The sequence below is a fragment of the Magnolia sinica genome, chromosome 13 (genome assembly GCF_029962835.1).
Source record: "Magnolia sinica isolate HGM2019 chromosome 13, MsV1, whole genome shotgun sequence".
NCBI classification, from domain to species: Eukaryota; Viridiplantae; Streptophyta; class Magnoliopsida; order Magnoliales; family Magnoliaceae; genus Magnolia; species Magnolia sinica.
In genome coordinates, this window is record NC_080585.1 from 69776281 (window position 1) to 69920459 (window position 144179).

General features: G+C 40.2%; 1 protein-coding gene, 1 long non-coding RNA gene and 1 pseudogene across 7 annotated transcripts; 2 read left to right on the forward strand and 1 right to left on the reverse strand.

Annotated features, from left to right (window-relative positions):
- Positions 1-14017: 14017 nt before the first annotated feature.
- LOC131223843 (probable serine/threonine-protein kinase PBL11) lies at positions 14018-22833 on the forward strand. Of its 2 annotated transcripts, none has more exons than XM_058219368.1 (5): positions 14018-14163; positions 16329-17021; positions 19927-20184; positions 21005-21124; positions 21984-22833. In XM_058219368.1, exons 2-5 carry the CDS (start codon positions 16383-16385, stop codon positions 22629-22631), a joined length of 1665 nt encoding a protein of 554 aa, XP_058075351.1. In that variant the 5' UTR covers positions 14018-14163; positions 16329-16382; the 3' UTR covers positions 22632-22833. The 2 variants fall into 2 exon arrangements, with proteins under 2 accessions (XP_058075351.1, XP_058075352.1); XM_058219369.1 differs by having other exon boundaries at positions 22002-22833.
- Positions 22834-23590: 757 nt separating this feature from the next.
- Positions 23591-119505, forward strand: LOC131224306 (taxadiene 5-alpha hydroxylase-like; annotated as a pseudogene).
- Positions 119506-126859: 7354 nt separating this feature from the next.
- LOC131222278 (uncharacterized) lies at positions 126860-128244 on the reverse strand. 5 transcript variants are annotated; one of them, XR_009159977.1, is made up of 4 exons: positions 127939-128108; positions 127646-127710; positions 127293-127442; positions 126860-127212 (listed from the first exon to the last, which is right to left on the reverse strand). It is a non-coding gene; the product is annotated as an uncharacterized LOC131222278 (long non-coding RNA). The 5 variants fall into 5 exon arrangements; XR_009159980.1 differs by lacking the exons at positions 127646-127710; positions 127939-128108 and adding an exon at positions 128138-128244; XR_009159979.1 differs by lacking the exons at positions 127646-127710; positions 127939-128108 and adding an exon at positions 128138-128226 and having other exon boundaries at positions 127293-127412.
- Between the last annotated feature and the right edge of the window lie 15935 nt (positions 128245-144179).

Below are 144179 nucleotides of genomic sequence, written 5' to 3' on the forward strand. Positions count from 1 at the left end.
GGCAGTCGAAAACCTCACTAGCAGTCCAAATTGTGCTTCAATTGCAACCGGTTAGAATTGATTGTAATATCACTGGTGAGCCCATACATAATACTGCATGGATATCGTAGATGAGTAACCCTGTGAAAGTTAGTCCTCATTTTGAAGATTACAACACCTGCATCGTTGTATGTTATGCTTACATAGTTAGCGACGGTCAATGCATTTCTCAATGTCGAATTGAATTCATACGAGAAGCTTGGGTATAGATTTCTCTCCTAAGTGTACAATGCATCTTTGAAAATTTTTGCTCCACCTAATTTATAGTGATGGAGTAATTGAGGGCATGAAACATCGTTTCTCCATATGATCATGTTCAACAAATTTAATTTACTATAAAATACATATATTCAACCACCACAACTCATGGTCATTTTGGTGAACTATAGGGGGCAACATATGAGAAAGCAATGAACTAAGATGTCACTTTAGTAGCTGTAAACATAAAAATGATCTCATAACAGTAGGTACCAAACCTAATCATTTATCCCTACGTACATGGGATTCTTGACTATAGAAAGTCGGTCCTTTCTACATTAATCCTTAATTCCGAAAAAGTCATTCCTTGTCATGAATTGATAGGCTCGCTAAGTTAGACAGTACCAATACATCTAAACCTGGTAACGTAATTTCATTCGACAAGTGAGGGTAAAAGTATTGTACAGTGAAACAAATGCCTCGTGGTCGAACAATTTCTTTCGACAAACAAGTAGCATTAAATTACAATTGCTCATTTTAGCATTGTTTTCAAGTTACTATCTTGTCCAAACTAATTGGGTTAAAATCGAATTGATACTATCGACCTAGACTTAAAGGGATTTCAAACCATTAAAACATCATCATATGGTAGAACCTACAAGTGAGACCCAGCATCTCCAGGTATTTAATTCGGCTACCATACTAAACATACCATAAGCAAACCATGGGAAGCTATAATTGTACTCCAAATAGTACAGTTTAATGAGACTTACCTCATTTTCGATATGACCCATCTGAAATTTGGAGTGTAAACCACTGCATCATCCGGCATATTACGAGTTCAAAAAAATGAAAAGCGATTGCTTTCAGGCTAGGTAAAGATATATTAGGATAATATGCTTATTGAAGAGTACTTATGAAATCTATATGGTGTAAAGGAAGGATTATAAAACAATTAGATACAAAATTTATCATCTTCATAATTTGATAACATAATATCAAGAGAAATGAAGTTGCATGATTTTAGAACTTTTCCATACAGCGGTCAGTCCGTCATCATGCACAATGTAACATATCTTAGAAAACCACAGAAATTAATTAAAGTTAGTATAAATAATTCCATGGGCAACCTAGGGCTTAATGACAATATACAAAACAATGAATATAACCAATATGCCAGTTATTAATGCATTCAGTCTATCCCCAACAGACATGGGGGTATCATCCGTCAATGTATCCATGCAAACCATGGTTTTGGACATAAATTGGATCGAATTGTGGGATGAAGTCAGTGTTACAACCTCATCATAACACGTGGTTGTAAATCCAGGCTTATTATCAAATATTGTGGACTGTCTACTTGTCGTATTTGTATGGTTGGAACTCCACCATACAGTTGCATCTTTTATTGATTTGAAGGATCGATGTCTGGAACCGCTGAATCCTTCAACTTACAACCTTACCTCATCCCAAGAAAGGTATATGCCCGGTCTATGGCTAACGAGTACTTGCTTGAACCTAGTTGCATTCATATAATTGACAGAAGATTTGAAAATATGATTGTATACAAATCACATAGATGTAAGCGTATAATTTTGACTGATCAAAGATTGTCAGTAGAAGTGATGACTATAGTACGAAATGAAAGATGGGTGGAACACATCCATAGTGCAAATTACTCCCCTGCCAGTTGAAATTTAAGTGTCATTATAGTATAGGCTCATATACCTGTCATGCATGTGGTATAATATATGAAAGCATTATGTGAAAGGTCCATTAGGACCCGAGACAAACACATATGCGTTTAAAGTTATTACATGTCTTTCAAATCCATTTGAGTAAATCACCTCCTTATTAAGTACTTATCCAAATTGTAGCGTAAATATGAAAGTTTCACAGTCCTCTGATTCTATCCATCAATTAGAACCACCAACAACTTTGTCGTTAAAATCGGACATAATTTTTTTCAACCAATTAACACGATGTTCTGATCAAAGACTAATAAAGAAGGATGTAAGCTTCTCATCCCTACTTAGGAGCTGACCAACATCGATGAACTCAGAGTTAGTCAGCTCCTAAACCTCTTCAAGGATATCCAAGACTTTAATTGTTTGATTGACCTCCTTGCCAAGTCCAAAATTACGCATTGCCTCTGCTACATTTTTTAGAGACATGCCAAGTATGTCACAGGGACGAGCAGGTCACATCCATTTCGTTGTCATACTTTCAACACAATTAGTATTAGATTTACTTGTACGGTTGGAAGTGTTTCAGAATGATCGATTTTTCTTGAATGACTGTTAATTAAATATTGAAAATTTCCAGTTGAATCGGTGAGATTTTCCTCAGAAAGGTCAACAGTAGCATTAGCGTCACATCTAGATTTGTCCATGCTTCGTTCAAATCTCGTTAAATACGAGATGAAGATGCATACATATTCCTACTTCCTTGTGTGTAGCATCCTATAGTCTGGTTAGAACCTACGATCATCGCTAAATCATCCATTCTTTCGATCTGCTTGCCACGCAATCTTTCTGCTTTCGAATGGGACTACATACAAGGAATGGAGTTTGTTATTAGATGTGACCAGTCATTATATGAAAATAATAATAGAATGAGATATAATTTGACAAATTAACTTCAATGTTCTTAAATCAGACTTTGAACTATCCTTACCCTTAGGTACTCTTCCCAAACCTTGTCTGAGGCCATGACGACCATACACTCGTTATCCCACCCAAATCCGCTGGCAACCAGCATGTCCCTTACATCGTTGTACTCTCTCTTATCATACCATAATCGGTTTTGCACGTTTTGCCAATTGACCAAAATTTTAGTTTGTTTGAACACCCCGTCAGCCGCCACTTGATATGCTTCTCTCTTGAATCCATTATCAGCTTTTCAACCTAACGCAATTTGCTTAAGCAAGGTGTCGAACAGTACCTGATCTATAGTTCTGGTCCATTTGATTTTTGCGGCTCAGGATGGAAGCTCGGCAAGGGATTTCACAGACTTTTCACGAGGAGAGAAAACGCGTTAAAAGAACCGGATTTCTCACCGGGGACTGCGTCGGTGTAGGTGTAGTACTTGTCCAATTGTCCAACATCCCACTTATGTATACATGGACAGACAATTATTAAAAAAGACAATGTAAAGTGTATAGTTCAAGTAGCAAATATGATCATGAGAATGAAATAAATGCTAAATAATGGTTTGAAGCAAAATTATAATATCCATATAAAAGTCCCCAATTAATGTATACTTGCTTATACATATTACAAAGTGGTTTTACTATATATATCAAGAGTCAAAGTACTTATAAAATAGAATATGCTTATCTATTTCGATTATTATTTTAGGCGTCTGCCCACATGCACTCCGCAATCTCATCATGAGCTCTGATCCAGACATTTTTCTCCCATTGAGTGACTTGAACTAGCCACTGCCTCATCGTTTGCGGTTACCTCATTTGGTGTTGGATTACTCTCTGTCCCCCACGGGTATACCAACATCACGTAAATCTTGGTCCGATTCATGTTCCCGACATATGAAATTATGTAACACACAATAAGCAACCATAATTTTGACTTGTGTTTGGAATGGATATTGCACGGCTGCCTTCAAAATTAGAAATTTGTCCTTCATTACATTGAAACAACGCTCAATTGAGTTTCGTAGTTATGCATGTCGATAGTTGAATAACTCCTTCATATTCATGGGTGCTCTCCTGGTTCGATACTCTTACAGATGATATCGAACACCACGGTAAAGGGCCATGAAGCCTGGTGAATGAGTGTAACTCGCATCAACGACGAAATATTTTCCTACATAGTGTAAGGAGGAATCATTTTTTCAATGCCTATTCAGCAAGTATGTTACGAAGAAAAGGATGACCAGACTTTGAAGAAAAGCAATTATAGTGTGAAACAATTAGTGGATCATCACTTCGTGTCAAAGCGTTCTGTAGAATCCCTTGCATCCGAAGCAGAACCTTCCCATCTGGCTAACACGTATGATATTGTCATATCAAATGAACAAGTATCAAGTATATTTTGAGACAAGATACCCTTCCTGTTGTGGAAGCTTGGGTGTAGGATGCTTCCACGTGAGCAAGAATATGCGTCCCGTCAATTACACCAATACAATCCTATATGGATTTTATCGAAATAAATTTATAAGACAATATGAAAAACATTAAATTTTTTCGATATAATAAAGAAAGAGCCCTACATAGAAAATGGTACCTAGAAGTAAGTGGCCTAATAAGGATTTGATTGAATGTCATCTGGGGTTTCAGTGTCGACCTGCTTAATATATTCAGGGTAGAGAGAGACTATTGCGTCTAGAACTCGATGAAAGTGACGGCTTACTGTGTCACTTGAACGTATGAACCTGTGTCCTATCACACGATTACTCATATTATGTCCGACTGTATGTAGGAAAATGACTAGTTGTTCCTTCAGAATAACATTACGAGTATCGCGTAGGTGTGTCCTCTCACGCACTACATTATATAATTGGAGGAATGCTTCTCGTTTCATCCTTAGCTGAGTAACACAATCCTTGTCACTTGCATGAATGATAGAGTTGATAAATCTTGCCCGCTCGTCATCCCCTTGACGCGCCAATTCTCTCAACATGTAATGAGGACAATATTCCCCAATGGCGGCAACGCATGCGACCATTGCGAGAACAACAATGGACTCAGCCATCTCTTCATCATCTTCGCTATCAATCACCTATCTATTACTTACACTTATAGAAGTGAAATACTTTAAAATGATCTCGTAAAAAGGATGGACACCTTTGGATAAGACACATACATCTCACGGTGGCCCCACAGAGTTTACTCAATACATCAAGTGTATGAAATTCCAATAATGAATGGTTGATACTATCAGTTTTGAAGTGCGGCCCATCCACAACAGACCGTGATTGGTGGAGGAGATGGACAGACACGACAGTAAATCAGATGGCCCACCTTCATTACTATGTCAGTGATTAAAAATATTTTTTGAGATTTGGATATTTTTGAAATACGCCGATCTTTAAAATTTTCTTCCTAAGCTTATTAATGACTTAGAAAAATAGACATGGTGTAAGTGCCTGGAAAATTTGAATGGTGGACATTCGATCTTCCCTTACATCATATGGTGTGGTCCACCTAAGATTTGGATATGCTTAGATTAAACCAGTTTTTCTTAATTTTTATTTTAGAACATCTTAAAAGTTAACCAATCTTAGTGTTTAATTTTATAACCATTTTCTATGCATAAATAAACAATGGATAGAAGCATTTCATAATAGCGGGATTTAACAATTGAAGTTGCAACAAACTGTACCATAACTAATCTATGGATAGACTTTCGATAAAGTCAATAAGCTCATATATTTCAATTTGGCAATAATAAATAAATGACTTGTCCTATTGGAACAATTTTCAAATATTCAATTCAACAGGGTGGGCCCACATTTGCTGAATTGCTCAGTTTTCCTATATCCCCAATGACCATGTTACCAGTTGCATAGGTGGATTGTTTAACATGTCTAGTGAATTAGATTACGTTGTACATAGACGATCACATTTTGAATTGTCTATAACACTTGTATGTCACCAAACATAGAATAAAAATCAAACGATCAACAGTTCAGAGGCCAAGCTCGAGGAATAGGATACCATTTATAGTCGTGTGTGTGGGGTCACCATCATGTGCATTATTCAGCTAACCTATACATCATTAGATGAAGAGAAGAACTATACATTCCAGTTTGATTAAAGTTGTAGCACAATACGTTTTTTTTTTTTTTTCCCACATCAGAAATATAAATGATGGTATGTATGCACAGTTGGTCATCCAAGGGCTCCCACATGATGGAAACAGTGGAGTTAGATGTACAACATGGTGAATCCCATAGCTTGGGTGTCTTATTCATTATTTAAAATGGGTATTGCGGATGAATCTTGTCCACATCCACAATATTATTGAAAAATTCTCCATAACATGTGACAGAGCCCTCTCTCCCCAACAAGCGGTAGGGTAGGCTTTAGATTAGAACCCTTAAAACAGTGGATTGTACCATGAATGGCTATTGCTTAAGACACCACCCAAGTGTACATCAATATTTGAACATGGCTCTAACATTGATCGCGACCAAAGCCTAAAAAATGGGGGTTAAAATTAGAACTTGTAATATGGAAACTACTTAATACTACTCGCGTATGATTAGTCTGAATAGTAAAAAGATTTAGAACATACCTAGCAATTGTAGAACAAGTATAATTTCAGGGGAAGACTTCCTGATAGAGATATTCATTAAAGGATTTGCATATAAAACATTTTCATAATTACCTGAGTATGTTATAAAGCAACAACACATATACATAACTTCTTACATGATGAAGATTAATATATGTTGAATTGACCATGGTTGGAGATGTGAAGTTGGTTCTTACATTTCGATAAGAAATAAGCCATGGTTACTAAGTCCTCTACTCACAGTACAAATTATGGATTGAACTCAAACTGTTCACACCTACTCCCTAATCATTTGTAAAAAAATGACTAGTTGATAGAATACATATCTTGATAATAGGCCATGCATCAATAATCAAATAGATGGCTTTTAATTCTTTATATTGGTCAATTCTTTGCAATTGTCAAAGCAGAGTTATTCTATTTCCATTAAAATACAAATCTCACCAGACCCATTAAAAGGAGCATAAGAGATCAGCCAAAGGAAAAGGACATCAAACATGAACCCAAATGTCATGTTCCCATTGACTTCCCTCAATTAAATTCATAGAGAGAAATTTGAGATATTATAATTCAAAGTATTAAAAAAGGTCTCTACAAGCAATAATAAAAAACTAAATAAAAGCGAAAATAATACAACACATTTGTTGTTTCCCTGAATTTGACTTGCCTTCTCCCATTAGTAAGAAAAAAATCTAGAACCTTACAATTCAAAGCATCGAGAATTACTCAAACAAGCACACAATATAACAAGAAACCCGATCAAAACAACCCAAATCTCGGACTCCCTCAATCTACTCACGACCATCAAATCTCTGTAAAAATTATTTACAAAAATCAGTCCACCATCATACTCTGAAAAGGAAAAAGATTAAGAGCTTACCTCACATTTAGGATGTTGAATATAACAGACAGGGAATTAGATAGGGTACATAAACAAGAACCACATACATCTTCAAGATGGGCAGCAATTGATGACCCAACCCAAGAAAACACATAAAATGACTATGTGATGGGTCTTAACCCTACCAAAAGAGGTGTATAAATTCTACAATACATTTAACGATGACATACGCTCTATCCATAACGATATCATTTGGGATTACATGCAATACCTCCTTTAGACTAATTAGAAACAGATCTCGTTAAACCCATACTTGTCATTCCCAACTCATAAAATCAATTTTGGTAACAGGGTTTCTTGGGAGGCAAAATAAAATCTAGGAAGGAACCCATATGGGATGCATGTATTAGATGGTAAAAGGTTTTGCAACCAACGTCTTCTCAGAATCACTTCATTATATGTTTATCATGATATCCTCAGGAGACAATACCCCTTAGAAATTCGTCTTTATTAGTGTACTTTCATTATGGTAGGAAAGCAGATAGTGGTGTCATTAACAAACCTATCAAAATGGATTTAAAACTAGGATGATGATCGATTTTCCTCCATGGGAGTTTGTAAGCATAGAAAACGCAGGTCCTACTATCTTTTACTTAAAAACTTAAATTACATGAAATGACAATCATATTGAGAAAGCCACCATGCAAACCTGCATGCCGTAGGCCCATACAACAGAATCCCCTTCCCATTGCTCACGACTCTAAATCATGCCTTGCAAGGTAGAATCGGTCATCCTTATATAGGGGATGCATTAGATGATGTCAGTCGAATGTACATGAAGATGCCGGAGGACCTCCAAGGCATGTCTTTCAAGCGACCGTACGATTGAATCCATCGAATAGAGTTGGTAGGATTTGAAAATCCGCTCAAATCCCTCTTTCTTATCCGAGGATGGGCTCGAGGAACTGAGACACTGGATGGCAGGTTTCCCAAAGGACATCTTCAAATCCAGGATTGAAGATTGTTGGATGGCAGTGGATGCTTGGTCCGTTGAGCCAAACGCTGCAGCTTTATGGAACGGTGGATCTCCCAATCCCATCCCTCTTAAAACTAGATAAACCGATGTGCCAAACTCACCCTAAACACCTTAGAGCTGCTTAGCCATCCACAAAAAACCATTCTCACATCCCTCTATATTAAAGGTGGCCTAGTACGATGGACAACCCAAATCGAAGGTGTGGCCCACACAATGGACACTCACATCAAAGGTGGGTTTTATATAATGGGTAGTGGATGTTGAAGGTGAGCCCTACATGATGGATAATTAACTTGATGGTGCCCACATCAAAGTGGGCTCCATACAATGGGTATTCCACATCAAAGGTCAATCCCTAACGATGAATGATTCACATCCAAAGAGAACCTTGCATGATGGATGACTCGCATTGAAGGTGGGGCCCACATAATGGATGGTCCACATTAAAGTTGGGGTCCACAAGATGGGTAGTAGACATGAAGTTGGGCTCACATGATGGATGACCCACGCCAAAGTTTGACCCCTAATGACAAATGACTCACATACAAGGTAGGCCCCGCATGGTGGACAACCCACATTGAAGATTGGGCCCACTTGATGGATGATCCACATTAAAGGTGGGCTCCACATAATGGCCAGTGGATGTTAAAGGTGAGCTCACGTGATGGACAATAACATTAATGGTGGGCCCCACATGATGGATGACTCATATCAAGGTAAGCCCTACATGAGGATAGTTCACATCGAAGGTCGACCCCTAATGATGAATGACCCACATCCAAGGCGGGCCCTACATAATGGATGACCCACTTCAAAGTTAGGCCCCACATGATGGACGACCCACATCTAATGTTTGACATGATGGATGGCTCACATGATGGATAGTTCACATCAAATGTGGGCCTCGTAAGGTGGATGATTCACATTGAAGGTAGGCCCTACATGATGGATGGTTCACATTAAAGATATGGCTAAGTTGTATCGAAGGTTAAGGTTGGTCCTTTATGATGGACATTGGATATTTAGGAGGACAAAATAAAATTGAGGGATAAGTACTCATGTGATGTTAGAAATGAAACATTTTTTTTTTTTGTTGCTAATAAGCATATTAAATAAGTAAAAATTTTGTTGGTTTCAAATTTGATCGTATGTGTTATATATGTGTTGGGCGTGTATTAGAGCTTAGACTGGCTCAACTCAAATTGAATGCCTTATGACGCGAGGCATTGTAATATTAGCTTAGGCTACTTAACCAACACTCTTAGAATTAAGCGATTTGTGAAGGAGAATGTTTGTCCTTCTTTTAATGATGCCTTCAAAAAATGACTTTTCAAATAAGCATGTGATTATTTTCACCGTATAATAAACTAGACTGAACCCGATTAATTAAATGAATGAGTTTTAACTACACTCAGTTGGAAATGAGAATAATAAAAAGAAAAAAGAAAAAAGTATAACTAATGACAATTTGTTCATAGTGAGATGATTATTGAAAATAATTTTATGTTCTTAGTAAGAAGGTTGTTAGGCGCGAAAGTTGGATTACTTGCTTAACTAGCTTCGTGGCTGGATAGTCATTTGGAATGACAATCCACTCATCGCTGGCTGTGCTTTATTATGTGAGACAATTGTGGTTCATAGGAAGGGGTGGATGTTTGTTCGTCACACAGCTAACTTCATGGCTAGATAGTCGTTGTGGCAATTATTTGTTCGTCACACAGGACCGCGTTCAATGGCTAGACGACTGACGATAGGCAATTCTTCAATGGAACTTTCGTCATATAATCAGGTTTTGTGGCAAGATGGTCACAAGAAATGACAATCCATTTATTACCCCCACATGATAAAACTTCATTGGCAATGCAGTTGTTGTTTAGATGATCGATTGTTTGGCACTCCACCACATTACTTTATGATAGGAAAGTCAATGGGGGTGACAATTTTTTTTATCACTTCAGCTCCTTATTTTGTGGTGAGATAGTTGTGGGAACGACTATTCATTCGTTGCTTAAATATTAGCTTCGTGGATGAAGTTGTCATGAAATGACTACCTGTTCATCGTTCATTGGACTCCGTGACAAAGTAACAATAGTAAAATAGTAACATGTTTGTAGCTTGGTCGAACTTTGTGGCAAAGTTCTAGAGATCTTCTTAGGTCCACTAACATGATCGCAGATGTAGGGTGCCTAGCTATCTTGTTTTAACATACTTAATCTAGGCTATTTTTGCAGCATTGCACTACTTTGACATTGGATGAATTAAATTGAATAATAATAATGATGATGATAAGTGTCCATGAAAAATAAAGAATAGGCAATATTGTGCTGAAAAAGTAGTATTATGTTGTATTGGAGTGGCATGAGGCCACAAGCTCCTCATTCTCTAATGAATTTATAGATGCTTACAACAATTTGCTGGTGACGCGTATTGAAATTGCCTCCTAAGATCTTCTCTTGATTGATTGACTAATTTATAAATGTGACCGATTACACTCCTAACTCAAGATGAGTTTATAAGGTTTTCTTTTGATCATCCAATCACCTAACAAACATAGTTGATTGTGTTTCTAACTTAGAATAATCCTTCATGATTTTCGGTAAAAAGCTTACTTGTAGATGCATTTGGTTAATCACGAAGCGTTATCTCCATTGATTAATGACTTAGCTAATCATGCTAATTAGAGCTCTACGCTTATGGATTTACGTGTGTGCAATCACTCAACTTTTGTCATATGTTATGAGAAGCATCACTAACAGCTAAAACAACGGTCATGACTTCTTTTTATGCCACCATGAAGCTTGTTGATGCAGAAATCTGGACGTCCTCCTTTGACCACTTGATGCCTGTAAGAGAAGATAAAGATGAGACCCTAGCTGCAGCAGGGGACCCTCCGATGCCAACGTCAGATAGGCAAACTAGGTCTTAGTAGAACGTAAGGCTTTTGGAAGTATTTTCTGCATTTGGTTGTGTACATTTCACCATTAGGGATGCTTCTATTTATAGTTGAAAGGAGGCCGTGGTTAGAGGGTGATCTCCCTATTTAGCAGGGGCGTGTTGTAGAGGAAATCGTATCTCAAGCATATCAAGAATATCTCTCGAGATCTCAAGCGTGTTGCAGTCGTCTCCCGAGATCCTCTCCTGAGATCTCGGGTAGGTATCTTTGATAATATCTAGATAATGTGAACCAGTAGCAACACGTAGTAGGAGGCCAGGTGGAGAGTCCGAGGTGACTTACACGACCATTCTGAATGGTAGTTTGTCGACCTGGATTCTTTAGTAAGCTGTGGTCAAGTTTTTCTTTGGTATAGAGTAGATTGCTGACCTGCCAACCTGTCCTTGGGATTCGTGTCTGAGCACTGAGATTGAGCTCCTTTCCTTAGTGGAATATAGACATGATTGGGGATAACCATCCTCTTCATCTTACCGCATGGGACAGAGTTTCCCTAAGTATAGCGGCTTAGACTCTTGCCTGGTATAGGGTCGTACCTTAGAGGCCCTCACCAAGAGATGTTTCGAGGAGCAACTCGAAAATGGATGGAACCGTGGAAAGGCTTGACATCTAATGGGAGTGTAGATACTTCTTCTCTTGATGGCCGAGCTCGAAGAATAAGTTGTTTTCCTGATAATGAATTATTACTTTCTGATTGTTGAGGGCTCCTACTCGTAAGTGGTGTTAGCTGATCGCATGATGATCACAAAGGTCCAAGCTGACCTCTCTTCCTTATCCCATCCATTTTTACTCGTCACGGGGCCTATGGCCTCCTTCATTTTGCCACACATCACTCAACATCTTCCCAAGCACGATGACACGTGTCTTCATGGTAGCAATGTTCCTTGTTATTCATGATCTCCTAATGCAGATCACATTTGCTATATTAAATTCATCTGGATATTTTATTCAGTTGTGCTGCCATGTGTTAGCTTATTAGCCGATGTATTGTTTCTTTCCTTTTCTACTTTCTTTGTTTTATAACTTTCTTAAGTTGTATGCGTTGTTTTTTTGTTTTTTCCTTCTTGTAAATTGCCCTAACTGGAGTCTACAAAAATGCAGTTGTGCATCACGCTTGATGGAGTTTCCATGCATCTCTCTCCTCACTTTATATATTTATATATATATATATATATATATATATATATATATATATATATATATATATATATATATATATGGGAAAAGGTACTATGCGCTCGGCCTCACGAGACCGTCCCATGAGGTCGAGTTGTGTGGGCCCCACCATAATGTGTTTCACACATCTACCCCATGAGTCAGATGCACCATTCCATCGTGGGGAGGGGCCGTGCACTATTAAAGCATTCATAATCTTTTTTAGGCCACCGAGATGTGGTTTGCAAATCCAGCCCATCCATTATGTGTGTCCCACTTGGATGAGGGTTCAGACCAAGTTTCAGCAGCATTAAAAACTCAGGTGGGCCCCACCAAGTACTTTTATATGTTTTTGGCATGTCTTCACATGATTTTAGATGGTATGGCCCACCTGAGTTCCGTATACGGTTGATTTTTGGGATATCCCATAATTTAGAGGGGACCCATAAAATGCACAGTGTTGATGGTTGACACGCATCACGGTGGGGCCCACACAGCTCAACCTCATGGGAGCTTATCGGGAGGTGAGCATAATACCTTTTCCATATATATATATATAATTAAAATAAATTACCTAAGCATATTAATAACCATGCGAAGTAACTTGCAATCAAAACAAGCCTCCTAAGTAGACTGAATTAAGATAACATCTGTTTTAACACTGACATCGATTCCCAAGTAGGATGCGGCCCCAACAGTGAGGTATGTGTCCTAACGTGCTAACCAAAATTAGACCAAGCTGCTCAGTGGTTCAGCCGTAATGGTTAGTTGAATGTGGACGAACGGCTGATCATTTAAAAGCATCATTTTTTTTCCATGCGAACAAAATGAGCGGACGGACCGGATCTCGGGGCCACCAGAAAACCGGGGCGCGTTTGTGGAGAACCGTTGGAAAGTTGGACATATGGAGGAGCGAGCAGAACCGTTCAAGAGGCAGGTCCCAATGGACAAACCATGAGCTATCGCTGACTTATCCTTTGTGAGGCCCACCTTTTAAACGGTTCTGATCATGAGACAACAGTACCAATAAGTTGCTCCCGCACTGTATGCAACCGAGTCCTCTCTTATGTTATTTATTCAAAAAGCAGGGGTATTTCCATCGTAGTCGGAATATAAAACCGTTTCGGTTGCTTTTTTCAACGTCATCTCCTTTAAATAGGTTTGACTGCTGCAGCCCTCTTTCTCTCTTTAGAAATCTGAATGTATTCGCTCGCTTGAGATGATTGAATAAGTTCACGTCACACTTGTAAAATTAAAATACATATAAAATATCCAACCCATTAATAAACCAAAAGGTAGTTTCTTAATTTCGTAAGAAGAACATAAGTTGGATAAAAGTATTGATATATGTTTCATTCTAACTATCTTGATAAAATGAACTAGATTAGAAAATTATCAAGGAATTTGTAGTTAATCAATGGACCAGATGTCAGAAAGTTAGGGAATTTCTTCGTATGAAACGCGAGGAGCTTAGTTAAATCTCACGCGCGCGAGTACAAAAGTTATTAGTTATTAGGGTTTTAGCTTTTTTCAATTTATTTCTCTTATTGCTTTTGAGTGATCGAACAAAACGAGGGCTTTCTTTTGTTTTCTTCCTTTGATTTTTCTTCCCTGTTGAATCTGCTCCCAGAGAGAGAGAGAGAGAGAGAGAGAGTCGGAGACGGTGAGTTGCAGCGATTCTTTCAAGGTTAGAATCGTCATTTTTCGTTTCCTACTTTTTTTTTTTCCTTTTATTTGGGAGATGGAGATTCTGAGAGTATTGGAATGGAATTTGGAGATTATTATTATTATTTTTTTTTTGGAATTTTGAGGTCATATTTTATGGTGATTTCATAAAAGATTTGTCTATTTTGTGCTTCTTTTTTTTTTCTGATTTTTGTTGAATCGGAAATTGGAGTGAGCAGAATGGATTCTTTGGAGGTTAGATTTGTCAATTTTTTGTTTTGCACTTTTTCCAAAAATTTGCTAGAATTTGGTGCTTGTTTTTGACGAATTTGAGGTGCCCTTTTGGTAATTTTCTCAGTTTTTTTTTTTTTTTTTTTCGGCGTATGATGTTGAGGTTTTGGGAATATTTGTGAAATTATCCCTGTTCCTGTTTTGATGGGCTTCTGAAAAATTCTTTTCTTTTTTTTTTTTTCCATTTTATGGAATCGATGTTTTATATCGAGTTGCAAAGATTCTCTGAGGTTAAATTCTGCTCATTTTCGTTTTCAATAATTTTCCGAAAGAATCATTTTTTTGTTAATTGAATTCTTGTAATTTTCTTAGAAATTCGTTAATGCTGTTTTGTTCAATCTTTTTTATCCTTCATGTTTATTTATTTATTCCTGAGATGGAGAATTTCATGATCTGTTTCGGTTATTGGATGTCACTTTTGGTAATTTTCGAAGTTTTTTTTTTTTTTTGTTTTGTTTTTGTTTTTTTTTGTTTTTTTGTTTTGGGAAGGATTCAGAATAGATTTTCTGTTTGGAACTATTGCAGGAATTGATTCACTGCCAGGTTAGAATGGGGCTTTAAATGCGAAATTTGTTCATTCCTGAGTTCCTCTTATTTCCATTATTTCATTGGAATTCCAAATTCCTTTTTCTTTTTTTTTTTTCCTGTTCTGTTCGACATATATTCTACTCAGGACGATATTATCATTTTTGCTATTTTAAGGTGGTTATTTGTGGTATTCTTTTGACTTCTAATTGTAATTTGGATCCTTTCAAAGTAAAATAGTTTTTTCGTTCTTCGGCTTTCAACAGAGAAATTCATGAATTTTATTGGAGTTTGATGAATACAAACTTCGAGGAAATCAAGCTTTTATTATTTATTATTATCTTTTATTTTTTATTTATCTAGAGTGGAGGAAAGTAATATATGATTCTGCAATTTCTGCTTTTTTAGTGTGTGTGTGTGTATATATATATATATATATATATATATATATATATATATATATATATATATATATATATTTGGGAGAAAGAGACCTTTTAAATCCACACAAGTACCGTTTCATGGTTTTTGGGAGTTATACTGAAAGTAGAGACCCCAAAAATCGTGAGTTGTTTACTAGCGGCACAAGCAGATTTCCTATGGAATTCATTACTATTTATTTTATTTTATTTTCAGCTATTTTGATTATCGCATACAAGGGTTTGATTGCCAAGCAGAGGTTCTATTTGGAAAAAAAGATCAGATGGATTTGTGTGAGTTCGATAGTTATTGTAGGAACTGAATCAGTTATTGGTTGGACTTTGGATCCTTGGCAAGGATTCATATGGATTCCGTTCTTCTCTTATATTGTGAATTGATTTCTCGGCATGTTTTCCTTTGAATAATTTAGATGAAGCCATGTGAATTGGGCAGCGATTTCCGTGAATTGAGCAGTTTATCAGGTTCTTCGATCCTATTGCTAGGTTTTTACAAAGGAAAAATTAAAAAAAGAAAAGAATCTGCAGTTTCTTTTTTTTTCTTTTTTTCTTTTTTTTATAAATTGTTTTATGTTTCTGTGATATTTATATTTTCGTTGGTGAGGCGTTCTTTGAATTTCTTTGGGAAAGTTTGAAACTCTTATTTAGGTTTGCTTGAATTGAAGGTTTTCCTTCTCTCTCTCTCTCTCTCTCTCTCTATTGAGGTGTGCTTTGACTTGATCCTTTCCTTCTCTTTCTTTCTTTCTTCTTCTTCTATCTTTCTTTTTCTTCTTCTTTGGGTCCTTTAAGTTCTGGCAGTGTTTTGATCTTACAATTGCTCGCTTGTATAAAAGTCTGTGTTCTTTGTTTAATTTTGATGCCTTCTTGGTGCCCTCACGGTTCTTGAAAAATTTGTGGTTTTAACTGATTTATATTCTGCCATCTCTTTTTGCAGGAATAAATTGAATCTATCGTAACGGAGGGAAACTGAACTCAAACCCAACTAAAGATGGGCTGTTTCACAGTCTTAAAAAGCAAGAAGAAGAAATGCGAGCAGCCCACTTGCATCATCAGCAAAACTGTCAACCCCCATGAGATTGCACCCACCACACTTCCCGAACCACAAACCCAAGGACGATCTCTCCAATCTGCCCCTCCAAGCTTCAGAACTAGAGCTAAGCCTGTCCAATCAGTTAATCACCGTACCACCAATAGTAGAACCCGTGCATTATCTGCTCCTTCAAGCCTGCATGTGGCTGAGAGGGATGCCCTTGCAGCCATGGAATATGATGAACAGGAAGAATCCAAGGGTCGAGGTGGATTAGCGAAGGAACAACGGGCCCCAAGCGCACAACCTCTCCCTCTTCCATCACCTCAAAGTACTGCTGTTTTGAGGAATATGGGAAGCTTCAAGTCAAGCACCGCCAGTGGACCTATTTTTGCATCTGGTCCTCTGCCTTTGCCTCCATTGACAGGTCTTAGAAACTTCTCCTACGAAGAAATTGCGGCTGCTTGCCAACATTTCTCACCAGAGAGATGGATGTCTGAGGGTCTTTCATCCATGGTTTACAGAGCTTCTTTTGGAGACGATGCATCAGGTTCCAAGAAGCTCGAGGCCACCGTTACTCGCCTTCATCCTTCTACTCAGGTACTATATTGTTCCCATGCCTCCGTTGTGTCGATCATGTACTTGTGCTTGGTTAAGGAATGGGAAGGCTACTTGTTTGAGTAAGTCCCTGCATGTGCCAATGCTCAGGCTATTCATTGGTGGGATCCTCTGTGTTTGTGCTGTGACCTGAAAAATCGGGCTGGACCGGTCATCAGATCAGCCATATGTGTACAGAAAATGGACAGTTAAAGAGATTAATTGGTGGTCTGATTTCAATGTGCACATGTTGCTCAGATAGTGGACCGGTCATCAGGTCATTCTCTTGTCAGGCCATGTCATATGCATGATGGGGCCATGTGATGAATATCCCAGATCTCATGCATAAATACATGGGTGGGAAAAGTGGGATTTGAAATCCTAACATCCGAAACTAGCTTATTATAGTGAATGGACTCCAAAATTTAGTCTAGCAAAGGGAAAGAACAAATCAATGTTACAAATAATCTTTTGTGAAAACACAATGGCATCTCAGCCATCTTCTATCTATTTGGTGTCGTTTCGGCATTCTGTCTCTCTATCAGAAGGCGGCTAAAACCCCAAGGTACTGTGTTCTGAAAAAGCATGGTTAACCTATGATTTGCTAGCACAAGTTGACCCTATGCATTTCTGTCTTTTGGGGCATGTAACTTTTTAGATTTACCTTTAGAGCAAGGTATTCCATATCGGTAATGGTAGCCGTAACGGTCACCATCATTACCGATACAGTTATCAGCCGTAACATAACGGTCACAACTGTTACTGATACGGGTATCAACTGTAACGGCTGTTACAGGTGCATAACGAATGTAACGGCCGATACGGGGGCGTAACGACTGTTACGACCCTTGTAACAGTTGAATTTTTTTTTTAATCCAAAAATTTTTAGAAAATATTTAGAAAATTTAGAATAATGTAAATATTCCAACTATGTATTATTCATTTTATTTATTTTTGTTTTGAACATTTTTATGGTAGTGTAACAGTCCACTCTTTGGTGAGTGTTGTATTTGGTTGTTTGGTGAATTTATGAATATAGTTATGTGTCTCTAATATTTACACATCACAATCAAGCATCAGGATTAGAAATCGGGGGGAAAAAAATGCATAAATACCACTTTTTACAATTTTTTGAAAAAATGGCCCTCGAATCTTCTATTCGTTCAAATCGCTTCAATATACAGTTTTAATCCAAAAAACTATAGTAAGAGTGGTTGAAATTTGTTGTAGAATAATTTAGAAAAGTTTTTTGAATGAAAAAAAATGAAAAAATAAGGTGAAAATGGATTTAAATTGGGAAAAAAGTGGTCATTTTTTGACTGTTATGGGGGTAACAGTTGTTATGCCTGTAATGGCAGTTATGGCCCCAAAAAACCAACTGCCCCGTTTCACTCTCATATCGTGTAACGGTCATGGCCGTTACCTATATGTATCGCCCTTTACAGCTATATCGTAACAGATACGGAACACCTTGCTTTAGAGTGATAATTTGAACCACTCTTGTGTGCACGTTATGCTTGTTTTTTCCTGGTGGGCTCAACACCTTGTGGTTGGATTGGGCCTGTATTCTGAACGGTTCAGATTAGTCCTATTATTATTATTATTATTAGTTATTATTTATTTATTTATTTTTTAATGCTTAGCCTGGGCCTTACCCTGGTCCTTTGATGCCCTCATTCTTGGGTTGCTTTCTAGCATGGTGTGCTTCTGCATTTATTGTCCACCTTCTTGCAGTTGAAGCACCTATCAATCAGCTGACATAATGCCAAAATTGATCAATGGTTGGTATGCATGACAAGGGTACAACTGATTCACTGTTCCCCTGTATCGTTGAAGTTGAACAGTTTTCCATATGCCTTTTGTTGGCCAATTTCTTATTAAAATGAAGTTCCTCTGTTTCACAACTGGCCCCATACAGTGTATTTCTTGTTTATTCCTCCTGCTTATGCAAGATAGTGTTTGACTTGCATGTGCATATTATGTCAAAATGCTTAAAAAAATAGAAAATGCTGGCATTACACATGTAGGTATGTGGTTAGGGTAACTTTTGCTAACCGAGTCCTAAATGGGGGGTGGCTTGTGCTAGGGCCCAATCTTGGTTCTACTCCATTTAAAAAAATGGTGGTGACTCTTCAAATGTGCCCTTGGCATAATGGTACCCAAATCCATACCTAAATCATGCCCAACTGTGAAAGATTGCACTAAGAAGATAATGTTAACCATCTGATCTGTACCTTTAGATTTGGACCACATTATATTTATACCCTTTAACCAACCACTGGGTGGCCATTAATTCGATGGTTAGGATTGATTGACAGTGTGATTTTAGATATACGTGCCTAAATGGAACCCACTCCATTCACAATGGGCTACACAATTTGGATGGTCTGGGTAGCTGCATGTTGGTGCTACATATGAGGAGGATGAGTCACCACCATTTTTTTAATGGTGCGAAACTAACATAGGAGTCTAGCCATTCTCCACAAAGTTGTTCACCCACGGTGCTCCATTAGCTCAAGTGATACCCGTTCATATGCCTATGGGAGTAGCGCGGCCCTATAAAAAAGATCCCAAAGTGTATGAGTGGCTTATCACACACCTTTTCACACGCAAGTTACCAACTTACCATGGGAACACATGGCAGACATACTCAAGATCCAGATCACTCTCAGCAGGTCCCATTTTGAAATGGCAGTGGGAGATTATGTGTGCAAGGCATGAAAGTATCATTCATCTAGAGTGTGTGTGTGCCGTTGATGTTTGTTGAATTGTTATTATTTCTTAACTCTTTGATACACCTGATGAGTTACTGGCATTGGCACAGTGGGCTTTCTTTAAGGGCCTATATCCTGATCTATATAAATAGAGCATGAGAGCTAAGAAAATATCATTGCTTGTGTTTCTGCAGGGTTTTAAGGAATTTGTGAATGAGATTAACAAACTCGCGACGCTGCAACATCCCCAGCTGTGTAAATTGCTTGGTTTTCATGCACGTGAGGGTTCTGAGCAACGGATGTTGGTTTACGAGCGGCTTTTCCATGGAAGCTTAGATCGTCTGTTGTATGGGCAATCTGATGGGCCTCCCATTGACTGGGGTGCCAGAATGAAAGTGGCTCTATGTGCTGCACAAGGTCTTGCATTTTTACACGAGGAAGGGCCTTTCCAGGTACTAGAACTTGGCTGTTTAGTGAGTGGAATTGCATGCAATACTCAGCCCAGGAATATGTATATAGTATCCTCTTTCACAAGTTTATACAAGTGGGGCCAATGTAAATGTATCAAAATTGTTGATCTGATGAGGTCACTGTGGATGAGCAATTCCCAACTAGAGAGATGACATCATAGAACTGTAGCATGCTAGGCATGCTTGGTAACCCATGTTGGACATCCTGGTGATGTAAAACTTGGGCCCCATCATGAAGTTCACCTTGCATGAAAACAAGACCGATCCACTCATCAGGTGGGCAAGATCATACCAGTGAAATCAATGGATGGATGACAATATGACCCAACACGCAGGTGTTGTCCACTTGATTAGTGTCTTTCTGATTTTCACATCAGGCGATCTTCATGATGATTCCCACCTTTTGCACAGTTCATGTGTCCCACATTTGGAACAGACACATAAAAATAGTGTTGCATGGTATGCTTGGCATGCTATGGTTGTATGTGATCATTCCTCCATCCATGGAGACTGCAGGCATGCTAATGTACAATTAAGATACAACAATGGTTTTCTCTCAACAGCAAAAGCCGAAAGATTATGGGTTGCTAGAATCTTTCAATTAGGGAGATCACCCATGCTTGGTGGGGACCACCCGATCAACCGTCTATAACTGCGTTCCATTACCCTATGTCTACATACTAAACAAGGATGCTGAAGAAATATCCTTGGGCCTGATCACAATTTGTCACCTCAGCAGTTGCATTTACAAAGTGTAGCAATTCTTACATATACCGTATCATTGATATTGTCATATCTTCAGGCCATGTACAATGAGTTCTCTGCAGCAAGTATACAGATAGACAAAGATTTTAGTGCAAAGCTTTCAGGTTATGGATGCGTTAGCTACTGTCCAGATCCAGAGATCACAAATAGCTCTGCAGTAAGTTCTTTAAATCAACATATCATATAATACCGATGGAGTTGATATCACCTCCTCGTATCATTAATAAATACACTATTTTTTTATTTTTATTTTTTTTTCCTACTTTTGCCAAGAGGATAGAACTTTACACTATTTTATTACCAAACACAGACAGGGTGGTGAATTATATTCAATCTTGAGAGAAGGGTAGCCGCACACATGGTACATGTGTCAACTTCGCATATGTGCATTACACCTGACTTGTTTGTCAGTGGGACCCACCTTGTAGATCATCCAGCCAGGAACTCGGGGGGCCAGTCAACTAAGGTGCTTCAGACGTGAATCAAGTCCATTGTTTTCGTGTATGTGGGGCCTAACTTAATAGTTGACAAGGGTGAGCTTTTGGCTAGATGATCCATATGGTGGATTCCACCTCATATGCAGCTCCAATATCTTGTGTCTGTCCCAGATTGGCATGTGTAGCCATGTGTGGAGGGTTGTGTGTGTGGGGCTAGCAAACCTCCAAATTTGAATGGATGAATTTCCTGAACCTGGGTTTATAATTCAGTTCTGCTGAGGCCGCACCACCCAACAATGGCCACTGGTGCCAAATTGTTGGTGATCCAAGCTGCATAGCAGGTAGACCCCACTGCTGAGCTGATGTGGCAAACAAATTAGGCTGTTGCACTTGTCGGGTGGCAGCATCTCTATGTTGATACTGGACCATTTGCAAATTTATACAATAGCCACTGTTATCTTACGCATGTGGCCCACCTGATGAGATAACCATCTGATTTTTGGGCTAGGTCATAAAGCAGATGGACTCCTGTATGAATTGGCTCTGGTAATCCTTGTTTACTTAATATAATTTGTGAAGCCTTTGTTTGAAATTCAGGCGATGGCAAATCTTTCAGTGGAAACTTTGGAGAGAGGATTACTCACTCCTAAGAGCAATGTATGGAGCTTCGGAATTGTTCTTCTTGAATTGCTCACTGGCCGGAAGAATCTTGACAGCCGCCACCCCAAGGAAGACCGGAACCTGGTCAAATCGAGCTGGCCTTTTCTAGCAGATGATTCCCGGCTGTCCTTGATCATGGACCCAAGGCTGAAAGGCCGTGTCCCCACCAAAGCAGCCCGGACTGTTGCTGACCTAGCTCTAAAGTGCCTTCAGAAGGACCCCTCAGAAAGGCCAACCATGAGAACCATTGTGGAATCCCTCAAGAACATTCAAGACATGAAGTATTCTTGTTGGTTCCCACTCCAAGAGCCCGCAACGATCAGCAGGAAGCATATGCTGCGGTCTCCGAGCCTCAATGGGGTTGTTACACTAGCACCCAGATTGAGTTTTTCACCGTCCCCACCTTCTAGAATCCGCCCCTCGGTTTCTCCCACACGACCACCATCTATTCCCATCCCACTTCCTCCTAGGTCATGCTCAATGGTATCGATGGAAGACAGTCCAACAGATGATGGCCGGAAAATGCCGGTGCCGATGGTTCGGCGGCCTGGGGTTGAAGGATTTTGATTGTTGATAGTATTTTTCCTTATTTTCATTTTTTTGGGGGTTTCTTTGTTTATGATTTAACATAGTATAAATGATAAAGATGTGGTGCTTCCACCCTTTTATTACTCATTAAAATGTAAATGAGAAGATGGCCATTTGTAGATATAAAGAAGAAGAGTGTAAGCCTTGTTTTTGGGAATGGATCTGTATCAGTTTTTACTCATTGGAAATTTCTCGTGTGAGGCCTCCAGTTTGTGTTTTCTATTTGGTGTCAGCCTTAAGCTGTATAGGTTTCCATTTGGGCTGTCATTTTGTTTGGAGGCAGGCATGCACCAGTGAGAGACCAAAAATTTCATCACAGTATTGCAGTCTATATTTTCTTCTCTTGGTTCATGTGTAGCCATTGTTGGATGGACTGTCACATGGGTGAGCTTTCGACAGCATCAACCCACCCACCAGTGGTCACACTGAGTGAATGATTTGGGATCAATCCTCCATAAGGAGGATTGCAATTAGCCTGAGCATTGTATATTTGGAATGAATGATTTCACATCAATCCTCCATAAGGATTGCAATTAGGCTGAGCATTCTTGATTTCCCCTTTGTCAGGGGTTGCTTGTGTGTATGTGACAAAGGAACCTATTTGAAAAGTCACAGGAATCCATACCCTAGCCCGAAACCATTAGCATCGTAGCCAACAGAGCATGCTGGTCCTCCTGTTAGGTGAGCTGCACCACATTGAAATCTTGTGTGCATGTTAGGCTCACCTTTGAGTAGAGATTGGCTTGATTTTTGGGCTGAGGGGAACATTCATTATGCTGCATGCCTCATGAATGACGTTTTGGGATGTTTACAGACTGAATAAAACAATGACCAAATTCACTAGTGTGATATAAATCAGGCTATCCTACATTGGTAATGAATGAATTACAGCATATTCTATTCTTTGGTGATCTGAAACACTGATACCAACGACCTTTGTTTCGACCAGACCTGTAGACCATTTTGTATCATCCAGTCACAATCAGATGATTCTTCTCAAACCCAACTGAATCTTGACCTCTCTACTATAGAAATTGATTCTCCATCCAAATGAAGAGGACAAGCTGATTTATGATTCCCATGCCGGCCTCATTTGGGGTGTTGAATCAATCCAAACATCTTCACTACAAATGTAGACTAAGATTGTATTAACTCTACAATAACTCCCCCACTCTCCTTCCGAGTCTCCTATTGAATTGGGCTTCCCCAGTCCTTTGATACAGGGAGGAGAAATTAGATCCTTTTGGCACCTGAAATGGATGCTATCTTCACCAGCCTTGTACAAGCCTCACCTAATGTCCAAAGCATATTTCTTGCTGTCGTCCTAGTGATATTAGTTATTTTTGGAGGGTATTTCAAATTCAAAATTTCCTACTTGAACAGGAAAAAGCTGCCTCCTGGGTCATTAGGATTCCCGTTCATCGGAGAAACTATAAGCTTTATGAGGGCTTAGAAGCTTAGAAGCAAAACAAGAACTGGGAATGGGTAGAGAGTCGGGTGGCTAAGTATGGACCGGTCTTCAAGACCTCGATCTTAGGCTCTCCAGTGGTTCATATTATTGGTCAAGCCGGTAACAGGTTCATCTTCAATGCCAAGGACGACACCATCAGAAGCAATCAGCCTGCCATGGTTGTATCTATCTTGGGTAAACATAGCATTTTTTAACTTGCACGAAACAGGCATAAACTAGTCAGGGGTGGAATGCTTACTTTCTTGAAGCCAGAAAGCCTGCAAAGGATTGTTGGGGAGATGGGCTCTCTGGTAAAGCAACATTTGTTACAGGTATGGACTCTAGTCATTGCTATTGTAATGATCATGGTACCTCAAGACATTTAGATAGTTTGTGACATGAACAAATTACTCTAGGGTTTTCTACTTCAAAAAATCTCAAGTAATTCCCGTGTCATCATATTTCCTTGACTAATTGTTATTTTTGGGAGGTGTTTTTGTAGGGATGAATTGACCAAAATGCTCCCTTTATTTCATTCCTTTAAAAAGTGGTAATATTGAGAATTGTTGGACCCACATGGTATCTATATGACATTCAATCCATCCAACAAACCAAGAGAATGATTAGACAAACATAAAATATGAACGATTCAATCATAAAAGTGAGCCACACCATAAAAAAATGTACGTCACCCAAAAACATCCAAATTCAAGTGCAGCCCAGAGGAATTTTGGGGCAAAAATCCCATTATAATGCTACCATCGGGATGTTTGGAAAACGGTACAAGTGGAAATTGCACTCTATTTAAACACGACCTACTTCAATTGGAAAATGGCATTTTTCTAGGATGTGTGAAAATTTGTCAAACCAGCTGAAATGGCAAGAGAGCTCCATTCTGTTTTTTTCTTTTTTTCTTTTTTTTTTTTTTTAAAGCACAATTGTCTAACAGGATTTGAAGCACCTGATGGTGAATCCCTCAACGGATAGTTTGAATGCATGGAATCGTAAGGCATGAGATGACCTTTCTTGAATATCTGAATTATGGAATTGAGATTCCATATAATCATGAGTTTATATTTGGCTCGAAGAGGAGGAAAGACAGCAGAGGTTATGACCTTCTAAGAAGGAAATATATGTTGTGGAAAAATCAAACTATCTTTTATGAAAGAAAGAGAATTTTTCGTTTCTGGAGGAAAGTCTTTCCAGAGAGAAACTGCTTCCAGATATCTCCGTGCATCTAAATGCGAGAAACTTCCTCATTTATGGAAACTCTTTCCACTAGTTATTGTTTCTGCGGAGCCAAATCACATTGAAGATGCATTAAAGCGATCATGTATTGATGTAGAGCACATTGCGGACACTTTCATGTCCAAGATGGATCAAAGAAGGCCCGATGGAAGGTGGAAGCGATCATGACCGTAAGAACCTTAAAACAAGCATATCTCACAAATTGGAATGAGTTACTTGACATACCATGTATGATTTTGGGTATGAGAAATACTTTAGCCAACCAACCCGCTACACCGGTTTGCCCCCCGCTGAATTTGCGAGATTCCATAGATCGATGGTTGAAAATCCATTTTATTTCTGTTTTACTATTTATAATAAGTTTTGGTTCAATCATAACTTTTGATCCATTGAGTTTTAGGAGTTGTGCCTAACATGAAAAGGTCTTAGAAAAATTAGGAGAAAAATGTGGTTAGGCTAACTTGGACACTAACTATTTTTGGCCGAAAACCATGAAGTCTAGTGGAAATCATGACTGTCTATAAATAGTAAGTCACAATTTTAGAGAGTTTGAGTTGGAGTTTGATTCTGAAACTTCTTTCCAGATTTGGTATTACTATTTAAAGGGTTGTACGTTTTTATCATCAACTAATTTATTTTCAATTTTATTAGAATTTATTTCTATCTCTCCTTGAGCATTCGAGGAATCTCTGTGAGGAGTGAGAAGCTCCATGGATTTGAAGTAAATTATCCTTGAGGAAGACGGTGTTCAACCTCATCATGTCCATCCCTGCGTCACATATGGATAGATTTCTTCATAAGTGTAAAATGTTCATGTTTTGCATCGCCCAAGATTGTATGAGCCACTTCTCAACTGGATTCTCTCTCCAAAAATGTGTCCATTTTTGCTTTCCTAGCTAAAACAAAGAGCGTTGTTACATGAAAAACTTTCCTTTATAGGAACTTCTTTCCATGATTCTTGCATGCATCCAAACAAACCCTTCATCACAATCTTATGCATAAATGGCTCAGGATAGTCTATGCTAACAAAGAAAGAATACATCTCGTTACTAATATCCAAGACATTAGTGCCTCGGTAGATGTCCAGGAGAGAGAAAAAAAATATGGCATGATTGCAACAAACAAGGGTAAGAACCTTTAGGGCCTTTATGAATTTTCAATTCAGTGGTAAATACCCAGTAAATGGGTAATAATTATTTCCCCAGCATTTATAGCACTATTCCCAATGCTTGATTTGATGGGCTACTCTTTAGACACAAAAACCGAGAAAGCCACAAAATAATTGTGGGTCCCACCATGATGCATGTTGATTATCTACATCGTTTATCCATTATGCCAGCTGAATTTATGGCATGAGCCAAAAAATGAGGCATATCCACATCTCAAGTGGACCACGCCATGGGAATAAGGAAATTGTACACTTACTGTTAAAAATCTCTTGGGGCCACTATTTCTTTTGTTGTGAGCCACTTGAGTGTTGGATTTGCCTCATTTTTTGGATTATGCCTCAAAATATTTTGGTAAAACGGATGGACGCAATGGATATATAATACACATCACATTGGGGTCCACGAATTTAAATTAACTCTTTTGAACCGGTTTCTAAGGCAGAAATTCATTTGATAATCAAACATGTGAAATGGTAATAATTACCCATTTACGGGGGTAATTACATGGGCTCTCAGAAATCAAACAGGCCCTTACAGCTCCGTACTTGACCTAGAGCTGCTATGAGCCACTCCCGTCAAATGATGCAAAAGACTAAAACATTCTCTTTCAATTTTCTTTTTCCGAAGTTGAATTGGCCTGTAGAGGTTAGAACTAGGTTTAACTTACAATCAATGTGTTGAGCTCGTCTTCCTTGGTTGGCAGGGAGTTTTATCTGATTTGATTATGGAATTTGAATTTTTAGATAAGGGTTCGATTCAGATATCTAGGGGTGTCAATGGCCTAAGTTGGCCTGTTGGGCTTTCGGGCCTGGTCCACCTTGGGCTAGACTTGGATTGGAGTATAAGCCCGAGGTCCAGGTTCGGACTTAAAAATCGAACCTGTTTCTAAATCAGGTGGGCTTGGATGTAGATATCTGACGCCTCTCTCTCTCTCTCTCTCTCTCTCTCTCTCTCTCTCTCTTCCGAAATAGCTGTTTCCTCCTATCTTTCTCCCTTTCAAAGTCAACTCCAAAAGCTTTTCTTTTCCCTCAAATTTAGAAAAAAAAAAAAAAAATTTCATTTCAAATCTCCCTCCAATTCACAAAAAAAATCATCTCCCATTCAATCCCAATTACCGGCTTGGGCGAAGCCCTGTATAAACATGCTGGGTCGGGCTTGGCAGGGCTTGGCCCGGCCCAAACCCAACTCGTTGACACCCCTACACATCACCTTCTCTTTGTTTATTAATTCAAACGTGTGATTCAACATTTTGAACTTGGGTTACTTCAGTTGGTATCAGTGACAGATTTATGTGAACCGGCAAACAGATATTGTCTTAACTTTCTATTATGGTATTTTGAAAATTATTTTCACACAACGAAAAAAAGCTCATGTGACGAAAGGGCTCACCAATGATCCGAGTGTATCGGCACATGTTTGATACAGACCGTTTGCTGGGTTTGAGCTAGTTTTAATGATTCATTATGAAAAAAAAAACATATTTATCAGAGGATGCAAACCTTTTAATCATTGGCCTTTTCACAGGCGCATCACATCAAAATTGTTACCTGGAGACAAGTTATCGGAAGCTGACTCTATATTCGACCCCAAAACATTGATTGGATGGAAAAGTTCCTCCGATCTATGTGACATTTCCATGGCAGCCTATGAAAAGTTGGCCAGACCCAATGAACTATCCATTATCAATGGTTCAAGCCCCTGGCTCAATGGTCGGCATGGCAGGTTTCAAATTCGAGGTCTCGGATTCAAGCCCACGTATCCGTTTAAAAAACACAAAAGAAAAGAAAAGCATCGGGGAATATTAGGAGGGTCGTTGCACCTTAGGACCAACACTGAAATGAAATCACCCCTGAAAGTAAATATCTTCTCAAAGAAATTTAAAGATGGGTTTACTAACATTCCAGCTTTCACCGGACATTAGCAACGTCCCCAACCTTCTGAATGACACGTATAATGTGTTTGGTGTGAAAGTGTGACCCAGATGTGAATTAAACAAGCACGGAGATAGAAAAGTCAAACATGCATAGATAACACAATGATTTAGTGAAAAAACCATTGCAGGAAAAAATCATGACACAAAGTGAGAAGAAATCTACTATGAAAATGAAATTACAAGAGATGCAACTAACTTACATGTATACCTTATATTCCCTTTCTCCAAACCCGAGCTTTCTTTAGAATGGGTTTCTAATCACCTTGTATTACCCTAATCTTGTATTACACCCGTTTATATAACTTAGATCCGGAATAAAAAACAAAACTTTTAATACCTTGAAAATCGGGGGTCAAGTAGAAGTCCAACTCCCGAGTTCCAACACATCACTTATGCAACATATTTAATGATGATTAAATGTTGTCTGTATTAGTACATAAAACATGAATAAGATTGAGCCAAATCAGCAAAACATAATCCAGGGACAGTTGTAATACGCAAGCGGAAGACTGAAACGAATATGTATAACGTTATAACTCAGTATAGGTCCTCAAAGTATGTATGCATTGCCAGGTCAATAATTACATGTACTGTTTCAAATTACAAAATGTCAAAATGTAATAGTCTACTACAAGTATAACCCTGAAGCCCTGCCGATCAGAACGGTCTATGCAAACCTGCCTGAATACTGCATATAAGAGAAGGCATCCTCATCGTCTACGAAGTCCGCCTCAACAGTCGGGTCTCCATTTGCACCTAAGATAGAGTCTGGTTGGTGTGTACAACACCGTCCCGTAACGTAAGAGTGAGTGATCAACTCAGTGGAACAATAAAGCAAAGGTTAACATGTTATCAATTCAGTCAAGCAGTAATGATAAGGCAATACAATCAAACATTCCTAAGTACTCTGGTTAATGAAAGAATGGTATGTATAAATGATGCATGCCCTCACCTACACTCCCTCTGCGATCTTCATCTAACGGTCGTGCATGTCAGTCACTTCCTCAGTGCTCTACCCAACGCCAAACGGCACATGTAGTGCGGTGCATGAACATGATTACCGAGTTTTTATTAGTCTTTTTCATACAGCAGGATTGGGAAGCTAAGGTACCTCCCTTATATTAATTCCCAAACAATGATCCATTCTAGGGTCGTTAATCCTTGTAAACCTCATACGATGATACGGTTCTAGGTCGCTGCAAAGGGCTCGTCACCTTATCAGTGCAGGCCTAGTGTACTCCTCTTGCTACGTAAGGGCTCGTCGCCTCTACGCAGCCTTAGTATACGCTCGAGGTCACTACAAAGGGCTCGTCCCCTTATCAGTGTAGGCCGACAACTCGAATACAGTGTCCCATACTACCGTATTCAGCTCACGAGTCTGGGTTGCTCACTGGTCACTACGGGGAGGCTCGTCACTCCAGCGTAGGCCGACAGCTCGACCACGGTATCCCATACCACCATGCCCGGCTCATGAGTCTTAGCGGATCGAGGTACCAAGGTTTAAAAGGGTTTTCACTGGTGAGTTTGGTGCCTTAGATTCAAGCAGTAGCGTCCATACATGGTGAACATACATCGGGTTAATCGGGTTACTTGACGAGCTCGACTAGTACGAGTGCACGTTGAGTTGATCGACATGAAGTGCGTAAGCATTCCGTGTGGCCTAACTATTGTCGACATCCTAAGTACGGCTCGGATTCATCGATCACGTCCTATGTGGCGAGACAACTTCAGCCACCAAATCAGAACCTGTTACCGATTGCCTGGACTATTCCGTAGTCCCAAACACATTCAATCATAGAGTTAATCATACATGCTAATCAGAACAGTAATGGATCAACAATTCCAATCATACCAGCATGTGAGCATTTGATGGATTTCAACTTAAATACGAATTCACACATATGCAGTGTATAAGTAAAACAGACAATGAATATAAGTTACATGGAGGAAATTATACACATCGTTAAGGTAGTTGAGAATCTCTTCTCAACGCCCATATAAAGTACAATTTATTACACATTTGTTCATTCAGACATTTCTACAAACACTTAGATTACATATTCCAAAATACATGACGTATGTTGGTAATAGCACGTATTAGGGCAAATCCTTTCACTAAGGAATTATTACACATACAACTAGCACAAACACACGACAATTAATCATGGCAAACACACGTTCAAATTTCATACGTATACGATACTTTTTACATATACATGGAATACACTAAACTCAATATAGTTCATATATATCAGAAACGCGAAACAAACATGGCATTTGGCATGTGAAATAGCACCCACATCAGTAATAAACCATTAACCGACATTGAAAGCCTTGAAAACCATAACCTATACGTTTATAGTCCGCACCTTTCGCCGGTAGACTCGTAGCGAACTCAGTTTTAAAGCTAAGTCTTTGTCTACGGCAGATTGACAACCTATAGCATAGATTAGGTTAGCTATTCCATAACTTACACTATCTAAAACCCTAAAACAGATTAGGGTTAGGTTTCCTTACCTAAGAACGGGATTGGTATCGCCCGTATAGTGACACAGGAGTGGTGGCTAAGCACGTGGAGCGTCAGGGAAAGATCCCAACATCTATCTCTCACACACTCTCTCTTTCTTCCTCACTTTCTTCTTCTCTTTTCTCTCTTCTTTCCCTTAGGGTTTGGAAAATTCGTATGGCATATGAGAGAGAGTGTTTAAGGTCCTTATATAGGCCCAGGTTTGATGGAAATGGCCCTAGGGCCAAGGTATACTTAGGTTATATCCAAATACAGACTGTTCTGGTCCAACAGAACACTTCTGGTGGCCCCTTTTCCATGTGCCGTCGGACTTAAGCTCCCTGACCATCGATCTAAGTCAGGCTGAGTTTTCGTTCCGATCGGGTTTACAAATCAGCCGTGGTGGACCAGTTTCAGTTCAACAGTCACGGTCACTCGATCAGGGTCACAAACACACCGACATGTGTGAGACATTTCTCCTGATCCGAGGGTGTATTTGGGTCAGATTCTAATGGTCTGAATCCTTATATTTGACCCACAAGCGACACGACTCAGATTACTTAAATTTAAATTTTTATTTCTAAATATTTTTATGTTTCTCACACTCTTCGCTCCGGGCTCAAGTTGTGCATTTCTAGACACAATTAAGACTTGATTTCTGAGGGAGTTGTCAAGTCCAATAATGCGGTCATAACAGTATAGTTTTGCAGTCATCGGACTTTCGACGTGCGGTCTAGGTCCGATACGGAGTTTCGGTGTGCTCCCGAGAGCAATGGGTTTAAGGATGGATTCTAGATTTCAGGGTAATGTAGCGTCAATGATTCTACACATTTCGGGTCTTGCAGATCATATTTAAAGTGATTAGTACTAATTTCACAAGCACTCTAGTTTAACGCTTGCTAATATTAACCTAATTTTCTAAAGGTTTTGATCCTGGGTAATTTTTGCCTAAGGTGGTACTCGGGTCCTTGTACGGATTTTTTCGAGACATTATAATCTACCCCCCTTAAAGAAAAATTTCATCCTCGAAATTAGTACCTTTTCGTACTTCGCGAGAATTTAATGGTATTTCTTTCGAACCTCGGCTTCTGTCTCCCAAGTAGCCTCTTCTTCAGTGTGATGCGTCCATAGCACTTTCACAAGTGGAATAACTTTGCTACGCAACACCTATTCCTTCCTGTTTAGGATACGCATTGGTCGCAGTACATAAGTAGCGTCCTCGCTCAACTGTACCTGCTCCCATTTGATAATGTGGGAAGGATCGGAAACGTATTTCTTCAGTATAGAAACATGAAATACGTTATGCATGCCTGCAAGTGGTGTGGGCAAAGCAAGGCGGTACGCTACTGCCCCTACTCGATCAAGTATTTGGAATGAGCCAATGAATCGAGGCGTAAGCTTCCCCTTCTTGCCAAATCGAAGGACTCCCTTCATAGGGAAAACTTTGAGGAACACATGGTCTCAGACCTCGAACTCTAGCGGTCGCCATCTCGTCTCGGCGTAGCTCTTCTGTCTGCTCTGCGCTCTCAGAAGTCGGCGCCTGATAATGTCAACTTTCTTTGAAGTTGCCTGAACTAACTCCGGGCCAATCAAGCTCTTCTCGTCAACCTCTGCCCAGTAATGCAACACTCTGCACGGACGCCCATACAGTGCCTCTTAAGGAGCCATGCCAATACTTGCCTGGAAGTTATTGTTATAGGTAAACTCTGCATAAGGAAGACAGTCATCCCAACTGTCCTTGAAATCCAGTACACAGGCTCGCAGCATATCTTCCAGAATCTAATTCACCCATTCCGTCTGCCCGTCCGTCTGTGGATGGAATGCGGTACTGAACTTCAACTTTACACCCATCGCTTCCTAGATGCGAGTCCAGAATATAGATGTAAATCGCGTGTCTCGGTCCGACACGATCTCCAAAGGAACCCATGCAGACGTATGATCTCCTTGATGTATAGCCTGGCCAACTCATCTGCAGAGTTCGAAACTCTGACAGGGAGAAAATGAGCCGATTTCGTCAACCGGTCCATAATCACCCATATGGAATTATAACCCTTCCTCGTCTTCGGTAGACTTGATATGAAATCCATAGAGATGAAGTCCCACTTCCATTTTGCTATGGGCATGGGCCGAAGTAGTCCACGAGGTCGGCGATGCTCTGCCTTGACCTGCTGGCATGTGAGATAACGGGATACATAATCTGCTATGTGAGCCTTCATATTGTCCCACCAGTATGACCTCTTCATGTCACGATACATCTTCATACTGCCTGGATACATAGCCATTCGAGAATCATGAGCGGCCTCAAGAACTTCCTTCCTCAAGTCAGGGAGGTTCGGGACGCATAGGCGGCCATGGTAACGTAAGCCCCCATCTGTACTAACTCTCCACTCTGAGTCCTCATCTGCACTAACCTGCCCTCTCATCTTCGCCAACAGCTCATTGTCTGCCTGAGCTGCGATAATCCTGTCATCAATGAGGGGCGGTACTCGAATATGTGCGATGCCCTCATACGGCTCCTCCATCATGAGTTTCTGCTCAAAGTCTCGCACAAACTCTACCATGTCCCACTCTGTTATCATCAACGGAGCCGCAAATGCCAATGCCTTCTTACGGCTCAGTATGTCTACCAAAAGGTTGGCCTTACCGAGATGGTAAGAGACCTCGAACTTGAAGTCCTTCAGTGTCTCTATCCATCGCCGCTGCCTCATATTCAGGTCCCGCTGAGTGAATATATATCCGAGGCTCCTATGGCCGCAAAAGAGCTCGAACTCCTCTCCGTAGAGGTAATGCCTCCAGATTTTCAAGGCAAACATGACGGCAACTAACTCCAGGTCATGCGTAGGGTAGTTTTCCTCGTGTTTCCTCAATTGTCGCGACAGATAAGCGATAACCCTGTCCTTCTGCATCAAAACACCGCCCAAACCGACGCGAGACGCGTCCGTGTATATCGTATACTTGACCCCTTGCTCTAGCAATACTAGCACAGGGGCGGATGTTAGCTTATCTTTCAACTCTTGAAAGGCTACTTCTGCCTTTTCATTCCATGCGAACTTCAGATCTTTTCGTGTCAACTGAGACAAAGGTCTAACTATTTTCGAGAAATCCTGAATGAATCGTTGATAGCAACCTACCAGACCAATGAAACTCCTCACTTCAGTAACTGAACCGGGCTGCTTCCAGTCCTGAACTGCGGCTACCTTAGCAAGGTCCATAGCTATCCTTTCTCTGGACACCACCTGTCCCAGGAACTTGACTTCTTCTTTCCAAAAGTTGCACTTTTTGTACTGTGCAAACAACTGGTTCTTCCTCAGAGTATCCAAGACTGCTCGTAGGTGTTCCTCGTGCTCTTCCCGACTCTTGGAATATATCAGGATGTCATCAATAAACACGATGACAAATTGGAAAAGGAATGGCCGAAATACCCTGTTCATCAAGTCCATGAACACGGGTGGTGCGTTCGTAAGGCCGAACGACATTATGAGAAACTCATAGTGTCCAAAATTGGTCTTGAAGGCCGTCTTCTGCACGTCCTCATCCCTGACGCGCAACTGGTGGTACCCCGAGTATAAGTCAATCTTCGAGAAATACCTTGCCCCCTTCAACTGATCGAACAGATCGTCTATCCTGGGCAAGGGATACTTGTTCTTTACCGTCACTTGGTTCAATCTACGATAATCAATACACAATCGCAGAGATCCATCCTTCTTCTTTACAAACAACACGGGCGCTCCTTATGGAGACACGCTGGGTCGTATAAAGCTCGCATCCAACAGATCATCGATTTGTTTCCTCAGCTCCTCCATCTCGCACGGAGCTATGCGATAGGTCGGAAGAGATACAGGCATCGTACCAGGCACTAGGTCGATGGTAAAATCAATTTCACGCTGAGGGGGTAGTCCAGGTATCTTCCTGAACATGTCTGAGAACTTTGGACCACAGGAGTGTCCTCTAGCACTGGACCATAATGTCCTCCAGCATGAAAGCATAACAATCAATGCGATAGGGCTAACTGACCTGTACTGGGAATGTAAAGGTCGTGCCCTCTGGTCAATAGGCTGTCACCACCCAGTATCGTAGTCGATTTCTGCCTTTACCTCTGTGAGCCAATCCATCCCGAGAATGACATCATAATGATGTAATAGGGTGACAATTAAGTCGAGGAGCACTGTCCCGCTCCCTACATCTATCGAACATCCCTTACAGATCTTGGTAGCATCGGAGAAAGTTCCTGTGGCGGTAAGGATTCTCACCCCAACCATATGACTAGTTTCCAACCCTAGCCGCTTTACTGCTGCGCATGATATGATAGAGACAGTGGACCCAGTGTCCACTAATAAAAAGACTGGAGTACCTTGGATATGTGCTGTAACATTAAAAGCCATAGGTGGCGTAGGTGCTGCCTCTAATGCTTCAGCTGTAAGTGAGTGCACTCGAGCCTGCTAAAAACGGTTGGGCTGAGGTGCCATAGGCCGTTGAGGCGGCCTAGATCGAGGTATGGGTGGCCTGAATGATGGATGAGTTGGTGCCGTGCATAGAGGTGGTGGCGATATAACCTGGGGAAGCGGACGGTTGACCCTCTAGGGCAGTTTGAAGCCACTATCCCTCATCCCGGTGAAACAGTTCACCTATGTGTGGCCTGGCCTCGCCTCTTACAGTAGGCACACCACATGTCAGGTCCCCTTACAGGGGCAGGTGAAGCCGTCGGCCTCGGTGGTGAATCTGCCCGTGGCCTCTTCCCGAGGAATGGTCTGCTCTGAATCTCAGGTCGCGGCCTAGGAGCCATCGGTGCTCGCATACGGGACTGCCTATCCCCATCTTGCTCAGCCCTCATGGACATGCTCACTAGCTCAGAATAGCTAGGTATGCTAGCGCAGCACATCTTCGACCGAATATCTAATCGCAAGCCCTCAGAAAAATGCCGCATACACATTAGCTCATCTGCCAGAATCAACGGGGCGTACCTGCCTAACTCTGTAAACCTGTTCTCGTACTCTGCCACCGACATCCCTCCCTGTTTAAGGCGAAGGAACTCACTCTCCTTCTTGTGGTGATAAGTGATGAGATAGTATTTCTCATGGAAACAGGTCTCAAAATCTGCCCACGACCATACATGTCCAACCGCAACAGTACGGAGGACACTATCCCATCATAAGCTGGCCTCCTTCTTGAATATGAAGGTGACCAACTCCACCTGCTCAGGATCTGTGCAGCGCAGCGGCTTTAGCATCTTAGAGATGTGGTTAAGCCAATACTATGCCTCCTCAGGTCTGTGAGTACCCGTAAAGGTAGGGGGCCGTAAGCGCTGGAATCGTTCAAAATGGCCGCTGACACCTGCATTCCCAGCAGGGGGTGTGAATGGAGTAGGCGAAGCTACACCCATGCCCTGGGTAAAAATCCCCGCCATGGTGGCCAAAAACTGTTGCTGCTGTTGTGCCTGCTGCTGCTGCTGTATCTACTGTTGCTGCATTAATAACATCATCTGCTCCAACCTATCAGTAGGGGGAGCCGACAGAGGTACAGATGGCGTCGAGGAGGACGCACGGTTCTGCTCTGGAACTGGTGGCACAATAGGTGTAGGCCCATTGGTGGGGCCAGTGGCTGGCTGAGAGTTCGGCATGGTGTCAGTGGGAGAAGGGCCCGAACTGGGGTCCGTATGACTATCTCTTAGGGGAGGTGCCCTGTTAAACGAATCGCCAAGCGTGAGATGTGCCGTACTCCGTGTGGTCTTAGGTGGCATTCCCTATATATAACATAGGGTGCAACCCAGGTCAGATTCAGTATGCCCACAACCTCAATCACATAGCATTTACACATAGTTTAAAGAAACTTCATGCATTTCATTTACCAAAATTGTCACAATTACATGAGATATGTCATAACATGAATCATGATAGGAAACGCATATGAGCCAATACAAGTAAAGCTGCAAACATTAAGACAACTAACAAACACAAACACACTATTTACCTACGATACTACTAAGCTCTTAAACATTGAAACACAGACATTCTAAGACAACAACGAATAAAACTACAGGACAACAACATGGATGACTAGACATCTGAGTCTGGCGACAGGGGAGGGGCGCCTTTATCCTGCAGACAATATAGGATAGTTTTCAAGGTGCGGGTCACCTTCTTAAACTTGTGCTTCACAAGGGCTCGGACATCAATAATCTCCTGTCGTAAGGCAGCCTCGCCCTCCTCAAGTCAAGCCAAACGGGCTTCCCTAGCAGCCCGATCAGGGTCATGCTCCGTTGCCGTAGGTGGGGAGCTCTCATCCGTGTCCTGAGCCTCCACTTCTTCCTCCTGTTCTTCTTCTATCTCCTCTCTTCTTTCCTCCTCGCTATCATACTCTTCACTAGCCATCTTGTCCTCACTCTCATCGAGGCGGGCTTGTTGCTGCCATGGCCCAATTTCTATTTGGTTGAGAGTAGCCTTGTTGATGTAATGGGTCAGCACCGGCACTTCCGCCCCAAGTCTATAGCCAAACTCCCGCGCGATCTTGCATATGAGTCAACCGAATGGGAGCGAATCAGACGCTCTAGTAGAGCGTGCGGTAAAAATGATCTACCGCAGAACGTGCGTAGGCACGCATAACTTCTCTTCCTGCCCTGCTTGGTACAGGAAATCTACCATCAAACGGGTGCACTCGCTGCGGTTGCTCCACCTAGGGTACACGTTGTACGTGAAGATATGGTGGAGCAGGCGGAAGTCATTAGTCATGTTAGTTGCTAGGAGACTGTTGTTCGGATTCCAACGAGCCAGTTGTCCACAAAGGAATCGCGTGTGGCGATTCCTTTCACGTACACTCTTCGAATTCTTCTCGCTTATATGCACTTGGCCAAGTGGCATCTTCATAACCCGAGCTATCAGCCCAGCATCAATTGTGGCCTCCCGATCTCTACCAACAGGGATCTTGAACTGTAAGGGATCCAACGTCGGCTCTCGAATGTGGGCGTAGAAGGCTCGGACTGTGCCCACATTTGCGCGGTACTCAACCTCGAACACAGGACCCCACCCGGCTTCGACCAGGCGGTCCATCACCAGATATTGCCTGAAGAGCTTCTCATCCACATGAGCTTCAAAGAGGACCCTACGACCCTAAAATCTCCCATGAGACATATCCGTCAGGCGAATCCTTTCGAGGGGAGCCTGGGGATCAAGCTCCCGCTTGGTCCGTATCTCTCGATCAACATTAGCACTTGTAGCGGCGCCTCTAGGCCTCCTTGAACGAGTAGAGCGACTAGGCCCGGCCTCATCTGTAGGCATCCTCTTCTTCCCCATGAGAGAAAGAAGTGTGGAAATCGAGAAAATGGCCGTCACAATCTCGAACAAGGCCATGGAAAAGAGAAGATAAATGGAAAAAGGAGGGGTTGTTGAACTTAAAGGTATGTGGGACCCAAATGAGGCATTTGTGCTCTCAAATCAAAGGAAAAGAGAGAGATAGGAGAGGGTTTTAGTAGAAAACGGTGGGAGGGTGTATGTGTTGAAGGAGAATGATGAAATGGGTGAATGAAGGAGAGATTTGAGAGAGAACCATAGAGTTTTGAAGAAAAAGGGAAGCTTGGAAGGGTGGATTATGAGGGGAGGGTGGATTATGAGGGGGAGGTGTGTTTGGGGGGTTTAAAACTGACCCAACACATATCAGTGGACCACACAACACCCTAGGGGTGTCGGCCCGAACCGGCCAGGCCCGGTAGCCGGCGAGGTCCTCGCCGGTCTCTGGATAGTCCCGGGAGGGCTCGCCCTTTGGGTGAGGTCCTCCTGCCCCCTAGACCCTAAAAACGTGTGGGACCCACCTTGGGCCCCCCTGGAAATGTTTCGTTTGGCCCCCGACTCCATTTTGAGTCGTTTCGGGTCATTTCGTATAATTTCTGGTGTAACCTGGTATTTTCTCAATTGTTGAAGGCTGAGATTGGGTAAATCATGGTCTAAACTCATCGATTGACAGTTTAGGGATGATCCGAGGTCACCTCAAGCAATCACGAATGTGTACGAATCCGATCTCAATGATCGTTTTCGATAACCTTCGCCAATCAGCGAAACTAGAAATCCTAAGCTTGTCTCTACATTTTTCTTGCACCCACCTAGGTCTAAATGCGTCAGCGTACATCGTGTGACCATAACCCAGGTCTGGTTTAATCCAAATTATGCCCTGATACCAATTTGTAACGCTCTGAAAATCGGGGGTCACGTAGAAGTCCAACTCTCGAGTTCTAACGCATCACTTGTGCAACATATTTAATGATGATTAAATGTTGTCTGTATTAGTGCATAAAACATGAATAAGATTAAGCCAAATCAGCAAAACATAATCTAGGGACAGTTGTAATACACAAGCGGAAGACTGAAACGAATATGTATAACGTTATAACTCAATATATGTCCCCAAAGTATGTATGCATTGCCAGGTCAATAATTACATGTACTATTTCAAATTACAAAATGTTAAAATGTAATAGTCCACTACAAGTATAACCCTTAAGCCCAAATGATCAAAACGGTCTATGCAAACCCACCTGAATACTACATATAAGAGAAGGCATCCTCATCGTCTACGAAGTCCGCCTCCGCCTCAGTAGTCGAGTCTCCATCTGCATCTAAGATAGAGTCTGATTGGTGTGTACAACACCATCCCGTAACATGGGAGTGAGTGATCAACTCAGTGGAATAATAAAGCAAAGCTTAACATGTTATCAATTCAGTCAAGCAGTAATGATAAGGCAATATAATCAAACATTCCTAAGTACTCTGGTTAATGCAAGAATGGTATGTATGAATGATGCATGCCCTCGCCTACACTCCCTCTGCGATCTTCATCTAACGGTCGCGCATGTCAGTCACTTCCTCAGTGCTCTGCCCAACCCCAAACGGCACATGCAGTGCGGTGCATGAACATGATTACGAAGTTCTTATTAGTCCTTTTCATACAGCAGGATTGGGAAGCTAAGGTACCTCCCTTATATCAATTCCCAAACAATGATCCATTCTAGGGTCATCAATCCTAGTAAATCTCATACGATGATACGGTTCTAGGTCGCTGCAAAGGGCTCGTCACCTTATCAGTGCAGGCCTAGTGTACTCCTGTTGCTACGTAAGGGCTCGTCGCCTCTACGTAGTCTTAGTGTACGCTCGAGGTCACTATAAAGGGCTCGTCGCTTTATCAGTGTAAGCCGACAGCTTGAATACAGTGTCCCATACCACCGTATTCGGTTCACGAGTCTGGGTTGCTCACTGGTCACTACGGGGAGGCTTGTCACCCCAGCGTAGGCTGACAGCTCGACCACAGTGTCCCATGCCACCATGCCCGATTCATGAGTCTTAGCGGATCGAGGTACCAAGGTTTAAAAGGATTTTCACTGGTGAGTTTGGTACCTTAGATTCAAGTAGTAGCGTCCATACATGGTGAACATACATCGGGTCAATCGGGTTACCTGATGAGCTTGACTAGTACGAGCACACGTTGAATTGATCGACATGAAGTGCGTAAGCACTCCGTGTGGCTTAACCACTGCCGACATCCCAAGTACGGCTCGGATTCATCCATCACGTCCTATGTGGCGAGACAACCTCAGCCACCAAATCAGAACCTGTTACCGATTGCATGGACTATTTCGTAGTCCCAAATACATTCAATTACAGAGTTAATCATATATGCTATCAGAACAGTAATGGATCAACAATTCCAATCATACCAGCATGTGAGCATTTGATGGATTTCAACTTAAACACGAATTCACACATATGCAGTGTCTAAGTAAAACAGACAATGAATATAAGTTACATGGAGGAAATCATACACATCGTTAAGGTAGTTGAGAATCTCTTCTCAACGCCCATATAAAGTACAATTTATTACACATTTGTTCATTCAGACATTTCTACAAACACTTAGACTACATATTCCAAAATACATGACGTATGTTGGTGATAGCACGTATTAGGACAAATCCTTTCACTAAGGAGTTATTACACATACAACTAGCACAAACGCACAACAATTAATCATGGTAAACACACGTTCAAATTTCATACGTATACGATACTTTCTACATATACATGGAATACACTAAACTCAATATAGTTTATATATATCAGAAACGAGAAACAAACATGGCATTCGGCATGTGAAATAGCACCCACATCAGTAATAAATTATTAACTGACATTGAAAGCCTTGAAAATCATAACCTATACGTTTATAGTCCGCACCTTTCGCCGGTAGACTCGTAGCGAACTCAGTTTTAAAGCTAAGTCTTTGTCTATGGCAGGTTGGCAACCTATAGCATAGATTAGGTTAGCTATTCCATAACTTACACTATCTGAAACCCTAAAATAGATTAGGGTTAGGTTTGCTTACCTAAGAACGGGATTGGTATCGCCCGTATAGCGACACAGGAGTGGTGGCTAAGCACGTGGAGCGTCAGGGAAAGATCCTAACATCTATCTCTCACACTCTCTCTCTTCCTCACTTTCTTCTTCTCTTTTCTCTCTTCTTTCCGTTAGGGTTTGAAAAATTCGTATGGCATATGAGAGAGAGTGTTTAAGGTCCTTATATAGGCCCAGGTGTGATGGAAATGGCCCTAGGGCCAAGGTATACTTAGGTTATATCCAAATACAGACTGTTTCGGTCCAACGGAGCACTTTTGGTGGCCCCTTTTCCACGTGCCATCGGACTTAAGCTCCCTGATCATCGATCTAGGTCAGGCTGTGTTTTCGTTCCGATCGGGTTTATAGATCAGCCGTGGTGGATCAGTTGCAGTTCAACAGTCACGGTCACTCGATCAGGGTCACAAGTACACCGACATGTGTGGGACATTTCTCCTGATCCGAGGGTGTATTTGAGTCAGATTCTGACGGTCTGAATCCTTATATTTGACCCGCAAGTGACACGACTCAGATTACTTAAATTCAAATTTTTCTTTCTAAATATTTTCACATTTCTCACACTCTTCGCTTCGGGCTCAAGTTGTGCATTTCTAGACACAATTAAGACTTGATTTCCAAGGGGGTTGTCAAATCCAGTAATGCGGTCATAACAGTATAGTTTTACGGTCATCGAACTTTCGACGTGCGGTCCAGGTCCGATACGGAGTTTCAGTGTGCTTTCGAAAGCAACCAGGTTTAAGGATGGATTCTAGATTTCAGGGTAATGTAGCGTCAATGATTCTACACGTTTCGGGTTTTGCAGATCATATTTAAAGTGATTAGTACTAATTTCACAAGCACTCTAGTTTAGCGCTTGCTAACATTAACCTAATTTTCTAAAGGTTCTACCTGAGGTGGTACTTGGGTCCTTGTACGGATTTTTTTGAGACGTTACAAAACTACATACATATACTTACGTAGAAGTTGCACAAACTGTCAATAGGACCTTCGATAGGATTGACTCTAATCGAGGTCCGTTGATCGAATCGACCACACTTTCGATCAAATCGAAAGTGTCTAAAATCATCCAGAGAGCAAACTAGTATTTTTGGCTTTTCTCGATCGAATCAAACATGACCAAAACAGTCCAACAAGCAATTGAGGAAAATTCACAATTTCTCGATTGAATTGAACAGGGTGTCATTATATTGAAAATTTAGGTTTAACGTAAATTAAATTTTAATGTAAATTAAATGCATATGATTTCAACAATTTCCACCATGACTTTAATCTCCATGCTCCATTACTCCAAGTTGCTTCCTTCATCTCTAATCATCTCCATCATAACTTCATTATCATTTCTTGTGCATACTCATTCATTAAACTTTTGCTAAGCCTAGATAAGTTGAGCAAAACCTGAAATTCTCTGCAGAAGCAACTTTTGTAATCATGTCGGCCGGATTCATGTTGGTGTAGATCTTCTCAAAAGTAAACTACCTTCCTGAAGCACCTGTTAGATTAAATGATGACGAATATCAATATGTTTAGTACGAGAATGGTATATAAAGTTTTTTGCCAAATTGATAGCAATCTCGTTGTCACAATGCAAAGGCATGACTTCCTATTGAAGCTCGAACTCATTCATCATTCCTTTCAACTAAACACATTCTTTGAATGCCCTTGTCATTGCCATATACTCAACTTCAGTTGTGGAAAGAGCAACCATAGATTAAATCTTCGGCATGCAACTGATCACTCCACATGCTAATACAAACTAGTAATAGGAGTCGACCTTCTATTGTCCACATTCCTTGTGTAATCGAAATCCACATAGCTTATTAGTTTCTCCTTCGATTTTTTGAATGTTAAGATGTAGTCTTTCATACATAACGAACTATCCATTTCACTACCTCCTAGTGTTACTTGCTGAGGTTAGACATGTATATGCTCACAACACCCACTACATGTGAAATATCTGGTCTCGTATAGACCACGGTGTACATTAAACTGTCAACTGTGCTTGATTAGGGCACATAAGACATGTACTATTTTTTCTTATTTAATGTAGGACACTATTCTGAAGAAAGTCAAAAGTGAGCAGCATTGGGAGTGCTAATCAGTGTTGTCTTGTCCACCCTAAACTTAAGTACGACCTTCTCAAGATACTCCTCCTGAGACAACCGCAGCCTCCTCCTTTCCTTATCCCTGTGTAGGTCGATGCTAAGAATCCTCTTTGTAGCCTCCAGATCTTTCATTTCGAAAGTCTTGAATAACTAAGCCTTCAATATGTTGATCTCAAACATTCTTTTATTGGTAATAAGCATATCATCAACATATAATACCAAGATAATGAATTCCCTATCACTCAATGCTATGAAGTAAACACAGTGATCGAATTCACTTTTAGTAAACCATTGGCTTATCGTGAAAGAATCAAACTTTTTGTACCACTGTCTAGGTGACTGTTTCAGACCGTACAACAACTTCTTAAACCTGTAAACCTTATTATCTGACCCTTGTACCTTGAACCCTTTTGGTTACTTCATGTAAATCTGCTATTCTAATTCCACATGTATCAAAGCAATCTTAACATCTAATTGTTCCAGTTCAAGATTGTATTGGACAACTAGTGCCAACACAAATTTGATAGATACCACTTGACCACAGGTGCAAAATCTTGCTAAAGTTGATACCCTCCTTCTGCGCATAACCCTTAACTACCAATCTAGCCTTGTATCCATCCCATTTCTTCCGATAAACCTATAAGTGCTATGGTTTCCTGCTCCTTTAGTTGTCAAATTTTGTGGTGCCAAAAACACAATCTGTGTCTTATGTAGTATGTTGATTTATATGTTCAAGACACTACATTACAATGCTTCAAGTTAAGAACGGTGATCCACTTCAAGAAATGCAAGGTCAAGTACTTTGTCCACTTCTGTAAGCTTCAATGTTCAGAGTTTTTAAAGCTACATCGAAAAGACGAGTGCTTGTTCAAGACTCAAGATAATGTTCAACTCAAGATCAAGAACAACTCAAGAACAACAAATCCAAGCTTTGGAAGATCTCAAGTTCAAGCTACATCATGTAGAGACCTCAAGCTTGATAATCTTCAAAGGTCAACCATCATTTGATGAAATGAAGATTCAATGTCCATACTTCACATTTAAGGTATGAATGACCTTAGATTGACCTTAGGGTATGTCATTTTGTATACATAATTCAAATTGAATCTTTTTATAATTGTTTGGACTGTTCTAAGACTAGTCCTGGACCTTGTTCGACTAGTCCTAGAACTGCCTCGACCAGTCCAAGAAATTCCAAGACTAGTCCTAAGTTTGTTGTAAATTTTTAAAATTTTGTGGTTGAGCTACGACCAGTCCTGGACTCTGTTCGACCAGTCGTGTGAACAGTGCACGACTAGTCGTACGACCAGTCCAGGATCTACGACTCAAAGTACAACGAACAAACCTAGTGCCTCACGATTAGTCGTAAGATGGTCACGACCAGTCGTGGAGGTGTCACGACCGGTCGTGGACAGACTACGACCAGTCGTGGAACGGTTTTATCCAATCGCGCTCAAAATTTCAAAATACAGTTCATCCTATGACCAGTCGTAGTGTCCACAGGATCAGTCGTAGATGTGATTTCTACAACTATAAATAGAACACGAATTTCAGAGTTTAATAATTCAATTTAAGTAAAATCAAAGCATCACTCTGAGAGATAAGTTAGTATTCTTTTTTAAGCTACATTGTGCATATTTAATATTCTCTTTTGTTAGCTTTTCTTATTTGATTTTGTTTCTGCATTCCAATCTAATTTGAAAGAGGAATTGGGATATTTCACTTCTTGGAATCAAAATCAAATAGAGCTAGCCTAACTTGATTTAATTTAAAATCAATTAGAACTTAGAACCATTTCAAAGTGAGTATTGGACATTGAACTTTTATATTTGAACTTCTACTCCGATTGGTTCTTCCAGGCTGCTACAAAAGGAGAAATTCAGGTATTTTACATTATTATAAATTTTCTTCTTTTGGTTTTATTTGAGATTAAGCTAGAAAAATCTCAATTTGTTGGTTATCTGAGGAGAGCCAGAAAACTTAGAAAGTGGGGTTTTTGAATTGTGTAAGCCCATTTGAAAGACACAATTGTGAAGGTTTTGGGTGAACCTGAGAAAAACCTATTTTTCATAGTGAACGCTAATATCCCCTGTGTGAGGATTTAGGAGTGGAGTAGCAAGCTGTGTGGCCATTGTTTAACAGTTGGTGAACACACAAGCGAACCACTATAATTCTTTGTGTCTTGTGATTTGAATGTTTGTTTAATTTTTATTTCTTTTCTCATTTAAATTTGTGAGATGTATGTGTGGATGTGAATGTTGTAATATTTACGTTTCAAGCATTGTGGGGAATGTTGTAATAGTTTAGAATTTATTTCTTACTATTTCCTTTATCTCTTTTCATTTTGAGTTTTTGATATTCAAATTGTTCTAATAAGGTTGTCCTGCCATAAACCCTTGGTTTTTATGGTGTAAGGTTGTCCTTAGAATAACATTAGTATCAATCTCTCTATTTGAGGTTGCTTTACATTTTCGTATTGTGATTTGTTTAAAGTGCTATATTTCCTTAATTCATTTAAATTTCGCTGTTAAAGTTTTAATTTGGCATAGTCTTATTCACCCCCCCTCTAGGACATATAGCTAGGCCTTTTCAAGACCCACTTATATTCGATTGCTTTACGTCTAGAGGGAAGCTCCATCAGGTCCCACATCTCATTCCTATACAAACAATCAATCTCATCCTATATCGCTGACATTCACTTTTCTGCATCTACATCATCAAGAGCGTCCAAAAAAGTAGTCGGGTTTCCCTCATCCGTAATGAGGGCAAATGCAACGTTTGAGTCATCTCTTTATCTCAATGGTAACCTAAGATCCCACGATGGATTTTTCTTGGTAGGTGGCGGCTCTACTTGCTCTTGTTCCTCTTCTTATGGCTCGACTTCTTTAAGTGTCCTACCTTTATCTATTCTGACATCAATTATTGCTGATTTTTTAATTTTTTAATTTTTTTTAATTTTTTTTTGCGTTCATCCTTACGGAACAAGGAATTCTCATCGAACTTGATGACTTGACTCATTGTGATTTTCCATGTGGCTTGGTCATACAACCTATATCCCTTCACACCATCACCATAAGATACACTTCTTCGCTTGGTGCTGTAACTATATCTCTCAATAGATGGTACTTGAGAGAATGCATCATAACTAAATACACAAGCCTGAGTAGTCTACTTCCTGACCACTCCATATGTCTTTAGAAATCTTCTAATCAATAACTATAGATGGGAACTGATTCACCAAATAGCAAGCCATGTTAACGACCTCAACCGATGGGTCCTTGCCCAATGTAACATTACTCAACATACTTCGAGCCCTCTCTAAAAGAGTCAAATTTATACGTTTTGCCACACCATTATACTTTGGTGTGTGCCTGACTGTGTTATGCCTCGCAATCCCATTATCCTTACAAAATTGATTAAATTCTTTTCAAAAAAAATTCTCCACAATTGTCCGTCCTTAGTACTTTCAACTATCGCCCTAACTATTTTTCAACCATAACTTTCTAAGATTTAAAAGTAGCAAACATGTCGGATTTATTCTTCATAAAATAAACCTACATCTTTCTAGAGAAGTTGTTAATGAATTTTATGAAGAATGACGACCCTCCTCTATAAACTACGGGTGTCAACCCCCATACGTCAGAGTGCACATAATCTAATGGTCCCTTACTAGTATGTTTTTTAGTTTTAAAAGATAATTTTCTCTGTTTACCATATATACAATCTTACATACATTCAAATAAAAATTTTTAAAAGTAGGAATTAAACCACGATCAAGGAGTACCTTCATACCGCACTCGGTCATATGGCCTATGCGTGCATGCCACACACGCATTGATGTGGATTTCACTATAGACGTCGTAGTTCCACCTGATGCAATATTTCTAATCAACATTTAAAGATTGTCACTCCTTTGTGCTTAGATAACGGTGAGTGTCCCATTTGAAAACTTTTAGAACACCATCATGGCCGTTGAACTTGCATCATAGTGCATTCAGAGCACCTAGAGAAATCCATTTTTTCTTCAAATCTTGATTATGCCTCACATTAATTAGAGTATGCTCCACCCCATCAAACATTTTGATGCGAATGGATCAAATTCCAATCATCTTACAAGAATGATCAATGCCCATAAGAACCAGACCACCATCATACTCACTGTATGTGATGAACCAACTCTGGTGAGGGGTCATGTGGTACGAAGCCCCATATCCAAAATTCCCTCCTAATAGAGTGACCCATTTTGGCCACTGATAATACATCGCAACCATAAGAACCTTAACCTTCAAAGGATTCCGCTGAATTGGCTTCCCTAGTAGAATTATTTGAATTCTCATCATTCTAGGTTTTATGGGATTGACAATCCTTTTTCATATGTACGATCTTTCAACATTTCCAGCACTTCGTCTTGCCCTTTCCCTTAAACTTGGATCATAATCACAAATTTTCCTTCTCTCGCCCAGAAGTTCTTCCCTTAGCAAATAATGCATCTGTGGAGGAACCCTTGCCATCGTTTTTATTTCTTAACGGCTTCAAATGAAGAGTTGAGATAATGGTTTTGACATCAATGGTCTCTCTACCGTGACACAAAGTTTCTATGGGATTCTCTTAGGACTTTGGAAGAGAATTTAACATGATTAGTTGTCATGCCCCAAACTTGGAAAATGGGCTCAAAAAATTCCTTATCGCCGAATCCGGCGCCGACAGCCTCCATAGTGCCCCATTCTCGGCTCCCGGCATTCATATGCTAGATTCTGATCCTGGGATCCTACAAGGAGGATTTTCAGTATAATTTTTTTTTTGTAATGGAGCATAACCACAAGCATAACCAAGTCACAAAACAACATCACAACATATCCACTATATCAAAAACTTTAAGTATAATGCGAAAAGGGAAATATAAGGTAATTAAAAGGCTCCAAAATGATTTGATGCGCTCTCCTGCTTTAGTGCTGCTATGATCCAATGACACCTGCACACAACGGTCATGCATAAGCTTACAAAAGCTTAGAGGGTGGTGTAAGTGTGTGCGCAAGGCAAGTACCAAGTATACAATATAAGAGTAATGTGAAAATATGCAAGTAAGTCTATAAATACAATCAGCCGTACCAAGGCTATGCGATGCAAGACATGAATGCTATCGGCCATACCAAGGCCATGGGATACGAGGCCTACGTAGCTAAATGTCATATGCAAGATGCAAAGCAAGCATGCCAATACTCATCAAGTACATATATCAGTACAGCTTCTCTCTGGGATATCACCGGGGTCTAACACACTTCACACTAACTGCCGCCTCCCCAGCCGCACAGCCCAATAAGTGGAAGAGACCACACTATCCGCCTGACTAGTAGTCTGCCAATACCTACCCGACTCGTCGATAGCGGACTTATTTGTGAGCTGGTTAAACTCAGCCTAGCTTACAACCCCCTCACTCGGGCGGATAAGGCCACACCCCCTTCCAACCGACCATGACACAGTGGGAGACGCAGCCTACTGGTATTGGGCACTCGGGGGCTCGTGTATCCACTGGGTTTAGATGTTAGAGCATATCCTAGTACTAAAAGGTTCTGAAATTTTTACCCAAGGATATTCTAAGTGCCCACTATGCTAGAGCCAATATTTTCGGTATCCAATCTAGCCATCCACGATGTGCCTGTGGAGGCCACGACCCCAATGTTGCTAGGGCTTACAATGATCATGTCACACATATGCGAGATGCATGAGTCACACCGACCAGTCATGCAGTAATCCTGCGCATATCGCACGATCATTTGGGGCACTCCATCTCATAAGGAGTCCCGTAAATGTCTCAACCCAACGACTTATGCAATGATCAAACATTCCTCATATCAAGCATACATATGATGCGTATGGGCATGAATCATGGAGTTATACTAAGCATGTTATATGGTGATGAACTATCCTTCCAACGAGGATGGGCTTAGATGGCCTACACACAACAAGTATGGGCCTATCAATAGGCCCTAGGGAGAGTCATAATGCGGACATTTAACCAACATTATCCTTACAATGTGGACGTCAAACCATTAATGCTCCCAAGGCACGACCCATCATAAACATCATTACATAAACCATGGTGGAATCACATATTGCAATGGACCTTATATACATCCCATTGGGCCTCAACCCATGGGCCTCAGATACATCAAATGGGCCTTATACACATCAAGGTGGGCCTCAACAACAGGCCTCTTACATCACATCGGGCCTAATCAAATGGGCCAAGGCGAATGGGCCGAGCACAATTCATCTATTTTTAGATATCAATGTAGAGTATTGTATAAAAAATGAACCACATCCAAAGATCAACTGGACCATACCATATTTAATCGTGTTGATAATGATTTCCATGGTTAAATTCCAGTGGGCTCCATCATAGGGTTTATTTCCCATCCAGCCTGTTCATCAGGTCACAAAGACCTGAATTTAGAGGAAAAATAAATATCATATTGGTCTAAACTTTGAAGCCCAAGGGTTTAATGGTGGACGTTCAAACCCACTGTTTTCTATAATGGGGTCCACCTAATCCTAGATCTGTCTTACTTTTAGTCTCAAGTTGTAAGGCAAGCTTGCCAAAGGGTTGGACGGTTTGGATGCAACACATGTATCATGGTGGGTCCCATAGATGGATGGTGTGGATGAAACAGGTGGGGTCCACAGAACTTAGTGACGCCACTACAGCAGTTATGTAGCTGGAGTGAGGTACACCAGCCGTCTCACTCCCATATGTGGGGAGGTGTGGGTTAAACACAACATCAGTGGGTCCCATGTGGTGCCCACCATAATGTTTATCTTTCATCCAATCTGTTAATAAGGTCACATAGACCCGGGTAAAGAGAAAAAGCAAATTTCATAACGATCCGAAACTTTTGTGAAATCCCAAGGGATTTCAATGGCAGACATTCAATCCGACTGTTCCTGTGACGTGGGCCACCTGAGTTCCATATATGGCTGATTTTTGGGGTGCCCCATGGTTAAAAGGGACCCATCAAATGCACGGTGTTGATATGCATCACACACCACGGTGGGGCCTACGGCTGGGACCCATGGTCCCTACCCACCCACCTACGCGGCAGCAGGATGCTGTTGCAGCGTCCTCTGGACGTGCAGCAGCAGCAGCGCCTACTGCCTGTTTTATTTATTTATTTATTTTTTAAATTCTAAGGTTTTTCCCGGGTAGGGCCCGCATTAAGTAGATCCGCTCCACCCATTATATGCCATGGCTCAAGATAATCCAAATGAGCCCAATATGTAGCATGTTTTGGTGTATCGAAACATCAATGTGGGTCCTAATAGCTTTAATTAGTCAAAGTCACTATTTTTAATGATATGGCCTGCTTGATAATCGGATTAGCTTCATTTTTCGGCTCAACGCCTAAAATGAACTGAGAAATAGGATGGATGATGTGGATTTAATTCATATATCAAGGTGGGGCCTACAAGAGCGGCCCACCCTAAGTTTAGAATCAAGTTGATATTTTTTTTGTTAGCTAACAGTACACCACATCGTCAGTTCACACTTCTCAGCATGGCCATGTCCAGCGTCCCTGGACGCTGGATGGTTTTCATACAACACATTTTCAAGGTGGGCCCCACCAATAGACATGCTACAGGTGGGCCACGAAATGGCTGGATGGAGTAGATAAGACACACATCAAGGTGGGGTCCATCTGGGTGGGCCACATGGCCACATCATCACATAAAAATGAAAGAGAGAGGGAGAGAGAGAGAGAAATAGACATGTGTGATGGAGGGACCTCGACACTGTGGACCCTTTCTTTCATGACTTCAATCATATATCAAGTGGGTCCCAAATACATGTGGGCCCACTAAATCAAAATCAACGGTGGAGATTCATTCTCCACAAAAATAAAAGGTCTAAGTGACCCCTTTCAAACTAGAAAGTAAACATTGTGATGGGGTCCATGGAGAATGACTCTATCATGGAATGATCATGAGAATCATAGTGGCCATCGGCCACATCTAGGGTCCAAAGTAAGATCCATACCATCAATTGGTAGGCCCCACATGGCCCATCATCAAAACATGAAAATCTAGGCCTATGAAGCACCCACTGTTCGATCTTCTTGGTCCGATGGAACGCCGAACTCCTTATGTCTCACTTTGATGGAAGGTGATGAGAAATGAAAGGCTAGGATGATGGATCTTGGTATATGAAGTGGGCCACATACAACATCTTTTCTCTCCTTGGAGTGCTTGGACGTGCACTTCTTTGGTTACTTAGAAAATGTGAAGAGAAAGACAGAGATGGGGTGGTTGTAAGAGAGGTGATGGGTGTGAATGATGGATGTGAGTTGATAGATGTACTTGACATGTATGGGTGTGTAAGAGAGAGAGGGAGAGAGTTGACTTTGGGGCAAGTTGCTTGAATTGGAGAGAAAGAAAGCATGGGTTGTGTACTTTGATTGATTGGTGGGATGGGTTGTAGAGATTCTCTTGGGTTCACAAATTGTGCGGCGTTTCTTCGAGATAAACGTGGGCCCACATCTCCTGGCTAGGGTATCGGATCGGTATGTAAGACGTGGTGTTAGTACCGCGGCGACGATGTGGTCGCAATTGTGTAAGTCTCGGATTAAGCCGACTTAAATCTAAGGGATACGACTTTGGGTCATGCGCAAACGTCAATTATAGGTCGCAGGTTGTCGAAATTCGACGAGAAGGATCGTGGGAGTATACGAAATGATATGGACTAGGATATGGGCCTTACAGCTCTTCCCACCTAATAAAAATTTCATCCTCAAAATTTAAATTACCATCGCAACTAAACATAAATCATAAGGGAATAGAAAACATAACATCATATATGATTAAAACACAATACAACATATAATCAAACATCGAAAAGATAGGGGTGGCGCTCTCGAATATCCGCCTCGCTCTCCTAAGATGCCTCATCCACACTATGATGGCCCCACTACACCTTCACCAAGGGAATGACCTTGGTCCGGAGGACCTGCTCATTCTGATCGAGGATACGAACTGGTTGCTCAATGTAAGAAGGGTCCTCACGAACCTCTAACGGCTACCAATCAATAACGGGAACGATGTTTAACCCACATTTCCTCAACATAGAGACATGAAAAATGTTGAGGATGCCAGACAATTGAGATGGCAAGGCAAGCCGATAGGCCATGGCGCGAACATGATCTCAAAAGGTCCTATGAATCTCGGGGCAAGCTTGCCCTTTGCTCTAAAATGAACCACACCCTTCATGGGTGAGACCTTGAGATACACATGGTCCCCAATGGTAAACTCTAAGGGACAACATCGACGATCAGCAAAACTCTTCTGCCAGCTCTGATCTATGTGCATCCTTCACTTGATGATGTCGATGACCTCTGATGTTTGTTCCATAAGCTCGGAACTAGGAGACGACAATCTCCAACCTTGGTCCAATAACTCAGAGATCTGCACGGTCTACCGTATAATGCCTCAAAAGGAACCATGCCAATGGTCGCCTGATAGCTGTTATTATATGCGAACTCAGCCAATCACAAGTGCTCATTCCAGCTACCTGAGAAATCAATCGCGTAGGCCCAAAGTATATCCTCAAGGATCTGATTGACCCTCTCGGTCTGGCCATTGGTCTGTGGATGATACGTGGTGCTGAGCTGCAAATCAGTGCCCATCACTCTCTAAAAGCTCCCCCAAAACTGAGACATGAACCTCGGGTCTCGGTCTAAAATGATCGAAACTGGGACGCCGTGCAGTCTCACAATCTCTGAAATGAATAACCTCGCAAGCCGGTCTATCGACCAAATCTCACGCATCGCAAGAAATTGGGCTGATTTTGTTAGACGATCGACGACAACCCATATGGCGTCGTGACCATGTTTAGTCCTCGGCAAACCCATAATAAAATCGATGAATACGTGCTCCTATTTCTACAATGGAACGCTCAACGGCTGCAAAGAACTAGGGGGTCTCTAATGATCGGCCTTAACACGCTAGCATGTGTCACACTTGGCCATAAAACTGACGATCTGGCACTTTATCCCCGCCTAAAAATACTGTCTCCTCATATCACGATACATCTTCGTCGAGCTAGGGCGGATAGAAAACCACGATCGATGTGCCTCAGTCATAAGATCTCTGCGTAACTCAGGAATATTTAGGACACACAATTGGCCTATAAAATGAAGTCTACCATCAGAACCAATCTGTCAATCTGTCTGACTCTCAGATGCTACCTCTGCTCGGTAATCCTATAACGACTCGTCTGTCTACCGAGCCTCGATCACCCTTGCGATGAGAGAGGGTTGAATCGATAGGCTCGATAACTGCACAATAGAAGACTGCAAACCGATCTCAAAGTCAAATGTAGACACATCCTCAAGCATCTTCCACTCCTGAATCATCATGTGCACTACCAGGCCTCGTGGCTGACGGTTGAGGGCATCCACCACCACGTTCGCCTTGCCCGGGTGGTACTGAAGATCAAAATCATAGTCCTTCAGGAGCTCCATCTAACACCTCTGCCTCATACTCAGCTCAGACTGAGAGAACAGATACTTCAAGCTCTTGTGGTCAGAGAAGAGCTCGAACCTCACCTCATAGAGATAGTGCCTCTACACCTTTAGGGTGAAGACAACTGCTGCTAGCTCTAAATCATGGGTGGTGTAGTTAGCTTATGGACCTTGAGCTGGCGAGACGCATAAGCCACCGGCTTCTCGTGCTACATCAGAACAACACCCAAGCCAACTTCCGAGGCATCAATAAATACAACAAATCCATCACTCTCAGAGGGAAGAGTGAGAACAGGAGTGGATGTGAGGTAGTCCTTCAGCTCCATAAATGTTTGCTCACAAGTGTCGCTCTAAACGAACTCGGTACCTTTTCGGGTCAACTTGGTCAACGGGGCTACAATACGAGAGAATCCCTCAATGAAACGTCGGTAGTAGCCCGCCAAACTGAGGAAACTGCAGATCTCGGATGCGTTCGTGGGCTGGTCCCACTGACGCACGGCATCAATCTTCGAGGGGTCCATTGCAATGCCCTGCCTCATCACCACATGACCGAGGAACTTTACCTCCTCCTGCCAGAACTCACACTTCTCTAGCTTCGTGTAAAGTTGGTGTGTACGAAGGGGTCTACAAGGTAATCTCTAGATGTCGCTCATGCTCCTTGTGGGTCTTCGAATCTATCAGAATGTCGTCGATAAACACCATAAAAAAAAACTGGTCAAGATACAGATGGAAGATTTCATTTATCAATTGCATGAATGGTGCGGGCGCATTGGTCAGTCAGAAGGACATGACCTAGAACTCAAAATGACCATAGCGAGTCCTGAAGGCTATCTTCAGGATATCCTCATCTCGGACCCGAACCTGATGATAACCAGACTGCAAGTCTATCTTCGAAAAGAACTGCGCCTCCTGTAGTTGATCAAACAAATCATCGATCCTTGGGAGCGGGTACTTGTTCTTGATCGTGACCTTATTGAGCTCACGGTAATCTACGCAAAGCCTCAATGAGCCATCCTTCTTCTTCACAAAGAATATTGGCGCTCCCCACGGCGAACTCCTCGGATGAATAAAGCCTAGCTCATGCAACTCGTCTAATGCTTCTACAGTTCCCGCAACTCCAATGGTGCCATATAATACGGGGCCTTCAAAATAGGCGAGGTACCGGGCACGAGATCAATCTTGAACTCGGTGTGTCGAAGAGGTGGTAACCCCGAAGTCTCCTGGAACACATCGGGAAAACCACAAACGACCGGTAGCTAGTCGATACTCAAAGCAACTGACTCTTCAACGACATACGACAACAGGCAAGAAAGCTACTCTCCTCTGGGCTCGGCAATAAACTGGAACTCTGGCACGCCGGGTATACAGAACGTGACTGTCCGGGTGGAGTAGTCAAATATGGCGTGGGACTCGGTTAGCTAATCCATGCCCAAGATGACATCAAACTCGAACATCGATAATAATAATAGATCAGTAGGTAAAAAGATATCCCCAATCAGAACGGGGCAAGACGAGCAAAATCGGTCTAATACCGCAATCTTCCCCAAGGGCGTCGACGTCGATAAACCCTCGTGGGCAGACTCCATCGGTAAACCGGTTGATCTGTAGAAATCATCTGCCATAAAGGAATGCGATACACCAGAATTAAACAATACATGTGCAATGCATGCAGAAACAGGGAGAGTACCCTTGACGACCCCTCCTGATGATTGAGGGTCCTCCTGGGCGGTATAAAATCTACCATGGGCCTGCTAAGGAGGTACAGGTCCCCTCTGAGGTCTCTATTGCAACTGCTGCCACTGTGGCGGCCTGATCTGCTACCTCTACTGCTGCGAGGGAGGTATATGAGGCTGGTGCTGTGGTCGCTGCTGCTGCTATGGGGGTTATCGCGGAGGCTGATACGGTGCCCTCAGCTACTGCTGTTGCGGATGGGGACACTCGTGCCTACGATGTCCTGTCCTACCATATCTAAAGCAAGTACCTGAGAACGGTCTTGGAGGTGGTGCTGGGGGTGCCACTGGTGCTCAGAATGCTGGGCAGGTCATGCGTTGCTGCTGTGGATGATGCTACTGCTACTAGCAGCTACCAGAGGGCGCCTTCCTCTTCTGATCTCCTCTCTGGTCATGGGCCCTTTGCAAACCGGCCTAATCTGCCTTGTAAATCTGGGCCCTTTGCATGATTTGCTCAAACGTCAGAAGTATGTGTCCGACCACACGGCTCCTGAGGGCAGGATATAAGCTGTTCTCAAAATGACAGGCCTTCCGCCCCTCATTGTCAACAAGGTGCATTGAAATCTCTATAGCGTGACAAAACGTGCCTCATACTGGGACACTGTAATGTCCCCCTGGACCAGAGTATTAAACTCTAATGCATGTAGCTGCTGCACATGCTCGGGAAAGAACTTCTGGTCAAATCGGTCTACAAAGTCCTCCCAGGTCCACTCGAAGTCAGCTGTTACCGTTTGGGTGACAGATGCCCACTAATACTGAGCCTCACCCTGGAGAAGAAATACAACTAATGGGACCTGCTACTGGGTCGTACATCTCATGATGTCGAATATCTTCTCCACCTCAGAGCACCATATCTCTGCTACAGTAGGGTCTGGCTCACCCCGAAAACGCGGGGGATTGTACTGTCGGAAGTCTTTGAGAAGGGTGCTCACATGCACCTCCTCTACCTCGGCCGACGTAACAGTGGGACGCCTGCCCTACCCCTGAAGAATAAAGGTCATCGCCTATAGCATTGTTGCAACTGGGTGGCACTTACAGGTACGGTTGGATTCGCACTGGTCTCGAGTAGAGGAGTAGCAACCTCAGGCTGGAAAGTAGGAATATTCGGTGGTGGAGCGGGAGTCGTAGGTGGTAGAGCGGGAGTCGTAGGTGGTGGAGCGGGAGTCGATCGGGTTGCTCTTCTATGCGACATGTCCTACAGGAAGGAATAAGGGCCTATCAGCCTTGAGATTTCTCGAAGGAATAAATTTTAAGGGTTTATGTCGGAAGATCGCTAAGTTATTCGAACTTGGGACCTATTCATTCTAAGTTCATAGTAGATATGTGATGTGATCCTCAGGTATTCCCAAGTTATGCTCTGATACTAACTTCTGTCACGCCCCAAACTCAAAAAACGGGCTGACAAAATTTTCAATCGTCGAATCCGGCGTCGATAGCCTCCGCAGTGCCCCATTCCCGACTCCCGGCATTCATATGTCAGATTTTGATCTTAGGATCCTACAATGAGGATTTTCAGTATAAATTTTTTTTTGTAATGGAGCATAACCACAAGCATAACCAAGTCACAAAATAACATCACCACGTGTCCACTATATCAAAAACTTTAAGTACAATGTGGAAAAGAAAATACAAGGTGATCAAAAGGCTCCAAAATGATTTGATGTGTGCTCTTGCCTCAGTGCTGTTGCGATCCAATGACACCTACACACAACGGTCGTGCATAAGCTTATAAAAGCTTAGAGGGTGGTGTAAGTATATGCACAAGGTAAGTGCCAAGTATACAATATCAGAGTAATGGGGAAATATGCGGGTAAATCCATGAATACAATCAGCCGTACCAAGGCTATGCAATGCAAGACATGAATGCTATCGGCCATACCAAGGCCATGCGATGCGAGGCTTACGTAGCCAAATGTCTTATACAAGATGCAAAGCAAGCATGCCAGTACTCATCAAGTACATATATCAGTACAGTTTCTCTTTGGGATATTGCCGGGGTCTAATACACTTCATACTGACTGCCACCTCCATGCCGCACAGCCCAACAAGTGGAAGAGACCACACTATCTGCCTGACTAGTAGTCTGCCAATACCTACCCAGCTTTTTGATAGCGGACTCATTTGCGAGCTGGTCAAACTCAGCCTAGCTTACAACCCCCTTATTTGAGTGGATAAGGCCACACCCCCTTCCAACCGACCACGACACAGTGGGAGATGCGGCCTACTGGTATTCGATACTCGAGCACTCATGTATCTACTCGGTTTAGACGTTAAAGCATCTCTTCGTACCAAAAAGGTTCTGGAATTTTCACCCAAGGACATCCTAAGTGCCCACAGTTTAGAGCCAATATTTTTGGTATCCAATCCAGCCATCCATGATGTGCCTGTGGAGGCCACGACCCTGATGTTGCTAGGGCTTACAATGATTATGTGACACATATGCGAGATGCATGAGTCACACCGACCAGTCATGCAGCAATCTTGCGCGTACCGTGTGATCATGTGGGGCACTCCATCTCATAAGGCGTCCCGTAAATATCTCAGCCCAACGACTTATGCTATGATCAAACATTTCTCATATCAAGCATACATATGATGCGTATGGGCATGGATCATAGAGTTATACTAAGCATGTTATATGGTAATGAACTATCCTTCCAATGAGGATGGGCCTAGATGGCCTACACACAACAAGTATGGGCCTATCAATGGGCCCTAGGCAGAGTCATAATGCGGACATTTAACCAACATTATCCTTATAATGTGGACGTCAAACCATCATTGCCCCCAAGGCATGGCCTGTCATAAACATCATTACACAAACTATGGTGGAATCACATATTGCATTGGACCATATATACGTCCCATTGGGCCTCAACCCATGGGCCTCAGATACATCAAATGGGCCTTATACACATCAAGGTGGGCCTCAACAATGGGCCTCATACATCACATCGGGCCTAATCAAATGGGCCGAATTTAAATGGTCATGGCGAATGGGCCGAGCACAATTCATCTATTTTTAGATATCAATGTAGAGTATTGAATAAAAAATGAACCACATCAAAAGATCAACTGGACCATACCATATTTAACCATGTTGATATTGATTTCCACGGTTAAATGCCCAGTGGGCCCCATCATAGGGTTTATTTCCCATCCAGCCTGTTCATAAGGTCACAAAGACCTGGATTTAGAGGAAAAACAAATATCATATTGGTCCAAACTTTGAAACCCAAGGGTTTAATGGTGGACGTTCAAACCCGCTGTTTTCTATAATGTGGTCCACCTGATCCTAGATCTGTCTTACTTTTAGTCTCAAGTTGTAAGACGAGCTTTCTAAAGGGTTGGATGGTTCGAATGCAACACATGCATCATGGTGGGTCCCATAGATGGACGGTGTGGATGAAATAGGTGGGGTCCACAGAACTTGGTGACACCACTACAGCAACTATATAGCTGGAGTGAGGTACACCAGTCGTCTCACTCCCATACGTGGGGAGGTGTGGGTTAAACACAACATCAATGGGTCCTACGTGGGGCCCACCATAACGTTTATCTTTCATCCGATTTGTTAATAAGGTCACACAGACCCAGGTAAAGAGAAAAAAACAAATTTCATAACGATCCAAAACTTCTGTGAAATCCCAAGGGATTTCATTGGCAGACGTTCAATCCGACTGTTCCTGTGACGTGGGCCACCTGAGTTCCGCATATGGTTGATTTTTGGGGTGCCCCACAACTAAAAGGGACCCATCAAATGCACGGTGTTGATTTGCATCACACACCACGGTAGGGCCTACGGTTCGGACCCATGGTCCCTACCCACTGGCATACACAGCAGCAAGACGCTGCTACAGTGTCCTTTGGACGTGCAGCAGCAGCAGCGCTTGCTGCCTTTTTTTTTTTTTAAATTTAAATTCTGAGGTTTTTCCCAGGTAGGGCCCGCATCAGGTGGATCCGCTCCACCCATTGTATTCCTTGGCTCAAGACAGTATAAATGAGCCCAATATGTAACATGTTTTAGTGTATTGAAACATCAATGTGGGTCCTAACAGTCTTTAATCAGTCAAAATCACTGTTTTCAATGATATGGCCCGCTTGATAATCGGATTAGCTTCATTTTTCGGCTCAACGCCTAAAATGAGCTGAGAAATAGGATGGACGGCGTGGATATAATTCATACATCAAGGTGGGGCCTACATGAGCGGCCCGCCCCAAGTTTGGAATCAAGCTGATATCTTTTTTTTGTTAGCTGACAGTACACCACACCGTCAGTTCACACTTCTCAGCGTGGCCACGTCCAGCATCCCTGGATGCTGGATGGTTTGCATACAACACATTTTCAAGGTGGGCCCCACCTACAGACGTGCTCAGGTGGGCCACCAAATGGCTGGATGTTGTAGATAAGACACATTAAGGTGGGGTCCATCCAGGTGGGCCACATGGCCACATCATCACACAAAAATGAATGAGAGAGGAGAGAGAGAGAGAGAGAGAGAGAGAGAGAGAGAGAGAGAGAAATAGACACATGTGATGGAGGGACCTCGACACTATGGGCCCTCCCTTCCATGCATTCAATCATTCATCAAGTGGGTCCCAGTACATGTGGGCCCGCCAAATCAAAATCAATGGTGGAGATTCCTTCTCCACCAAAATGAAAGGTCTAGGTGACCCCTTTCAAATTAGAAAGTAAACATCATGATGGGGTCTATGGAGAATGGCCCCATCATGGAATGATCATGAGAATCATAGTGGGCCATCGGCCACATCTAGGGTCCAAAGTTAGATCCATACCATTAATCGGTAAGCCCCACTAGGCCCATCATCAAAACATGAAAATCTAGGCCTATGAAGCACCCACCATTTGATCTTCTTAGTCCAATGGAACACCGAACTCCTTGTGTCTTACTTTGGTGAAAGGTGATGAGAAATGAAGGGCTAGGCTGATGGATCTTGGGATAGGAAGTGGGCCACACACAACATCATTTCTCTCCTTGGAGTGCTTGGACGTGCACTTCTTTGGTTGCTTGGAAAATGTGAAGAGAAAGAGAGAGAGAGAAGGGGTGGTTGTAAGAGAGGTGATGGGTGTGAGTGATGGATGTGAGTTGATAGATGTACTTGACATGTATGGGTGTGTAAGATAGAGAGAGGGAGAGAGTTAACTTTAGGGTAGGTTGCTTGACTTAGAGAGAAAGAAAGCATGGGTTGTGTACTTTGATTAAATGATGGGATGGGTTATAGAGATTCTGTTAGGTTCATGAATTGCGCGGCATTTCTTTGAGATAAACGCGGGCCTACATCTCCTGGCCAGGGTATCGGATCGATATGTAACACCCGGGGTTGGAACCCGGCGACGGTGCAGTCGCAATGGTACAAGTCTCGAATGAAGCTAACTTAAATCTATGGGATACGACTTAGGGTCGTCAATTATAGGTCGCTGGTTGCCGGAATTTGACGGGAAGGATCGCAGGAGTATACGGAACGGTACGGACTAAGATACGGGTCTTACATTAGTGCTTGATCTTCCTCATCAATTTTGATTTCGATTCTTAAAAATTTATAAAGTAGTTTATTAAAGTTGTTGATGTGTTCGTTGAGATTTGTCCATTCTACCATCTTTAGATTGTAGAACTACTTTAGAAATAGACGATTGGAGAACGATCTCATCATGTAGAGACTCTCCAACTTCCTCCATAATCCTGTGATAATCATTTCACTGTTGACATTTTAGAGGACCTCATCAGTTAAGCATAATTGAATTGTGCTAATTGCCTTTCGATCTAGTTCATTCCACTCTTTATTGCTCATAGTATCAGGATGCTTCTCTTTCCTAAGGAGTACCTCCCGTAACCCTTGCTGAATTAGAAGGGCTTTGATCTTCATCCTCCACAATTCAAAATTATTTTTTGTTGTAAATTTCCCTGCCTCAAACTTAACATTCGCCCCTTTAATGTCATGTCTTCAGATTCAATCTAAAACCCCAACATGATAACTTGATTGCTCTAGTACCACTTGTTGGTTGCGAAAGCGTCACCCAGACGTGAATCAAATAAGTACATATATAGAAAATTCGAGCATACATAAAGAACACAATAATTTAAGTGAAAAAACCCTTGTGGGAAAAAATCATGGCACAAAGAGATAAGCAATCCACTATGAAAATGAAATTACAAGATATGGAACCAACTTACATTCGAACCTTAGATCCCCTTTCTCCAAACCCTAGCTCTCTCTATAATAAGTTTTTAATCACCTTGTATTTTACCCTAATCCCATATACACGCATTTATATAACCCGGAATTGAAAATAGAAACAAAACTGCACACTTTTGCATAAGTTGCGCAAACTGTCGATAAGATCACTACTAGAAATAGGGTTTTTAGTGACGAAAGAAATTTTCATCACTAAAAGTTTACTTTTAGCGATGAAATTGTAAATTCGTAGCTAAAAGTCACTTTTAGTGACGAAAATTTCCATCGTAAAAGGCTGTAAACAATTTTTGGAAAAATTTGAAAGGTTTACATTTAGCTACGAAAATTTTCGTAGCTAAAAAACGTGGATGAGACTTTTAGCGACAAAAATTTTCGTTGCTAAAGGCTATAAACAATTTTTGGAAAAAATCGAAAGGTTTACTTTTAACTACGAAACTTTTCATAGCTAAAAAATGTGGATGAGACTTTTAATGATGAAACTTTTCGTCGCTAAAGGCTGTAAACAGTTTTTGAAAAAAATCGAAAGGTTTACTTTTAGCTACGAAAATTTTCGTAGCTAAAAAACGTTGATGAGACTTTTAGCAACGAACTGTAAACAATTTTTGAAAAAAATCGAAAGGTTTACTTTTAGCTACGAAAATTTTCGTAGGTAAAAAACATGGATGAGACTTTTAGCGACGAAAAGTTTCGTCGCTAAAGGATATTTTGCATTTTCCCTATAAAATTGGCGCTGGTCGAAGTTCGCGGTAAGCCTTTAGCATCGAAAATGTTCGTTAGTAAAAGCGTTTTTCCTAAATCTTTTTCCCGACAGCTAAAAACCATCGATAATAATGTAAATATGTTTGAATTTTTAAAAATTTGTGTCGGTAAAAATGTGCGTGCGTGCGTGTGTGTGTGTGTGTGTGTGTGTGTGTGTGTGTGTGTGTAATTAAAAGGTAATATTTAAATGATTTGTAATATCACATAAAAAAGAATATTGAGAAGTTTAGAAAGTTTAACAATGTCTTAGAAAAATTTTGAAAACAAAATGATGCTTTGGAAGAAAAAAATTGACAATTTGAAATTTTTGAGAAAAAAATAAAATATGAGAAATTTTTTGAGATTTTGAAAATAAAAATTCAGAATTTGTATTTTAAATATTTTTTGAAATATTTTTTTATAAAAGTGATATTTTGTTAAAAGAGAAAAAATATACATTTTGAAAAAAAAAATATTATTTTTAAAAGGAAATTGAAATTTATCTGTGAAAAATAAAATTACTAAATTATTAGGCACATCCACTAATTGAACCTTTAATCGTTTTTGGACAATCTAATTAATTTAGATTGAAGAGTAAATAACGTCAGATGTTTAAATTAAATTTCACTGAAATTATTGATCAATCTTGTATGCTCAATATCTTTCTCATATGTAGCCTGATTAAGGCGAGTAACTAATCAAATTGAGAGTATTAATCAGTAAAATAGAGTGAATGGACCAGACATGTAAAATGGGCCAAATATTCTGGTCAAAATTGTGACCTAACTTACCGACCTCGAACATAAGATTAATTGATGTTAGTAAGTTTTGTGGGGCCCATCATGATGTGTGTCGGACATCAACACCGTGGATTTGATGCGTCTCCTTTAGGTTATTAGATATCTCAAAAATCATCTGTGTACGAAACTCAAGTGGGTCATACCATCTAAAACTATGTGAAGACATCCTAACAAATTTAAAAGCACTTGGTGGGGCCCACATGAGTTTTGGATGCAGCTGAAAATTAGTCTGACCCCTCATCCAAGTGGGATACACATAATGAGTGGGTTGGATATGTGAATCACATTTATGCAGACCCAATATATGATTACGAATGTTTTAATAAGGAAACCCCTCTCCATTATATTATGTGGTGTGGCCCACCTAAGTCATGGATTAACTTTATTTTTAAGCTCTTGGCCCATCTAAGTCATGGATTGACTTTCTCCATACCGTTCAAAGCTTCTCTCGGATCATTTTAAGATATTAACCAAAAAATGGGGCGAGTCCAAAGCTTAAGTGAACTACAAAGTAAAGACTGAATGTCCACCATTAAAAATAACATTCATAGAATTTTTGGATCAAGCTGATGTTTTGTGTTTTCTCTTCATTTATATCTTTTTGATATTATGAACATGTTGGATGTCAAATAAACATTATTGTGGGCCCAAGGAAGGTATCAACGGTGGAAATCATTATTCCACACTGTTTCGCGTGGCATGGTACACTTGAGTTTTGGATTTATCGAAAATTTGGGATTAACCCACACCGTTCATCCATTTTTCGAGATAATTTTAGAGAATTATCCAAAAAATGAATCATATCCAAAAATTAAATGGACCACACCACAAATAAGGGGAATAGATTGGCTACTCTCCCTGACACCATCCAATGGCTGGTGGTTGGTGCTCTGTGAGCCCTACCATGATGTATGTGTTTAATCCATGTCATTTATTTATTTTTAAAGATCATCTTACAGTATGAGACCAAAAATAAGATATATCCAAATCTTAAGTGGATCAGATTCAAGGAAACAGTGTTGAATGAGCGTCAACCATTAAAAACACTTTGGAGCCATAAAAGTTTAAAAATCAAACTGATTTTTGTTTTTCCGCTTCATCTGGCCCTGTATGACCTAATCAACCTATTGGATGTCAAATAAATAGTACAGTGAGCCTTAGGAGGATTTTAATGATGGATATATAATAATTTTATAATTTATTATATATATATATATATGTATATATGTATATATGGAAAAAGGTTCTATGTGGTTGAGCTCATGGGAACTTCTCGTATAGTTAGGATTTCAGGAGTGCAATTGATATGGTGCTTCCCCACCTTAGGCACCATACGGAGATGTGATTTTCTGTAAAGGAAACTTGTCAATCTGCCTCAACCGTGCATATACTCACGAGTATAATTTCTCCATGCCACGATGTATCCAATAATGATAATATTCTATACAAATTAGAAGTGAAAGATTAGATTTGAGCCCTCAAATTATTATTAAGTGTTATTAAAGTAGTTTTAACGGTTAATAAAACTTCAACGGTTAAAATATATTAGAAAATCAATTAAAATATTTAGAATGCTACGCATAAGAAATAAAAATAAAAATACTTGATGAGTCCTTAATCTATCGAAATCAAAGACATCAACGTATTCCTATGTAAACTAGTGGATCCCATGGTAGCTCATGCAAGAATTAATAGCTGCACCTAAATATACCCGATTACATCTGCTTTATTGACCCGTTCATTGACCTCGTAATAAGAGCTGAAGCCAATCGGTTAAGGTAGTGACCCTTTTTTTTTTTTAAGGTCAACTTGTTAGTAAACACCCATGTTAGTACACACCACCAATTTTTTAACGATAGACATCCAATTCACTATTGTTTTCACATTGTGTGGTCCACCTAAGATTTAGTTCAGCCTCATTTTTGGAAAAAATAATAAAATTATGTTAAGAAATGGATGGACGGCATGGATGAAGCAAATCGATCATGGTGGGGCCCACAAAGCCATACCAGATCCAAAGATCAAGTTACCGTTTTGAATTTGATCTCAAATAATGTGAGTTTTGTATTTGATTTAAAATAATGGTGACTTATTCATAACAATCGTGGTAAAGATTTAGAGTTATCCCGACCATCCAAATAATCGGTCTAGTTGTAAATGGTAAATATTGATAATTTTATTGTATAATATAATTTTAACCATCCAGAAAATGGTCGCATGCATGTACGACTATTAATATATCTTGTGTTATAAATAATGTAAAAATCACATAATTCGGATTTAAATTCATTATCATATCCAAAAGAGGATGTCGGATGAGCGCCATTTCATCTTCCATCCAAAACAAAAAAAAACCTAGCTCTCTCTCTCTCTCTCTCTCGCCGTCTCTCACCCTGCAACTCGCGTGCGGCTCTCTCTCTGGTCGTCCCTCTCTCTCACTCACCGTCTCTTTACTCGCCGTCGCTGCAAGGATTTTCTTCCTGCCGCATGCAACAGCTGAAGAGAGGAAGATGTCTTCCTGCTTCCACAAGGATTCTCAACCTGCTACATGCAGCTGCTGAAGGGAGGGAGGTGAGATCTCCGGCTGCCGCAGTCTCATGTGTCGACAGCAAAAGTCTGGCCTCCAGCCACGAAAATACATCCACGGGACGCCGGCGACGGCTTCATCAAGGAAGGTGGCATGCCATCGTCTATGGCCGTGGATCTGGAGTGTGACAATGGCAATCGGCTCCCACAAATCGCAGGTAAGGGCCTACAAGATGAGCCGATTTTGAAATCCCTAATATATTTGTCTGGATTTGGGGTCTAATCCAGAATTCCTGATTCTCGATTTGGGGATTCAAATCCCTAATTTCAACTGGATATGAGGTATAGGACTGAAATCCCTAAATTAACTAGATCTGGGGTTCCAAAAAAAAATATCCCTAATCTGAATTAGGAATTGAGGTTGGGGATCTAAAATTTCCATAGCTGTTTCGAGGAATTGGAATCCCTAATTAACTGATTTTGGGATTTCCTAAATCCCTGATTTGCTAATTTGGGGTTTTGAATTCAAATCAAATTATCACCATTCATGGCAACCATTTCCTGAATCCAAATCAAACTGTCACCATTCATCTTCCCAGAATAGCATAGATTCACCATTGTTAACTGAAAGCTTGAAGCTATCTAACAAAAATTTCCCCCATTTCATATACTTCTTTCTTTCCTTGCTAGGTTTTCTTCTTAAACTTCTATCTGTAGGGCCCAAACGAAACGTGTGTGATGCTGGGCATGTTGTCTGGGGTCCATTTCATATACTTCTTCCTTCCTTGAAGCTGGATTGGCAATGACAGCTTTCAGCTATGATTGAAGATCTCATCTTTCCAAATTAAAAAAGAAGAGAAAAAATCCTGAATTTTCTTTGTTCATGAGGTATAAGCTTTTTGAATATTTCTTTTGCATCTGTTTAGATTCTATTCCAGATTAGTTTTCTGTTGTACAGAAGGAAATCTCATGTGTGAATTTGTTTGGATTCTATTGCAATTAGTTTTCTATTTACAGAAGGGAATCTCACATGGGTATCTCTGTTTTTGAAGTTTCTTTGATTTATTTTTTTATTTTTTAATTTTTTAATTTTTTTTTTTGTTTTTTCGAAAATCAATGAAATTTGGGATGCTTTGAAGCAATTTATGCATATTTTTCGATTTCGATGTTCATCAGATTTGGATTAGTTTAAAAAAGGAGTATTATGTGGGTTTTTTCTATTATATGTAACAGAATCTCATTTGAGTGCTTTTGCATTTATCAGTTCTTTAAGTCTGTGTAATCATTTGATGTGAATCCATTTGGATTCTACCGTAATAATTTTTCTATTGTCAAGAAGGAAATCTCATATGGGTATCTCTCCTTTTGAACTTTCTTTAATTTGGTGAAAATCAATGTGACTTTAGGATGATGTGTGGGCTGCTTTCAATTGTTTTGGGATGAAAAACCAATGAAATTTGGGATGTTCTTAAGTAGTTTGATGCATATTGGTTGAAGAATGAAGTGTTATGCAGATTTATTATAATTTTTTGTGGTTTAGATGATGGAATCTCATGTGGGTGCTTTTGCATTTATCAATTCTTAAAATTTGTGGGATTACTTGATGTGAATCAATGGGAGTTTTTGATTATTAGTAGTTGCTTTTGGGTGTTCTTGGACTGAAACCAATGGAATTTGGGGCACTTTCAAGTTATTTGATGCTAGTTGATTGATTTTAGTGTTATTTGGACTTGGCATAATTAATGGAGTGTTGTACACATCATCATTTATGTTACATGTAAGGGAATCTCATGTGGGTACTTTTGCATTTGGCAGTTTTTGAAGTTTATGTGATCATGTTATATTAATTGATGGGAATTTAGGATGATGGGTACTTGTTCATCACTGGTATGGTGGTTGATTATTTTGTATTTTTTTAGATAATATTGATTATGATTCGCAGGAAATTTGTTTCTATGGAGTTAAGAGATGTTGTTATTTCTGACAGTGCATTTTCTAGAATTTGGAAATTTTAATGTCCCTTCTGGAAGTAGATGTTTCCCTGATTTGTATTTTTTGGTGCTTGGTTTTTCGTGCACAGTTGGTCACTGATTATGGCCTTTTGGTAGAATCTTTAATTCTCAATTTATGTTTAACTAGAAGAACTTCACTGTAATGGAAATTTCACTTTCAACTAGCTTCTATTTTGGCAAGCTGTTTGAAAAGGCTGCATATCTTGTGCGATCTAGTCCACATGAGTTTTTGCTCTAGTGCAAGTGGGTTGCAGTTACAACGAGCAGTCTTGTTACCGATTCCACTTCTTTAGTGTAGGATGGTAGGGCCCATATGGGCATCTCTATGCAAATGGGCCCTCAATTTCTTCAAGAAACAACAAAAATAGTTCTCAGGTATAAGATGAACTTTGAGTCTTTTTATTTCCTACATGAATCCTAGGAGTGTAGTGTATCTGTTAGTTGAGATGAAAATGCTTGATCGGTGCCACAGTTTCTATCCGAGCATATCACGATGTTTTGAAATCGACCAAAAATTAAACTTAAGTGAAAATGGAGGAAATTAAGGAATTCTAATTTTTCTATTTTTATATTAGAAAATATGTGTAATTGTGCATCTCATTGTGGACACTATTATATATGGCCATGAAAAAAAAAGTCCCCTTGATGGGAATCCTAAACCCTCAATTTGTGGCTAGAAGATAAATGTTTAGGAAGGGAATAAAAAAGGACAGTTCCACATTCAACCAAAAATGGCCAAAAAATTCCATGGCTATGTTCCTTCAACTCTAGTGGATTCATCCATGGTGAACCCATTATATCAAACATTTGGGTCATTGAATGGACCTGGGGCCACTTGTCTAAACCCAATAATATAATACAAAGTCTTATCCAAGTATTGTTTGATGCCTCTGGAAGAGCTCATCTAGTTTCTTTTGCTGGTATGAGACAATACAGCTAAGCTTTCATGGCAAAGTCATTACAAGAAATAAGAATAAATAAATAAAATTGAGTAGATTTTTATTTCTATTTTTTTATAATTTTTTTGGAAAGGTAAGATTAGTTTGATGATTTTCCTTTAACATGAGTAATTAGTTTTTTAATTCTCAATATCTTTTTTTGTCCTTATCTCTTCACATGCATTCTGACAGAAAGACTAGGGCAAGGATTTGGGTTTAAGAGAGGGCTTGGGATGAGGAATTTCCAGATCTTCAACTCATTGACCAAACAGATGGAGCTTTTCAAGCCAAAAATCCCTGGAAAAGTAGGTATGTATGTATGTGGCATCAGCCCTTACGATTTCAGCCATTTAGGTCATGCTCGCTCTACATAACTTTCGATGTCCTGTATAGGTACATATGCTTCTTTTCATTCTATTTGCTATTTTAATTAGGCACTTGCTAATATCTTACACAACAACACTTGCCATCTTTATACATTATGCTTCATTGGCAACTTAAGATTAAAAAAAAAAAAATTCCATTTGTTCCTGTAATTCAACCTTTTCTTTCTTAAAACTTCATCTCCATTTAATTCATATACTTCTCTTCATTCTATTGTCATGAATTATACTAGTTTGTGAGATGGGAGAGTCACTCGTTGAAATACAGGGCACTATGGCCAATTGTGAAATCAAGGATATTTCTCAGCCTTTGCAAGTGGGTTCTGTCGGGCAGGTGCATGCTTTATATTCTATTTAACTTTTTTATTCTTTTTCTTTTTAATTCCTATTTAGGTTGTCGGTAGGAAGGAGCATGGGTAACCCGATGTTTCCATGAATCATCCACATGATGTGGGACCTGATTGTTTTCCCCAATACCCTCCAAAAGGCTATGATTTTGTGCCATTTTTATCTCCTAAACCTTAGCGTAATCTCAGATCCCTAAACCTAAACCTACACCTAATCCTAATCTCAACTCCCTAACCTAAACCTAAACCTAAACTTGAAAACCCAAACCTAAACCTAATCCCGAGCCCGAACCCGATTTCCTAAACCTAAATTTATAACATTAACCTAAACCTATTCTCAAATCCCAAAACCTATAACCTAAACCTAAACCTAAACCTTAACCTAAACCTAAACCTATAACATAAACTCAATTTCCTAAACCTTAACCTATAACCTAACCTAAACCTAAACCAATAACCTGAACCCGATTTCCTAAACCTAAACCTTAACGTATTCTCAAATCCCTAAACCTAAACCTACACCTAATCCTAATCTCAACTCCCTAACCTAAACCTAAACCTAAACTTGAAAACTCAAACCTAAAACTGATCCCGAACCCGAACCCGATTTCCTAAACCTAAACTTATAACCTTAACCTAAACCTATTTTCAAATCTCAAAACCTATAACCTAAATGTAAACCTATACAACCTTAACCTAGACTTAAAACTTAACCTATAACCTAAACCTTAACCTATAACCTTAACCTATAACCTAAACCTATAACTTAAACTCAATTTCCTAAACTTTAACCTATAACCTAACCTAAACCTAAACCTATAACTCGAACCTGATTTCCTAAACCTAAACCTTAATATATTCTCAAATCCCTAAACCTAAATCTACACCTAATCTTAATCTCAACTCCCTAACCTAAACCTAAACCTAAACATGAAAACCCAAACCTAAACCCAATCCCGAACCCGAACCCGATTTCCTAAACCTAAACTTATAACCTCAACCTAAACCTATTCTCAAATCCCAAAACCTATAACCTAAACCTAAACCTAAACCTTAACCTATAACCTAAACTCAATTTTCTAAACCTTAACCTATAACCTAACCTAAACCTAAACCTATAACCCGAACCCGATTTCCTAAACCTAAACCTTAACGTATTCTCAAATCCTTAAACCTAAACCTACACCTAATCCTAATCTCAACTCCCTAACCTAAACCTAAACCTAAACTTGAAAACCCAAACCTAAACCCAATCCCGAACGCGAACCTGATTTCCTGAACCTAAACTTATAACCTTATCCTAAAGCTATTCTCAAATCTCAAAACCTATAATCTAAACTTAAACCTAAACCTTAACCTAAACCTAAACCTTAACTTATAACCTAAACCTATAACCTAAACTCAATTTCCTGAACCTTAACCTATAACCTAACCTAAACCTAAATGTATAACCCGAACCTGATTTCCTAAACCTTAACCTTAACGTATTCTCAAATCCCTAAACTTAAACGTACCTAATCCTAATCTCAACTCCCTAACCTAAACCTAAACCTAAACCTGAAAACCCAAACCTAAACCTGATCCCGAACCCGAACCCGATTTCCTAAACCTAAACTTATAACCTTAACCTAAACCTATTCTCAAATCTTAAAACCTATAACCTAAACCTAAACCTAAACCTATATAACCTTAACCTAAACGTAAAACTTAACCTATAACCTAAACTTTAACATATAACCTTAACTTATAACCTAAACCAATAATTTAAACTCAATTTCCTAAACCTTAACCTATAACCTAACCTAAACCTAAACCTATAACTCAAACCTGATTTCCTAAACCTAAACCTTAACATATTCTCAAATCTCTAAACCTAAATTTACACCAAATCCTAATCTCAACTCCCTAACCTAAACATAAACCTAAACTTGAAAACCCAAACATAAACCCGATCCCAAACCCAAACCCGATTTCCTAAACCTAAACTTATAACCTTAACCTAAACCTATTCTCAAATCCCAAAACCCATAACCTAAACCTAAACCTTAACCTAAACCTAAACCTTAACTTATAACCTAAACTCAATTTCCTAAACCTTAACCAATAACCTAACCTAAACCTAAACCTAAACCTATAACCTGAACCCGATTTCCTAAACCTAAACCTTAACGTATTCTCAAATCCCTAAACCTAAACCTACACCTAATCCTAATCTCAACTCCCTAACTTAAACCTAAATCTAAACTTGAAAACCCAAACCTAAACCCGATTCCGAACCCGAACCCGATTTCCTAAACCTAAACTTATAACCTTAACCTAAACCTATTCTCAAATCTCAAAACCTATAACCTAAACCTAAAACTTAACCGATAACCTAAACCTAAACCTTAACATAATCTCAGATCCCTAAACCTAAACCTATACCTAATCCTAATCTTAACTCCCTAACCTAAATATAAACCTAAATTTGAAAACCCAAACCTAAAACCAATCCCGAGCCCGAACCCGATTTCCTAAACCTAAACTTATAACCTTAACCTAATCCTATTCTCAAATCCCAAAACTTATAACCTAAACCTAAACCTAAACCTTAACCTAAACCTAAACCTATAACGTAAACTCAATTTCCTAAACCTTAACCAATAACCTAACATAAACCTAAACCTAAACCTATAACCTGAACCCGATTTCCTAAACCTAAACCTTAACGTATTCTCAAATCCCTAAACTTAAACCTACCTAATCCTAATCTCAACTCCCTAACCTAAACCTAAACCTAAACTTGAAAACCCAAACCTAAACCTGATCCCGAACCCGAACCCAATTTCCTAAACCTAAACTTATAATCTTAACCTAAACATATTCTCAAATCTTAAAACCTATAACCTAAACCTAAACCTATATAACCTTAACCTAAACGTAAAACTTAACCTATAACGTAAACTTTAACATATAACCTTAACTTATAACCTAAACCTATAATTTAAACTCGATTTCCTAAACCTTAACCTATAACCTAACCTAAACCTAAACCTATAAGTCGAACTTAATTTCCTAAACCTAAACCTTAACATATTCTCAAATCCCTAAACCTAAATCTACACCTAATCCTAATCTTAACTCCCTAACCTAAACCTAAACCTAAACTTGAAAACCCAAACCTAAACCCGATCCCGAACCCAAACCCGATTTCCTAAACCTAAACTTATAACCTTAACCTAAACCTATTCTCAAATCTCAAAACCTATAACCTAAACTTAAACCTATATAAACTTAACCTAAACATAAAACTTAACATATAACCTAAACCTAAACCTTAACATATTCTCAGATCCCTAAACCTAAACCTACACCTAATCCTAATCTCAACTCCCTAACCTAAACCTAAACCTAAACTTGAAAACCTAAACCTAAACCCAATCCCGAGCCCAAACCCGATTTCCTAAACCTAAACTTATAACCTTAACCTAAACCTATTCTCAAATCTCAAAACCTATAACCTAAACCTAAACTTAAATCTTAACCTAAACCTAAACCATAACCTATAACCTAAACCTATAACGTAAACTCAATTTCCTAAACCTTAACCTATAACCTAACCTAAACCTAAACCTATAACCCGAGCTTGATTTCCTAAACCTAAACCTTAATGTATTCTCAAACCCTTAAACCTAAACCTACACCTAATCCTAATCTCAACTCCCTAACCTAAACCTAAACCTAAACTTGAAAACCCAAACCTAAACCCAATCCTGAACCCGAACCCGATTTCCTAAACCTAAACTTATAACCTTAACCTAAACCTATTCTCAAATCTCATAACCTATAACCTAAACTTAAACCTGTATAACGTTAACCTAAACTTAAAACTTAACCTATAACCTAAACCTTAACCTATAACGTTAACTTATAACCTAAACTCAATTTCCTAAACCTTAACTTATAACCTAACCTAAACGTAAACCTATAACCCGAACCCGATTTCTTAAATCTAAACCTACACCTAATCTTAATCTCAACTCCCTAACCTAAACCTAAACCTAAACTTGAAAACCCAAACCCAAACCCGATCCCGAACCATGTGGATAAGATTGTTTGTTTTTGGATGAATGTAGTTTATGTTTGGATAGATTTACTAGTTTGGGTTTAGATGGATGTGAGTGTGAATATGATGAAATATATTATATAACAGTTGTATATCAGGATGAATATGATGAAATATATTGTAGGTGTATATCAGGAATTTTGTGCTGGAATTTTTTTTAAAAAGAGACTTTTAGCGACGAAACTTTTCGCAGCTAAAAGTTTTGCAAAATATTTATAGCAACGAACATTTTCGTAGCTAAATGTTTTGCAAAATATTTTTAGTGACGAAAAGTTTCATAGCTAAAAGTTATGCAAATATTTTTAGCAACCAAAATTTTCATAGCTAAAAGTTATACAAAATATTTTTAGCGACGAAAATTTTCGTATCTAAAAGTCTTGCAAAATATTTTTAGTGACGAAAATTTTCGTCGCTAAAAGTTTAACATTCATTTTTTAGCGACGAAAATATTCATTGCTAAAAGTTTTGCAAAAGTTTTTTTGCGACGAAAATTTTCGTAGCTAAAAGTTCTTTTAGCGACGAAAATTTTCGTCGTTAAAAAGCTTCCATTTAGCGACGATTAAAATTTTTTGTCGCTAAAAACCATTTGCTTCGGACTTTTAGCGATGAAAATTTTCGTCGCTAAAACTTTTTAGCTACGAAAATTTAGCTTTTAGCGAAGAAAATTTTCATCGCTAAAGGTGAGATTTCTTGTAGTGGATCAACTCCAATCGAGGGCCATCGATCGAAGTGCCCCAAATCGTCTAAAGAGCAAAGTTGTATTTTTCAATTTTCTTGATCGAATCAAATAGGACCAAAACAGTCCAGCGAACAACTGAGGAAAATCTAAAATTTCTCGATCAAATCGAACAGGGTGTCATTCCTATCAAAAATTCTTGTTCAACATAGAGTAAAGGAACCCGATCTGAACATGATGCCCAATCATCAATCAGTATGATTCATTCAATAGTACCACTGTGAGCATGAACGGTGCCATAATCACAACTACTAGGTGATCCTAACCCTTTGAATATGAACAATATTACAAGTGTTTATTGTTGTCAATGAGCCACAGATCACATATTTGGAATCATCAAACCAAATGCTACTTTGGAAGCATGAACATTACAAATTAGGATTTATCCAATAGATGTTTCAGGATGATAAATGAACCTATTTTGTTTCTTTGCTCAATCTTGATAGTTCATTTTCCATTCTATTAATTGGATGTCAATGATCATCCAATTACCTTTTTTTTTTTCTAGCATAGCTTGTGTATAGTTGTATGAATGAATGGATGCTCAAATCACTGGTATGCATCCCATGTGTCATATTTAGAAAGTTAGGAGAAGTTGCTTACAAGATGTTTAAAGATGTATTGAAAAATGAGAATTGCTCGCATCCAACTAGTTGGACAACAAGCAACTATACACCAAGAGAATAATGTTTAACCTATCATGTGCATCCATTATCTAACCCATTCAATAGGTTGGCCCCACCATGAGGATCACCATATGCAAAAATTTGCCCCATCCGCTCATCAGTTAGGCCATGCTGTTGGACGAGATGGTTGTCACACACAAATAATAGGTTGGAAGTTATCCATGGGTTGGATGGACTAATCGTCTAATATTAATAATTTCTCTTGAAAAATACCCAAAGTTTTCATAAAGTGAAGCCTTTAGGAAAAGTTACTTGCATCATTTCCTCTCTATTAAATCTCATATAGGTTGGACTTCCTCTCGCCATAGCTCTCAGAGGCAAGACCACAGCTCAACAAAATGGACCAGTGGTCTAGACTATCGAATCATGTCCCCAATTCATTTTTTCCACCCACAGAACCACTTCTTACAAGGAAGTAGTATATACACTATAAGCATGATGTCATACATTATTGTAACACATATTCTTGCACGTCTCTTTTTTGATAAAGAAAACACTTTATACATGCCCTATTGTTGGATAGTGCCCTGAAACTCAATATTTACTTGCTAATTAACTTGTGTTGTATGAATTGATCATTCATTGGCCTAATTAGTTTGTGTGAAACATGCTTATTATTCTAGTATAATGTCCTTAAGCACCTTGAGATTAGACATATTGGCTTGTGGCCAAAGAGAGATGTAATCTATGGATCTCAGTGCCTTGGCCACTACCATACAGGTAGTTGGACATACCTGAGATAATCAGATTGGTCATCTCACATGAGGATGTTGTGTAGATGCCTTGTATTCTGCTCATCAGAGCTCTGTCGGTCTGACCACCAGCTGTCGGTTTGATTGACAAAGTACAAGTTTTCGGCCCGAAGACAACAAGTGCAGGGGACCTGTTGGTTCAGGTCAGTCCAATCGACAACGTGTTGTCAGTTCGACCTATAGTTTGCTTGTCTGACCAACGGTGTTACGTGGTTTAGCATAAATTAGGGTATTTAAGTCCGATTGTGATTAGGGCTTAAGTAATATGAGCGTTTTCTCTCTAAGGGCAAGGGTTTTGTGAGGTGAGAAGGTTCTCTATACTTGTAAGGGCTTGAGAAAGGATTTCCTCAAGGGTTTAGGGTTTTCCTAGTGTACATTGCAAGGGGAAATCAGGTTGATCCTGTAATTGAAGAAGATGAGTGGTGTAAACTCTAAGGCTTTTGATTATGATGGAGATATTTGTCTCTTTATGCCATGGTTTTTTCTCACATGGGTTTTTTCATGTAAAAGCGATATGTTTTGTATTTAGTTACTTGATTATTTTGGTTATTCTAGTTATTTTGATTATTCTATATTCTTTAAACGTGCTTCCATAAAGCGCATAGATTAACGGTGGTATTAAATCTAATTTTCTAATACCTAGGGTTGATTCGGGTTTGTTGTGGCTTAGAATTTCATCATAGTGGTTTGAGATAAGGGACGATTAACTACAACAGAGGGGACTAACTTAGTGTTAGGATGGACACTCTCACTCTCCACTATTTTCCTTGACTCGGTGTGCCTTTGTCCTACCCTACATGAATATGTGAGTGCATCATGGATGGTTCCTGATTTGGGACCTTTGATCCTTCACATTAGCATGATACCTTGTAAGTAACTAGTCAAAGAGGCTCACCATGCCTAGACTGGAAGATACTTATAGTTGCACTGGCTCTGTCAAATTCCTTTAATTGGAAGATGTGTGGATGGAAACATTCTATTTGATACTTCTTCCACTTACTTTGCAAGGCTATGTGGAAGATACTAAAGGTGGACGTGGCTGGAAACTTTCATTTTGCGTTGTCAAAGTTACCACAATTGAACATAGGATCCACTTAGTCTAGCTGGGACATTAGTATGTAGGTTGATCTCGAGGTTTGGGTTGTCTATTACATGTTTTAAAGGATGGTCATCGCTTTCGTGATTTCGGATTGGTTAACCATAAATTTTCAACTATTAATTGTGAGTTTTAATAATTGATTTGTTTTGAACTCTACTTAATAGACATCCAATGGTTATAATTTGATCAACCACCCTTTAGGGCGTCATCTAATTGCCCAAGGATAGTTGCCACAAATGTAAAAGGATTTGGATGGTTCAAGTGCATGAATTAAGGGTAAATATGTTTCCTTCATAATATGCTAAAGCTTATAGGTTGGCGGAGTACCTCTTTGGGTGTACATCCTGAAACCCTATCCCCTCATTTACGTTCTAATTGGGGGGGGGGGGGGGGTGTTGGGGGGTTAGGTGCAAGAGCTTGTGGATGTCCACCCTTATGTGTATGTGTGTGTGAGAGAGAAGAGAGAGAGAGAGAGAGAGAGAGAGAGAGAGAGAGAGGTTGTTGTGCCACCTCTCATCCACACGTATTCACATCCTTGTCTGGGCGTGTGGTCCACTTCTCAAACGGCTCAAGTCAAAACTTATCTATTAGAGATTGTGATGCAAGATCTCGACCTTCTACATTGGTGATAGATTGAGGATACGTACCCTCCATTAGGAGATCGATTGTGACTTGATTGAGAGATTTTTTGTGTACATGTATAATCACGTGATGAATGGCTTGTGTAATTTTTGTAAAATATGGCATAATCACGATGGCAACCCATATGATTTAAGTAGATTAATTTTAGATTTTATTTTTTTGTTTTTATTTTTATTTTTATTTATTTTTTTACATAAAACCTAACACCTAGTAAAAACATATTTAATAAAAATCAAAGAACTTTTAAAATAATTTTATAAAACCCTAATTGACTGAAATTATTTTTTTTCTAAGGTTATTGTGTTATTTGGTGTGTAGTGCTTTGGGTTTTGGGACCCACATCTTCATGGCATGCCTCTTATAGTAATTCTAACCATTATTATTGCTACTACACTACTAATATAACTTCTATCACTACTACTTTTCTATTGCTAACATTCTTACCTGTTGTTGTTATTACTAATATAACTATTGCTATTGTTGCTTATGCTGCTTTTAGTAGGTCAATTTTATTGAAAGCTTCTAACCATCTTTTACAATTATAATTCCTTCAATTGTTTATGAATCATACCATGGCTAAGCTTTATATTGTAGGAGCTCAATGGCAAGGATTCTGTGCAAGCCGTACCATTGATAAAGAAAATCACATTCAAGATAACATGCTCGTTGTTATTTGGGTTGTCCGGTGGGAACCAAGAAGATTCCTTATAAGAAGATTTCTCAACCGCCCTTAGAGGGTTGTGGGCGTTACCTCTCAATTTTCCTATGACTGTCTTTTGTCGAGGTTTAAAAGCTCGTCAAAGGATTTGCAGGTACTTCTTGATGCTCATTCAAAGGAAGAAGAAAGAGATGGAGCAAGGGAACTTAAGAGTTCAAGATGACGTGATCTCCTATTTTTTGAACCCGAGGGATGAAAATGGAGAAAAAATTTCTGGAGAAGAGATCATCGATAACATCATCACACTAATGATTGCCAGTCATGACACGATTGCCATCCTTTTATGCATCCTAATGAGGCTTCTGGCAAGGGATGCGACTGTTTGCATGAACATATATGAAGGTTAGTCAAACTAATCATCCTTGGTTTGAGAGTTGAGTTAGGAAATTAAAAAACAAAAAAGTAAAAAGAAAATAAAAACTACTTAAAAAGTCTCATTTTAAAAGTTGCTTAATTTACAACTTGGTAAAAGTTGCTTACAACACATGAATTAGTCGAGCTATTAGTTAGGTAGGGGGCATTTTGTACATGCCATATACCATTATTCAAGGTAGTACACTCATTAAGTGAGCCAAACATGTTTGTTGAGTTTTTATTGTTGAATATTTTTGTTAACCAACCAATTTGTCATGCAAGTTTGACTTACATGATTAGTGGGCCAACACTAGTTTTTGTCAATGGTATGTTCAAGGTGTACCCTACCTAACGAATGACTAGGATCTCCACCAATGTATGCATAGATCTATAACATGTATTCTGCCCACTCAAATGAGGAGTTTCTCACTCATTGCACTACCTTTCTTTTATTATATCATTATCATCATCATCATCATCAAAGCCTTATCCCAACTAATTAGGTTAGTTGCATAAACCTGTTACGCCATTCCTCTTTATTAAGGACCATAACTTCAGGTAGATCATAATCATCAAGTCCTTTCTTACTACCTCCACCTAAGTCCTTTTGGACCTTCCCCTTTCCTTTTCAGAGACTTCAACTTGCACCAACACACTTCTTTTATCCAATACAATTTTTGGTATCTGTTGCACATGACTAGTCATCTAAGTCTAATTTCCTTCATCACTTTACCTATTGATGCTACTCTTAAGTTTCTTCGAATTCATTTATTTTTAATTCCATCCTTTCTCATCTTGGCAATCATCCACCTCCACATCCTCGTTTCAACAGTACTCATCCTATGGACATGTTGTCCTTGATTGCCCAACATTCTATCTCATAAAGCATATCTAGTCTTATAGTTATCATCTATAAATTTCTATTCAGTTTGACTAGTCAATGATCAAATAAAACTTTAGACGCACATATCCAATTCATCCTCCTAGCTTAAAATTTTGGGCAATATCCTTTTCAATCTTTCTACTCTGAATATTGATCCAAGATATTGAAATTTGTCTTGCTTAATGATCTCAACTTTAGTGCAGTTTTATGTGCCTTCTTTATTCTTATAAATAGCCATTACGGTAGTTTTCCTCTATTTGTTTGACATTTTTTTCAATTTATAATCTTGTTATACAACTTTACGAACCAAAATAACCTAGCAACTCACATGAAATTTCAAACATCTATTGGTATACCATTTAGTCCAAGGACATTTTCTTTTTTCATCTTTCTCAAAGCTTATTTTATTTTAGATATCTTAATCCTATGAAAATTTTTATGGTTCTGAAGTCATTGGGTTTATCACGATATTCTTAAAGTATTGTCATTTAATAAAATTTGAAAATAACTTCTCCAACTTTGTTTGATCTCTTTGTCCTTGACTATTATCCTTTATCCCTACTCTTAATGCATCTTACATGATCTAGGTCTCTCATTGTTACAAATTCTAAGGCATTTTTATCATATTCTTTGATCTTCAATTCATTGTAAAGATAATCATAAGCCTAAATTCAGCTTCACTTACTACTTTTCAACAATATTTTTAACATGTTTTTATATTTTTCTAAAATTTTCTTAGTTTTAATCCTTATAAAGCTTTGAAACATGAACGTTTGTCATATGAGTGACTTTTCCCTCTAAATATTCCTCAAATATCTTCTGCCATTTTCCTAATGCAATTAGCAATCTCAACCCCCCCTTTTTTTTATTAGCATTTTTTTTTTTGAAATTTTTAACCTTTAGCTACCAAAAAATGGTATAAAAAAAGAAAACACCATTTTAAATAAGATTCCTTTTACCAATCATCTGTTTTTCTACAATCAACATTGACCATCCATACTCCTGTCAATTTATTGATTTATTAGGAATGAAAGTGAATCTTAATGAATGAAACAAAAGGGGCAGGCATGATCAAAGGTCCAAATTGATTATCGTAACCATTTTCTGGCCATGAATTTTGACCATCCATATTACTAGCAATCGGTTGAATGGTTAGGATGGTTCCATCTAGGTAACTTGTGCAACACACATGCATGCAATCAAAAGTGCAACCCACACAATGGGTAACCTAGAATGATGGTTAGACCCATTTTCCTATAAACAATATCAATCATCCATGTTCCTAGTAATTGATCATATGGTTAGAATGATCAAAGCAATTATTAGGAATACATTCAATCAAATTGGGGTCCACATGATGGACTATCCAGATTGTCCATTTTCCTTATAATTAGTGATAAATTTTCTTAGGAAGTGTTGATGCAGAAATCTGGTCAATCCTGCCTAACCTCCTGCTAGCCTAAGTATCTGCAATTTAATGGAAAACAAGAGAAGACATTGGGGGCGCTAGTTAAGGCCGGTAACCCTCCGATGCCTATGTCATGATATGGACTCATAGTAGGTGTAATAGAATAAGGATAGTTGTGTGTACCTTTATTCATGGCAACGGGTGTATTTATAGGCTTTTAATATCAGAGACATATATGGCAATGCCTCTTGGATGATGATTGCATATTATAGAAGGGATCTCCTTCCTGGTACATCGTCATTATCTTCTCGAAATCTCAATGAGGATATGGGGAGAACTTATCTCAATATATCATAAGTATATTTTTATTCCTACCGAGTGGTTGAAATATGAGGCTGAGGTCGATATCCGAGGCCGAGGTCTATGGTCGACGCTAGTACTCAAGTTGACAGTTGAGGTCGTCTTGTGAGGCCAAGGTCGGTACTTAAGGTCGGTACCCGAGGTACATGAAGTCGAGGTCATCTTTTGAAGTCGCAGATAAGGCCGACCTCTAAAGTCATTAGTTGGCATTAAAAGTCAAGGTGATGTTTCGTCCCTCAAGCAATCCATAGTCATCGAGTCTGGTTGCTCGACTCATCTATCTTATACATCTGGTCAGTCCATTTTTTACCCATAACAGGAAGTATGGATCACCCATTTTCCTTGCATTTCATGGGATGGTTAGGATGATCGGATTAAAGTGATCCTTGTAAGGGGCACCAAAGAGTGAGGCCCACCTGATGGATAGGTCAGCTTGAGTTTAGACTAGTTTTCTACAATCTATACAACCATCCATTTTCTTAGAAATTGATGTGATGGCTAGGATGATTCGATGAAAATCATTCTTGTGAGTTACATGCAATTAAAAGTGAGGCTTGCATGATGGGCGGTCCCTATTGATGTTATAACCTTTTCAAAATAAATTGTGGTATATATCGTTAGTAATTGATGAGAAGGTTAGCATGATTTGCTCAAAGTGATCCTTGACAGATGCATGCTATGAAAAGTAGGTTTACACAATTATCAGTACAAATCTAGTATTAGACCTTTCTTTCTATAATTGATCTAAACTGTAAGTTTTCTCATCCATTGATCAGATGGTAAGGATAATCTAATCAAAGTGATTCCTAAGACACATGCCAAAGACAAGGTGATGAGCAGTCCATATAGAGTATTAGACATTTTCATTTTCCCTACAATTAGAGGAGAGTATTAGACATTTTCCTTTTCCCTACAATTAGAGGTGGCAATGGGCTAGGCTGCTGAGCCTAGCCTGAGTGACCCAACCCTCTTAAGGACCAGGGCTTGGGCCACTAAACTTGGCCCAAGTGTTAGACTAGGGCTTCAATCTAGGTCTAAATCTAGGTCTAATGTTCGGGCTAGGCTAGGCGAAAGCCAGTGATGAATGGCCCAACCTGGGCCAGTTAATTTGCATAATGAATACTAAGTATAAAGTTATATGTAACCTAGGCCATAAAGTCTTTATACTAGTGCATATAGTGATATAAAAGAACAATGGTAATTTGGTACAAGGTGATGGATGATACAGAAGCACTTATAGACTATCCAAATCGTGGATGTAATTTTCGATATTGAAATAGTATATTGCTGCACTTATTTAAGTCTATGAATATGGTGGACACCTAGGAGGGGCATAAAATTGGTTGATTTATATTTTACTTGACAAAGGTGTGTCGAAAAACATTAATTCCTTGAAAAAGTATGAAGTTCATAGACCTGCATTTACCAATTGTACATCAATCATACACAATGTATATGTAATGTATCTTTAACTAATGGGGTTGGTCATGGTTTGGCATGGCTTAGGTCTATCTGAAGCAAGGATGAATGTGATGAGGTTGATCACCATCTTCCTCAAGGGGATAGCTACTCTGAATCCATGAAGCTTATCTGGACTCCTCATAAAGATACCTCGAATCCATGAGGGAAAAAAGAAAATTGAAAATAATTTATGAAAATTCGTAAATTAATTGATGATTGAAATAAACTAGTTTACAGCCCTTTAAAGAGGTATACTAAACCTTGGAAGGAGGTTCAAAATTAAACTACAACAAAAACTCCTAGAAATCGCGACTTATTATAAATAGAAAACTTACTATTTCTAGATGTTCATGATTTCTACTAGACCTCATGGTTTTTGGCCAAAAATAGTGTCCTATTTGGCTCAACCATGCTATTCTCCTAATTATTCTAAGAAGTTTTCATGTTGGATGCAACTCCTAAAGCCAACGGATGGAGAGTTATAATCAAACTAAAAGTTACTATAAATAGTAAAAACAAAAATAAAACAGAAATTCGACCGTCGATCCAGTGGAATCTTGTAAAATTTGCGTGGGAAACCTGGAATAGCTAGGTTGGGTGGCTGAATTAGCTCGTCCTACCCCAAAATCATATATGGCATGTCCAATAACTCATTCTGATATGTGAGATATGCTCATTTTAAGGTTCTAACGGTCTGGATCACTTCTGCCTCTGATCGAGCCTCTTCTACTCCATCTTGGCCATAAAATTATCCGTGACCTGCTCTACATCACTGCCCCTTTGGAGAAGTGCTAGGACTGGGTCTCTTTAGCTCGTTAGGGCCTAGGCTAGGCTAGGACCAAGCCTTAGGGCTCTAGGGGTGGGCTAAGGCCAAACCTTGGCCTGACTCTAACCCAGCCCATTGCAAACCCTATCTATAATCAATCTAAGCTATATATTTTCTTGTCCATTGATCTAGTATGGCTAATTTAATGAAAACAATTCTTGATAGCCATGGATGCTTACTCCTTTTCATTTATAAAGAATCTCAAACATCCATTCTACTAACCTTTGCTGAAACTGTCAGGATGATGTACTCAAATGAGATTCTTGAGAGTCACGTGCAATTCAAGTAGGGCACAAAAAATTGATAGTGAGATTAATTAAATTTTCTTTATAACTGATGCTTACCGTCTTTTGTTGGGCACGAGCACATGCTTAACATCTTTTAACAAAAGTAAAAGAGATGGGAACCAAATGAGGTTCCAACAGATCTTTTTCTTTCTCATTCCTTTTTTTTTTTTTTTTAAAAATGAATTTTATAAATTTTATTTTTTATACAGACCTATCTTTTCAATGTATCATTTTTTATTTGAAAGAGAAAAGTGTTAGGGTAGCCCACATGCATGCGTGTATCTAATTATCTCAGGAGTTAAAAGGGTAAAGAAAATTTGGGCTCTTGGTTAGTGAAGTCTAGCCACATTAAGAAGCTCTCCATGAAAGAGGTTGGTACGAATGAGGAGTGTCATGCCCCAAACTCGGGAACCGGGCTCACAAAATTCTTGATTGCCGAATCCAGTGCCAACAACCTCCATAGTACCCCATTCTCGGCTCCCAGCGCCCATACGCCAGATTCCAATCCTGGGATCGTACAAGGAGGATTTTCAGTGTGATTTTTTTAAAAGAAGTATAGCCACAAGTATACCCAAATTACGAGAACAACATCATCACCACATATCCAGTAATATAAATATTAGATTACAGTGTTGAAAGAGAAATACATAAATAACAAACTCTCCAAAACGATCTGCTACAAGCTCCTGCCTCAACGCTGCTGCGACTTAATGTCACCAGCACGCAATAGTCGTGCATAAGCTTACTAAGAAGCTCAGGGGGTGGTGCGTGTGTGTGCAATGCATGTGCCAAGCATACAAATATTAGAGTAAGCGGAAATACTAGCAAGTCCATGAATACTATCGACCATAACAAGCTATGTGATGCAAGACATATTAAGCCAAATGTCACATGCTGAGGAAGCAATGCAATATGAAAATCTTGACAAGTCCATAAATGCAATTAGTCGTATCCAGGCTATGTGATGAAAAAGAAATGGCAAGGTTGGTGTGTGTAGTCGGGACGATAGTACGTAGTATCGCAAGCTATGGGGTTTATCACAAGGGGCTTCTATCTAAACTAGTCCTATACTTGAATTTGGATAACTAGACTCAATGTGGTAAACTCCTCATCTCAGGTTAGTTGCACACCTAATAGAAATCATGACTATTGGGAAGGTACACATAATGATTTAGTTGCGCGCCATCAACTCGAGTGGATAGTGAAAGAATGAATGAATGAGTCAAATGTTGAATGTGCAACTCTATACTCAGCACTTCTATATTTCAGTATAGTTCATCTCTGGGATAACACCGGGGTCTAGTACACTCCACACTGGCTGTCGCCTCACTAGCTGCACAACCAAGTGAGTGGAAAAGGACCTCACTACCCTCGTGACCAGTAGTCTGCCAATACTTAGCTTAGCTTATCAATAGCAGACCCATTTACAAACTGGTCAAACTCAGCCTAGCTTACAGCCCCCTACCCTCGGGCAGATAAGGCCACATCCCGTTCCAACCAACCACGATTAGTGGGAGACGCCGCCTACTGGTATTCGGCACTCGAGCGGTCATGTTATCCACCCAGTCTCGATGTTGGAGAATCCATTGGTACCAAGAGGGTTTAGGGACTTTTACCCATGGACATACTAAATACCCATATGCTAGAACCAAACATTTTTGGCATCCCATCTGGTCATCCATGATATGCCTGTGGAGGTCACAGCCCTGATGTCATTAGGGCGTAAAGTGATCATGTCACATAAAATGTGAGATGCATAAATCATATTATCTAGTCATGCATCAAACCTGCATGTACCGCATGATTATGTGGGGCAACTCCGTCTCACAAGGAGTTCCCTAAATGTCTCCGCCCAATGGCAAATGCTATGATCAATCATCCCTCACAACATGTATACAAATATGTGTATGGGCATATGTCATGATGTTATACTAAGCATGTTCTCAGATATATATCAGACAACAATAGACCACAATCGGCCTCAACTGGTATATCACATACAAGAAGTAGGAGCTAAACGACTTGCCCCTTCTACATCTATAGGAGTCCATGTGGTATGTCCCATGTTATATTAACATTAACTTTCCAAAGTACTAATATATCATATATCCCAAGACAGGGTCCACTGAAAGGATGGTGGATCTAACCCATACATTAAGGTAGTCTCCACACAGTGGATATACCAAATCTAGTATCACATATTCTTCCATCTATGGCAATAGGTGACGATGTATTCTCCTATAGATAGTGGATGATCTAGATGACGTACTTACTCCAAGGATGGGCCTCATGGGGTGAGTCAATGGGTATACAACAAGGTAATTTAAGGGGATGAGTTTAAGTACAATAAGTGGGCTTCCTCACCCTCTCTATCATGCAATAAACTAGGCTTTCTTATGGGGCTCAATACGTACACAAGGTGGGCTCCAAGGTGTGGATAATCCTACAAGGCATGGTAGAAAGCACCATCATCAATGGGGACCCAACGGTTTGGGTTAGCCTAATAAGGTAAGTGTAACGCCCTGAAATTCGGGGGTCGAGCATAACTTAGCTCCCGAGTTCCAAAACATCACTTATATAACATATTTAATGAAGGATGTATGTTGACTGTATTAGTGCACAAAACATGGAATAGATTAAGCCAAAACACAGATATGATTCAGGGATAAGTGAATAAAGCAAGCGGAAGACTTATAGTAAAATATGTGTATAAGTGTAAACCCCTGAATTACATATACAAGCCAGATCGTATGAAAGTGTTATTTAACAAAATTATAAGTATCAAGTTACATCATTTGAGTTTCCAAAATAATCCCATAGATCCCGCGCATCAGACCCAAGCTCGCTAGAACCCATCTGAAAACTGCATATAGGAGAAGGCAGTCTCGTCGTCATCCAGCTCCCGCTCTGCCTCAGAAGTCGCATCCACATCTGCAACATCAGAGCCTAAGACAGAGTCTGGTGGGTGTTTAACACCGCCCTAGAAACGTGGGAGTGAGTGATCAACTCAGTGGAACAATAAGGCACTGGTTAACATGTTATCAGTTCAATCAAGCAGTAATGATAAAGCAGAACAATTAAATAAATCCTAAGTACTCTTGTTAATGTAAGGATATATGCAATATGATGCGTGCCCTCACGCGTATACCCTCAGCGTCTTCATCTTACGTTACGCATGACATCGCCTCAAAGTGCGCCACATCTACAAAGCACATGCAAATGCGGTGCATGGATATGATTACCAAGTTGTTATTAGTCCATTTCACACAGCAGGATTGGGAAGCTAAGATACCTTCCTCATATCACCATCCAAACAGTGATCCATACTAGGGTCGTCAATCCTAGACATCTCATACGGTCATATGTTTGAGGTCGTAGTAAAGGGCTTGTCACCAATCAATGCACGCCTTTCATGCCTTTACTACCACAGATCGGCTCGTCACCTCATTGCGGTATCCAGGTATGCTCGAGGTCACTACAAAGGGCTCGTCACCAATCAATGTAGGCTGACAGCAAGAATATAGTGTCCCATACCACCATAATCGGCTCATGAGTTTTGTTGCTCATTGGTCACTACGGGGAGGCTCGTCACCCCAGCGTAGGCCGACAGCTCGACCACGGTGTCCCATACCACCATGTCCGGTGCATGAGTCTTAGCGGATCAAGTACCATAGTTAATAGGATGTCACTGGTAAGTTCGGTACCCTAGATTCAAGCAATAGCGTCCATACATGGTAAACATACATTGTACAATCGGGTTACTTGACGAACTCGACTAGCACGAGCGCATGTTGAATTGAACGACATAGAGTGCGCAAACACTCCGCGTGGCCAAACCACTGCCGACAACTCTAATACTACTCGGGTTCGTCCAATACGTCCTACGTGGCGAAAGCAATCTCAACCACGAATATAGGGTCAATTACCGATTTCCTGGACTAAGGCATAGTCCCAAACACCTTACGCTACTACAGATATTCATATGGAATGTAAAACAGTAATGGAACAACAACTCAAATCATGGTACATACGCATCTGAAGAATATCAACTTAACATAAATGTAAGCATAGGAAATGCTTGAATTGAAATAACTTGGAATATAACTGCATAAAGGAAATCATGCGCATCAATAGGAGTGTTGAGAATCACCTCTCAACGCCCACTACTAGTGTAATAAGTTACACTTTAGATCATTCATGCATTTCTACAAACACTTAGCATACATGGAACAACATAAATGACGTATGTTGGAATACATGCACTTAGACAATTCCTTTTACCAAGGAGTCGTCATACATGCATCTAGCATACATACATGACAAATAATCATGGCAAACACAAGTGCATAATTTATACGTATACGGTACTTTATAAATACACTTAGAATACACAAATCTCAATATAGCACATGCATATCAGGAAAGCAATGTAAACACAACATTTGGCGTGCAGAATCTCATCCATAACAAGAATAAATCATTAACTGGGATTGAAAGCCTTGAAAACCATAACCTATACACTTAAAGTCCGCACCTTAAGCGAAGAAAGAACCACCGAACTGATTTAGACGAGTTGTCTTCGTCAACGGCGCTAGAATACCCTAAAATAAGGATAGAAATGAGATACAACACCTCCAAAACTAATCTAAGCTCTAACACAGGTTAGGGTTAGGTTAACTTACCCCAAAAGGAACTCAGAACCGTCAGAAGAACGATTCAAAGTGAAGGTTCAAAGATGAAGAAGAACAAGGAAGAATCCAATATGATTCACCAACTTATCTCTCTCACTTTCTCTCTCTTTTCCACTCTCTTTCCAAGCTAGGGTTAGAGAAAATCGTATGGAAAAGAGAGCTAGGGTTTAAGGACTATAAATAGGCCTATTATTGATGAAAATAACCCTAGGGACAAGGTATACTTAGGTTATAACCAAAGTAAGCCTCTCTCGATCCAACGAAGCACTTCTGGTGGGCCTATAACCACGAAAGGTTGGACTTAAGCTCACTGACCATGGATCTAGGTCAAGATGAGTTTTCATCCCGACCGGCTCTTCAGATCAGCCGTGGTGGACCACACTCAATTCAACGGTCACGGAATCTCGATCAGGTCCGCAAGCACTAGGATATGTCTGGGCCAACTATCCTGATCAGAGGGTGAAATTGGGTCAGAATCCAACGGTCAGAATGCTTAAAATCGTCGCGCAAGCGACACGACTCAGATTTCATAAAAGCTTAATAAATTCCAACCGTTCTCACACTCTTCACTTCGAGCTCAAACAAATCGACCCAGAACATCACATGGACTTGACTTTCGAGGTGATGGTCAAGCCCAACTCGGTGACCGCAACAGCCTAAGATCATCGCCATCGGACTTTCGACGCGCGGTCCAGGTCCGATCCAGATCTTCCAAAAATTCCCCAGAACAACTGGATTTAGCGATGGATCCCAGGTTTCAGAGTAACGTAGCGCTCACTAATCTACACGTTTAGAGCCATGCAGATACAATTTAAAGTGATTGATGCGAATTTCACAAGCAATCGAGTAAAGCGCTAATTACCCCAAAAACAACTACTTAAGGAAAGATTAGCACAGAAAATCCAAGGTCGTTACAGTAAGGGTGAAAATGGGCTTAACAATGGGCCCTAGGGAAGTTTACAACGGTGGACATTTAACCACCATTGTCTCCTAGTGTGCGGTCCACTTGGGATTAGAATCTGAATCACAACGGGGGCCCATGGCCCTTATACTATCTAAAAAAATAGATGGATGGTACGTGTACGACACACACATCATGGTGGGCCTATCAAGGTAGCCCCTTATTGGGCGTATAACATATACATCACGGTGGGCCTCTCAGGGCAGCCCACGGCCCTATAATGGATGAACAATGTGTCTAAAACACACACACGTCATGGTGGCCTTGTACGAATGGACAACGTGTATGTAACACATGCATCATAGCAGGCTTTACGATTCAGCCACATGGTGGGACGCCCTAGCCCAGCTATTGCTGGTGGGCGCCCACCTGAATTATGGATCCATTTTATTAGATCTGGACCCACCTCATAGAGTGGGCCCCGAGAAAGTTTGGAGAAGGGTGTGGGGACCCCACACATCAATAATGGGCCCCACACAAATGGCTAGCATGGACTTAAAACACATATATCAATGGGCCCTTGCTAGACGTCTAGTCCACCCAACGAGTTGGGCCTCTAGACGTCCAGTGAATGGACGGCCTGGATACTCCACATACAAGTATAAGGTGGGCCCCACAAGGCACTAATGGGCCCCACAAAAACCATGGGCAACATAGATATACAATGCATACAATAGGTGGGCTGTCTGGTGAGCGGCTAGTCCAACAGCGGCTGGCCCACTAGCGGCTGGGCTTACCGGGCGTCCTACTGATGGATGGCCTGGATAAAACATACACCTCATGGTGGGCCTACCCATTGCAGATGGACCTCACCAGATTCAGCATGGGTACAAAACACATGCATCACGATGGCCAGCTACTGGACGGTCAGTCCAATAGTGTCATCGCCCAGCTGGGCGTCTAGCTAATGGATGGCCTGGACTAAAACACATATATGGTGGGTCTCACTGGATGTGGGCCACCTAGGGAGTGGGTCGGCCACTGGGCCTCTCACAAACATCATAGAGGACCTAAGAAGGTTTCAAATGGTGGGCGTCAACCCATTGCTACCTGCGGTCAGTTGGGCATTGGATCTGCTTCATTCCTAGGCCTATGGCCTGGAATGATATGAAAATTGGATGGACGGTGAGGATGCACCATATGTCAAGGTGGGGTCCACGTGTATGTGGCCCATCAGCTCAATGATCAAGCTGATATGTCAAGGTGGGGTCTCACTGGATGTGGGCCACCTAAGGAGTGGGTCGGCCACTAGGCCTCCCACTAACATCATAGAGGGCCTAAGAAGGTTTCAAATGGTGGGCATCAACCCATTGCTACCTGCGGTCAGTTAGGCGTTGGATCTGCTTCATTCCTAGGCCTATGGCCTGGAATGATATGAAAATTGGATGGACGGTGAGGATGCACCATACGTCAAGGTGGGGTCCATGTGTATGTCGCCCATCAGCTCAATGATCAAGCTGATATTAGTATTTTCCTTTCGTCTAGGCCTACTGCTGGACAACAACCTATTCGATTGCACCTGGCCCATCTGGCCCACGTCCTAACATGATCTCTCCATTGGACGGACAATGTGGATAGAATACACGTCACAGTGGGTATAACACACATACATTAAGGTGGGGTCCACGTCAGTGGGCCACCCCACTCAACTGAGCAAGCTGACATTTGTGTTTTCCACCAGACAGGCTGCCCGTGACGGTCAGCAAGGTGGCCCTGGTTGCTGGATGGTGGGGATAAAATGTGTACGTTAAGGTAGTGTTTACGTGGTGGCCCACCATCATCGGGGTCAAGCTGATATTTGAGTTTTCCCACAACTAGGCCTGCTCGAAAACGGGCAGCTAGGGGGACTGCTGGACCGTGGCAGCAAGGTGGGCCTTGATTTGGAGAGCAGGGGTGTCCCACTAATTGGACAGTGTGGGTCTCATACATTCATCAGGAGGGCCATCAAATAGGAGAGAGAGAGAGAGAGAGTGGTGGAGGGAGCTCCGCCACTATGAGCTCCCTTGACATACAATACATACAACAAGATGGGTCCTAAAATATGTGGGCCCTCAAATTAGCAAATCAAGGTGAGGATGCCATCCCCACCACAAAATTAAGGGTCTAGGTGACCTCTACATATTGGTTATCAAATAAACATCATGGGGGGGGGGGGGGGGCGTCCATGGAGAATGGCCCCATCATGGATTTACACATGTATCATGGTGGCCATTGGCCACACCTTGGGTCCAAAATGGGATCCCTACCATTAACCGGTAGGCCTCACTTGTCCCATAGATAAAATTGACATCTAAACCTACGATGACCCACCTATTGCTCTCCTTCTTGGTTCCTTGGAATCCGTAGCTCCTAAGCTTCCACTTTAATGGTGGATGATGAAGATTGGATGGTTGGATGGTGAGATTGGGTGGTAGGGAGATAGGCCTTGCTTGGGTCATTCTTTCTCTCCTTAGATCTTCTCTCCTCTTGGTTTCTAGGGAATGGGTAGAGAATGAGAGAGAAAGGGGATGGGATGGATTGAAATGAGAGAGGAGGGATGGGTTGTGTAAGAGGAATGATGGGTGTGTAAGAGAGGTGACATGGAAAGTATGGGTTAAGTTGACCTTTGGGATAAGAGGGGATGAGTTACTTGTCTTGGTGGGAAGAGAGGCATGGGTTTGAAATGGTGGTTGTACTTGACTAGTTGATGTGAAACGATGGGTAGAGATTCCTCTCTCCCAAATGAAATCTCTTGGGATTTGCAATGCGTGATGTTTCTTTGAAATATACGTGGGCTCACTACTCCTAGCCTGGGTATTGTATTGGTGTGTAAGACGCGGCATTAGAACCGTGACGACGATGCGGTTGCAAGGGTATAAGTTTCGAGTCGAGTCCCCTCTGATCTTCGGGATGCGACTTAGGGTCGCGTGCAATCGCTGTCTACAGGTCGCCGGTTGCTCGAATTTGATGGAGAGGATAGTGGGAGTTGGTGGAACGGTACGGTACCAGGATACGGGCCTTACAAGGAGAAAGTCTTAAGTGGGACTTAATTTGAATGATGAGAGAAACCAAAAGTTAAATAAGGGAGAGACTCTTGGCGTTTTCCATATCAATCTTAAAAAAGTGTGGGATTAGCCATTTTTAGCACTCTTACGGAAAAAATTGGAGAGAAGATGAGCCAAGGGCATCTACACCCTAAGAGGAATGGACTGATGATTGGAGTTATCCATCAGTAAGATCGAGGATTTCCATATGGTTTGCCTCACACCACTTTGTTCATTTCTAACTTCTTATCCTTGCTTGCTTCATCGAGTGTCCTCATATTTCCATTGACAATGTAAGATGAAAAGTTAAGATCTCTAACTTGTATCAAGAACTTGGCTAATCCAAGTGATCTAAGATATTATACAAGTTTTATTTTGTAAAAAAAATTAAAACATTACATAAATTTTACAGAAAAACAATGGTCAATCTTGACCAATCAATAATAACCACACAAATTTGTAATTTTCAATAATAACCATTAAATCATCATCATTAAAGACATCCAAGCCATGAATTAATATCACATCACATAACACATTATCTACATTAGAATTATGTGCAACAACCCCTTGCATTTACTTTTGTCAATCATGATTTTTTTTCTTTCTTTTTTTTTTTAAAAAAATTAATAATCAGGCCATGCAGTCACTAATTACATTCGGGTAGGCCCAGGATAGCAAAAAAAAAGCCTAGGCTTGCCTATCATATCCCAAAATAATTTCACTAGACATTAACATGGGTTGTTGGACTCCATGACACTCCCAAGCCCCACGAGGGGAAAAGAACCATAAGAGGCTTGAAGAAGATCCGAAACAACTAGGAAAAAATCACTGCATTGCGACACACTTCCCAAGCAAGCTAGACCATTCATCACTCCATTGGTTTCCTTGGGAGCGTAAACAACGGAAATGAAAGCTTTCCTCTTAAGATTTGTGACCTGGGCCTACTAATACCAAAGGACCCACTTCGATGGGGCACCCGAGTTAAAAATTCAATAGCAACCTTGGAGTCACTCTCCATTTGAATCTTGGGGAGCCCCTATCTCACACCCAAGGTGAGCCCCTCCACCAGAGAACAAGCCTCAGCTTGGCCATTGAAGCCCTAACCAAATCCCTTAAAAAAAAGCAAAGATAATCACCCTTATTATCTCTACACACCCCACCACCGCCAGATAAATTGGGATTACCTCTAGAGGAACCATCTACATTGATTTTGAACCAACTCTCCTCCGACTCGATTCACTTGACTACATTAAATAGGGAGAGTGAGGTTGCCCCCAATAAATGGCCAAGGCCTGTAGAGATTGCCATCATAAAACTAAAATGTCCCTAAATTGTGGGAGGAACTGCCCAATCAACCTGAGCTAATGCAGGGTGCAGGAGATAACTCTTGTCATAGGAGTACTACTGAATCAGCTTTCGATTCACTCCTTCCAAATCTCCTAAAAAATGAGGGCAAGGAGAATACCTGATGCAGGGATGAACGTGATGAGGTCGATCACTGTCTTCCTTAAGGATAACTACTCCGAATCCCTGGATCTTCTCTGGACTCCTCACAGAGACTTCCTGAATTCATGAGGAAAAAGTAAGAAAAATATAAATAAATTCTAGAAAATCCATAAATTGATTGATAGATAATAAAAAACAAATTTACAACCCTTTAAATAATGATACCAAACCTTAGAAGAAGTTTTATAATCAAACTCCAACTCAAACTCCCTAAAATTCTAACTTACTATCCATAGTAAATTTACTATTGATAGTAAGTGTCCTATGTGTCTTAACCACATTATTCTCCTAATTTTTCTAAAAAATTTTTATGTTGGACACAACTCCTAAAGCTCAAGAGACGAAGAGTTATAATCAAACTAAAACTTGCTATAAATAGTAAAAATGGAAATAAAATGGATTTTCGACCGTCGATCTAATGGAATCTCGCAAATTCAGCATGGGAAACCCAGCATTGCCAGGTTGGTTGGCTAAAGTAGCATATCCTACCCCAAAATCAACTATCGTACATCGAGTAACTCATTTCGGTTTGCGAGATACGCCTATTGAAGGTTCTGACAGTTTGGATCACCTCCGCCTCTGATCGGGCCTTCTCTGGTCCATCTTGGACATGAAAGTGTTCGTGAACCGCTCTACATCAATAGTGCTCCAAAACAGTCCCCAGTTGAAGCCTTCCTCCACCAAAGAGAGGCTCGACCCAAGATTGAGTGTTGCCTAAGTAAGGGGACATCCCGCTTTTTGGAGAAAAAAATTCCACACCTTAGCTCCCAATTCCCCTGTCATGAAGAGATGTTCCATTGTTTCCTCTGAAAAAGGGAATGTGGGACCACAATATCTACACTTAGATGCAAAGTGAACTCCCTTGGATCGGATCCTATCATCAACCGACTCCACATGTTGCAAGAGCTTCCACACGAACAACGAAATCTTTGAGGGCATCTTAGAGTGTCACACCCACGAGCCCAAGATTTCCTCAATTCCTCTTCTCTAATCAAGTGCCATGATTATCCCACCTAGAAGTTGCCTGATGATGAGCAAGGATACACTTGCTTGTCCCTTCCCGAGGATGTGTAGATCCCTTCTTAGGAGATATACTCCCAAACACTATTTGATAGTATGAGGTAAGTGTATTGGACACCTTGACACTAGCTGGACCAAGGATGTATCGAACTTGCAGATCTTGGATGGAGGCAGGAATCTGGTCGATGAACCTAGCTTTTAACTTGCCAAGGCCTGACTAGTCATTCTTTCGCACGTTCAGGTCCCCACTTCGAACTTGCCATTTGATGTGGTTATCCATCAATGGAAATATGCTGCGAATGCCATTCCAAAATAGGTATTTCACTACTCCTTGTGCCATGACTATATCCGTGATACAATATGAGCATTATTAGTTATGTAATAAGTTGACCAAATACTTTTTCCTTCCCCGTATCTGATTGACTAGGCTAGTTTCAATTGCTAAGACTTCATCACTTCAGCCATTTTTTTAAATACCTAGCCTACCTTTGAATTTTGGGGTTGTAACCTTACACCAATTTACCTAGTGGAGCTTTTTCTTTCCCTCATTCAATCCCTAGAAGAAATATGCGAAACACTTTTCAAGCCTCGAAAAAATTTGCTTCGAAGTTCAGTAACAACCATAGTGTGGATATGAATACTACCCAACACATGATTAATGAGAACGGTTCTCCCTGCTTGAGCAAGGCACCTTCCTCTACATCTTGAAATCTGGTTCCTAATTTTATCAAGCATCGGCTGGAACAAATGCGCTCTAGATCTACCTTTGAAAATTTACACTCCCAAATAATAAAAGGAAGAATATGAGACTGGCATGCCCAGGTATCTTTCTAAGGACCAAATCTTGTTGGGAGAGGACTTGCTAGATGTAAAGTACAAGCTCTTATCAGCATTGATTTTTTGCCTAGAAATATCTTGGTATTTCTGAAGGAAGTCAACCACCACTTTGATGGAGTTATTGCTGCCATTAGTGAATAGAATAGTATCATTCGCAAATAGTAAATGGGAGATTAAAGGGTAGCTTCGCGAGACTTTGAAAGGATGGCGAAAACCCTGAGCTTTTAACCTCTTAAATCCTCCACTTAAAGCTTTTGCTACAATGATGAATAGTCTTGGAGAAAGTGGATTTCCATAGCGGAGGCCCCTAAATGATTTGAAGAAACAACAAGCTTCCTTGTTAAGGAGAACTAAACCAATAACTAAACCAACACTTTTCAACCGGACATATCCATTCTTCGCAGAAGACAAACTTTCTAAGCATTGCTTTGAGGAAGCACCGCTCAACTCTATCATAGACATTTTCCATGTTTAGTTTGACTATGACATTATTACCCCTGACTTTTTTGCCAATATCTCTGATTAGCTCCTAGACTAGAGCTATGCTTTTGGCAATTGGTCTCCCTTGAACGAAAGTGCCTTGTTTATTAAAAATGATCATGGGAAGAAGAACATTCAGCCTAGAAGTAATAGCCTTTGACAAGATTTTATTGATGCAATTACAAAGGCTAATGGGGCAGTAATCAAATAACTCATTTGGAGCTTGTGACTTTGGGATGAGGCATAGGAGAGTTGTCGTTAATGCTTGAGGGAGATTTCCACCACTAAACAAGAATTTCAGCGCTCGAGGCATAGGAGAGTTGTCAATCATGATTAAACATGTATATAGCTTGAATCGACTAGATCTCCCAATTAGCGTGGAAAAAATAAAAAATCGATTATATCACAAAATGGGACCACTCTTGTACCACTTTTGTTGGATTTTTTCAATGATAGCAAAATTTAAACTTATTCAAAATTTCTGATTTATTTATTAGCCCTTGAGATCCCCATTTTGATAATCTCAAGTTTCTAAAATTTGAAACCCTTTAATTAGCAGTTTAGATTTTACTTGAATGTAGAACACATGGTATAAATCTTGAAGTTGTCGATTGTGATCTTCCAAACCAAGAATTGTCTCTCTGATCTATCTCAATTGAAGGAGAGTTGAAAGCCTTTATGTGAGCCTCGATGTAGGGTCAAGGAGACTAGTCTCGTCCATGCAAGTGGATCTCACATGTGAAAACGTGTGATGAGGGATGAAATCGCCCTCTTTTTTACACTTTCTTTCTCTCTCTATACAAGTGATGCCTAAGGGGTGGGTCCTAGGTTCTTTGGCATTTGAGGATGCTTCTCCCTATTGGGATATGATATATTTATAAAGAGGGGTTTAGATTTTTAGGGGTGCACCAATTATAGTAGTCCACCCTATCGTTTTTCATATGCCCCACATCATTAAAATCTCGTGGTCCTACCTTATCTATGCATATATATATCTAATCTAATCCTTCCACAACCATGACCATCCATGAAAGCCCCAATGCTTGGTGGATTATTAGATTTGGACCATCATATTATTACGTATGATGAAAACATTTTTAAGGGTCAAAATAGAATTTTAACGATTAAAATGTTTGTAAAACCATTTAAGTACTGTGCCAATGTTAAAACCACATGATGAAACTTTGATATTTTAGATCTACATTTTAAACAAGCTCCGAAACCAGTTGACCCCCTTTGGGCCATGCGGCGATTAATGGACCCTGATAGATGTGCCCAACCATACCTACTTTTATTAGCTACTTGATGACCTCATAAAGCAAGCCAAAGAATATATAATCAATACCTTAAACCTCATGTCTTCAGGTCCAGGGATTAGTTAGATTCCTATGCACCCTCAAGTCAATCATGGTCTAGTCAAATAGGTCCCATACTAAGGACTTGAACTCGGTACCCAAATGCAAGTGCCCAAAAGTTTTAAACCAATATCTTGTGTCTATGACACACTCACACTCCCATGTGGGGTAGAGCGAAAGGACAACTATTTAAAGTCCCACCCGATGGTGGAGATTGTAAGTGCTAGTATTCTAAGAAACACATGTAGTTGTCAAATTTCGTAGACAAAATACTGGTTAGATCTTTAGCACACTTTAGTCCTTTACGACACTTCATGGATAGTGACTTAACATCACAAGAATAGAAGATTCAGTATGATTGCAAGTGAAAGATCAAGTGTATGCCAACCTTCAAGTAAAATGACCCTACGAAAAGGTCATAGGATATAGGTTTTTATCATGGCCTTTATATGCTTAAAATGTATAAATTTACTGTGGAAATTTATTGATGTTCGTCCAGCCTAACCTCTAGTTCAGCCAGCCAAATTCTATTCGGCTAGCCTAACCTTAGTTTCTGCCAAGTTTACAACAACATAAAAAAAAATTAAATATATGTTGCAAGTTCGGCCAGCTCGACCTTGGGTTCGGCCAGCCAAAATTGGCTTGGGCCAGCCCGAAACTGTCTTGGTTCAAGTTTCCAGCAATAAAAAATTTTCATATTTTGAGGGGATTCGGCCAGCCGAACCCTATATTTGGCCAATCGAAATGCTGATTTGGCTAGCCAAATTTTTGGTCAGGCCAGGCGAATTTTTGATATATCTTATCTCGCAAAATCTAATAGCCATTGGAACAGAATCATTTAAATTCGAATAGCTAAAGATATTCTTAGGCTGACTGAAGTTCCAAATCCTTTGGCTATATATAGATACCTTATCTCATTGTTTTAGAAACAAAAAAGTGTTATAAAACATCCTCAAGAAACGAGAGAAATTAGTTCCTTCCAAAGCTAATTGTGTGGTAATTTTTATTTTGTTTTAGCTTATTCAATTTCCTTTCTCATGTTAGATTTAAATCCATTTAAGAGTAAGCACTACTCGAGATTAGAGAATAGAATCTGCAACTTTTAGGGTTTTATTCTTTGAAAATCTATAGATCCCTAGATCCTTTCTGGTTAAGCATACATTGATTCATCATCATCCAAGAAAGAAGATCGGTGCATTAATCGAATCTTCGACTTCATCAATTATCTTCACATCCATGTTTTGTCCTCTGAAGATAGGTATTTATTTAATTAAATTTCTATCATTAGGGTTTGTTGTGATTGCCTGAAAATCTCATCGGGTTGAGTGGTGGTTAGCTCGTGAAAATCACTAAGAGATTTTATTGTGGTAATCCTGTGAAAATGACAAAATTATAAGAGGTTATTGAAGTGAACCTGTGAAAACCTTGAAAATAGTGGAAAGCCAAAATTATGTGGAGTAGTAATTTTAGGGTTGAAGTAGGTGTGTGTTGAACACCGAACCACTATAATTCTTTGTGTATTTGTGGTGATTGTTTATCTTATTCTATGCCTTTACTATTTTGAAAGATTGATTTCAAAGACGTCGTGAAATAAGGTTGTCCTTCCTAAAGTTATAGGTGAAGGTTGTCCTATGCATTATTTGGATTTAAGGTTTCAATACTTTTTTGCGATTGAGAATATATTTTCCACTATTTATTACTACGAATTAGTTTAGTCCTATTCACTCCCCTCTAGGACATCTGTAGCTCATTTTTCTTAGACTTTCCATCTTGACTCATTGTTAGTCACTCACACAGGGTGACCATATCCATCATCCTAATGATGATAATAAGTACATGTTGGTCCTAAAACCTGCTACATAGTTATAATATAACATGGTATTGACATCTATAGACCACAACTCTCCCTTGGTCTGCATCGTTGTGTTTAATCTCAAGTTCCTAAGGACAACCAGAGGAATACCTTCTCTACTTAACCCATGTTCATGAATGTTTCAAGTTCGTCCTCATTATAAGGCATATTAATTTGTCCATTTAAGACACTTGGTCATCATGATCTATCTTTGAGATCATCAATGTTTCCTCCACATGGCTAGTGGATAGGGCTCATGTTGATTTTTTAGGTCACAACTTCAACAATCCATTTGCCATATTGTTATTGATTTCCATAATTGTACCCAATCTAGAACTAACCTCAATGATCACCTCTTTGCTCGAAGTGTTAGCTAGTATGCTAAAAATTTGGACCAAAGCTTCTCTCCTTATTTCCACTTATGTAGGGCACCAAGGTTCCACTCTCACCAATGACATCTCCTTATGCAAACTTCCATTTAATTTGAATGAAATCATTTCATCTTTATTTTTAAAGCTATCAGGAAGCTCCCCCTATTAATCTTGAGACTAAAATCCCCCCTACGAGATGAACAAATTGCATATACTAACTTTTAAATAGAGAGAGAGAGAGAGAGAGAGAGAGAGAGAGAGAGAGATCCAAGTCATCCAAGCTAGCCATCCCATCCCAACCATCCATCTTCAAGTCATCTATCTCATTCAAGCGATCCATATCAAACCGTTCAAGCCACCCATCTCAAGAAGTCGTCCCATCCAACCTATCCAAGCCATCCCTACAAACCATCCAATCCAATCCTACCCATCCTAAACACACATATGAACAATACAAGTCATCATAGTAGGCCGGATCTTACAGGGTAGGGTTTCGCTAAATATATCTGATCATCTCTTCTACGAAAAGTATTGAGTCTGTTCTCCCTCCTTTCCCCCACGTATTCACCTTATAAAATCACTTTGTGGCTTTTTTCTATTTATTTACTAATACATTGTGATATCTTTCCTCTCTTACACCCACACACTACATGTTTGTATATTTTTTTCTTACTAATTCCATCCATCTGACATATGTTCTGTGTCTTGTCAAGCAATTAGAACCTGGACACATTAGAAATCAGGGATTGGTTTGCCTTTTAATTTGGAATAATAACCGTCTATATCACAGTTGAGCAATAACCTTCTTTTTGGTTGTGATCATAGTTCAACAATGAGCCTCATCGATTTCAGATCTTGTTTATAGCTAAGTCAAGTCCTGATCATCTCCTCGATCATGACTGGAATTAAATAATAAACATATCCTTGGTCATGGCTGCAATCGAGCAATAATGCTTCTTAGTTTCAGATCTTGTCTATAAATAGGTTAGGAAATAATCATTTAGAGCTCAAAATCCCAAGAAAACCTTAAATCTCATAAGGAGACACCATACTTTGTATGGTCGAGAAGGGTGCTTAACCCTTTCCTTCTTCATCACTGAGGCCCTTGGAATTTATAGATACAGACCAATTGTAAGAGTCATTCTAATCGAGGGATTATCTCCTAACTCAAGTAGTTATATGGTAATTAGCTTACCATAGATTATAAGACATTTGGCATGTGGTGCCAATCATCAAATCATACCAATTACAAGAAAATAACACCCCACTGTAGACAACAAAAAGGAGCCTCTTGTGCATGTGTATCCACACGACCTTCTGCAAGACTATCATGAATCAACACCTTTTAAGGCCAAGATTACTCCCTTGAATCAGTCTTCAAACCCTCGACAGTTTGAATGCTTTTCATTCTCTACCCGTGACAGAGCTTCCTTCATCGTGACATGCTGACCACCTACTAACCTCCTGTCAAGTCTTCATTTTGTCATAGAGGACTCTTAATGCCAAAACACCTGCTCTTCCTTGTATCTGGGTTTCTTGGGATGGTGGTCTCAATTATATTCCCAAATTGCCCAAATACGTCTTCTAGATTGTTCAACAATAGGCTGAATAGTATGTTTCTAGCAAAGAGGCTATATGGTCCCTTCTTTGTTTCCAACCTACTACCGGAATCCACTCCTTTCTCTTCTCTATCTAGACTCATCTGGATCATTCTTGATCACCTTAAATATGTAGTTATTAGACATATATATATATATATATATATATATATATATATATATATATATATATATATATATATATATAAGGATAAGTGTTTTTTGAAAAATAATTATACAAATAGGCGCATGGAAAGGTCTCCATACAATTAGCCCACTAGATCATTTCTCATCTTGTTTATATAGGTATGAGTCCCATTTGTATATAATACAGATAAGTGATGCGGATGGCAACCAGTTTGATTGAAATACAACTAAGTGCATGGGAAGGTCTCTATACACTTAGTCCACTAGATCATTTCTCAACTTGTGTATATTGTTACAAGTCCTATATGTAGATAGTATAGATAGGTGATGCGGATGGGCAACCATTTGAAATGCAACTAGGTGCATGGGAAGGTCTTCATACACTTAGCACAACAGGTCATTTCTCAAATTTTTTATATAGTTATCAGACCTAGTGGCATTGGTAGGTTTTTATTCATAGCATAAACACCTATAATACTTATAAATAACGGTTTCAACAAAAATTGGTGGTATGTAACATGTTAGTAGAGTAAAAGTAAAAAATGATAACAAAATTATAACACCCATTCAACAAAACCACTAGACTTCAGCACGGAAGGCAGCTGAAATCTTGTCAATGAGTTTTTTGGAATTGAATTGTTTTTGGTATTTTCTTTAAAAATTTCGTTCTTTCTTTCAAAATAAAAACAAACATATACATGGAAAATCTAATGTTCATCACACTTGTAGCTATGTTAGCTATGCCCCCAATATTTTTAATCACATATGTGACAAGAAATGAAGTGTCTAAATTGTATATTCGCGATAATCTGAACTTTTTGAACTTTAGTTATTTTGTTACAAAAATCCACTTTTACGAGCTATCAAATGGTTAACATCACCTGATCAAAATATTTCTTTGGAATCATAAGCTGCTGATGCTGGGGCCTATTGAATTAATGTTTTAAGATGATTATTGGGGCGGTTTCTTATCTCCTCAATCTTGATTGTCCATGTACTATTAGAATATTGTTTCCATTATCCGATGGGTGCTATTTTTATACTGTGGCCTGCGGATCATGACATTAAATGAATGGACAATCAAGATTGATGATAGGCTGCCCCACACATGACTTATGATGTATGATGATTTGAAACATTCATTAATCTAGGACATCCATGAATGGGTCATGGATTAAAGATCACATGACCCAAAAAATCATGTAAATGACATAAATCTTGTCAGTTCTGTATGACATTTCTTTGGCTAGGATTTTCCAAACATCATGTTTTTGAATTATGGTCCATCTATGTAGCCTTACGATGAATGAATGGTTCAAATCACCATAAACATGCCTAAATTTGGGAGGACAGTGGACACGTCTCATCCCAATCATTGGTCTTGATTACTTATGAAACTAAAGATGTGACATTTGATAGAGCAAAAGAAAATCCCGATGGAGAAGGTAGGGAGTGATGATGGAAAGCTTACATGGGGAGACATGTAGAAGATGAAGTATACATGGCTAGTAGCCCAAGAGCTCATGAGGCTCAGTCCTCCAGTCTCCGGTGGTTTCAGGAGAGCTGTTAAAGATATAACTTTTGGGGGATTTGATATCCCTAAAGGATGGGAGGTAGCACACTTTTATTATGCCTAATTTGACCTCTCCAAGCGGGCCTATTGCGCTGGGCATCCAGATCCATGCATCCTTGGGATCATCCACCATGTAACATTGTGTTGAGCATTAGGGCGGTCCATCATTTTGTTCATGTGTGGACCACCTGATGAGCGACCTGCCTAATTTTTTGGCCATATCATCAATGGGGTGGGGCGTATCTGATGGATGGATTGAATGCCCAACACAAATGCACGCATTTATTCAATTTGTAGGTTTATGTATTATTGAAAGAACACATTTTTTCACTCACTTTCCATTAGCATGAATTGCCCCTTGAGGCCACTTGCAAACATTGAATGTATGGTCCGTCTGTTAAGTGGTATTAGGGATGGATTATGACCCAAAGTTTTAGACAAAAGGGTGATTGCCATCCGTTGGTTTAGTTTAAAGTCAATAGTGACCAAACGGACATGATCAATAGCTTACATTCAACTCCAATCATCTACTCAAGTGGACCCCATGGGGTGATGCTTCTTGGAAAAGGTTGTCTGGCGACTTACACAAGATGAATTCATAATTAAGATATTTTGAAATAATCTCATTGAACTTGTGATAGGTATTTTGGGTCGCAAGTGCTACTCACATGGACAAGAACTTCTTTGATGATCCAGAGAAGTTCGATCTGTCTCACTTTGATGATTCTTTAAAAAAATTTGCTCCATACACATATGTTCCTTTTGGAGGCGGGGCGCGCATGTGCCCCTGTCACGCCCCAGACTCGGTAACCGGACTCACAAGGAACCTGATGGTCGGTTCTGGCCGCAATAGCCTCCGTAGTACCTAATTCTCGGCTCCTGAGGCAGGTTCCGATCCTGGGATCCTAAAAGGAGGATTTTCATAATAGTATAATCATTCCAATATGAGCATACCCAAGATCACAACAAGTATATCTGAGAATAACAAAGGGCACACATCACAAAATTCACTAAGAATTTGAACTTTTACAAGTTTATATCAAGCTCAAAAGGACATATATCAGATAATAGGAAAAGAGAGAAAAATTAGCAACACTGGAGTCCTCAAGCTCAACTCTACTCCACGCTCTGCCTCTACGATGCCTGTCTAGGATCACCTCCACGCATCAATCGTGCATAAGCTTATAGAAGCTTAGAGGGTGGTGAAAGTGTGTGTTAATAGTGCACAGAAGAATAGCAAGAGGTACAAGGAAAGAACATGCTCAATAAGAATATCACTAGCCTTACCAAGGCTTATCATAAATACCATGCAATGAGTATTGGACGCCATACCAAGGCAATGCATGAAGGGGCTTACACAGCCAATGCTAATGCGATGCAAGTAATGCTAGTGCTCATATCCAAACCACATATTAAGTACATTTTCAATTATAAGGAAATCACCGGGGTCCAATACATTACTGAATGACTGCCGCTCTACAGACCCCGCATAGTCAAATGAGCATAAGAGACCTCACTACCCGCCTGTGGACAACTAATCACCAGCAAAGCTCGACGGTAGCGGACCCATTTACGAGCTAGTCGGACATAGCCTAGTGATGCCTCCTCACACCAGGCAAGTAAGGCCACACCCCTATCCAACCGACTACACAACAGTGGGAGTTTCGGCCTAACAGTATAAGGCCCTCATGCGCTCATATATTTCACCCAGTCACGGCGTTGGAGCAGATCCTTAGTACCAAAGAAGTTTTGAAAATTTCACCCATGGGCATCTTATGCACCCGGTATGCTCAAATAATATTTTCGGTGTCCACACATACGACCATCCACAAACGTCCCTGTGGAGGCAAGGCCCTGATGATGCAAGGGCGGTATCATCATGAAATGCGATGGACATGAGTCACACACACAAATGATGCACTAGTCACAGGCACACAATGTGCACAAGGGGAGAAACTCCATCCCTCAATGACGACCACACAATGCAATCAATTCATACAGATGATGCATATGCGTCACGAAATGTAAGTGGGCTACCTGTCTCCATCCTAAGGAGGGTCAAAGTCTATGCGCGTAGACAGGTATTCTAAGAAGAAGAGAAATCCTCTAGTGGGGGCCCAGTAATTTGGGATGGCCCACATGCTAAGAGAGAGCCATGACCCTAAAGAGGGATAGTCCTAGCCAACCCAAGGTGGGCCTTTAACCACCTATAAAGGCCTCTGTAGGCCTACCTTAGGGCCACCAAGGAGGATATCTAACCTCAACTGGGTCTCAAAAAGGTAGCCCGCTACGCATATGATAAGAGATCTAAAGTCTGAGCAATGTATAGTCTAGTGGGCCATACCCCAAGCCCAAATCATAGGCCATGAAGTGGGCCCTCAAGTGAAGTTTGGGCCCAACCATAAGGATCATGGGTTCACTCATTGTGGTGGGCCCAATGGACAACCCATTTTCCTAACATATGGGAAATCCTTATATTTAACACAAGTAAGTTGTGCCTCACATCTCGACCCAAGTATGGATTTATTATAATGGACAAGCAAGGGCTCAACTACTTGAGCATTTGGCCCATAAGACCCATCACAATGGCGAGGTAAATATAGGACCCAAAGGGCCAACAGGCCTATCAAAAGTTCCAGCCCAACTAAGGCTATAAGGCCCATTAAGACTAGCTCGAGAAGAATCCAATTGGAATGGGCCTTTAATCATGCACTAATTAAGCCCAAAAATAAAATTAAAATTGTAAGATAACTGAATTAAATCTTTCCCAAATCTAGTGGGCCATACTGCCCCAAAACAGACATTTCTAGGGCGGCAACATTTGGCCCATTGCTGAATTTCCAGCCCACCTGCTTTCTGGGTTTGTTGGAGTCCAGCAAATAAATTGATTTATAGTATTTATTTTTTGATGACCTACACACATCACTTTGGGTCCCACCAGATGAGAGGGGAATACACAATACATACTAGGAGTGGGCCATGCTGCTGGAATACAGGTCTAGCAATAGCCCAAGGTAGGGGCATCCCATGGTGGGTAGTCCTACGGGCCCAGGTATTTGGCCCAAAACTTACCCAAATTTGCATACCGCACCACGGTTAGCTTGAATGTTGGGTCTAAAAATTTATAGAGTTACACTTGCATGGGTGGCCCATACTCCCACAAAATTTCAGAATTTTTGGATATTCCTAAGTATTTTAATTAATTTAAATAAAACAGTCTGTCTAGAAAATCAGACTGACCTGGACGTCCCAATGTGGTAGGCAAGTCCAGCCCTTGTCACAGTGTGAAAAGGAGTCTATTAGTCCCAAAAGTTTTTAGGTGGATCCCACCATGGGTGTACCACCTCTCTGTAAATTTTCATAATTTTTAGATACTCAAAAGTATTTTAATAAATTCAGGAGTTACAATGTGTCCAGGGTGGAATGTTGCAGGAAATATCTGTTCTGAATTTAGGCCATCCAAATGGGTGGGTTCTGGGCCTTCAAAATTTTTAAAATTTGGACCCAAGTTCCCTCATCAAGTTTACAATAATGTGGGACCTAGAAATATCTCCCACCTTCTTATAAAGTATTTTTAAAATTTGGTTTTTATGGGATTATGCTGCTGGACTGTACAACAGAAATTTATGGCAGTTTAGTATGTTGGCCCACCCCTTTGAATGCCCAAATGGGATCCTTTGGCCCTGAAATTTTGTAGGTAGGTCCTATCGTGGGTGGGACACATCTTGGTAAAAATTTAAAATTTTTGGGATAGTAAAAATATTTTATTTAACTCCTGCAATTTATGGACAGCAAGGTCCAGATTTTTATTTTCCTGCTGCAGCAATGCTGCTGTCCCTGACTTTTGCACCGCATTTGAGTGGGCCCAGGTTTATGTAAATTTAGAAAAATGCAAGGAAAACCTTCCTATACAAGTATACAGGAAGGTAGGGTCCACAAAGGTAGCCCACCATTTCAAAATCAGGCTGATATTTGTGATTTTCCAGCACACACTGTGGCTGGACAGTCCAGAAAAATCTGGAGTGTCCACCCGCCTTGGCCCACCCTTTTGGTTGATCAAACAGGGACGAATGAGGGTGAAATTGGTCATACTTCTAGGTGGGATCCACACCTGCAGAAATAATTAAATAGTGGAGGTAAAAAATCCTCCAAATCAGTCCATAGACTATACCAAAAACAATCCAAAAACAATCCAGAATTTTTCTGGACAGCAAGGTATGTCTTGAAATAACTAATCATAACCACTGATTTAAAGGGAGAAATACCCCATAAGATTAGTGTTGTGGTCCACCTCAGTGGGCCCCACAAACTTCCAGATAAAAATCCCTTCAAAAAACCCATTGCATGCATCCAAATAGGAGCAAATTGGGTGTTAACGTCTAAGGAATGGATAGCCATGGGCATCCACCTTGCTTGGATGGTCTAGATATTCTAGGGCCCCTAAGTGGGCCACACACATCAGAAATGAAGGATAGATTAAGGGAAAAAAAGAAAAATTCAGCCACAAGTTTGGGTCTCCGCCACTATTGAGGCCGTCCCTTCATCACAACAAATACATGTCATGCATTGATTCACATACAAACTAGATCTAGCTCCATGCATGTACTTGGAATTAATCATATAGTGGGAGTGCCTTCTCCCACCAAAATCTATGGTCTAGATGACCCCTACATGACATGCATTAAAAGAAATTGCCATGATGGGGTCCATGGAGAATGACCCCATCCATGGATCATGCATGCAAGAAAATAGGCCATTGGCCTCAATCATGGAGACTGTAATGACCTTGGAAATTTTGTGCTAATCTTTCCTTAAGTAGTTGTTTTGGGGTAATTAGCGCTATACTCGATTGCTTGTGAAATTCACATCAGTCACTTTAAATTGTATCTGCATGGCTCAAAACGTGTAGATTAGTTAGCGCTACGTTACTCTGAAATCTGAGATCCATCGCTAAATTCAGTTGTTCTGGAGAATTTTTGGAAGATCTGGATCGGACTTGGACCGCGCGTCGAAAGTCCGATAGCGATGATCTTAGGCTGTTGCGGTCACTAGGTTGGGCTTGACCATCACCTTGAAAATCAAGTCCAGATGATGTTCTGGGTCGATTTGATTGAGTTCGGAGTGAAGAGTGTGAGAACGGTTGAAATTTAATAAGTTTTTATGAAATCTGAGTCGTGTCGCTTGCGCGACGATTTTAAGCAACCTAACCGTTGGATTCTGACCCAATTTCGCCCTCTGATTAGGGAAGGTGGCCCAGGCATATCCTAGTGCTTGTGGACCTGATCGAGATTCTGTGACCGTTGAATTGAGTGTGGTCCGCCACGGCTGATCTGAAGAGCCGGTCGGTACGAAAACTCAGCCTGACCTAGATCCATGGTCAATGAGCTTAAGTCTGACCTTTCGTGGTTATAGGTCCACCAGAAGTGCTTCGTTGGATCGTAAGAGGCAGGTTTTGGTTATACTTTAAGTATACCTTGGCCCTGGGGTTATTTCCGTCAATATTAGGTCTATTTATAGTCCTTAAACCCTAGCCCTCTTTTCCATACGAATTTTCTCTAACCCTAGCTCGGAGAGAGAGTGGAAAAGAGAGAGATAGTGAGAGAGATAAGTTGGTGAATCATCTTGGATTCTTTCTTGTTCTTCTTTATCTTTGAACCTTCACTTTGAATCGTTGTTCTAACGGTTCTGAGTTCATCTTGGGGTAAGTTAACCTAACCCTAATCTGTGTTAGAGCTTAGATTAGTCTTGGTGTTGTTGTATCTCATTTCTATTCTTCCTTTAGGGTATTCTATCGCCGTTGACGAAGACAACTCGTCTAAATCAGTTCGGTGTTTCTTTCCTTACTTAAGGTGTGGACTTTAAGTGTATATGTTATGGTTTTCAAGGCTTTCAATGCCAGTTAATGATTTGTTCTTGTTATGGATGAGATTTCACATGCCAAATGTTGTGTTTACATTGCTTTCCTGATATGCATGCGTTATATTGGGATTTGTGTATTCTATGTGTATTAATAAAGTACCGTATACGTATAAAATACGCACTTGTGTTTGCCATGATTATTTGTCATGTATGTATGCTAGATGTGTGTATGACGACTCCTTGGTAAAAGGAATTGTCCAAAGGTGTGTATTGCAATATACGTCATGTATGTTGTTCCATGTATGCTAAGTGTTTGTAGAAGTGCATGAATGATCTAAAGTGTAACTTATTGCACTAATTGCGGGCATTGAGAAGTGATTCTCAACTCCTATTGATGTGCATGATTTCCTTTATGCAAGTTACATTCCATGTTATTTAAATTCAAGCATTTCATATGCTTACATTTATGTTAAGTTGATATTCTTCAAATGCCTATGTACCATGATTTGAGTTGTTGTTCCTTTACTGTTTTACATTCAATATGAGCATCTGTAGTAGTGTAATGTGTTTGGGACTATGCATTAGTCCAGGAAATCGGTAATCGACCCTATGTTCGTGGTTGAGATTGCTTTCGCCACGTAGGACGTATTAGACGAACCCGGGTCGTATTAGAGTTGGCGGCAGTGGTTTGGCCACGCGGAGTGTTTGCGCACTCCATGTCGTTCTACTCAATGTGCGCTCGTGCTAGTCGAGTTCGTCAAGTAACCCAATTGTCCGTTGTATGTTCACCTTGTATGAACGCTACTGCTTGAATCTAGGGTACCGAACTTACCAGTGAAATCCTAATAACCATGGTACCTTGATCCGTTAAGATTCATGAGCCGGACATGGTGGTATGGGACACCGTGGTCGAGCTGTCGGCCTACGCTGGGGTGACGAGCCTCCCCGTAGTGACCAGTGAGCAACTAAATTCGTGAGCCGATTATGGTGGTATGGGACACTATATTCGTGCTGTCGGCCTACATTGATTGGTGACGAGCCCTTTGTAGTGACCTCGAGCATACCTGGATACCGCAAGGAGGTGATGAGCCGAACTGTGGTAGTAAAGGTGTGAAAGGCGTGCATTGATTGGTGACGAGCCCTTTGCTACGACCTCAAATATATGATCGTCTGAGATGTCTAGGACTGACGACCCTAGAATGGATCACTGTTTGGATGGTGATATGAGGAAGGTATCTTAGCTTCCCAATCCTGTTGTGTGAAATGGACTAATAACAACTTGGTAATCATATCCATGCACCGCATTTGCATGTGCTTTGTAGATGTGGCGCACTTTGAGGTGGTGTCATGCCTAACGTAAGATAAAGACACTGAGGGTGTACGCATGAGGGCACGCATCATTTTGCATACATCCTTGCATTAATAAGAGTACTTAGGATTTATTTAATTGTTCTGCTTTATCATTACTGTTTGATTGAACTGATAACATGTTAACTAGTGCCTTATTGTTCCACTGAGTTGATCACTCACTCCCACGTTCTGGGGCGGTGTTAAACACCCACTAGACTCTGTCTTAGGTTCTGATGTTGCAGATGTTGATTCGACTTCTGAGGCAGAGCGGGAGATGGATGATGATGAGGTTGCCTTCTCTTATATGTAGTTTTCAGACGGGTTCTAGCGAGCCTTGGTCTGATGCGCGGGATGCTGGGATTATTTTTGGAGATTTAAATGATATAACTTGATACTTATAATTTTGATAAGTAACACTTTCTTACAACCTGGTTTGTATATGTACTTCAGGGATTTACACTTGTACACATATTTTTCTATAAGTCTTCCGCTTGCTTTATTCACTTATCCCTGAATCATATCTATGTTTGGGCTTAATCTATTCCATGTTTTATGCACTAATACAGTCAACATACATCCATCATTAAATATGTTGCATAAGTGATGTTTTGGAACTCGGGAGCTGAGTTATGCTCGACCCCCGAATTTCAGGGAGTTACAAAGACATGGGGGACCTCCATCATCACTTGATGGGTCCCACAAGTCTCTAAAGATGAGATGAAGGAAGATTTAAGAGCACCCACCTTGCTTGGATCTTCAAAGTTCTTAATGCATTAAAATCCATAGGCTTCAAGGACCATGGATGAAGGGTCAAGATGGAAAGTGGAGGGTTAGATGAGAAGGGAGATGAAAGAAATGTGGCTGGAATTTTTAACAAGGTAGGATGTTTAGGTGATCTTGCAAGGAGGAGAAGAGAAAATGAAGGAAGAGAGAGATATGGAAGAGTAGTAGAGGTGGATTGATGAGGGTGTAAGGTCATTATGACTTTCGGTAAGATAACCTATCATAACACATGGGGTAGAGAATCCAATGATGGTCTTGGGAAGAAAATCCATAATGAGATTGCTAGGCTAGAGCTATGAGTAATAGGCTAGGTACCCATAGGTAATGATGGAATGTAGGGTGATGTCACCCATCTAGGAGAATGTGCATAAGCACCCGGTGGATCCCACATCATGATCAACGGTCCAAATATTGCTCGGCCTACATCTTTTGATGGACATGTCGGATTTACGCATGAGTCGCAGCGTCGATGCGGTCGCTATGGCACTAAATTTGGATTGATCCGGGTCAGGTCTACGTGACCAGACTCGAGAAAGACCGCAAACGCTAACCGAAAGTTATGGGTCACCAAAATTCGACCGGTAGGACCGCGGGACCAAAATAAACAAGATGTATACTCTCACAAACACATGCATACATGCGAACTCGGGTCTGGTCTCACAATCCTCCCCACCAACAAAGATATTTCGTCCTTGAAATTGATAAAATCGGAACAATAAAAATGCATAAACATCATCATATATGTATACCTCAATCATCAAGCACAAGAGAAGGTAATGCAAGAAATACAAGCAATCAATCATCGATAAATGGGGACAACTCTCTCTGATCTCGGCCTTGTATTCCCAAGACGCCTCGGCCTCCGAATGATGACCTCATTGCACTTTCACCAAGGGAATGACCTTGGTCCTGAGGACCTGCTCCTTCCGATCAAGAATACGAATCGGCTGCTCAATGTAAGAAGCATCCTCATGGACCTTAAGTGGCTGCCAATCAATCACAGGGATAGTGTCCGACCCACATTTCCGCAATATAGAAACATGAAATACATTGTGGATCGCGGACAACTCGGGAGGTAAGGCAAGCCTATAGGCCATAGCGCCTACGCGCTCGGTAATCTCAAAAGGTCCAATAAATCTTGGCGCGATCTTGCCCTTTACACCAAAATGAACCATGCCCTTCTTAGGCGAGACCTTGAGATACACCATATCCTTGACTGCAAACTCGAGGGTTCGACGTCGACGATCAGAAAACTCTTTTGCAGGCTCTGAGCTGTGTGCATCCTCTGCCTGATAACATCAATAGCCTCTGATGTCTGCTGCACAAGCTGGGACCTAAGAGATGACGCTCTCTTACCTCGGCCCAACAACTACGAGATATGCACGATCTACCATAAAGTGCCTCAAAAGGAGCCATGCTGGTAGTCTCCTGATAGCTATTGTTGTACGTGAACTCAGTGAGGTGCACATGCTCATCCCAACTACCACAAAGTCAATCGCACAAGCCCTGAGCATATCCTCAAGGATTTGGTTGACCCTTTCGGTCTACCCATTCGTCTGCGGATGATAAGCGGTACTGAGATGCAAAGTGAGCCCCAGTACCTGTTGGAAACTCTTCCAAAATAGAGATGTAAATCTGGAGTCTCGGTCTAGAATGATCGAAACTGGAACGCCGTGTAGTCTCACAATTTTCTCAATGAACACCTTTGCAAGCCGGTCCATTGACCAGGAAGCACGCACTGGAATGAAATTAGCCGACTTCATTAGACGGTCAATGATAACCCAGATGGTATCATGACAGCATTGAGTCCTCGGCAAACCTGCGATGAAGTCCATCGATACGTGCTCCCACTTCCACTCAGGAACGCTCAATGGCTGAAGGGACCAGGGGGTCTTTGATGATCGGCCTTGACACGCTGGCATGCTCACACTTGGCCACAAAACTCGTAATCTGGTGCTTCATCCCCTGCTAGAAGTACTGCCTCCTCATATCACGATACATCTTCGTGGAGCTCGGGTGAATAGTAAGTCTCGATCAGTGTGCCTCAGTCATCAGATCACGACGTAACTTTGGTACATCTGGGACACACAATCGGCCTTTAAAGCGCAATCCACCATCGGAACCAATTTGCCAATTTGACTGCTCCATAGATGCGGCCTCTGCTCAGTACTCCTGAAGTGACTCGTCCGTCTGCTGAGCTTCGATCACCCTAGCCACCAAAGAGGGTTGAATCGATAAGCTCGAAAGTTGAACAATGGAAGACTGCAGGCTGAACTCAAAGTCATACTCTGAAATATCCTCGAGCATCTGCCACTCTCATACCATCATCTGTGCCACCAGGCCTCATGGTTGACGGCTGAGCGCGTCCGTCACCACGTTTGCCTTGCCCGGGTGGTACTGAAGGTCAAAGTCATAGTCTTTCAGCAACTCCATCCTTCGCCTCTGTCGTAGGTTCAACTCGGACTGCGAAAATAGATACTTCAAGCTCTTATGATCTGAGAAGAGCTCGAACCTAACCCCATATAGATAATGCCTCCACACCTTTAGTGCGAAGACGACTATTGCAAGCTCCAAATCATGGGTGGGGTAGTTCAACTCATGGACCTTGAGTTGCTGCGAGACATACGCCATTGGCTTCACATGCTGCATCAGCTGCTGAAAATGCATGACTCTTATAGGTATTGTCGGAAAGGCAAGGGCAGCACTCGCCTCTGGCGGAGGCATGGGTGCAGCCGGCGGAGCAGGAGCCTCCGAAATCGAAACAGCTGACTGAGGAGGGGGAATAAGTGGGGGAACCAGAGTAACTGGAGGAGCAGGCACTATAAGCTCAATTGGAGGAACAGGCTGGATCGGGACCTCTAGAATCGAATCTTCAACAAAGGAGCAGGATGTGCTCGAGTAGGACGGGTATCTCAGGTGCCTCATCCACGGGCACCACAACCACGGCACAACAGCCACTGGTGCCTTGACCATGTGGCATCGTCTACAAAATAATGACGATGCAAGGAATCAGGACAATTATAGGCTCAATACAGAGTGAAGGGAAGAATCTTAGAATACTACTTGTCCTATGTTCTTGACAGACATGCGATGTTATCCTGAGTCATCCCAGAATTACTTGCTATGCTCTGATACCAACTCCTGTCACCCCCCAGACTCGGTAACCGAACTCACAAGGAACCCAATGGCCGATTCTAGCCGCAATAGCCTCTGTAGTGCCCCATTCTCGGCTCTTGAGGCAAGTTCTGATCCTGGGATTCTACAAAGAGGATTTCCATAATAGTATAATCATTTCAATATGAGCATACCCAAGATCACATCAAGCATATCTGAGAATAATAAAGGGCACACATCACAAAATCCACTAAGAATTTGAACTTTTACAAGTTTACATCAGGCCCAAAAGGACATACATCAGATAATAGGAAAAGAGAGAGAAATCAGCAACACTGGAGTTCTCAAGCTCAACTCTACTCCATGCTCTGCCTCTACGACGCCTGTCTAGGATCACCTGCACGCATCAATCGTGCATAAGCTTATAGAAGCTTAGAGGGTGGTGAAAGTGTGTATCAATGGTGCACAAAAGAATAGCAGGAGGTACAAGGAAAGAACATGCTCAATGAGAATATCACTAGCCTTGCCAAGGCTTATCATGAACACCATGCAATGAGTACTGGACGCCATACCAAGGCAATGCATGAAGGGGCTTACACAACCAATGCTAATGCGATGCACGTAATGCTAGTACTCATATCCAAACCACATATCAAGCACATTTCCAATCATAAGGAAATCAACAGGGTCTAACACACTACTGAATGACTGCCACTCTACAGAACCCGCACAGTCAAATGAGCGAAAAAGACCTCACTACCCGCCTGTGGACAACCAATCATCACTAAGGCCCGATGGTAGCGGACCCATTTACGAGCTGGTCGGACTCAGCCTAGTAATGCCTCCTCACACCAGGTAAGTAAGGCCACATCCCTATCCAACCGACTACACGACAGTGGAAGTTACGGTGGCTTAACGATATAAGGCCCTCGTGCACTCATATATTCCACTCGGTCAAGGCGTTGGAGCAAATCTTTGGTACCATGGAAGTTTTAAAAATTTCATCCATGGGTATCCTATGCACCTGATATGCTCAAAAAATATTTCTGGTGTCCACACATACGACTATTCACGAACGTCCCTTTGCATGCAAGGCCCTGATGAAGTAAGGGCAGTATCATTATGAAATGCGATGACAATGCAGGAGTTACACACACAAATCATGCACTAGCCATAGGCACACAATGTGCTTGAGGGGAGAAACTCCATGTCTCAATGACCATCACACAATTCAATCAATTTATACAGATGATGCATATGGGTCACGAAATGTAAGTGGGCTACTTGTGGAAATTATGGAATCCTCTATCCTAAGGAGGGTCAAGGTCTAGGCATGTAGACATGTATTCCAAGAAGAAGAGAAATCCACTAGTGGGAGCCCAGTAATTTGGGATGGCCCACATGCTAAGAGAGAGCCATGGCCTTAAAGAGGGACAGTCCTAGCCAACCCAAGGTGGGCCTTTAACCACCTATAAAGGCCTCTGTGGGCCTACCTTAGGGCCACCAAGGAGGACATCCAACCTCAACTGGGTCCCAAAAAGGTAGCTCATTATGCATATGATAAGAGATCTAAAGTCTAAGCAATGTATAGTCTAGTAGGCCATACCCCAAGCCTAAATCATAGGCCATGAAGTGGGCCCTCAAGTGATGTTTAGGCCCAACCATAAGGATTATGGGTTAACTCATTGTGGTGAGCCTAATGGACAACCCATTTTCCTAATATATGGGAAATCCTTATATTTAACACAAGTAAGTTGGGCCTCACATCTCGACCCAAGTATGGATTTATTATAATAAGCAAGCATGGGCCCAACTACTTGAGTATTTGGCCAATAAGACCCATCACAATGGCGAGGTAAATATAGGACCCAAGGGCCTAACGGGCCTATTAAAAGTTCCAGCCCAACCAAGGCTATAAGACCCATTAACTAGAAGACTAGCCCGAGAAGAATCCAATTGGAATGAGCCTTTAATCATGCACTAATTAAGCCCAAAAATGAAATTAAAATTGTAAGATAACTGACTTAAATCTTTCCTAAATCTAGTGGGCCATACTACCCCAAAATAGACATTTATGGGGTGGCAACATTGGGCCCATTGCTGAATTTCCAGCCCACCTGCTTTCTGGGTTTGTTTGAGTCTAGCAAATAAATTGATTTATAGTATTTATTTTTTGATGACCCACACACATCACTGTGGGTTCCACCAGATGATAGGGGAATGCACAACATACACTAGGAGTGGGCCATGCTGCTGGAATACAGGTCCAGTAACAGCCCAAGGTAGGGGTGTCCGATGGTGGGTAGTCCTACGGGCCTGGGTATTTGGCCCAAAACTGACCCAAATTTGCAAGTCGTACCACGGTCAACTCGAATGTCTGTTGGGTCTAAAAATTTATAGAGTGAAGACAGTTCCATGAGTGGGCCACACCTTAAAAAATTTCATAATTTTTAGATATTTCTAATTATTTTAATTAATTTAAATAAAATAGTCTGTCCAGAAAATCAGATTGACCTAGATGTCCCAACGTGGTGGGCCAGTCCGGCCCTTGCCACGGTGTACACAGGGGTCCATTGGTCCCAAAATTTTGTAGGTGGGTCTCACCATGGGTGTACCACCTATCTATAAATGTTAATAAATTTTGGATAAACGGAAGTATTTTAATAAATTCAGGAGTTACAATGTGTCCAGGGTGGAATGTTGCTGGAAATAACTGTTTTAAATTTGGGCCATCCAAATGGGTGGGTTCTGAGCCTTCAAAATTTTTGAAATTTGGACCTAAGGTCCCTCATCAAGTCTACAACAAGGTGGGACCTAGAAATATGGCCCAACTTCTTAAAAAGTATTTTTAAAATTTTGTTTTTTTGGGACTATGCTGCTGGACTGCACAACAGAAATTTCTGGCAGTCCAGTATGTTGGTCCACCCCTTTAGATGCCGAAATGGGATCCCTTAGCCCTGAAATTTTGTAGGTAGGTCATAACATGGGCGGGAAACCTCCCTGTAAAAATTTAAAATTTTTGAGATAGTAAAAATAATTTATTTAACTCCTAAAATTTATGGACAGAAAGGTCCAAAATTTTATTTTCTTGCTGCAGCAATGCTGCTGTCCCTGACTTTTGCACCCCATTTGAGTGGGCCCGGGTCTATGTAAATTTTGGAAAAATACAAGGATAACCTTCTTATACAAGTATACAGTAAGGTGGGGTCTACAAAGGTGGCCCACCATTTCAAAATCAGGCTGATATTTGTGATTTTCCAGCAAATAGTGTGGCTGGACAGTCCAGAAAAATCTGGACCGTCCACCCTCCTTGGCCCACCCTTTTAGGTGATCAAACAGGGACGGATGAGGGTGAAATTTGTCATACTTCTAGGTGGGATCCACACCTACAGAAATAATCAAATAGTGGAGGTAAAACATCCTCCAAATCAGTCCATAAACTATGCTAAAAACAATCCAAAACAGTCCAGAATTTTCTGGACAGCATGGTATGTCTTGAAATAACTAATCATAACCACTAATTTAAAGGGGGAAATACCTCATAAGATTAGTGTTGTGGTCCACCTCAGTGGGCCACATAAACTTCCAGACAAAAACCCCTTCACAAAACCCATTGGATGCATCCAAATAGGAGCAAATAGGGTGTTAACGTCCAAGGAATGGATAGCCATGGGCATCCAACTTGCTTGGACGGTCTGGATATTCTAGGGCCCCTAAGTGGGCCACACACATCAGAAATGAAGGATAGATTAAGGGAAAAGAAAGGAAAATCCAGCCACAAGGGAGGGTCTTCGCTACTATTGAGGCCGTCCCTTCATCACAACAAATACATGTCATGTATTGATTCACATACAAACTAGATCTAGCTCCATACATGTACTAGGAATTAATCATATAGTGGGAGTGCCTTCTCCCACCAAAATCTATGGTCTAGATGACCCCTACATGACATGCATCAAAAGAAATTACCATGATGGGGTCCATGGAGAATGTTCCCATCCATGGATCATGCATGCAAGAAAATAGGCTATTGGCCTCAATCATGGAGATATGGGGGACCTCCATCATCACTTAACGGGTCCCACAAGTCTCTAAAGATGAGATGAAGGAAGATTTAAGAGCACCCACCTTGCTTGGATCTTCAAAGTTCTTGATGCATTGAAATCCTTAGGCTTCAAGGACCATGGATGAAGGGTCAAGATGGAAAGTGGAGGGTTAGATGAGGAGGGAGATGGAAGAAATGTGGCTTTAATTTTCAGCAAGGTAGGATGTTTGGGTGATCTTGCAAGGAGGAGAAGAGAAAATGAAGGAAGAGAGAGAGATATGGAAGAGTAGCAGAGGTGGAATGATGAGGGTGTAAGGTCATTATGACTTTTGGTAAGAGAACCCATCATAGCACATGGGGTAGAGAATCTAATGATGGTCTTAGAAAGAAAATCCATAGTAAGATTGCTAAGCTAGGGCTATAAGTAATAAGCTAGGTAGCCATAGGTAATGATGGAATGTAGGGTGATGTCACCCATTTAGGAGAATGTGCACAAGCACCGGGTGGGTCCTACATCATTATCAACCATCCAAATATTACTCGGCCTACATCTTTTGATGGACACGTTGGATTTACACATGAGACACGGCGATGGAACCGCAGCGACGATGCGGTCGCTATGGCACTAAATTTGGGTCGATCCGGGTCGGGTCTACATGACCAGACTCGAGGAAGACCGCAAACGCTAACCGAAAGTCGTGGGTCACCGGAATTCTACCGGTAGGACCGTGGGACTAAAATAAACGAGATGCATACTCTCACACACACATGCACACATGTAAACTCGGGTCTGGTCTCACTGTCCCGGCAATGAGTTTGCATGTATTGAAGTGTTATTGATCATTCATCATCTGATCACAAACTACCATTGGTCAATTATGATCCCCGATGAACCGATCTCATGCCATCCATTGCCATACCCTGCCATGGGCCTTCCAATTAAGCTTGAGCCCAGAAGAAATCTATAAAAAAATTACACATAATTTCCTCATATTTGCATGCTTGTTTGTGATTTTTTATTTTTTATTTTTCTTAAGGCCTAGTTGAAGATGTTTTACTATAATATAGAAATTAAGATCTTTATAAGAGTACCTTTCTAGGATGGGAAACACTCGCCATGCACATTGCTTTCTCAAGAAAAGCCACTAATCATGAAAAGACCTATTGATTAGGCACTTACACCATGAAGGTTATGAGGTGTGTATGACTTCAAGGATACACACTTTCATTGACACTGGGTGGTTCGATCTCTTATCAAATGTGTGATCAATGGTTGTGATAATCTCCTTTTTGTACAACTCCATACACACACACGCACATATATAATCAATTGTAATGGTAATGATGGGATGCACTTCACTTCTTGAACACATGGGGAGAGCCAAAATTGCTTCCCTTTTAACCATTTGAAAACTAAACTCTATTAGTACTTTCATTCCCTAGTGTTAGCCTCATACATGCACTTTCAATGTAATTGGGATGTGAGAGACCTTTTAGAACAAAAGTCCTGAAATGAAGAAAACTCACATGTATGGGCTTGTAGGCCACCCCATGGGAGCAAAACCATAAAATTCTCACTCTTAGCCTACATGAAAAACACTGGTCATTTCTTATAAAACCATTTCATTCAAAATTCACCAAAATTTGAAAACTGCTTGGCTTAAACAATCAAAATACCTTTACACATGCTCAGGATTTTCAAAACCTCACTACAAGAAGAAGAACCTTTAGCGGCACTTTTAAGCGCTGAAAAAAGCCCAAAAAGCGCCAGTGTTTTCTTTTCATGGCGCTAGGCAAGCGCCGCTAAATGGGGGTGTCGGTAAAAGTTTTAGCGGCGCTAGTACACTTTTGCGGCGCTTGTCTGAGCGTCGCTAATTGTGCACCCGTTTCCGGTGCTCATTCTGTCTTTAGCGACGCTTTTGGTAGCGCTGGTATCTTTGACAGAAGTGCCGGCATAAATTTAAAAAGTGCCGGTAAAGTACTTTTTCACAAAAAAGACAGGTGCTGGTAAAAGTCTTTGCATAGATTTGAAATGCTCTAGTAGGCCAATAATATTTTTTATTATATATAATTGAATTGAAAACCCTGCATTTTTTTTTGATATTTGAAACATAAAAAATGATACAATACAATTAAAACTGAATATTAAATAAAATTTATATTACTTTATAATAAAAAAATATAACATTTATTACAATAAATTAAAAATGGTCTCGAATAAATAAATAAAAACAAATCCTCTATATGGTCTACCCATAGCACGAGTGGCGTCAAAAGGCTAAAGTGTTTGTAAGGCCTAAATTCAGGCACAATTGATTAAAATCCTACACAAGAAGAATTTTTTTTTTAAAAAAAAGAGTCAAAAAGTAGTATTCAACAAATTGATGCATGGAAAATAATCAATTATTTGATCCTATCCTTAAAAAGTCAAAAACTATCAAGGCAACAAATGTTGCAACTTGAATTCCATTACATCTATTGGCCCTACATTGATGCATGTGTTTTATCCACACCTATCCATCTATATGCACCCTTCATTAGTGACATTCAAGTGTACACGTGACCAATATCAGTGGTGAATCTGGTTCATTAATTACAATTCTATGATCTGCCTTGGGTGACATGGATGAAAGTGGATGGTATCTAAGATGTGTTGAGAATCTAAGCAAGAATCTTCTACATAATGATCACAATAATAGAAGTAAAGGAACAGACATAGAAAGTTGAGAATCTATTGGCATCTACAACAACTCTCAATTTAATTACAATCTAATATTAAAAAAAAATATCAAAGAAAACCATTCCAAAATATCAAATTATTACCTCATATATTGTTGGGGTAAATGAAAACCCTTCTCTGCATAGATAAAGAAACAAGGTTCAAAAACTGAATCTCCAGACAAACCAATGAAAAAGTGAAAAATTGAGTTGATAAAAACTTGCCTATATTCAAAGGAAGACATGGCCCCAAGCTCATGTTCTAACTACTGCATGGCAGCAAGGTTCTACCTGATCCTTGCATCAAGTCTACAAATTTGCAGGAATTTTAGTTTACTACAACTGAATATCAGAAAAATGAAATGAAGAATGTAGAGAAAGTTTCTTCTTCTTCTTCTTTCTTCTTCTTTTCTTTTGCATTGAGGGAATTTCAGTTTAAGCCATGCTTGAATCCAAGGTTACTTCAAACAGGAGGAATTTGAATTCACAAAAATATTGTTTAATTTTCTGTATACCTTTTTAAACTCTAGAAATTTAGTTAATTTTACTTATTTTTAGCTGGTGAATCTCTGATTTCAATTTTTCCAAAAACCCATTTTAGGATTCTTTTCCTTATGCTTGGCTGATCAACTAGATTCCATGTTTTAATCCAATCAAAATTGCATGGCACACAACTTGAATTGAAGAATGTAATATCAAAAGATTCTCTTCTCAAGAATGTAATATAAAACATGACAGAAAAAAGATCCTAGAATGTATATTTGTTGGAATTTCACTACAGAAAATGGTAGGTTCTGGTAATATTCTCCCATTGAATTAGGTGCGAAATATTCCTTTTCACTATCTGTTTGAAGGTTACCAATCAGATAAAGCAGGGCGTGATTTTAGAAATCTACAAAATCTGCATTTAAAAAAGGAGGAGCCAAGCTAGCATTGCAAGGCCCAACACATTTTCACATTTTTTTTTACGGAAATTTCTATCCAAGCTGTCCCTAAATCATGTGGTTGGAAAAACTTTTAGGAAACAGGTCATCCATGGGCTTAGAATAGGAACAATTCATAAAGAACTCACATTCAACAAAAAAAGTAAAAAAAGAAAAGCCTATAAAATAGTGGCATGACTCTGGATCATTTGGATTTTATGATTTTGGACATATGGAGTATCCATAGGTATAATAGATGAACGGTTTGGATCTCATACATATGTGCCTTGCGTCCCTGACATAACTAAGATATTAACATCTAGCACTGGATACTTGATGATTCATACAACAATGAAGCACTTTGGCATCTGCAAAAAACAAAATGACAAGTGGAAGTCTGCATATTACTGGTTTGCATTGGAACAAATAACCAACCAAATGGACTATAAAATGAAAATTAAAGAATGAAACACATTGAAAGAATAAATTTTCATTAGTCAGAGGTTAAAACTTACAATTTCCCAAACAATCTTAATTTGAGGCCCTGCCCCGTCTAAAGATGGGCCCCCATGGTTTGAGTTTGGATCAGTACATGTATGCCCATGATTTGAGCCCGACTTGTATTAGGTTGAAGTGTCTTGTTACCTGTTACAAGTGTGGCCGGTAGTTGTGAGATATAAACTTTAATTTGATAAGCTCTGTCAAAGAATATAAAATATAAATATCAATTGTTTAAGAAAAAGATGGACAACGATTAGATGGTAAGGTACACCCAATTAGATTTGGTTGGGTTATGGCAAAAGTTGCAGATGATTTTGGAATGAAGGTAATCCAAACAAACAGTTGCCATGCTATAATGTCGGATGGTTGGAATGAAGGTAATCCTAACAGTTCAAGTAAGGAATTAGTACCTCAGCTTTGAAAATTATAATAATCATTGCTGAAAACTATTAATAAATCCATATTAAGTAAATATAAAAACATCGAGTAAAAACAATTCAATGACAAATAGAATTGCAAGGCAGCCCATATCAAATTTTTTGGTGGCATATATTAGAAAACAATGTTACTGTCAACAATGTGACAAATATCATTCAGATTTTGAGATATTGCAAGAAATACATTTGTGGGCTGAATTTATTTGCTGGCTTGGGAGTTGGATTAGAGCCAATATACCTTTCAAAAAGAGGATCCAAAGGTTTATGCTGACTCAAATTGATGTTGGCCATGAGATGGTTGAGGAATTAGTTACTTGCATATTGCCAAGGAGAATTGAAAATAAAACCAAGCCACGGATGGAAATGAGAATTAGTACTAACCTACATATTACCAATGAGAAGTGAAAATAAAACCAAGCCACAGATGGAAATGAGAACCGCAAAGCAAATCTCCCCAAAATAAGTACTTGTTTACAGATTTTGGCCAATAGCATTGCAAAGCAGAAATAACCGTCACACATTAGCTCAAAAAGCAAGACATTACAATGCGATATGAATGTCCCTATCAATGCAACTTCCTAGTGAGAGGCAAATGGCAAATCTAGGTGGATAGACAGACTGGAAAACTGTAGTATTGAATGCTATTTACCAAGGTACGATGCTTAACCAAGGAGATAGGGAATTCCCTTAAGTTTTAGAAGATTGGAAGATCCTATACCTTTGATCTTTGGATTATACACTCTTGGTTGAATTCGGATACCTACTGCTGACCGTAGAAAAAGCACATCTCATTCAGTTGCTAAATCACACTGATTCTTTTGAGGAGCAGGTTATGAGGGTTTGTTATCCTCATTGTATTCATTGCCAACAATAGAAAGCTTACCTGCATTAAAGAAGTAAGGACATTTTACATAGGAACTCACTTTTCGTACAAGTGGAAAATGTAAATGAGATCTGTACCAACCCTCAAGAAGGTCCTACCATGGATGGGCCATATCCCAAAATTCACACCCCATTGGACAATCCTACCAGTTGGATTGGGATCATTTGACCTACCTTTTTTTTATTATGGAAATGGTTACATCCATAGCGAGGCAGTGAGGCCCTCCCAAACATGAGACATGTTCACATGAGTAAGGTGTTAGAGTAAGGGGCTGCAAGTAAGAAAGCAATACTTCACATTAAAATGCCTGGCAAAATTAAAAATTTTCATCAAGTCCTGAAATATAGCGAATGCTATCTCATATGGATACTGGGTGGGTATTCATAGTTTCATGGCTGATAAGGCTATTCTCATGACATTAAAAATCCTGATAAAGTGTTGCAATGTATACAGACTACAGAACTATAGAGATGACGTGTGATATTGGTGATATAATATATACATAACTAAAGAGAAGAAGGGATATATCGGTGATATAATATATATACCTTCTACATCTCTATCCTTTTTCTTTTCCTTCAAAAACTTCCCAGGTGATCCAAGTCAAAGATACAACATAATTTTGGATATTAGATCAAGTACAGAACCATCTACGCTTATAGTAAAAATTTCCTGTGTAACAGATCTGAAACAAAATTAGACATGTTGTCCCTCCAAAGATGCACAAGAGCATCATATGTGAGACAAGGACACAAACCTCCAAAAATGGGCAGCCCTACATTACTCATATGCGATGTGATAGGCATCTCATTGAAAAACCTGTCCACCTGAAATGCATTAAAAAACAACAATTGGAGTAGATATTTACTATTACAACAACATTGAAGAAATGCACGAAAACATAAATTACAGAAACTAAAAGGATTGAAATTTGAAAATGCTCACCAGATCGAACATGTGGGATATATCGCACTACTTGTACGTTTCATATTGCACTGGTGGGATACAAGATATATTGTGGGATATATTTGCCGATATCATCGATATTTAAAACACTGCCTAGGCCTAGTTCTAGATGTTGCATGATTCAAATATTACATTGAACGAAACCACATAATTGGTGATTGTCAAATGGACTCTAAAATGAAAATTAAGGAATGAAGCAAATTCAAAGAATAAATTTCCATTAGTAAGAGGTTAAAACTTACAACTTCCCAAAGAATCTGAATTTGAGGCCCCGCCCCACCCCATCTAAAGATGGCCCAATGATTTGAGTTTGGATCAATACATGTATGCCACATGTAAAGTGAAAGAATCAATGGATATACAAAGGTCTTTGGTGTGGTGGGTTAGGTCAGGTCATTCGAGCGCAACCTATTTACAGTTCAGTGGGTCAGGTCAGGTTAGGATTGTGCTTGGTGAATTTTAAGTTTGGTCGGGCCGCATGGTCATGGATCATGAGTTAGGATTGGGCTAAAATTCTTCGCCCTTTTAGTAAATGGGTTGGGCATGGGCTGACGCTGAACAGGGCCAAACCCGACCCACTGTCACTCCTCTAAGGAGGGTAGCAAATGGACCATGCTTGAGTAGTGGCCACCACCAAATCCAGGCATATTTAGGATTATTACAAGTTCACGGAGTGGATTGAGTTTAAGACCTAACTAGTAAATAGCTCACACCCTGACCTGAATTTTACCCATGGTTAAAAGATAAACCTATGCTAAAAAAACATAAAATTACTGATATGCATGTTTCTGGACTCCCAACAAATCCAAACTCGGCCAAAATTTGCAATGCAAATAACTGCACATCACCATCCCTCCCAACATGATAATTCTCTAAAATATAATTATGCTGCAACTGGCATGGGAAAAACAAAAATTACCACGAAGTACTGAATTTGAAACAAAGAAGATGAACTTATTACAGGTTTAAGGAATGGATTGATTTTAAGACCTAACTAGTAAATAGCCCACACCCTGACCTGAATTTTACCCATGGCTAAAAGATAAACCTATGCTCAAAAAACATAAAATTGCTGATGTGCATGTTTCTGGACTCCCAAGAAATCCAAACTCGGCCAAAATTTGCAATGCAAACAATTGCATAGCACCATCCCTCCTAACAGGATAATTCCCCAAATATCATCAACCAATATGGGTCTATGCATGTCCAAAAATAGTATGCATGTTTTAAAATAGTGAATGATCTTGACAAGATACAAATGTACGGAACCTTAAGAAATTTAATCAAGGACAGGAATGATCATGTATGACCAGCTTTACCTGGGATTCTACTTTTTTAATGCTTTTATAATTTTAATTAAAATTCATATATTTTGAAGGAAAATGCTTGTAAATTAATCCACAATAGATTGTATTCAGGCAGTTTATTCCAAAAAAGAAATACCCATTTGGATATCTTATGATCATATGAATATGCAGTTTTTATGAATTTTCACATAACGTGCGTTGAACATTTCATCTGTTTGGGCCATACCATGATCATCATCGGTGTACTGGTGTGACCCACCCAATGAGTGGATAAGTCCGATTTTTATCTATGATGATCACTATGGTCCATCAAACCTTTTGAACAAATCAAATGTTATACACATATGACAATTAGGCAGAAAAGGATTGGCTATATGTAGAAGTTTGTGTACAGTCGCTGCATGAGTAGTGGATATTTTTAAGGATAAAATGACTGTAAGTTCCAGAAAAGGATTGGCTATATGTAGAAGTTTGTGACAACATTCAGGTGTGGTGACCAATGACTTGGTACATAAACAGACTTTAATATGCAGTTCTAGCCATGGATTTGTGGCCTCTAAAGGAATGGTGAAGATTAAAAGATGCTCAGTCTAAGAGTTGGCCCACTAAGCTCAGTTTTCAATTTGTACTTGGCATTAGTCTGGGTGGCCCATGTATTATGAATGACTCAGATTTGAAGACCTTGTTGTGGTTTATTTGTTTGGCCCTATTGAGTGGTTAAGGATCCTTCCAATAACTGACAACTTCAAAATCTAAAACTGCAGTTCTTTCCATAGAGATTGACACAATTCAACATTCTCAAATGAAAAAAAAAAAATGAAAATGGAGAAAAGAGAAACCTCAGAAACTGACTCCCTTCCGGATCACTGCCACCTTCCATGGCAAAATCCAAAGCACAAAGTTCATTCCCTTTGGTTCACAAACATCTCCCTCAAAAGATCTGAATGACAAACAGTTACAAATTAGGCTTGACAATTGACAGCCAGATTCTTTTGTGATGCCAAGGCAGATAAAACTCACCAAAGCCTCTCTTCCTTTCGATGCTCCAGATCTGGAAGATTTCTTCCCGAACAGAACCGTCTTGATCCATTTTCCTGGAGATTTCCCCATCCCCATGCCACAGCTACTAAGGCAGATACCCTAAAACCTCCAAAACCCATAATTCAAGCCCTGCACAAGATACAGACACCAGAAGCAGCTCAAACTCCATTTGAATACAAGCACAAATGCCGCCAGACCATTCCAACACTATTTACCACTTTACCGTCGCATGAGAATAAAATTAGAGGATCCAAAACCCTAACTAGAAAAAAACTAAAAAACAAAAACACAAATCCCACCCAAAATATATTATTAAAAAAAAAAACCCAAACCTTATAATGATTCAGTGGCATTTTGTTCAGAACAATTTCGATCCACCAGATCTCGCTAAAATCCCCTAATCAGAGAGAAAAAAAAAACCACCAAAATTCACCTCCCCAATGCAGTATTAGAGAATCAAGGAAGACAGAGAGAGTGATGAACGCCGTAATCAAACCATAAACACTAGAAAGAAAGCCAGCAAACAAAACCGAAAACCCTGCCACGATCTTATGAAAATAAGAGAGAGAGAGAGAGATAGAGAGAGAGAGAGCGAGAGAGAGATCCTCAGAGATCTGAAGCTTACCACAGGAACGTAGCTCTTCGAAACCCTAATTTGACCATTCCTTGACTCCAAAAACTAGAAAAATCCTTAATTAGGGTTTCAACATAGTAAATCCCTAATTAGGGTTTCAACATAGTAAAACCCTAATTAGGGTTTCAACATTGTAAATCCCTAATTAGGCAATCACTAAGGCTGAAATTGATGAAATCTAGACTCTTACATGTTTCAGATCTTCATCTAAGCCCTGAAATTAATGGCAGCTCGCGCGCGCGAGAGAGAGAGCCGGGAGTAGGAAGAAGCTGAGAGTCGCACGCGCGAGAGAGAGAGTCGAGGGTAGGAAGAAGCTAAGAGTCAGGAGAGAGAGAGAGAGAAAGAGATTCAGGAGAGAGAGTCGTTGGGAGAGGGAGAGGGAGAGGGAGAGAGAGAGAGAGAGACGTCAGGAGAGAGAGTTGAGAGCAAAATGGAAATCGCAGTTTGTTTTTATTTTTATATAGAAACATCCGTGGCCCACTTTTAAATAGCGTCGGTGCATGATGCACCCAAAGTGCCGGTTTTACACATTTTTGTTGTAGTGTCTCTTAATTAGTATTCAAACAAGGTAAGTATTAAAATACATTGACTTTATGGGACTAGGATCATGGTGGTTATAAATTAATGAATAGCATACTCTCGTCCATGACTCACTACACTAGTGGCCCTCCTAAGTTGACCTAAATTTAGGAAATATATAGGCTATAAAATCATGCATATTCTCACATTATGCCTATAATAATACGTATAAAAGGATATTTTGTTGAGCCTTTCATCAACCGCATTCATTTGTATACATATGGAAATAGGAAATCTAGAATCATTCATAAATGAAATCTCAAAGTGTCTAACCATAAATCTCATAAGTAGCTCACAAGAACCATTTTCTCAATGTGATCCCTATATGAATTTGGCACTAATCCTTTAGTCAGGGTTTCGCAATCCCAAGCTTTATACTTATGTCCTACAGATACATATCATTTTGAACCTTTTCTTTTAGTAGCAAAGCTTAATTTCAGTGTTTCACATCATTAGAATTATGGTTGGTAGTGGGTCGAGCTAGGGTCGGGCTGAGAGATTAGCCTTACCCATCCCTAGTCCCCTAAGCTCAAAAGCATTAGCCCGGTCCTTACCCCTAATTGGGTTAAAAAGGCCTCAGATCATGACCTAGACTTATGCGATCGGGCTAGGCTAGCCCCAACCTTATGGGAACAAGATTGACATGATCAAAGGTATGAAATAATCTGAGTATAATATTTTTTATGCCATCCTCTCCATCTGCGATGTGTCCCATTATATATATGGTTTTGATGATAGAAACACCACCTCAGATGCAAAAGAGAACCTTTAAACTACACATAACAGTTGAAAGTGACCCTCCCAAGTGCCTTAAAACCGTCGATCCCTTCATATGACAGTGACCCACTTGATTATTGTACCAAACCAATAGGCTCAGTCAGGCCAGTCATTATTATGTAGGCAAAATTTGAAAGACATGAAATATAAAACATTGTAAATTTTATTATTTTAGAATTTAATTTAGGATTATTGTCTAAGTAAAATTAAGTTCTAAAAACACACAAATCAAAGTCCAGGATGTTAATATAGCTTTTTATACTATGATCACTGTAGAAGTCCAATGCTTGTCTTGCAGTGTGGAAAGTATATAATCTAATCCTAGTGAGTGGAGAGTAGAGAGCTCATCCCCACACCTTTAGGTAGGGCTGAGGTGTGCACAACTGAGAGCCATCCATAGTTTAACTCCACAGGTTAACACGTTTGATGAGGAGAGAGGAGAGAGAGAGAGAGGGTGTCCTTCTTTCTCATTCTTCTCTCTTTCTTCTTTATTTTTTATGTCTCCAAATGTCCAAAAGGGGGACATCCACGTACTCTATCTATCTCACCTTTCCTTCAAATATTATCTTTCATTAGGAGTTAAGGTTTTAGATGGAAACATTAGTATGGTGCTTTACCTCTGTCCCACTGCATAAATATCTTTATGCCTACTTTATCCATGTAACCAAATTCGCCCAATTCCTCCACTCTCTAGTGGCATCCACTCTTGACCATAATCCCATGTTGATCTAAGAGATAGACCATAAGATCTCAACCATAAGATATCCATCAAGCATAATAAAATATTTAATAGTAAAAATAAAAGATCAATGATTAAAATCTTCAACTAAACATTTAAAACATTTTATATGTCTATGGACAATCTGATCACTAAGATATAAGCTACTAATAACCCCATGTCAGCCTAAGGTTACTAGTGGATAAGATGTTAGAGCATATAGACCATGGCCGCATTTATGATTTTGTACCAAACTATAACCATTTGTTAGCTACGAATATAACCTAACAGGGTGAGCAAAAGCACAAAATAATAGGATCTCATACTTTCCATACATCCTCAGGTCTAAGCATTAGTAAAAGTTTGTACATGATTAAGTCAATTCGATAAGCATGTGATGGGTCTCCTAAATCAAAGACTTTATGTAATCCTCTAATGCAAGTTCTTAGTCATAGCTAAAATAAGAACTTGCATTCGTGAAACACTTACTCTCCTTTGTAGGGTAGGACAATGTGCTGAAAGCATGATGGTGATGACCTTCTGTCCTAACTCATCGCTAGTTCTCTCATATAGGATGACCATTCAACTTTTCATGGACATTAATTTAGTTACTTTGGTTATGGAATTTAAAGTATAGAGATTCATAAAGCATAACTCTCCCATGATTAGAGGTCGCTATGTCCAAACTTACATTTTCCTATGACAACTAAAGGAATCTGTTCCTCATGAAATCATAGCTAGTATAAGATTCCAACACACCAATTTTGGCATCAATGGTGTGAACTAAACACATGATCAGGAATTCAAGCGAATTGCACATATGTATAGTTGCTCTTATGTTAATACACCAAGAATCATAAACTATGGAGATAGTTTGTATAACAACAACATGTTATTGCTACCAGCTTGATGACAAATATGCATATGCATAGGCCTGATACTTTTTAGATCAAACTCTTTACGTGAGAACAAGGCCGCAAAGTGTCCTGGATGTCTCATGATGAAATCTAGGATCGACAAGTGGGATTTAAGGGATTGGATGCACATGATAGCCAATCAATTCGGCCCTTGAGTTAGATGGTCAGCCCATACTAGATCATCAATTCCCACTGCATATAAGAAATTAATATGAGCATGCATCAACTATCATTGTTAATACACAATCATGGAATTTTTTTTATATGGTGCACACCAGGGCTATATTGCGAATGCACATCCAAGGGTGAGAGATTATGACAAGTTCACTTATAGTAAAACACAAAGCATGTACCATAATCATATGCTCAACCACAAGGCACTTGTTTGGACTATCTTATACACCCTCCTGCATTGAATATGGATTCCAAGGAATATAACTAGGAAACTTTTTTTACATTAATGAGGCCATAGAGTACAACTCGAACCACATTCATGGGATTAAACATGTTAAACATGTTAGGGTTGAATCGACTCAACGAACACCATCGCATGTATAATAATGGGATGGCCTATCAATACCATTAGATCGGGCCTCTCACTGCATAATCTGAACTATTTGATGTGAAGATCACATCACCATTGAGCTACATGTCAAGTTTCAACTCAATCCAATCTCAAGTGAATGAATCTATCCAATAATAAATCAATGATCTAGATTAATCTAAAATGGTCCAAACCCCCATGGTTAGATCCACTCTGTTCATTCTATTTACCATGGTTAGATCCACTCCATCCATTCTCATGAGCAGGTAGATTTAAGGCACCATGTGAAATTTGAGGTCACTCCTACCATAAATGAGCAAGAAATGGCCTGATCAAGTTCTAATGAATCATAGTTGTTGAATTGTGAAATATCCATTCAAAAGACTAATTAGGTGTCGACATATTATGGTATCCAACATTAGATCAACCATCTATTGATCAAATTGCTTGGCCAAGCCTATAACCATATGATCAATGGAAATCCAACAATCAACGATCGAGATTGTAGGATTGTGAAGGAACCCCACAAAGTGGGGACCACACATTACCACAGAGGGTTGGACATGAGGCACCAACGCCCATCAACTAGCCCAACATGCCCCACCATACATGAACTTTCAATAAAAACTCCCACCAAACGGGTTATCACACCAAATCATAATATCAATGGTCAAAATGGTCAAGATCGCACATAGAGCACAAGGGAAATTATTTAATTAATTTTTCTAAAAAAAAATCCCAAAAATATATAAAAAAAATCAAAATTTTCTATTTTAATAATTCCTAAGATTTTGGGCTATTTCTAAATTGGATGGCTTAGTCCTTCCTGTTTGAATTCATGAAAAGCATGAGAAAGGAAATAGTGTTTCTTAGGAAAACTTAATTGGGAAAGGAAATATTATTTTCCTTGTTTGTTTTTAGCAAGATTTTTATAAAATTTAGAATCTATTTTCAAATTTTTTTATTTGGAAAAACCAAAAAACTTTTCTTGAAAAGATTTTTGGTAGTCATAGCATGTGCTAGATTGGCACATGTGGCACATGTGGCGCATGTGGGATAATTAGAGATGAATAGTGACACATGTGGCATACACGACATATCTAGGCACTTAAGTTGAATTGTGGTGCGTGTGGTACATGTGATGTATTTGAAGTTGTACAATGGCACATGTGGCACAAGACATGCATTGGCATATTTAACATGTGGGCACCAAGGTTAGATGATGATACTTATGCACACTGGCACCATTGGTGCATAGCATATTTGAAGAATTAAAGATGGACAATGGCAAGTGTGGCACATTAGTACATGTGGGGTGCTTTGAACATGTGTGCACAAGTAAGATGAATGGTGGTACATATGACACAATAACACGTGGGGCGCAAGAGAAGATGGATGGTGAGATATGTGATACATTAGCACATTAGGGATCTTTACACATGGGGCATATGATAATATGGATAGTGGAATATGTGGCATAATGACATGTGTGGGGCATGACTAAAGATGGAAAATGTCTCATTTGGCACATGTGGCACATATAAAGCAATTGAACATGGATAGTAACACATTTGATCTTTAACCATTGCGCAACCCATTTTCCTTCCATCGTGAAAAAAATCCATTTCTTAGGGGTGGAGGTGCGAAAATAAGTTTATTTATTTTCCTATAAAGATTGAAAGTGGGAAATGGTATTTTTTGTTGGGGATTTGTGCTGCGGAATCACACAGATCTTGATCTAGGATAATAATCCAAGAGCAACAAGCAATCACAAGAGAATACAAAGATTTAACATGGAAAACCCTTGTGGGAAAAAACCATGGTACAAAGTAATAAAAATCCACTATGAAAAGAAATTACAAGAGAGAGGACTTACCCGATTCGAACAATCTCGAATCTCACCCTTGCTACATACCCTTTAGAAACCTAAAAAATTCCTTTTAGGAACCCTTGGAACCTCTTTAGAAAGCCTTAGTATATTTTAGGATAGCCCTAAGGACCCCTATTTATAGTTTAGGCAACTGTACTTACGCACCAACCATGGAAAAGTCTGAAAACTGCCTCAAATTTACGTAGTCTGCGCAGGATCTGCGTAACCCTCGACTAGTCGAAGGAGGGCCTCGACTGGTCGAGCAACCCACTTGACCGGTCGAGCCTGACCTTTGACTAGTCGAGCATCATGGACACCCAAAACATATGCTCACTGGACTTTGAGTTGAGTGGGCCTCGACAGGTCGAGCAGTGCTAAGAAGAGAGAAAAAATCAGAAGATTTAAAACTTCTAACAACAATCTCCACCATGTCTTCAATCTTCAATTGTGTAGCTTCTTGATCTCTTCTCTTATCTCTGCATTGCATCATAACTTCAATCAATGCTTCTCGTGCATACCCCATCCTTCTTTTATGCCATCGCCAAGCCCAGAGAAGTTGCACAAAACTTGAATTTCTTTGTCTGAACGACCTTGGTGAGCATGTCTGCTGGATTCATGCTGGTGTGAATCTTTTCCAGTGTTATGCCTCCTTCCTCAAGCACCCGTCGGATAAAGTGGTGACGAACATCAATGTGTCTAGTGCGTGAGTGATAAACAGAATTTTTAGACAAATTGATAGCACTCTTGCTATCACAGTTAACCGGCATGGCCTCCTACTGAAGTCCCAACTGATTTATCATGCCTCTGAGCCAAACACCTTCTTTAAATACTTCCGTTACTGCCATATATTCTGCTTCGGTCATGGAAAGAGCCACCACGGACTGAAGCTTTAACATAAAATTGATTCCTCCACCCACTAGTACAAACGAGTATCCTGAAGTAAACTTCCTGGAATCTATACTGCTTGCGTAGTCAGAATCCACATACCCTACCAATTTTGTTCCTGTCTTCTCAAAAGTTAAGACGTAGTCTTTCGTACCTCAAATCTATTGAAGTAGCCATTTCATCACTTCCCAATATTGCTCACCAGGGTTTGATCTGTATTTGCTCACAACACCGACTGTCTGTGAAATATCTGGTCTTGTATAGACCATGGCATACATTAAACTGCCAATCACATTCGAATAAGGCACATGAGACATAACATGCTTTTCCTAATCTGATTTAAGACATTGTTCTAAGGAAAGCTTAAAGTGAGCCATGTGGGGAATGCTCACCGGCTTTGCTTGGTCCCTCCCATACTTGATCAACACATTTTCAAGGTATTTTGCCTGTGATAGCCAAGGCCTACTCTTCTTTCTGTCTCTTTGAATATCTATACCGAGAACCCTCTTTGCAGCCCCCAGATCTTTCATCTCAAATATCCCTAATAACTAAGTCTTGAATATGTTAATTTCAGACATATCATGACAGGCGATCAACATATCATCAACATACAATACTAGGATGATGAATTTTTCATAACTCAGTGTCTTGTAATAGACACAGTGATCGTATTCACTCCAAGTAAATTTCTGACTCATCACGAAAGAATCAAATTTTTTATACCATTGCCTAGGCGACTGTTTCATGCCATACAATGACCTCATTAACCTGCAAACCTTTTTCTCTACCCCTTTAATTTTGTAGCCCTCTGGTTGCTTCATGTAGATCTGCTCTTCCAACTCTCCGTTTAGAAATGCAGTCTTGACATCCATCTGTTCCAGCTCGAGATCGTATTGGGCAACCTGTCACGCCCCAAACCCGGGGACGGACAGCTTCCGTGATGCCCCGAATTCGGCACTCGACTTCCATACACCAAGTCCCGAGTTCGGTGCACCACAAGGAAGATTTTTGACCGAATTTTTTTTTTTTTATACATAGTAATACCTGAGCATGAAGACCCATGATCAAACTACTAAGCAACTCTCTTCATCATAAGTCCCGATGGTTATAAGTATAATGCTTTACAAAATATACGCAACGTCAACATTGCCAAATCGAAGAATAAATGCAATGCATCGAGAAAGCTAAGTCTTCCAAGCTACTCCAACCCTGAAAAAAAATGGGAAATAGGAGGCTTAGGCCAAAAAGCCTAGTGAGTACACACGTGTGTGCAGTGTGTCCTACAAGCAGGCAAGATAAATGTACTACAAGGAAATCATACCATAGCCATAACCATATTACATGCATCCGTAATCACGTCATCATCATCATATTGTCATGCCGTAATTATACAATATCGAAAATACTGACAAGTCCATGAGTCATACAATATCAGAGTACGCAATATAAATCAGCATGTAAATGAGGAGTTATAAAGAGTCAAATATCGGATGTCGAGGATGCAACACAATATGTGGTGCGAATGAGATGACTATGCTGTTGGAGTGAAGTCGGGATGGTGGTACGTAGTATCGCAGACTATGGGGTCTGTCACAAGGACTTCTATCCAAAATAGTCCCATACCTAATTTGGATAGTCGGACTCAATGTGGTAAACTCCTGATCTCGAGGTTAGTCGCGCGCCCCAACCGAAATCCGGCCATTGCGAAGGTACACACAACAGATAGTTGCGCACCACCACCCGAGTGAATAGTAAATGAATGAATGAATGAGTATGCAACTCTGCTCAATAAGTCCACATATCATCGAGTTCATCTCTGGGATCATCACCGGTGTTTAGTACACTCCAAATGACACTGTCTCTCTCCTAGCAGCACAGTCCAAGTGAGCGTAAGAAACCTCACTATCCGCCTGGCCAATAGTCTGCCAATACCTATCCGGCACGTCGATAGCGGACCCATTCACGAGCTGGTCAAACTTAGCCTAGTAATGCCCCCTACCCTCGGGCGGGTAAGGCCACACCCCCTCCCAACCGACCACGACACAGTGGGAGACGCGGCCTCCTGGTATTCGGCACTCGGACGCTCATGTATCCACTCGGTCTCGACGTTGGGGCGTCTCCTGGCCTCGGAGGTTTAGGGATTTTCACCCAGGGACATCTATGGCGCCCGTATGCTAGAACCAAATATTTTCGGTGTCCCATCTGGCCATCCACGATATGCCTGTGGAGGCTACGGCCCTGATGTTGCTAGGGCACACAATGCAAGATGCATGAGTCATACAATACAGTCATGCATCAATCCTGCGCATACCGTGCACTCATGTGAGATAACCTCCACCTATCAGGGAGTCTCATAACAATCTGTCCAACGACATATGCAATGGTCAACCACATCTCATAACAAACATGCAGATGATGCGTATGAGCATGTATCATGATGCTATGTTGTCACATACTCATAATCAGTATCAATAACCGGCATCAACAATCGACTACGACAATGTGGACATTTAACTAACATTGCCCCCAAGGAATGGCCCACATAAATATCAAGACATACATCATGGTGAAATCACACCACATCGGTCCTCAATACATCACTTCGGGTCTCACACAAGGGCCGCACATTCATCGCATTGGGCCTCACTCATGGGCCATGAATACACCACATCAGGCTGTACGACCCATGGGCTTCAAATACTCAAGAGGTGAGCCCTACACATGGGCCTCAAATACATCACAATGAGCCACAACCCATGGGCCTAAAATATATCTCAATTAGCCATGCCCATGAGTCTCAATTACATCACATTGGGCTTCGCTCATGGGCCTCGAATACATTGCAAGTGGCCTCAAATCTATTTCACAGGTAGACCACATACCTGGGCCTAATACACATCACTATGGGCCGCATCACATGGGCCGAAAATACATCACAATGAGCTTCATCATATGGACCAGAAATATATCTCAATGGGCCTTACCCATAGGCCACGAATACATGGCTACACCAATTATGATAAGTCCTATACTACAACCACTTCGCACGTCACATAGATAATGATTCATATTCGGTGTCACCTGGTTAAGGGCCGAGAGCCACATTTCATCATACCATTTATAGTTTAAAGATCACATTGTATAAAAATCCAGGATCTTGATAGCATTAGCTTGGGTAATATAACCCTAAATCATATTCGGTTTAGTGTACAACTTGGTCATGTGTGATTCAAGTGGTGGTATCTATGTCGATAAGTACAAATCTACATTGTTGAATGGTCATCAATGCCACTTGATTTCATATGGTTAGGTGGCCTTGTACTTATTTCACATTCATACAATTAGATGACTACGTATACTACATGTACTCCACCATTGCCTATGATTAGGTGGCTATACATACATCAAATACCCACATGATCAATGGGCCAAACAGGTAATATCATACCCTCACACCACTAGAGTTTATATATTTGTTATAATTAAACATGTTTTTAAGAGTTTAAACGCAAGTATCATGATCTTATTACTTGGGGCCGCACTCTAACAAAAGTGCCAAGTGATCAAGGGATGTCCACAATCAGCCCATTTAAAGGATTAATCATCATTACTTCAAAAATTACCATACCAGTTCATCATACATTCCACACATGAAAATTACAAACTCTTATCGAAGAGGCCCAATGGTTAGCCCAAACAAGGCTATCACTGATGGGTCCACATGGCGTTCACTCAAAATGGGCCTTAACATTCTTGGGCTCACATATCAATGAAATTCATAATGGGTCCTATGCAGTAGAGTCCATGGGGATTTCCCATGAAGTTGAGTTGTGTGTGACCCACCTACGACTTAGGTCTGCTTTGATTATTTTAGTCCAAGTCCTAAAATGATATGAGGAAGTGGATGGTTTGCATGGATTAAATAGATACACCATGGTGGCCTTAGGTTGGATTCAATAGTTAAGTCCTTATTCTCACAGCCTTGTATTGTATGGTCCAATTCAGGTTGGATTGACTGTTCTGTGGGATAATGGCTTAAAGGAAACCCGGTATATGGGTCGATATCTAATACATCGTCAGGATGGCTCATAATGAATTTTCAATGATGAGAGTTTAATTTGCATTATTTCAGAACGTACGACTATCTAATCATTGGATGGGCCTAAGTCTTGGTAACATATCTTCAAAAGAGTTGATAAAATAGATAAACGATGAGGATCTTAAACATAAATCATGCCATAACCATGGTGGATTAAGTGGCATAACACCTACATCAAAGTGGGTCATACCACACACAAGTTGAGAGGGTTACCCTCCATTAAATATTCATAATTATTTGTTGGGCCCACAGAGATGTGGTTCATAAATCCAGCCCATCCATTATGTGTGTCCCACTTGGTTGAGGGGTCAGACCAAGTTTCAGATACATCCAAATTTCAGGTGGACCTAACACATGATTTTACATGCTCGAGCTTCGAGTTGTACGAATGGTTCAAGGAGATCAAAGTTACATGTGTGCTACAGGGAGGTATTTATTACATATACACAGTTCATCTATTTTTTTTTTTTTTTTTTTTATTATTTTTTTTTTTTTTTGAGATCATTTTATAGCCCATTCAAAAATGAATCATATCCGAATATTATCTGGACCTCACCACAAACAGTAGTGGAGATAATGATTTCACCATTAAACAATTTACAGGGCCCACCATACCGCTTATTTTCCATCCAATCTGTTCATAAGGTTACAAAGACCTGAATTAAGGGGAAAAACAAATTTCATACTGCTCCAAAATTTCTGACCCAAAAAGGGTTCCAATGGTTTACGTTCAATCCCTACCACTTTTGTAGTGTGGCCCACTTGATAATTAGATCTATCTTATTTTTTTCTTCTCAAGCCTTAAGACAAACTTGCCAAATGGATGGACGGTTTGGATATAACACATACCTCATGATCAGATTGATCCAAATCTCTTTTTTTTTGTTATTTTTAGTATATATATATATATATATATATATATATATATATATATATATATTTATTTTGCGGGCCGCCTGAGATATGTGTAAGGCTGAAATTTGGGGGTGACCCATTTTTAAATGGGACCCATCAAATGCAGGGTGCTGATGTTCGACATACATCAAGGTGGGGCCTATGGTGGGGCTCACTTCTTTCCAGCGTCAACTGAGACGCTGCTTGCTGCAGCAACAGCGTCATTGCTGTTGCAATTTTTTTTTTTTTTTTTTAATTTCATATTTAGGGCCCATAACAAGAGATCTAGCCCGTCTATTACGTGTGTCCCACTAAGTTAAGGGGTCATTCCAAGTTTCGAATACATCAAAATTTCAGGTGGGGCCCAGCAAGTGCTTTTATATGTTTTAGCCATGATTACACATTATTTTAGATGGTGTGGGCCACCTAGGTTCTTTGTATGGTTAATTTTTGGCGTGACCCATTTTCAAGAGGGGACCCATCAAATTCACGGCGCTGATGTTTGACATACATCAAGCTAAGGCCTGTGGTGGGGCCACCTCTTTCCAACGTCAAAAGAGACGCTGCATGCTGCAGCGTCAACGTTGTTTTGTTTTGTTTTTTTTTTTTTTGTTTTTTTTTTTGTTTCTCATATATGGGGCCCACAATAGGACGATCTAGTCCATCTGTTGTGTGTGTCCCACATGGTGGAGCGTCCAATCCAAGTTTCAAATGCATCCAAATTTCAGGTGGGGCCCAGCAAGTGCTTTTATATGCTTTAGCCATGTCTACACATTAGTTTAGATGGTGTGGGCCACCTAAGATTTGGATTGTCTTCATTTTACAGCTCCATGGCTAAAATGAGCTGAGAAATTAAATGGACAACGTGGATTAAATACATACATCACGTGTGGGGCCCGTTGGGGACCCACAACCCCTGCCCCTTTAAATCAAATGGCTGGAAGTGTTTCTCTCTTCTTTTTTTTTATACGTGTAAGTGTGTGTGAGTTTGGCCAGCCCAATGGGCCAATGGATGGGTGATTTGGATGCCATACAAACATTTTGGTGGGGCTCACTATCAATGGGTCCCACATGAACTCTATAATAAATTAATTTTATATGTTTTCTCCTATGCATCCCCACCATTAATAGCATCATCATCATTATTGCAATTATCTTCACCATCAATCATACTATCTTCATCATCCACACCATTAATCACATCATCATTAACATCATCTCTACCATACATAAACACAACAAAATAAAATAAGAATGAGTAGGGTGGGTGTACTCACCTTGATGAATTAGATGGATGGTTGAGATGAAATTAATGGTTGAGATGGATGAAAGGGATGTGATTGATGGCCCACCAAGATCAATCCTCTCTCTCTCTCTCTCTCTAATTGTAGAAAAATGGTGAAAGGCTAAGGGGTGGAAGTGTATTTATAGAGAAATGGATAAACTTTTGGTTAAGTTAGGCTAATGTGATTAATATTAGCTTAGGCTATAATTTTGATAATTAACTCATGATTTGTAATTAATGGTGGATTAAAGAAGCATGGGATGGCATGGTTTGATGATGTCATACATGAGGTGTGGCATGGAGAGATGTTGACTTTGGGGAGCATATGAGAGATGGGAGGTATGGGTATGTGACATCACACACATGGGTAGAGATTCTCTCACCCATGTGTGGCATGTACATGTGTGCTTGACATGTGTTGTGCACATGTGTGGAATGAAATACATGGTGCCATGCGCACATGATACAGTTATTATTCTTCACGGCGTATCTCACTAACGGAGTATCATACCGACGCACGGGTGGTACCTCCACGATCGCGGCGATGGGGCGGTCGATATGAGATAGGTTTCAAGGTCTTGGGGTTCTGGTCAGTTAGGTGTGTACTTATGAATGATCAATCCATGTCTAGCTTAAGGGCTTCAATCATCATAAGCATGGAAAATAGTACCGAATAGACCAGGTGTTACACAACCAGTGCCAACACGAATCTGATAGACACCTACTTAACCATCGGCGTGAATATCTTTGTGAAGTCGATTCCTTCTCTTTGAGCATAACCCTTCGCTTCCAACCTTGCTTTGTATCTATCCTGTTTCCTTTTGAATAACCACTTGCATCGGATCACTTTTCGGCCCACTGGAAGCTCCACTAGCTCCCATGTGTGATTTTTGTTCAACGAGCCCATTCCATCGTTCATAGCTGCCTTCTACTTTTCGTCATCAGGCTCATCAAGAGCATCCGAAATAGTAGACAGGTCCCCCTCATCTGTAATGAGGGCATATGCAATATTAGAGTCGTCCCTATATCTTGCCGGTAATCTGCGATCATGTGGTGGGTTCCTTCTCACAGGTGGCTGCTTCACCTGATTCTGTACCTCTTTCTATGCATTTGGGTGAATCTGGATGTCTATGATCAACCTTTCTGGTTCCTTTTGCTCTTCTCAATCATTCTTGCAGAATAGAGAGATTTCATCGAATCTGACGTCACGGCTAGTGATGATCTTGCGTGTGATCTTGTCGAATAACCTGTAACCTTTCATACCATTGCCATAGTCAACAAAGATGTACTTTTTAGCTCTGTGGTCTAGCTTATCTCTCTCAACTGATGGTACATGAGAGTAAGTTTTACAACCAAATATGCGTAGATCTGAGTAGTTGATTTTCTGACCACTCCATACTTCCCCTGGGATTTTACATTCAATTTCCATTAAAAGAGATCAGTTCACCAAATAACAAGTCGTGTTAACGCCTTTGTCCATAGGTCCTTGCCCAATGCAGCATTCCTTAATATGCATCTGACCCTCTCCAGGAGAGTCTGATTCATTCGCTCAACCACACCGTTTTGCTCGGGCGTGTGGTGCACTGTGTTATATCTGATGATCCCTTCATCCTTGTAATACTCATTAAACTCAGTGAAAGTAAATTCTCCACAATTGTTAGTCCTTAAAATCTTTATTTTTCACCCTGACTATTTTTCCACCATTGCCTTCTATTGTTTAAATATGGTGAAAACTTCGGATTTACGTTTCATGAAGTAAACCCAAACTTTCCTGGAGTGGTCGTTAATGAATGAAACAAATCATGATGACCCTCCAACGAAAATTTCTAGCAATGACCCTTATACGTCAGAGTGTACATAATCAAGCACTCCCTCACATACATGTTTTCCAATTTAAAAAGATAATCTAGATTGTTTACCATATATACAATGCTCGTATATATCTAAATCAGAATTTTTAAAAGCTGGAATCAAACAACGATCAAATAGCACCTTCATGCCCTACTTGCTCATGTGGCTTAGACGAGCATTCCACATATGTAGAGACGTGGAATCTGCAATAGTTACTGTCGCTCCACTTGCTGAATTGTTCCCGTTCAACTTGTAAAGGTTTCCGTGCCTTTGCGCTCTCGTAACCATGAGTGCCCCTTTTGAAACTTTAAGGACACCATCAATACTATTGAACTTGCACCCTATAGCCTTGAGTGCACCGAGTGATATTAGACTTTTTTTTATATCAGGAACATGCCTAACGTCAGTCAAGGTACGCTCCATCCCATCAAACATCTTGATGCTCTCCGTACTAATAGCCACAACATTATAGGAATTGTCATTGCCCATAAAAAACTGTCCACCACCGCATTCCTTGTAACTGGCAAACCAACTCCGATGAGGAGTCATGTGATAAGATGCTCCTGTGTCAAGTATCTACTCGTCTTTATGTTTATTCTGTAAGTGACCAATCATAGAAACAGACAGAACATCACTACCACTTGATTCTTCATCAAATGTGACCACATTGGCCGCCTTAGAAGAAACCGCTGAATTTTCTTTCTTCGCTCTTGGATTTCTATAATCATTCTTCATGTGGCCAGACAACCCACAATTCTAACACTTTAATTTTCCTTTGCCCTTGCCTTTGGATTTGGATCTAGGTCTAGAAGGTCCTGTACCTCGCTTAGAATCTCTGCCCCTCATAATTAGTGTATCGGAAGATGCCCTCATGTTATTGTTTAGCTTTCTCATAGCCTTCTCTTGAAGGGCTGAGATAATAGTGTCGACACTTAGGGTTTTATTTGTGATGCACATCGTGTCCCTAAAAAACTCATACGATGCAGGAAGAGAATTCAACAATATATATGCATGTTCCTCATCTTTGATCACTTCTTACATATCCAGCAATTTGCATATCAATTTATTAAAGTTGCTGATGTAGGCTTCTAGATCTCTACCCTCTGCCATCTTGAAGGTATAATACTGTAGCTTCAAGTGTAGGCGATTTTCAAAGGACTTCTTCCCATAGATGTTCTCTAACTTCGCTCACAAACTAGCCATAATTTTCTCTCTTAGAACATTATAGAGAACCTCATCCATGAGACATAGACGGATAGAGGCTAAAGCATAACTATAGGTTTTTCCATTCTTCATCTTTCATGGTAGATTTTCGCTCCTCAAGAGCCTTAATCTCGCCTTGCTTGGTTAATAGGCTAATCATCTTAACCTTTCATAACTCAAAATTATTTTTGCACGAGTACTCCTCAATATTATACTAACCGTTTCCCATTATTACTAATCCTGCAGATTCAGATCTGTGCCCCAACGATTGCTCTGATACCACTTGTTGGGGATTTGTGCTACAGAATCACACAGATCTAGATCTAGGATAGCAATCCAAGAGCAACAAGCAATCATAAGAGAATACAAAGATTTAACATGGAAAACCCTTGCAGGAAAAAACCATGGCACAAAGTGATAGAAATCCACTATGAAAAGAAATTATAAGAGAGAGGACTTACCCGATTCGAACAATCTCGAATCTCACCTTTGCTACGCACCCTTTAGAAACCCTAAAAAATCCTTCTAGGAACCCTTGGAAGCCCTTTAGAAAGCCTTAGTATATTTTAGAATAGCCCTAGAGACCCTTATTTATAGTTTAGGCAACTCC

Excerpts from the sequence above, each read along its gene's own strand:
- LOC131223843 (XM_058219368.1), top strand. The coding sequence starts at position 16,383 with ATGGGCTGTTTCACAGTCTTAAAAAGCAAGAAGAAGAAATGCGAGCAG. Across the intron at positions 20,185-21,004 it reads ACGAGGAAGGGCCTTTCCAG|GCCATGTACAATGAGTTCTC; the intron begins GTACTAGAACTT and ends TCATATCTTCAG. Across the intron at positions 21,125-21,983 it reads AGATCACAAATAGCTCTGCA|CCTTTGTTTGAAATTCAGGC; the intron begins GTAAGTTCTTTA and ends TAATTTGTGAAG.